Source organism: Pempheris klunzingeri, chromosome 3, assembly GCF_042242105.1.
Source record: "Pempheris klunzingeri isolate RE-2024b chromosome 3, fPemKlu1.hap1, whole genome shotgun sequence".
Lineage (NCBI taxonomy): Eukaryota > Metazoa > Chordata > Actinopteri > Acropomatiformes > Pempheridae > Pempheris > Pempheris klunzingeri.
In genome coordinates this window covers 29985951-30130129 of record NC_092014.1, presented here as the reverse complement: position 1 = coordinate 30130129, position 144179 = coordinate 29985951, and the positions used below count along the sequence as shown (strand labels likewise).

General features: G+C 42.6%; 3 protein-coding genes and 1 pseudogene across 3 annotated transcripts; 2 read left to right on the top strand and 2 right to left on the bottom strand.

Annotated features, from left to right (window-relative positions):
* Positions 1-34712: 34712 nt before the first annotated feature.
* LOC139222800 (uncharacterized) lies at positions 34713-35573 on the bottom strand (the record flags this gene model as incomplete). Its single annotated transcript, XM_070854673.1, is given in 1 exon segment — positions 34713-35573. A coding segment is annotated over 1 exon segment (861 nt), but the record flags the coding sequence as incomplete, so codon positions are not given.
* Positions 35574-77183: 41610 nt separating this feature from the next.
* On the top strand, positions 77184-96578 carry dok1a (docking protein 1a). The gene is made up of 7 exons (XM_070828495.1): positions 77184-77247; positions 79522-79600; positions 87752-87891; positions 87975-88085; positions 92412-92478; positions 95010-95176; positions 95534-96578. The coding sequence occupies exons 1-7, from the start codon at positions 77191-77193 to the stop codon at positions 96479-96481; spliced, it is 1569 nt and encodes a 522-aa protein (XP_070684596.1). The 5' UTR covers positions 77184-77190; the 3' UTR covers positions 96482-96578.
* Positions 96579-109863: 13285 nt separating this feature from the next.
* Positions 109864-139689, bottom strand: LOC139198727 (neuronal membrane glycoprotein M6-a-like). The gene is made up of 7 exons (XM_070827654.1): positions 139644-139689; positions 123193-123385; positions 121831-121987; positions 115457-115610; positions 114024-114100; positions 113815-113880; positions 109864-110016 (listed from the first exon to the last, which is right to left on the bottom strand). The coding sequence occupies exons 1-7, from the start codon at positions 139678-139680 to the stop codon at positions 109864-109866; spliced, it is 837 nt and encodes a 278-aa protein (XP_070683755.1). The 5' UTR covers positions 139681-139689.
* Positions 110054-111176, top strand: LOC139198792 (uncharacterized; annotated as a pseudogene).
* Positions 139690-144179: the final 4490 nt, after the last annotated feature.

Below are 144179 nucleotides of genomic sequence, written 5' to 3'. Positions count from 1 at the left end.
AACTACTGTAATTCATCATCTTTAACTATTCTGAGTGTTTTCTGGGCGGAAATGTAAGTCTATCAGTCCATGGTAACACATTTCACCTCCTGTGTCTAAAATAGGCTTAGAATGGTGAGAGAAAGCCAAAATGGACACTGTTGAATACAGACAAATTATCTTATGAAACTTCATCCAACTACTGTAATTCATCATCTTGAACTATTCTGAGTGTTTCCTGTACAGAAGTTCAGGTTTGCCAGCCCCTGGAAAGACAATTCACCTCCTGTGTCTAAAATAGGCTGGTGAGAATGGTGAGAGAAAGCCAAAATGGACACTGTTGAATACAGACAAATTATCTTTAGAAACTTGATCTTACTAATGTAATTCATCATCTTTAACTATTCTGAGTGTTTTCTGGGCGGAAATGTAAGTCTATCAGTCCATGGTAACACATTTCACCTCCTGTGTCTAAAATAGGCTTAGAATGGTGAGAGAAAGCCAAAATGGACACTGTTGAATACAGACAAATTATCTTATGAAACTTCATCCAACTACTGTAATTCATCATCTTGAACTATTCTGAGTGGTTCCTGTACAGAAGTTCAGCTTTGCCAGCCCCTGGAAAGACAATTCACCTCCTGTGTCTAAAATAGGCTGCTGAGAATGGTGAGAGAAAGCCAAAATGGACACTGTTGAATACAGACAAATTATCTTAAGAAACTTGATCTTACTAATGTAATTCATCATCTTTAACTATTCTGAGTGTTTTCTGGGCGGAAATGTAAGTCTATCAGTCCATGGTAACACATTTCACCTCCTGTGTCTAAAATAGGCTTAGAATGGTGAGAGAAAGCCAAAATGGACACTGTTGAATACAGACAAATTATCTTAAGAAACTTGATCTTACTAATGTAATTCATCATCTTGAACTATTCTGAGTGTTTTCTGGGCGGAAATGTAAGTCTATCAGTCCATGGTAACACATTTCACCTCCTGTGTCTAAAATAGGCTTAGAATGGTGAGAGAAAGCCAAAATGGACACTGTTGAATACAGACAAATTATCTTATGAAACTTCATCCAACTACTGTAATTCATCATCTTGAACTATTCTGAGTGGTTCCTGTACAGAAGTTCAGCTTTGCCAGCCCCTGGAAAGACAATTCACCTCCTGTGTCTAAAATAGGCTGGTGAGAATGGTGAGAGAAAGCCAAAATGGACACTGTTGAATACAGACAAATTATCTTAAGAAACTTGATCTTACTAATGTAATTCATCATCTTTAACTATTCTGAGTGTTTTCTGGGCGGAAATGTAAGTCTATCAGTCCATGGTAACACATTTCACCTCCTGTGTCTAAAATAGGCTTAGAATGGTGAGAGAAAGCCAAAATGGACACTGTTGAATACAGACAAATTATCTTAAGAAACTTGATCTTACTAATGTAATTCATCATCTTTAACTATTCTGAGTGTTTTCTGGGCGGAAATGTAAGTCTATCAGTCCATGGTAACACATTTCACCTCCTGTGTCTAAAATAGGCTTAGAATGGTGAGAGAAAGCCAAAATGGACACTGTTGAATACAGACAAATTATCTTAAGAAACTTCATCCAACTACTGTAATTCATCATCTTGAACTATTCTGAGTGTTTCCTGTACAGAAGTTCTGGTTTGCCAGCCCCTGGAAAGACAATTCACCTCCTGTGTCCAAAATAGTGAGAGAAAGCCAAAATGGACACTGTTGAATACAGATAAATTATCTTAAGAAACTTCATCCAACTACTGTAATTCATCATCTTGAACTATTCTGAGTGTTTCCTGTACAGAAGTTCAGGTTTGCCAGCCCCTGGAAAGACAATTCACCTCCTGTGTCAAAAATAGGCTTAGAATGGTGAGAGAAAGCCAAAATGGACACTGCTGAATACAGACAAATTATCTGGAGAAACGTCATCGAACTTCATTGAAAGACACATTTCAAATCCCAACCCATCCCTACAATCTGCATACAAACAATCACAAGAAACTTGATTCAAAAATCACTTCATCCTTCATGGCCATCGAGATTCAATGTGTATAATGTAGAAACTTGTGTCTGTGTCTGCTTACAAGTAGAAACAGGTGTTGAGGACACCTTGATCTTATTGTGTGTACCATTACATGCATGACATGACACGATAAGCTACGGGGGAGCTAGAGGTCATGACTGTAAGACGTTGCATAGGTGGTCATGTTCCCCTTAACACCACAAATCAATCTGAGAACATCAGCGGAATTGTGTGGCAGGACTGTGGTGCCTAATAGGCTACCTTACCTCATAGTCCAGAGAAGTACTGGGGTAACTGCATCTGTGTGGGTGATCCACATCTCCCTCTGGGTCTCCCTCATCTAGGCTGTACATCTTGGGGTGAAATTGTTAACTAGAAACTCTGATATTGCAACAAAATGTCTTCAATGTTAATTAGAACTTTAAATCATAAAGTGTTTCATATGTTCCTCAAACGTTGTACAGGTCAGTGTGACCTGACAGACTGGTGTCTCCTCTATTGTTTTAAGCAGCAGATGTAATATCTTGATTGTAAGAAACAGAAAGTTCTTGTTTTATAAACATATTCCTGCTAGATACATGCCTACGCAGACAACGCTGACGGCTGGTGGAGACTGATGTACAGACAAGTGATGTGTCGGTCCTGATTGGGAGCTGATCCGATCGGGAGCCGATATGTTTGTTTTTCTCCCATCATTAGTACGGACCTTAGCATCCAATCAAACAATGGTTACGTGTGATATTGTGATACTCTACCCTTTAAAATCTGTTGGAAAACCCAATTCTTAGTTCCCCTGGCCAGAACCTCCCCCCAAGGGCTGTCCATTAAAAGAACGCGGGTCCTTACAAAATAGTTCCTTTAGGTCCAGCTGAAAGACCAGCAAAATTGTGTAAAAAAATGTATACATTTTGGTGTTCAGGTGTGAAAAGAAGAAGCAAGCGTCTACATCTAGAGTGTGGATGCTAATCTATATCAAAAGCAAGTACAGGTAAAGGTGTGTGAAGTGAGCCTAATGAGAAAATAAAGGTATAAAAATGCAAAGGTTCATCACAGTGTGTGATTATTGAACAATAGAACACAATAGGATGATTAGTAGGGATGGGTCATACTTTTCGAATATTAGTCATAAAATTACAAAATTTGTTTTTGCCAGAGTAATAAATAGATCCTGGCTGTAAAGGCGATGTCAGGTCTCTGTAAAGATGTGGGTACAAACAGTCTCTGATTTCTTTATGCTTAGGGAGGGAGTTTAGGGAGTAGGGAATCCCATTTCATCTACTAGACAACTGTGACCATTAGCTGGAAGGAGCCCTCAGTACAAGCTGGGTTAGCTTAACTCGTATCTTCTAGTGATGGGAATTTCGGCTCTTTCAGCTCCTCAGATTTTTTTTGTTGCTTCAATAAATATATTACCAAATTATGTGTAAAATGAATTACTAATGTAAAATACACATTATATAGAATATTTACCTTCATTAACAGCAGGTTCCCTTGCTTGTCTTTCCTCCTCTAACTGAATTGATGGGTGAACAGTACACGCATGCCTGTGCAGGTTATTTGTGGAGCCTGCCTGATATGAAATTTTAATTTTGCAAAGTCTGCACTCTGCCTTTGAACTATCATTATTAGAAAATAAATAAATAAATATCATATTAAAATGTGTCCAAATTTTTCTACATTTTCTGTTGCTCATGTTTCTCACCTGTCCTGCCTGCAGTCAGACTTGTAGCAGTGCTCTCTCTCGCTCTCTTGTCTCTCCCTCACTCCAGTTCCTGTGCTCACTGCGCTGTGTTGTGTCCCGATCGGATCGGCACCCGATCAGGAGCCAGCTCCCGTCGTTCACTTCAAAGAGCCGGCTCTAAGAACCGGATCGTTCGCGACCTACACATCACCAGTATCTGCTGTCTTTCTCTCCTTTTGGGGTGATCGCACTGCCCTTCAGCGCTTGGTCATGGCTGGATGCCAGTAGACAATGATCGACTTTTTTTGCTCGAAATGCACATGCCTTGTGATTACTGTTGGAAAATCTAGCACAGACAGCAAAGCTAGAGTTAGGCATCTACACAGTCTAGATAAACATATAATTTAGCATACAGAGCTAACTTGTACTGAGTGTGTAATAAGCTAGCAATAGCGATTAGCAAGAATTCCGTACGTAAAACAACAGAAAATGGCGACGAAACGCACAGAAACTGTAGCGTTAGCTAGCAGACTGCAGTGCTCACGATAAGCTAGTAACTAGCTCTGAATCACATCAACATGTCATGATTTAGAGCTAACAAGTAATGTTAGCTTGTAGTAAGGAGTGAGGGTTGTCTTACTGCATTTGGCTAGCTAGTGTTCCTATATATTTCAGTTGCTATAATTCTATTGGTTATAGCTTGTGCTTATTTGCTTGCTAGTACTGTTTTACAACGTGCTCATTATCAGGCCCACTTGAATCTGTGCCTGCAGAATTCCAACAACATCTCTGCAGATTGATCACCGATTTTGAAGGAATTTCAATTCAGTTAACATTGTCATCTGAAAACGCTATTATATTTACAAGCAAAAAAGTATTCTGCTAAATTCCGCTAACTACTAAACTATAAAAAAATCTGCAGATGCTGTTTGGATCTGGTCATTACTAGCCTTTTGCTCTGTATGCTAGCTGTAACAAATGCCTTTGTGTCGTTAGTTTGCTTTTCCCCAATGACAGGAGAGGGATAGTCGGGATCATTCGTGATGCTGCCTCCTCTGCTAATGCATTGGTTGTACATGTCCACCAAAGATGGAAGAAAGACATCAGTGATCCTGTCGCTCATCTGACCTGCTGTGGACCAGGAAGTGAAGATCATGTCTGCTTCAGTAGCCCAGTTGCATTCCAACTGGAGACAAGTTGACGGTTTGGGTGAGGAAATCATTGAAGCTTCAGGAAGATCCAAATACACATGAAGTTCAACAGATCCCAATGGTCCCTAAATTTGAGGTTAAATTAGAGCCTGAATTTTGTCTCTAATAGAATTAAAGACTTCATGAGGTTCTTTATTGATAAAATTCTCTCCAAGTTCTATAGAAATAGAATACAATGCTCAATAGAGTTCTGGCTCTTTGCCAGCCTGGCTGACATGCTGACATGTTTTTATGTCCTTCTATTAATGAAGAGTAATAGACATTGCATTATAGAGGGCCTTTCTATAGGTTTTAAAGCTGTCCAGATTAAGCATGGTTCTTCTAATTTGGTGGCACGCAGTATCCTCCAATGAGCTTGTCTATTTAGTTTTGTTATCTTCTTTTTTAAAGAGAAAAACTGTCGTGGTAGGTAAAAATATTTTTAAAAAAAAATTAAACTGAGAAATCCTCTTCATATTGCAGCATCATGAGTTGTTTGTATACATTACATTAGATGAGGCAGCCTCCCTGTCTGCTCTGTGCAGTGTTTGTTCCCTTAGTTTGACACCGGAGTCAGATGTATTACCATTTATCCACGACTCTGTAAACACAAGGACACAGGAGTCCCTCCCTTCATGATAAAGTGTAGCTCCACAATCGGATGCAATCTGTCTTCATATCCAGGAAGCGGAGCCAGAAGGACGCTGGGATCCTTGATGTAAATTTCTTCACTGCTAGCATAGTTAAACATGATATATGATACAAATTTCTGTGAGTTAAAAGTCTCCTGTTCCAGTCCCTGGAAACATAATTCACCTTCTGTGTCCAAAATAAGCTTACAATGGCGAGAGAACGCCAAAATGAACACATGTTGGATACAGACAAATTATCTTAAAAAACTTGATCTTACTAATGTAATTCATCTGAGTGTTTCCTGTACAGAATTTCAGGTGTGCCAGTTTTTCCTGCACAGGGTTTCAAGTGTGCCAGTGTTTCCTGCACAGGGTTTCAAGTGTGCCAGTGTTTCCTGCACAGGATTTCAGACCTGTCAGACTCAGAAACACAAGTCACCTCCTGTGTCCAATTAGCTTAGTTTGGGGAGAAAACATGAACATGAACGTATGATGAACACAGACAAATTATCTTAAACATAATGAATTACATTAGTTAGATCAAGTTTCTTAACTCTCTGATTATTAAAGTTAAATTCAGGATAGCGAAGGAGCAGAGAATCTAAGTAGAGATAATAATAATAATAATAATACATTTGATATTAAAAAATACATATCATTATTCGCAGTTACTGTGCCTGTACAGTATCTGAACTTTCATAGCACCCTGTTGCCATCCCATCCCGTTAAAAGAAAAGCTATTCTGGAAAATACGAATTAAACATATATGCATATCAATGCATATCAATCTCGTGTTTATTCATTCAGTAGTACAGAACTGGAGTCTGGAGGGGATAAATAAGCTTTCAGATACAAAGTGCTGTATGATTTAGTATAAGAATGTAAAATAGTAATGGATGATAAAATCTGGATCACGTTTTGCTGATGTTTTTTTTCCTTAATAGCAGATGGGCATTGTTACCTTCTGTTACTGACGCTGTTTATTTTTGAAATTTAGTTGAGGAAGTGGCTCTTGGAGTCCTGATAGTGAAAGTACCTTTTGACCTCTTTAATTAAGCTGATTTTTGACACTGCAGTAACACTGACTTGCCAGCAGGTGTCACTTACAAAGTTATGCAGTTTAGTGTGGGAATGTTAAATCAGAATCAGAATTCCTTTAATAACTAAATAATAAATCATAGTGGTTAATGCATTTTAGTTGAAGTTTTACTGGTGAGTTTGAGTCCTGATAGTAAAAGTACCTTTTGGCCTCTGTGAGATGAACTCATGTTTGACTCTTGAGGTGAATTTACTTGATATAAGCTTTCAGATACAAAATTCTGCATAGTAGTGATGGGAATTTTGGCTCTTTTTAGAGAGCCGGCTCTTTTGGCTCGGCTCCCTAAAAAGAGCCGGCTCTTTCGGCTCCCAAGTGGCTCCTCAGATTTTTTGTTGCGTCAATAAATGTATTACCAAATTATGTGTAAAATGAATTACTAATGTAAAAAACAGTTTATATAGAATATTTATTGTTTATATTGCTTTATTAATTTTAAATTATTTAGTTTTACTGGGGTCATAGAGCTCTGGGCTGTAGGTCTTGGTGGCTGTGGTGTTGTCCTGGATGATGCTGTAGACATTGTAGGAGCAGTAGACACACTGGCACCTTCATTAACAACAGGGTCCCTTGCTTGTCTTTCCTCCTCTAACTGAACTGATGGGTGAACAGTACACACTTGTCTGTGCAGGTTGTTTGTGGAGCCTGCCTGATATGAAATTTAATTTTGCAAAGTCTGCACTCTGCCCTCAAACTATCAATTGTATAAAAATTTGTCCAAATTTTACTACATTTTCTGTCACTCATGTTTCTCACCTGTCCTGCCTGCAGTCTGACTATGTAGCAGTGCTCTCTCGCTCTCTTGTCTCTCCCTCACTCCAGTTTGTGTGCTCACTGCGCTGTGTGTCTGTAGCCCCCCCCCCCCCCCCCCCCCGCTCAGTGTGAACACACAGACACTACCACACATCTTGGCCAATCACATGCGGCTTTAACAGAAAAAAGACGAAAAAAAACTTATCGGCTCCCGATCGGATCGGCTCCCAATCAGGAGCCGGCTCCCGTCATTCACTTCAAAGAGCCGGCTCTAAGAACCGGATTGTTCGCGACCGACACATCACTAGTTTAGTATAAGAATGTAAAATAATAGTGGATGATATAGTTTGGATCACGTTTTTTTTTACCTTAATAGCAAAAGGGCATTGTCACCTTCTCACTGATGTTGTTTATTTTTGAATTTTAGTGGAGAAATTGGCTCTTCCACCTGATTTCAGATGTGCCATGCATGTAATGTTATTACAACATTGCATGTATGGCATAGCCCAACATACCTCTGCAACTCATTTTAGTCTGAAGCATTCCGTCTTGGTCCTGGGTGGGATGAGCCGGTGACTGACTGAGCTGCTCAGCTGCCACAGCTCATTGTGGAGATGGTGAGGAAGTTTTCAGGATGCCTTTGATCTTGTCAATCCTCCTCCTCTCTGCCACTGTCTCCAGACTATCTAGCTCCAGTCCAACCACTGACCTGGCCTTCCTCATCAGCTTGTTCACCTTGTTGGCATCACCAGCCTTGATGCCTCCACCCCAGCACACCACTGCGAAGAAGAGGGCGCTGGGTACCACAGACAGGTCATTCAGTGTGTGCAACAAAATGTTAAAGGGATTCTATCTGAGTATCCTCAGGAAGAACACAGGAAGAACAGAGTGCTCTGTCCTTTCCTGTAGAGGGCGTCAGTGTTGTGCGTAGGAGACCACCCTCTCCACTTCCTCTCCATGAAAACAGGGACAGGGCTCCTTCTGCTCCTTTGGTAATCCACCACCAGTTCCTTAGTCTTGCTGATGTTGAGCTTCAGATGGTTGTTGGTGCACCATACGATGAAGCTCTCTATCTCCTCCTTGTTGTCCTTGGTGATACATCCAATGATGGAGGAGTCGTCTGAGAACTTCTTGCAGGTGGCAGGTACCAGAGTTATATTGGAAATCCTAGGTGTAGAGAACCAGAACCGTTCTTTGGGGCGCTCTAGTGTTACTGACCACAGTCTCAGAGACACAGCTATCCACCCTGATGTACTGTGGTCGGCCAGTGAGGTAGTCTGTGATCCAGGCTGTGGTGTTGGGGGGCAGCTGCATCTCCAGTAGCATCTTGGGTTGAAACGGTTGCTTGGATCCAGCTGGAAGGACAAAAAAAAAGGAGTGAGAGAATGTAAATGCCAGCAAACACTTCAGGGTGTTGGATGTTCAGATGAGTGTTAAAGGAGATAAATACTAAATGTCACATTTGGACCATGATCATTAGCTAGGAACAGCCTTCGGTACAACCTGGTCTCCTCTTAAATGATTTCTCCTGGAGAGGTGGAGAGACAGCACCGATAAGAGATAGATTAACACTAGCTCTGAAGTGAAGCTTGTGTTGTGGATCTGTCTTCTGGAGCCTCTTTTCTGGCTGATGGGCGGCTGGTAATGATGCCAACAGTTACTAACCAGCTGATGTTAAAGTAACATCTACTGTATAGACCCGTATATACCACCTTACAGGGGGTAAGCATCTGCAGATTTTGTTCATTGAGTTTCTGATTCCACACAGTCCTTCCAGTTCAGATTAGCCTCTTTCAACTAAGTATCAATGATTTTGAACAACTCGTGCAGTATTGTAAAGTTAGAGAAAGACTCAAGCTTGTTCTCCATACTACACGTTATTAATTTCTTACATTTTTTGTTAATTGCTGCAGCAGATTTCGATCAATCAATCTTTATTTATATAGCTGCAATTCATAACAGCGTTATCCCAAGACACTTTCCATAAGGAGCAGGTCTTGACCATATTCTTTAATTAGAGAGAGACCCAACGATTCAGGAATTCAAAATTAAGCATTCAATAATCCCCACATGAGCAGCATCAGTTATTATATTGAGCAACAGTGGCAGGAAGCACTTCCCTTTAACGGGAAAAAACCTCGAACAGAACCAGGCTCAGAGGTGGGGGGCTTTCTGTCAGGATTCGTGTTGGGTGGAGGTTGGACAGAGAGAGAGACAGAGGGAGAGAGAGAGAGAGAGAGAAAGAGAGACAACACAAACAGCAACTATACAACAGCAGCTTTCGCACTCACAATAGGAATGTGACTAATAAATTAGCACTATGGTAGCATTGAAAAACATGACGAGTGGCCGACAATCCGCAGCAGTGATTCATGAAGCCAGAGAACCAGCAGCAGGAGAACCAGGACCAGGATCCACAGGAACCTGAGAGATGAAAAGCACAGCAAGATACCAAGTTAATAACAGACATTAAAGAGACATGAAGCATAAGGATGGAGAGGAAGAGGAGGATAGAGAGGAGCCCAGTGCATCATGGGAGTCCCCTGGCAGTCTAAGCCTATAGCAGCATAACTAGGGGCTGGTCAAGGCCTGAGAGCCAGCCCTAAACTATAGGCTTTATCACTAAGGAAGGTTATTAGTCTACTCTTAAATGTAGAGAGGGTGTCTGCCCCCTGAACCCAAACGGGAACGACATTCCACAGGTGAGGAGCCTGATAGCTGAAAGCTCTGGCTCCTGCACTACTTTTGAAGACTTTGGGAACCACCAGTAGGCCTGCATTCTGGGAGCGCAAGATTTAGATGGCACTCTGTGTCACTGGGGTCGATTACTGTGTAAGGCTATCAAGATGTTTAGCTGATCAATATTCAGCCATATTAGCCATTTTTGATCCAAAAAGTTTGCTTCAATGCCATATTGCTTCTGAGGTCTCCCTACTACTATTCTGACAATCCTTACAGCTGAAGACTGTAGCAGTATACCACAACCTTTGATAGTGTGCTGCTACAGTCTACTCCAGCTAGCAGGACCAGCTGTGGTCTAGTAGCTGATAAAACCAACAGACATTTTCTATTCTGGCCCTGCTGGCTTACAAAAAAGTACAAAATACTGCTAATTGTTTCATTCCTCGCCTATAGTATATATGACCTATAAACTCTATTTTGAGGGAGTGCCGGCCTTTACTTTCATTTAAAGTGCTCAAATAGAACATCTGTTGTTTGTACAGTAGCCATTTTGACCCATTGAGACAGGAGGAGAGAGAATAGAGGTTTAACAGGCTAATAGTTAAAGATGATGAATTACATTAGTTAGATCAAGTTTCTTAAGATAATTTGTCTGTGTTCATCATACGTTCATGTTCATGTTTTCTCCCCAAACTAAGCTCATTGGACACAGGAGGTGAATTGTGTTTCTGGGTCTGACAGGTCTGAAATCATGTGCAGGAAACACTGGCACACCTGAAATCCTGTACAGGAAACACTCTATCTGTTTTGATCGATAATTCATCATCTTTAACTATTCTTTCAGGTATCAGCACCAAAACACAGCATCATAACTTCCTCAGAATGGTAAATATTTCAAGTTTACACAGCACAAAGTATAAACAGAGCAAAAGTTTCAAGGTTCCAGCTGTTTTTAAGTGTGATAAAGTGTCATAAACAAGCTTATTAAGACGAGAGACGATCAAAACAGAAATTCAAGTATCAGCACCAAAACACAGCATCATAACTTCATCTGTACTGTGTAAACTTGCAATATTGAAGTTAAGTTATACATCCCCTGTTTTTATAGTGGTGGTGGGTCTGATCTCCGACAATAACGAGGAGGACTATTTGACGGAGATCAGCCACCTGGAGGACTGGTGCAGAGACAACAGTCTCCTCCTGAACGTCAGCAAGGCCAAGGAGCTGATTGCGGACTATAGCAGGAAGAAGCAGCGGAGCTACCAACCACTCAGGATCAGCAGGACTGAGGTGGAGAGAGTGGACAGCTTCAAGTACCTGGGTGTCAACATCACGCAGGATCTGACGTGGTCCTGTCACATCTACACCCTGGTGAAGAAGGCTCGACAGCGTCTCCACCACCTCAGAAGCCTGAGGGACTTTAAGCTCCCTCTCATTGTGCTCAGGAACTTTTACAACTGCACCATTGAGAGTGTTCTGGCTGGGAGCATCACCACCTGGATGGGCAGCAGCACCAAGCAGGACTTCTTTGCCTTGAGGAGGGTGGTCCACTCAGCTGAGCACACCATGAGAACCACCCTCCGCAACCTGCAGGAGATTTACCAGCAGCACTGTTGGTCAAAGGCCAGGAAGATTGCAAGGGAGCCTACTCACCCCAGCCACAGACTGTTCTCTCTGCAGATTGGCGTTACCGCTGCCTGAGGGCTAACACAGAGAGGATGAGGAGGAGCTTCTTTCCTCAGGCCATCCGTCTGCTGAACCTGGAACAATAGACTTTATGGACAATCTATTCACAACCTGCAATATTCTGTCATGCTTGTAAATACATCCACATATTCTGCACAAACCCACATATCTTGCACAGGTTTAGACTTTCTGTTTTTTTTATTCTGTGCAGGAATTCTGTGCAGGAAACACGGGTACACCTGAAAATCTGTACAGGAAACACTCAGAATAGTTAAAGATGATGAATTACATTAGTAAGATCAAGTTTTTTAAGATAATTTGTCTGTATCCAACATGTGTTCATTTGGTCGTTCTCTCACCATTCTAAGCTTATTTTTGTGTTTCCAGAGACTGATAGACTTACATTTTTTCATAGAAAACACCAACAGTTAGAGATGATGAATTACATTAGTTGGATCAAATTTTTTAAGATAATTTATCTGTATTCAACATGTGTTCATTTTGGCGTTCTCTCGCCATTCTACGCTTATTTTGGACACAGGAGGTGAATTATGTTTCCAGGTACCGATAGACTTACATTGCCGAGAAAACACTCAGAATAGTTAAAGATGATGAATTACATTAGTTGGATGAAGTTTCTTATGATAATTTGTCTGTATTCAACAGTGTCCATTTTGGCTTTCTCTCACCATTCTAAGCCAAAATGGACACTGTGGAATACAGTCAAATTATGTTAAGAAACTTCATCCAACTAATGTAATTCATCATCTTTAACTATTCTGAGTCTTTTCTGGGGGAAAATGTAAGTCTATCAGTCCATGGTAACACATTTCACCTCCTGTGTCCAAAATAGGCTTAGAATGGTGAGAGAAAGACAAAATGGGCACTGTTGAATACAGACAAATTATCTTAAGAAACTTCATCCAACTAATGTAATTCATCATCTTTAACTATTCTGAGTGTTTTCTGGGCAGAAATGTAAGTCTATCAGTCCATGATAACACATTTCACCTCCTGTGTCCAAAATAGGCTTAGAATGGTGAGAGAAAGGCAAAATGGACACTGTTGAATATAGACAAATTAGCCGGAGAAACTTCATCCAACTAATCTTTAACTACTCTGAGTGTTTTCTGGGCAGAAATGTAAGTCTATCAGTCCATGATAACACATTTCACCTCCTGTGTCCAAAATAAGCTTAGAGTGGCGAGAGAACGCTAAAATGGACACATGTTGAATACAGACAAATTCGATGGAGAAACTTCATCCAACTAATGTAATTCATCATCTTTAACTATTCTGAGTGTTTCCTGTACAGAAGTTCAGGTTTGCCAGCCCCTGGAAAGACAATTCACCTCCTGTGTCCAAAATAGGCTTAGAATGGTGAGAGAAAGCCAAAATGGACACTGTTGAATACAGACAAATTATCTGGAGAAATTTCATCCAACTAATGTAATTCATCATCTTTAACTATTCTGAGTCTTTTCTGGGGGAAAATGTAAGTCTATCAGTCCATGGTAACATATTTCACCTCCTGTGTCCAAGATAGAATTAGAATGGTGAGAGAAAGCTGTAGGAAATTATACCTGGCTCACAGGAGGGCACCAATAATGTAGGAAGTATAGGTGCTTCACAACACGGGCACCATAAAATGTAGGAGATATTACCATTTAATTAATTAATTAAAAGCTCTCGTATCAATAGGGGCACCACCCGTCATTGGACGGGAAATTCAACTTATTATTTTCTTAGCACAGATGGCTTCAGGTCTTTAACCTTAAGAATTAAGCATTAAACATTAAACAGTCTCAGTTCTAAATGTGTAAGTTCTCAGTGGCATTGATCCTCTTAGACCTTGTTATGAAGAAATATCCAGGCAGCGAAGTGGCGGTTAATACACCTTTTTATTAATAAATGCTAAATATCAACATTGAACACTAATGACTATAAAGGCGGATAAGACAGAAATGACACTAGACAGACAACAAGGACAGAAGACTAACATTGCTGATAAACCTTTGGATTGGTGATAGTGAAATGAAACTGAATACTGATTGTACCGGAGGACGAGGGGAACCCGTCTGACTTTAAGAACGTTGTAGTTAGAACCACAGAGGATTCACTGACTACTCTCCCTGCAGATTTAGATAGATCTCAGAGCTACATTGACACCAACTTGTGAACTAACACCAGCTGTTATACTTCACGTGGGCCCTTGGTCCAGCAGTGATGCATCCAGCGGTGGTCCGCAGTCACACAGGCAGGGTCAGCTGTCAGCGTCCCTGGCAGGTTTCCAGGAGGAGGAGGAGAGAGAGGACCTCTCTCTGGAGGCTGACACGGGAGGCTGGAGGGCCTTGGCGATATCAGCTCAGTTCACTCGGCACCGTGGTTCAGGAACTTGAAGGTTCTGGTGGATCAGGATGTGCTGGTTCTTGGCGGTGGCGTCTGTCGGTCCGTTCGGACTACAGGACAGCCAGCGGCATTCAGCTCTTACTAGGCAGGGTGCTGGATCTGGATCTGATGTTGGCCTCAGCTTCAAAACTCATTTAAAGCTCACTAAGAAAAAGTTGTCGCTGGTCACACGCAACAGTTCAGAGTTATCAAAAACGAGAGTTGCTATCAAAAGTACTTGGTTCTGGCTGGTGTTTCAGGCGGTATTTAAGAGGACTTTAAGAAAACTCTGTTATACTTTCAGTCATAGTGATCAGCTATAACTTCAGAAGAACGGTCTACAAAAGTTTAACTTGAAGGTAGCAGGCCCAAAGATTATAAGTAACAAAGTAAAACTTAAAAGGGAAAAATAAAAATAATAAAAACAGCAAAGCAGAAAAATAGGGGCTAAGCAATGACAGAAGGGAAGACAGAGGTTTTATCCTCTGCATCTTAGGGGCGTGCTCTCCTCTGACAGAGGAACGCCTGTGTCATCACTAAAAGTTTAGACGTACTAAATTAGATTTCTGTTTCATATTCACTATGTTCCAAATCCATTTTCATTCCTAACATTGCATGGTATACAGAATCAAGATATTTCAGTCTTTACCAAATAACTTCCTAAATGGCATGACACACAATAACCTAATCTTTAACATTCTCAAGTTTGCATTAACTTCCATTACTCTAATTATCACATTACACAGATTACACAGACCTGGATTGAATATACTGTTGGTTAGTTTCTAACTTATTAGACACAGATTATTAATTATATGGACTTTCTGAGTCTTCTCACCCATTGGTGAATTGCAGTGTTATCACAGGATTTGAAGCAGCATCCTCAAAAGTTGTAATTGGTTAGTTGGTCATCCTTGGATATTCATGAACATGTGGGTTACACCATTAGACAAAAGAACACATTAATTAGCATTAATTGATCTGTGGGCACTTTGGACAGTTTCTTTAACCACATTTCTTATAGCAGAAATGGAAGAATGTTCATACAGACTTCACTCATTCCCCTCCCTGATCAGTCTGGCCTGGGCCTCAGGGGTCCACGAGTGAGGGAGACCACGGGGTCGCTCGGACAGGACCCTTCTGTCCTAATCACTGGTTCATAGAGGGTTCAGAACGTATATGTCGATAGAAGCTCTTTGCTAATTTTTGTGGCAGCCACTGTGAGGCCTTTTACACAACACCTACCCAGAGGCAAGCTTTGGGTTCCATCACTTCATCATTGTCACTGTCTTTTTAGCGTTCATCACGTTATCATCCGGAACTCTCATACAATGGCATCCTGTTTTGGATAAGTCAGTTCAGGGTTAATTCACAGCCAGTACACTGTTAAAGCATGGGTTTGTGGCAAACCCCACCCTTTCCTCTGTCACAGGACAGTCCAGGAGGTCATAGGGTGAGAGAGTCAGCCACACTACTGGTTTGACGGGCTACAGTCTATCAGTCCATGGTAACACATTTCACCTCCTGTGTCCAAAATAAGCTTAGAATGGTGAGAGAAAGCCAAAATGGACACTGTTGAATACAGACAAATTATCTTAAGAAACTTCATCTAGCTAATGTAATTCATCATCTTTAACTATTCTGAGTGTTTCTTGTACAGAAGTTCAGGTTTGCCAGCCCCTGGAAAGACAATTCACCTCCTGTGTCCAAAATAGGCTTAGAATGGTGAGAGAAAGCCAAAATGGACACTGTTGAACACAGACAAATTATCTTAAGAAACTTCATCCAACTAATGTAATTCATCATCTTTAACTATTCGGAGTCTTTTCTGGGGGAAAATGTAAGTCTATCAGTCCGTGGTAACACATTTCACCTCCTGTGTCCAAAATAGGCTTAGAATGGTGAGAGAAAGCCAAAATGGACACTGTTGAATACAGACAAATTATCCTAAGAAACTTCATCCAACTAATGTAATTCATCATCTTTAATTATTCTGAGTGTTTCCTGTACAGAAGTTCAGGTTTGCCAGCCCCTGGAAAGACAATTCACCTCCTGTGTCCAAAATAGGCTTAGAATGGTGAGAGAAAGCCAAAACGGACACTGTTGAATACAGACAAATTATCTTAAGAAACTTGATCTTACTAATGTAATTCATCATCTTCAACTATTTGGGTGTTTCCTGTACAGGATTTCAGGTGTTCCAGTGTTTCCTGCACAAGATTTCAGTTTCTCCAGCTAATTTGTCTGTATTCAACATGTGTTCATTTTAGAGTTCTCTCGCCATTCCAAGGTTATTTTGGACACAGGAAGTGAATTGTGTTTTCAGGGGCTGGCAGACCTGAACTTCTGTACAATTCAATTCAATTAAATTCAAATCAATTTTATTTGTATAGCCCAATATCACAACAGAGTGTCTCATAGTGCTTTACAAAGTTCACTGAAATAAACAAGTGTAAGCGAACAAACAATCTAATAAAGAGTCCAGCAGTCGATGAGGCCAATGGATCAGTCCGAGGCATCACCTGCCCTTTATGACCCTCCTTCTTTGGGAAGGAAAAACTCAAAAAACCCAGTGGGAAAAGAGAAACCTCCGGGAGCACCACAGTGAAGGAGAGATCCAGCTCCCAAGGACGGACAGGCTGTAGCCTTGGACAGACGCACATCCATTGGCTGGTGGAGAACCACATCAGCGGGGCCAGGACCAGGATCCATAGGAACCAGGGAACCACATCAGCAGAACCAGGACCAGGATCCACAGGAACCAGAGAACCACATCAGCGGGACCGGGACCAGGACCCACAGGAACCAGAGAACCACATCAGCAGGGCCAGGACCAGGATCCACAGGATCCACAGGAACCTGAGAGATGAGAAAGCTCCGGGGAAGATAGCAAGTTAGAGGCAGACATTTGGCTGACATGAGACATAACGATGGAGAGGAAGAGGAGGAGAGAGAATAGAGGAGCTCAGTGCACCATAGGAGTCCCCCAGCAGTCTGAGCCTATAGCAGCATAACTAGGGGCTGGTCTAAGGCCTGATCCAGCCCTTAAATATATGCTTTGTCAAAAAGGAAGGTTTTTAGTCTACTCTTAAATGTAGAGAGGGTGTCTGCCCCCCGAACCCAAACTGGAAGGAGATTCCACAGGAGAGGAGCCTGATAGCTGAAAGCTCTGCCTCCTGAACTACTTTTGGAGACTTTGGGAACCACCAGTAGGCCTGCATTCTGGGAACGCAGTGCTCTAGTGGGGTAGTACGATACTATAAGCTCTTTAAGATATGATGGGGCCTGACCCTTAAGAGCCTTGTAGGTGAGGAGAAGGATTTTAAACTCTATTCTAGATTTTACTGGAAGCCAATGAAGAGAAGCCAGTACAGGAGAAATGTGGTCTCTTCTTTTAGTTCTCGTCAGAACACGAGCAGCAACTGGAGAGTCTTTAACGACTTATTGGGGCAGCCTGATAATAAAGAGTTACAATAGTCCAACCTAGAAGTGACAAATGCATGGACCAATTTTTCTGCATCATCAGTGGATATTCTTCCTGATAATATTACCAAGAGGAAGCATATATAAGATAAAGAGGTTTTGACCTCTAGCTGGGTGTGGACAGCCTGCTCTGGTTGACCGCTGTGGATGTGGTCCTCCAGCAGGCAGTAGCCAGCCTGCTGTGGTACAGGAAACACTCAGAATAGTTAAAGATGATGAATTACATTAGTAAGATCAAGTTTCAAGGGTTTTGACCTCTAGCTGGGTGTGGACAGCCTGCTCTGGTTGACCGCTGTGGATGTGGTCCTTCGGCAGGCAGTAGCCAGCCTGCTGTGGTTCGCAGTTAATGGTTTTTACTTCTAGCTGGGTGTGAACAGCCTGGTGGCCTTGCTCGATGTGATTGGCTGCAGCGGGTCTGGTCCTCTGGCTGACTGTGGGTGGCCTGGTCCTCTAGCTGGCTGTGGACAGGCTGCTGTGGTTGGCTGTCAAGGGTTTTGACCTCTAGCTGGGTGTGGACAGCCTGCTCTGGTTGACCGCTGTGGATGTGGTCCTCCGGCAGGCAGTAGCCAGCCTGCTGTGGTTCGCAGTCAATGGTTTTTACTTCTAGCTGGGTGTGAACAGCCTGGTGGCCTTGCTCGATGTGATTGGCTGCAGCGGGTCTGGTCCTCTGACTGACTGTGGGTGGCCTGGTCCTCTAGCTGGCTGTGGACAGGCTGCTGTGTTTGGCTGTCAAGGGTTTTTACCTGTAGCTGGGTGTGGACAGCCTGCTCTGGTTGACTGCTGCCGATGTGGTCCTCCGGCTGGCTGTAGAAGGCCTGCTACATTTGAATGCTTCAGTTCTGGTTCAGCTATGATCAGCTGTTTAAGGTCTTTTCCTTTGGCGGGCTTTGGACTGCCTGCTTTGGTTGACTGCTTCGAGTCTGGTAATCTCGCTGGCTGTGCACAGCCTGGTCATTTGGCTGGCTGTGGACGGCCTGCTGTTATTAGCTATCAAAGGTCTTTTCCTTTGGCTGGATGTGGACGGCCTGCTGTGGTTGGCAGCGGTGGGTCTGGTCCTCTGGCTGGTCGTCTGGCCGGATGTTTTTGGTTGCTCCGCGTCTGGTCCTCAGCCTGGTTGTGGACGGCCTGGTCTGCTGGGTGTGGACAGCCTGCTCTGGCCGACTGCTGCGGATGCGGTCCTTCAGCTGGCTGTAGACGGCGTGCTACATTTGGTTCTGGTTCTGCTATGATCAGCTGTAAAAGGTCTTTTTCTTTGGTGGGCTTTGGACGGCCTGCTGTGGTTTGTAGCTGTGGGTCTGGTCCTCTGGCTGGCAGTGGACAGCCTGCTGTGGTTGGCTGTCAAGGGTTTTTACCTCTAGATGGGTGTGGACAGCCTGTTCTGGTTGACTGCTGCGGATGGCTGGATGTAAACGACCTGGGTATTTGGCTGGCTGTGGATGGCCTGTTGTGGTTGGCAGCTGCGTTTCTGGTCCTCTGGCTGGCTATGGACAGCCTCATTATTTAGCTGGCTGTGGATTGCCTGCTGTGGGTATCTGCTTGCTCTTGCTGGCTGAAGATGGCCTGGTTATTTGGCTGGCTTTGGACAGCCTCCTGTGGTGACCTTGTAATGGAAAAATGCTGAAATGACAGTTAGTTGTTGATGACCTTTGAAAGCAGCAGTTATGTATATCTGCCCTGCAACAGCCCTTTCACCTATGCTAAGAAAAGGGTCATGACTGGGACAGGAAAGTAGTCTTACCAGATGTGTGAGGTCGAATAGCTAGAAGACAGGAAGTTCATCTCATGGTTAACTCGCTTCATGTCTATGATGTAAATATATATATGCTATGTTTTACTGAGTGCCTTTTACCTTAGAAGGATGAAGATCATGATTATACCTATGTACCCAGCTTGTTGGAATTGGGGGTAGAGCCAGTTCCTTGAGCTAAATGAGGGAGGAAACTGTTTGTGCTGATGACACGCTGTGTGTGTGACTCGACTCTCTTGTGCAAGATAATTTGATAATAAAGAATTCAGTTTGCTTCACATACACCGAGCTTGGTTTTATTCCATATAGTGATTTTCCACAACAACTTGGTGTCAGAAGTGAGAGCGCTTGGGATCTTGTCACGGAGCCGAAGGACCACGGGCGTTAGCAACCATGGATCATGACTGATTCCACCTCCAACCTCAAGCAAACATCATTCAGAGATGGGAGGACTGTGGTCTGACGGAGCCTGACCCGATTTCACTGCGATCCAACAAAAAGGAAACAATCGCCAAAAGCTGATTTCTGTGGATCCTTAATATACAAATTGTTTGAAAAATATATATATATATAAAAAAAAGGTTTAAAGGAAACTAAGAGTCCGCGCAGACGGGAAAGTCTTTGCAGGTTGGTGAAGTTTCTGCCACTGATTAACGTACCACTCGTGGGGGTTTTAATCTTTATTCAACCCAAAGGGAATCCAGAACTTACAGTGACGACTGTATTTTAAGAGGCAGTATATTACTGGAAGGTGTGAGTCCCCAGTATACTATTTGACATTTTCTGAGAGTAGGTAATACTCAAGATGAATAACAAATTCAGATTTCTGAGAGTGAGGCAGCTAGGCAGGCAATCGTGGGAAACCATGGTGGGAAGGAGTTGAACACTCCTGAAGGACCAATAGTTGATATGTCACAAAAACACTGACAATCGAATATTTAAATGATTGGACAAACAAATTTTTTTTTTAGTAGGAAAGTGTTGTAAGGGTTAAGAGGAAAGTTAGATAAGGAGGAAGAAAGGATAAGACAGAAGAAACAGGTTAAACTTATAGATTTAGAAAATGTTGAAAAACACAAGAAATGTTTGACTATGTGGGAAACTGAATGTGAAGCAAGGGAAAGGAAAACACTCCAAAAACAAATGACTAATTTGGCAGTAGGGAGCAAGAAAAGAAAACAATCAAATATTCCACACTTTCCCTCTTCTCCTCTGTATCCTAGTTTAAAGGCGCTGCAAGATCCTCTCCTCAACACATGCCCTCCCCAGAGACCACCACCAAAAGTTGCCTATGAACCTGGGCAGAGACTGGAAGCCTCGGCACCACCACCACCAGAAGTTGATCCACCTAAATACACCCCTCTCCCCTGGAGGACAAAAAAGAAGACCCAGACAGACGCCATCTGTACTGCCTTCCCTCCAAAAAGAGACATGTCAAAAATCACAGCAACAGCAACGAAGAAGACGTTCACGCATACCTTGAACGTTTGTTGGAAGTTTACCTTGAACACTGTGTCATGCTGCCACCCGAAACATGGAAGTTTGGGAAGCAGACCTGAAGAACGCCTTTATGAACGGTGTGCTGCCAGAAGTGAGAAGACATGCCATTTGTGCACATTCGCTGCGTGACAGCAAAGACAGCGAGGAAAAGAAACACTCAAAACAACAGGAGGCACAGCTCACCATGGTACAAGCTGTGACAACAATGGTGCAACAGCAAGATAAAGACAGTTTCAACCAACAGAGACAAGGTGGGGAACATGAACATTTTATGGACAAATTCAGGGGTGACCAGGGCAATCCCCAGGGCCCCCTGAACCAACAGGATCACCAGGACCGCCCCTGTTTCAACTGTGGCGAGACTGGTCACTGGATCAAAGACTGTCCTCATCCACGACGCTCCCGGGGACGAGGACGTGGAGGGCCAGGCAACCAGCATCCCAGGCCAACATCTGACTGAAACGAAGACGGTGGTCAAGGGTGTGACGCATGTGCAGAAGAGACGAGGCAGCCGCTGACAGAGTGAGAAAAGGGAAGTGAGACACACACACACACACACATCCACAAGCACATACACCAGCACAACCACCAGTCACTGATCACACACACACACATTTTGCTCCACAGAATCACACAAGTTTTGAACTGCCTGGCAACGAAGACATGCTTACAGCTGCAGCCGACACACACACATCACAAAAACATACACCTGAACAACAGTGTTAGTTGCAAGAAGTGATAGCACATTTAGAAAAAACATTTGAGCCTGAACAAACACACACCGATGCCAAATATACACAAGAGATGTTTAAGAAGCTTCCCACAACACAACTAATGGTAAGGGGAAACACATCGACATTTTTGGTTGATTCTGGGGCTACTTATTCAAAGATTCAAAAGCAACTCATGCCTAATGTGAAACTCCGACCGGCTGAACTGTTAATTCACAATGTTAATTCACAAGGCGCCTCAGGGGTGGTAACTAGAGAAACTTTTACAACTCCGTTGACATGTGTACATACTGACTTGACTGACCCTGACCCTGACACGATTGTTAAGCATTCTTTTTTGCTGTCACCGGTGTGTCCTATTAATTTAATGGGCAGAGATCTCATGTGTGCATTTGGTTTAAATCTACTGTCTACACCAGAAGGTGTACAAGTACAAAGACAAAGAGTATCCATTTCAGTCCAACCACACCTTTGTATGTATATCAGTGGGGAATAAATTTAGTTTCAGCTGTCGACATGCTCCAATTGGCTGCACCTCATTTGGATCCACTCTCAGATCACATGGACCCTGAGCACATGCATTGCACTGCGCATGTGTCCTGGGGCCCTGACACATTGTATGAAAAAGAGTTTTTCAGGGATCTTAATGACACCCTGATCATAGGCACTTTTTATTGGACTGATTGCAAATCTGTGTTTTCTGTTTGTTTGTCTCCCACACAGCTAGCTCTGTACAAAGTGGATGATGCACGCTCACACGTGTCGGTGTCTAAATCTCCAAACAAGCATCGGAGACATCTTGGCCCATTCATGTGTCGCTGTGAGGCTGTCTCTGATTGGCAAACTGCTGCAAGTCCACAAATCATGTTCTCTCCGTCAACCAACATCCGTCGCACTCCATATCAGGCAAAGGTCAAAGTGTCTGTCCATCTGGTTGAAGAGAGCCATGACACACATGCTTTCAAAACACTGTGGCTCTCCTCAAACATCTGGCTGCAACTGGACATGAGGCTAGCCTGTCAAAATTGCAGTTTTCCAAAGAATCAGTGCATTTCCTAGGTCATGATATGTCTGGTACTGGTAAAACTATCTCTCAAAAACGCGTTGAAGCCATTGTTTCACTGCCAAAACCTCGCACAAAAAAGCTGTGGTTGCCTCTAGAGACATAGTAGGCTATGCTCCATTGACTATGTTAGTACCACACTCTGTGTCTCTGATTTTGACTGAACAATGTTCTTCTCATTTGTCTGCCACATGTTTCCTGAGGTACCACACCTGTCTCCTGGATATGCCTAATGTCACTCTTAAGCTTTGTAACATACTTATACCCAGCTACTCTTCTCCCTCTTCCAGGTGATGGCGAACCTCATGACTGTGTCTCAACTTTAGCATCAGTGCACTCCACGTGTAAAGAACAAACCCTTACTTCAAGGAGGATGTGTCTTTGCTGTGGAGGAGGACTGTTTTGACTGTCTGTGTATTGGACACATCAGTAAAGACTGTAAAAAGCGCATTTCCTGTGCAAAATGTGGTCTCCAACATCCCAGTGTACTCCATATTCTTCTCTACTCTTCAACAGGAGCACACCAGCAAGTTAGCACCGAGCTGCTAACTAGCCAGGAACAAAGGAGCGACCGGATTCCTCCAGCCTGCAACCACACAGCAAGGGACAAAGAACCACACCTTTCCTCCAGCAACAAGCTGGGAAAAGCGGCATCCTCAAGGACTCTTCTTTTCCGCCTTTAAGGACTGGTAACAAACTCTAACTGAGCATAATTGGCATAGCATTACTGCATACATGGTTTATCCTTGTTAATGTATTCTCTTGCTTTAATGTTCATTGAGTTTGGTTATTGTTTTGTGTTGTAGTTTTACTGTGCAGCCATTAAGTTTAGTTGATGTTAGTTTGTTCACACAGACACAGGGTCTACATGCAATTAACCATCCTTTCTTAACCTGGCACCTTTATCTACACACACACATACAGTTTACAACAGGCCTAGACTGAGAGACAAAGCTAAGCTAACAGCTAAAGCACTTAGCTTTTCTTTGTTCCTCTGCCCCACACCCCAGGGGGTCTGGCCATCACCATTTGGGCTCTCCCCCACCTTTGTGGTCCTACCTCACATTCCTCAGCCTAATCACACACACACACACACACACACACACACACACACACACACACACACACTCTCCCTATTGTTTGTTTGCTAGTCATAGACACAGTTAGATTGTTTGATTGATTTTGTTCTGTTTTAATAAATGTTTTAATACCTGCTGTCTTCTTTAATATTCCTAACCTCTACACTGTCAAGAACTCCAAAATCCTTCAGCTGTACTTGCAAACATGTACAAATGGTGCATCTAGCTATCAATGTGGTAATTTTGGTAGTAATTATTAAATTAATTATAAAACATAATTCCAAATTGATAGTTTAGTAATTTATGAGACTAAATCAATTAAAACGGCTATCTTTTCCTCGTTTTTCGAGGTGGTGCCCCAATTGAGGTGGACTTTATTCAAAGTTCCATTAATTCTAATAATTATTAATTATCTTTGATAATTATTAATTATTTCTGATAGCCAAATTAAACTTAGCACTTGTTAAACCCCAACAGCACCCTGGTGTCAAGTGGGCTAACTTGGGCTGGTGATCGTTATTGTAAACTTCAGATTGTTCCTGTGCAAGTTAAATCCAAGAAAGGCTGTAAGACCCTGACCACATATGCTTTCCAGGATCAAGAAAGTACGGCAGTCTTTTGCACACAAGCATTGATGCACAAGCTAGGCCTCATAGGAAAGAAGGCACATATTCTCTTGAGGACGATGGGCCAAAAGAAAGTGGTGAGTAGCCATATTGTCTCAGGGCTGGAGGTTGCTGGCTTAGAAGGTGACAACCAAAGCGTATACTCAGGAGCGTATGCCTGTGCACAGAGGGAACATTCCAGAAGAAAGGGATCTTCAGGGATGGGCTCATTTGGAACCTGTACATCTGCCTAGAATAGATGCAGAAGTGGAGCTGCTGATTGGGACTAATGTTCCTAAGGTCTTGGAACCATTAGAAGTTATTAGCAGTGTGGATGGTGGATCGTACGCAGTCAGGACAATATTGGGCTGGACTGTGAATGGACCTCTAAAAGGAGAAAAGGAGGAAGTAATGGATTATGCTCAGCCAGAGTTATCAGTGAACAAGGTGTCAGTTGTGAATTTGAAGGAACTTGGGCAGCAACAGAAGTGGCTTATGACTCGCTGTTGGAAGAAGAAGTCTGGCTTGGATGTGGAGCAAAGGTGCACAGTGGAGAGGGATGAAGACACTTTCAAAGGAAAAAAAGTTCCAAGTTGTCTGTCAGTGGAGGAGCTTGAAGAGGCTGAGCTGGGAATAGTCCGGTTATGCCAGAGGAAGAGGTTTCTAGAGAAACACTCTAGGTTGCAAAGTGGCAAAAGTGCCAAAGGTTGTAGCCACATTCATAAACTCTCTCCGATATCCCCAGATGGTGTTCTGAGGGTTGGTGGTCAACTGAGCAGGTCATCTATGCCTGCAGAAGCTAAACATCCCATAATACTGGCAAAAGCTTTCCATATCTCAGACATTCTTCTAAGACACATCCATCAGGAAGTGGGACATGGTGGTCGTAACCACGTTAGCAAAACTGTTGGACTTATTCTGGAAAAGATGGGTTAAAGCATACTTACCTCAACTGCAGGAGCGTCAGAGATGGTCTTGAGTGAAGCGGAACATTATCCCAGGAGATATAGTGCTGATTGTGGATAACACAGCACCTCGAAATTCTTGGGTTATGGGAAAGGTTCTACAAACATTTCCAGACAGAAAAGGATTTGTGTGTCAGGTACGGATTAAAGCAAAGAGCAGCTGCTTGGACCGACCAATAACGAAGATCTGCCTGCTACAGGAAGCTGACGCTAAATGAGGAGCGTCTGCAACACACAAACACTTTGACCTCCTTCTTGACTTGATGTCGGTGACATCTGGCTATACAGACTCTGGACTCTGTTTTCAGGAAGAAAGAAGACAGAATATGAATTATGGACTTTTGATATTAAGCATTTAATGGTTCATGTCTCTTAATGTGAATGTGGGTAATTATTATGTGTAATAACCTAATAATTAGGGGCTGGTGTGTAGGAACCATGAGTGAACTGTTTTGTTGTTTAAGGGGCATATTAATTTATTAGGTTTTGGTTATATTATTGTTTGAGATTATTGGATAGCAGGTCACATGGGTATGGGCGAGGTTATTTAGCTAAATGACTCACCTGTGAGTTGTGGATTATTGGATGGAGAGAGAGGGGGTGAGCTGGGTGGCCGTATTTTTTGTTGACCGTTGTTTTTGCTATTTTCGCTACTTTCCTTTGTTGGCTGTGACAATTTTGATTATGAGTTTACATATTTTTATCCTGAGTGGATCTTCTTGTTTTCTTAAATAAAAGGCAAAGTTATTATTGGTAATCGCAGTTAATTGTTCTTTTACGCGCGTCTGACATACAGGCCCAACCTCAGTCCCTCAGCGAATTTTTTTGGGTTGAAGTCGCTACACCACGCACAGACTTAAAAGACATTTTTCTGACCAACCCTGATTTGGTTTTCTATGTAGATGGCTCTGCTTCCAGGGACTCCACAACTGGCCTGAATTGTGTAGGCTACTCTGTGGTTACTGACTCTGCTGTGGTCGCTTCTGGACCTCTCCCCTCATGTTACTCAGCACATGCAGCCGAACTTGTTGCCCTTAGAGAGGCCTGTAAACTGGCTAAGGGTAAGCGTGTCACCATCCATGCTGATAGTTGCTACGCTTTCGGCGTAGTGCATGATTTTGGCACATTGTGGAAACACAGAAAATTTCTAAAATCAGATGGAAAGTTTTGAACCACACATTGATTGCTGATCTACTCACAGCTATTTTGGCGCCAGCTGCTGTCTGTAAGTGTGCAGCTCACACATCAGGCACTGACATAATCTCATGTGGTAACGCACGCACAGACGCTGCTGCAAAAATCGCAGCTCAGACACCATGTCTGCCCACACACCACAAACACACACGCACAATGGTTTCACTTCCGCTCTCTCTCAGAGCGATGCAGACACTTGCTACTCCTGATGAAAGACGTATGTGGTCCTCCTGTGGAGCCCGGTTTGAGTCCAATGTTTGTATAGGACCTAACCCTTGTCTTCCAAAACATTTTTTCCCCTCACAATGCCAATGCCTCACTGACCATGTGTCCGAAGGGGGGATGTTGACAAAAGGTTTTTCAGTACAGGCACAAAAACATTGCCATGCATGCGTGATTTGTGCAACACACAATGTTGGGCGAGCAGTACCTATGACACAACAAGCAGCTCATCCACCACCAACATGACCTTTTGAACATGTAATGATGGATTTTTTTGAACTAACACCCTCTGAAGGTAAAAAACACTGTTTGGTAATGGTAGACATGTGGTCAAACTGGGTGGAAGTTTGGTCTGAGGAGTGTGATGGGAATTTGCATGTCAGAAGACAAAGAAATGTAAATTCACAGTTTGATCCACCAGGGTGTGTTCCGACCAGACCAGAAGAAAGAGGTGTTAAAACTTTTGGTCTGTCAGGATGCATCCCGGCCAGGTATGAAACAAAAGAGGTGTTAAAGTAGCGTCTGATCAACAGGATGTGTATTCTCTTGCATGTCCCAAGTCTACAGGCAGGCCCCCCAAAGTCTGCAGGTAAACCCCATTTGACCCACCCTATAAATAGCAACAGAGACAGAGACTCAGGGAACTCTGTTTCAGAACTGTTAGACTGCGTGACTGTCTCTGTAACAGCTGTTCCTTTTTGCAAAAATAAATGCGTACAAGAACTCCATGCAGCAGACTTTATCTCCTAGAAATTTCCACAACAATTTGGTGTCAGAAGTGGGATTCCACGAGCAATCGTCTGGGATGGAGCGCGGACAGTGACAGGCCATCCTGGAAGGACAAAGATTTCCAGCCTCCAACATCAAAAACTCCTTATGAAAGGAGGACTGCCCGCGGCCACACCGGATCATTGCCGCTGGAATTCCAAGAACGCAATTCAGCAAAATTCATCTGGTGAGATATTGACATTTGAACCTTTTCTTCTTTAAAATTTGGTTTGTAATTTGGCATAACAAGTTCGTTTCTCATGAGATCCACAATCGATCTGCTTTTGTCACTTGAGCCTAAACGAAGTGACCTGCTTTTTTTCGAAATATGGGTTCCCAGAACATGGCTCTTAGTATGAATGAGCTGAAGAAACTGTAGGAAAGATTGGAGAAGCGAGGCAAAGGATATGAGAAGGAAAAGGAAAGTTTCTGTAAGGGAGTTAGAAGATATGGAGAAACACATGAAGTGTCTCACAGTGTGGGAGAAGGAAGCGGAATGTAGGGACAGAAAGCGTACAGCAAGTTGTTAAAGTGATTGTATGAATGACGTGAAGCCTGATGATAAACCTGAATTAACACAAACTTCGCACGCACTTAATTGTCCTCCCCCATACTCACAGCCTGTTTCTGTTTTTTTTTTTTTATCCGCAGCTCACCGCTCTGAAGCTGGACCCCGACCTCAACACTGCGCCGCCCCGTCATCAACAACAAGCCACCTCCTTAAATTTGGCAACAGCACTATCAGATTAGGATCTACACCACCTCCCTCCCATGAACATCAATGGAACAGTTTTTGTAGCTCAGTCTAATGACTTTTGCCATCAATTCCATCCCACAATGCCTGAAATAAAACGCCTTCTGGCTGTGAAGACCAACCCAGCTGGGCCCCCACCCAACATTGCTCATGATGCCTGCACCACCAGCAGCGGCAGACACCTCACACATCGGATTGACATACGGGCGCCAGTGGAGAGGGAGGAGTTCCAGAATCAGACCGGGGAGTGCGAGCCACAGAGACAGATCACACACACACACACACACACACACACACACACACACACACACACAGTACACACACAGGTACACACACACACACAGGTACACACACACACACACACACATACAGTACACACACACACACACACACACAGTATACACACAGGACACACAGGTCACACACACATAGGACGCACACAACACACAGGACACACACAACACACAGGACACACAGGTCACACACACAGGACGCACACAACACACAGGTCACACACACAGGACGCACACACACGTCACATACACACACAGGTCACACACACACACGACACACACACACATGTCACATACACACACGACACACACACACACGTCACATACACACACAGGTCACACACACACACTGCGTTGCAATGGAGAATCTGCCTCTGCTATGTAACATCTTAGACAACAGCTGACACCTCCTATAGACACACATACAAAGTACAATAAGGAGACATGTTACGGAAAGCCGATGTAAACATCAACCATTTCTGGACATGATTCTCTCCTTGTTAGTTGACTTGGGTGCCACATAGTGTTTTGAAAGCGTATGCTCTGCTAAGCAAGTGATAGGTGTCTGCTAAACGATGTGAATGTGACACTGTTACACTGTTGAAACACCTAGCTGAAAGAGACCACGAAGCTAGTCAATCAAAACTTCAATTTGTGAAACAAGAAGTAACATTTCTAGGACATGTTATCTCTTCCACAGGGCAAATCTCTCTCTCAAAAAAAGAACTGAAGCCATTCGCAGGCTTCCCAAACCACAGACTAAAAATCAAATTATGTCCTTACTGGGAATGTGTTCTTACTGTCGCACATTCATTCAAAACTTTGCCATTATAGACAAACCACTCCGTGAGCTCACGATAGGCCTTCCCCACGCGCATGCGCCCCTGACCTGGACTGACGAAGCCAACAGCTGACTAGGCTTACCTGACATGACTCGACCCTTCATACAGACTGTAGACGAACGACAAGGTTGCATAACTTCTGTGCTTTTGCAGGACCATGGAGGGAAAACTGCGCCCTGTGGCGTATTTCTCTGCAAAACTTGACCCTGTGGCTGCAGCACTCCCTCATTATCTTTGTGCTGTTGCAGCAGCTGAGAAGGCTGTGCTGGCATCACAGGATATTGTGTTTTATGCTCCTCTCACCCTGTCTGTTCCTCGCTCTGTATGTAAACTCTTCCTCGAACAGAAAACATCTAACCTCCCTGCTGCTCGATGGCTACAGTATCACTCTCTGTTCCTCGAGATTCCAAACATCACCATCAAATGATGTGTCTCTCTCAACCCAGCTACTCTCCTCCCTCTTCCAGATGATGGCGAGCCACATAACTACGTGGCTGCAGTCCAACACCTCTGTGCCCCTCGTATAGATCTGTCTGCTCAACCTCTAACTAATCCTGACTTGATTCCTTTGTAGATGGCTCAGCTTCCTGAGACCCCACTACAGGACAAAACTGTGTGGGTTTTGCTGTGTGCTCTCAAACTGAAACTCTTGCTTCAGGTTCTTTCCCCTCTCATTTCTCTGCACAAAAAGCTGAACTTGTAGCGCTCACCGAAGCCTGTAAAATTGCAAAAGGGAAATCTGTTACTATACATACAGATTACAGGTATGCTTTTGGAGTCGTTCAAGATTTTGGTGCCCTCTGGAAACAAAGGGACTTCATTACCTCCTCAGGCACATCTATTTCCAATGCTCAACAGGTATCTGACCTTCTCAAAGCCATTCTTTTGCCTTCCTCTATTGCTGTCTGCAAGTGTGCTGCTCACACCAGCAACTCTAACCCTATTTCCACAGGCAACGCTCGTGCAGATGCAGCTGCTAAGGTTGCTGCAAAGAACAGTGGAAGTTTCCCCTCCATCTCACCTTCTGACATTTTTGTTTCTCTCCCTCTTGACTGATGATCCACTTCATTCCATACAGCAGTTTGCCACTGGGGATGAGGCATTGTGGCGCAAATGCAATGCTTAGGTGTATGAATCAGCCCTGACAGCAAGCCATACCTAACCAAATATTTCTTTCCACATTATGCCCATTTGACACACGGTTCTGACCATGTGTCAAAAAGGGAGGAATGTTGGATCAGATTACACAGTCTTGGTTCACTAAAGGATTTTCTAGTTGCAGCTCAAAAAAATTTTTTTTGTGAAAGTTCCTCCACCTGATGGCCCTTTTTGAAGACAGCCCTCCCTCAACCTACTGATCACACGCTGCATCATTTCAAGCCTGGAGACTAGGTAGTCATCAAGGATTTCCGATGGCGTCAGTGGAAACACAAGCGTTGGCTAGGTCCGTTCCAGATCCTCCTAACCACACACACGGCCTCCAAAAAGATCTCCAAAAGAGTCACCTGGATTCACACTAGCCACTGCTGTGAACAGCCTAGCCTGCATGGACTTCATTACACCCCCAACTCTTTGCAAAATGTGTCCATTGTTCAATTCAATTCAATTTCAATTCAATTTTATTTGTATAGCCCAATATCACAACAGAGTGTCTCATAGTGCTTTACAAAGTTCACTGAAATAAACAAGTGTAAGCGAACAAACAATCTAATAAAGAGTCCAGCAGTCGATGAGGCCAATGGATCAGTCCGAGGCATCACCTGCCCTTTATGACCCTCCTTCTTCGGGAAGGAAAAACTCAAAAAACCCAGTGGGAAAAGAGAAACCTCCGGGAGCACCCCAGTGAAGGAGAGATCCAGCTCCCAAGGACGGACAGGCTGTAGCCTTGGACAGACGCACATCCATTGGCTGGCGGAGAACCACATCAGCGGGGCCAGGACCAGGATCCATAGGAACCAGGGAACCACATCAGCAGAACCAGGACCAGGATCCACAGGAACCTGAGAACCACATCAGCGGGACCGGGACCAGGACCCACAGGAACCAGAGAACCACATCAGCAGGGCCAGGACCAGGATCCACAGGATCCACAGGAACCTGAGAGATGAGAAAGTACAGAAACGCTCCGGGGAAGATAGCAAGTTAGAGGCAGACATTTGGCTGACATGAGACATAACGATGGAGAGGAAGAGGAGGAGAGAGAATAGAGGAGCTCAGTGCACCATAGGAGTCCCCCGGCAGTCTGAGCCTATAGCAGCATAACTAGGGGCTGGTCCAAGGCCTGATCCAGCCCTTAAATATATGCTTTGTCAAAAAGGAAGATTCCACAGGAGAGGAGCCTGATAGCTGAAGGCTCTGCCTCCTGAACTACTTTTGAAGACTTTGGGAACCACCAGTAGGCCTGCAGTCTGGGAGCGCAGTGCTCTAGTGGGGTAGTACGGTACTATAAGCTCTTTAAGATATGATGGGGCCTGACCCTTAAGAGCCTTGTAGGTGAGGAGAAGGATTTTAAACTCTATTCTAGATTTTACTGGAAGCCAATGAAGAGAAGCCAGTACAGGAGAAATGTGGTCTCTTCTTTTAGTTCTCATCAGAACACGAGCAGCAGCGTTCTGGACCAACTGGAGAGTCTTTAACGACTTATTGGGGCAGCCTGATAATAAAGAGTTAAAATAGTCCAACCTAGAAGTGACAAATGCATGGACCAATTTTTCTGCATCATCAGTGGATATGATGGGCCTGATTTTGGCAATATTACGTAGATGGACAAAGGCAGTTCTAGAAATCTGTTTAATGTGGGAGTTAAAGGACAAATCCTGATCAAATAAGACTCCCAGATTCCTCACAGTGGAGCTGGAGGCCAGAGTAATGCCGTCCAGAGCAGTTAAGGTAGTGGGAAAGCTGTCTCTGAGGTGTCTGGGGCCAAGCAAAATAACTTCAGTTTTATCTAAATTTAGCAGCAAAAAGTTGCTGCTCATCCAGGACTTTATGTCCTTAAGGCAGATTTGAAGTTTAACCAACTGATTGGGTTCATCTGGCTTTATTGATAAATATAATTGTGTATCATCTGCATAACAGTGGAAATGAATGGAGTGCTTCCTGATAATATTACCAAGAGGAAGCATATATAAGATAAAGAGTATTGGTCCAAGCACTGAGCCTTGTGGAACTCCATGTCTAACCTTAGTGTGGACAGAGGATTCGTTATTAATATGTACAAACTGAAATCGATCTAATAAATAGGACTTAAACCAGCTTAATGCAGTTCCTTTTATACCAATGAACTGTTCCAGTCTCTGTAACAGGATGTGATGGTCGATGGTGTCGAAAGCAGCACTCAGGTCTAACAAGACCAGGACAGAGAGAAGTCCTCTGTCTGATGCCATAAGGAGGTCGTTTGTAACCTTCACCAGTGCTGTCTCTGTGCTGTGGTTCGCTCTAAAACCTGACTGAAAATCCTCAAATAGACTATTACAGTTTAAAAAATTACACAGCTGATTAGCTACAACTTTCTCCAGGATCTTGGAGAGAAAGGGAGGGTTGGATATAGGTCTATAGTTAGCTAACACACCTGAATCAAGAGTAGGCTTTTTCAGGAGAGGTTTAATTACTGCTACTTTAAAGGACTGTGGTACATAGCCTGTTAGTAAAGACTGATTTGTCATATCCAGTAAGGACGTGTTAATTAGGGGCAGGACCTCTTTAAGGAGTCCAGTAGGAATGGGGTCTAGGAGACATGTTGACGATCTAGATGAGGAGATTATTGAGGTCAATTCAGCAAGATCAATTGAAGAAAAACAGTCCAAGTACACATCAGGTGTAACTGCTGTTTCTGTGGTTCCTAGGTTTGAGGTTGGACCAGACCCTGTTAAGGGCAGGAGGTGTTGAATTTTGTCCCTAATAGTTAGGATTTTATCATTAAAGAAGCTCATGAAGTCGTTACTGCTGAGCTCCAAGGGAACACAAGGATCAATAGAGTTCTGGCTCCTTGTCAGCCTAGCTATTGTGCTAAAAAGGAATCTAGGGTTGCTTTTATTTTCTTCTATTAATGAGGAGTAGTAGACGGCTCTGGCATTACAGAGGGCCTTTCTATAGGTTTTAAGACTATCTTGCCAGATTAAACGGGATTCTTCCACTTTGGTGGCCCGCCATGTCCTTTCTGTCTTTCGTGAGTGTTGCTTAAGCTCACGTGTCTGGGAGTTATACCAGGGAGCTTGTCTGTTTTCTTTAATTCTCTTCTTTTTTAGAGGGGCAATAGAGTCTAGTGTCATTCGCAGTGAACCTGCAGCACTATCGACCAGATAATCAATTTGGGAGGGGCTAAGATTAGCATGGGGGTCATCCACAGCACAGGGACACACAGGCTGAAATACTGAAGGAATCACCTCCTTAAATTTGGCAACAGCACTATCAGATTAGAATCTAGTGAGGACCTATCTGCATAGTCTAGTAACAAGAAATCAAATGTTATCAGGTAATGGTCCGATAGAATAGAGTTATGTGGAAAGACTGTTAACTGTTCAATTTCAACACCATAAACCAAAACAAGGTCAAGAGTGTGGTTAAAACAGTGAGTTGGTTCATTTACACTCTGGGAGAAGCCAATTGAGTCCAGTAGTGAGACAAAAGCAGTGCTAAGACTATCATTATCATTATCCACATGAATATTAAAGTCACCTACTATAATCACTTTGTCCACACTGAGAACTAAATCTGATAAAAACTCTGAAAACTCAGTTAAGAATTCAGAGTACGGACCAGGAGGGCGGTACACTGTGACAACCAACACTGGTTTTAGAGTTTTCCAGGTTGGGTGTGAAAAACTAAGAGTAAGACTTTCAAAGGAGTTATAATTAAGTTTGGGTCTAGGTTGGACTATTAAACTAGAGTTAAAGATTGCTGCAACTCCACCTCCACGTCCAGAATCTCTGGGAATATGAGTATTAGTATGACTGGGAGGAGTGGCCTCATTAAGGCTAACATACTCCTCAGGACGTAGCCAGGTTTCAGTCAGACACAATAAATCAATTTCATGGTCAGATATCAGATCGTTTACTAAAACAGCTTTGGATGGCAGAGATCTGATGTTTAAAAGTCCACATTTCACTCTCCTGTCCTGTTTCATAGTACCAGTGGTATTAACTCTGATTAAATGTTTATGCTGAACTCCTCTCCTGTTGGACTTAATAGATCTAAATGATCTGAGTGGTCGGGGGACAGACACAGTCTCTATAGGATGTTGGGTGGGTGACTGTTCTAATGGAGGAGCAGAGAAGCGTGTAAGACTGCAGCTCTGCCTCCTGGTCTCGACTCTGGATTGTCAAGTTTTAGGACTAATAAACTTCGCCATATTTCTAGATAAGAGCGCAGCTCCGTCCAAAGTGGGATGGATGCCGTCTCTTCTAATGAGACCAGGTTTTCCCCAGACAGACTGCCAATTGTCTATGAAACCCACATTGTTAGCTGGGCACCACCTCGACAGCCAGCGGTTAAATGATGACATGCGGCTGTACATGTCATCACTGGTCAGGTTGGGCAGGGGACCAGAGAAAACTACGGAGTCCGACATTGTTTTAGCAAAGTTACACACCGACTCCACATTAATTTTAGTGACCTCCGATTGGCGTAATCGGGTGTCATTAACGCCAACGTGAATTACAATCTTACCAAATCTACATTTAGCCTTCGCCAGCAGTTTTCAATTTGACTCTATGTCGCCCGCTCTGGCCCCCGGGATGCACTTAACTATGTTCGCTGGTGCCGCTAGCTTCACGTTCCTGACTATGGAGCTTCCAATGACCAGAGTCTGGTTCTCAGCTGGTGTGTCGCTGAGTGGGGAAAATCGGTTGGAAACCTGAAGGTGGTGGTGCACCGTGGGCTTCTCCTTTGGACTATGTTTCCTCCGGACAGTCACCCAGCCGCCCTGGTTTCCCGGCTGCGCGGGAACCGCCGGGGGAGTAGGAGCTAAGCTAGGTCGGCCCGCACCGGCTACTGGGGGCTGGCTAGCTACAGCTGACTTATGCTCCATGGTGCGGAACCGTGTCTCCAACTCACTAAGCCTCGCCTCCAGTACAGCAAATAAACTACATTTATTACAGGTACCGGTTTCGCTAAAGGAGGCCGAGGAGTAACTAAACATATGGCACACTGAGCAGGAGACAGCAGAAGACTGAGAGGGAGAGAGAGAAGCCATTGCAGTGGTTTTAGTTTTAAGAAGCTAGCTAGTGATTTAGGTAAAAACTACAGAAATAACGAGATTATCACCACAAAAAGTGAGAAATATGTGTGCAGGTTTGTAAATTTAAATGTACAGCTGGTGGTTAAGACAGTAAAGCGTGAAAATAGATCCAGTGGAGAAAAAGGAACGAGAGACGCTGTTGATAGCGCAGTACACGGAAACTCCGATGGAAATGACGCTTACCGTAACAGGAAGAGTTCTGGCTCTTTGTCAGCCTAGCTATTGTGCTGAACAGAAAAACACATCCGGTTGATCAGACGCTACTTTAACACCTCTTTTGTTTCATACCTGGCCGGGATGCATCCTGACAGACAAAATGTTTTAACACCTCTTTCTTCTGCGGTCTGGTCGGGACACACCCTGGTGGATCAAACTGTGAATTTACATTTCTTTGTCTTCTGACATGCAAATTCCCATCACACCATACCCCAGAAAGACAGCATTATTTTCTCATGAATACCTTATGATGACAAACCTTAAATCTACCTGAGGTGGTTTTGTTTGATGTAATATTCTTGATGTTAATATTGTGATTAATGTATAATCAAAAGGGAGGAATTGTGATGGGAATTTGCATGTCAGAAGACAAAGAAATGTAAATTCACAGTTTGATCCACCAGGGTGTGTTCCGACCAGACCAGAAGAAAGAGGTGTTAAAACTTTTGGTCTGTCAGGATGCATCCCAGCCAGGTATGAAACAAAAGAGGCGTTAAAGTAGCGTCTGATCAACAGGATGTGTATTCTCTTGCATGTCCCAAGTCTACAGGCAGGCCCCCCCAAAGTCTGCAGGTAAACCCCTTTTGACCCACCCCATAAATAGCAACAGAGACAGAGACTCAGGGAACTCTGTTTCAGAACTGTTAGACTGCGTGACTGTCTCTGTAACAGCTGTTCCTTTTTGCAAAAATAAATGCGCACAAGAACTCCATGCAGCAGACTTTATCTCCTAGAAATTTCCACAACAGGAGGACAGTGACACAACCCACGTATAAATTAACAAGTACGACCTAGACCATGACAGATGTATACTCCATTGATAAGCTTGCTACATTCGGACCTGATAGGGTCAACGTTTGAGTGAATTTTCTATTTTCTATACTTTTTGTATTTTTGTATTTTTTATTATTAACTTTTTTAATGTGCATTTTGAGTGATTTTGTAATCAAAAGGGGGGAAATGTAATGGAAAAATGCTGAAATGACAGTTGTTGATGACCTTTGAAAGCAGAAGTTATGCATATCTGCCCTGCAACAGCCCTTTCACCTATTCTAAGAAAAGGGTCATGACCGGGACAGGAAAGTAGTCTTAGCAGAGGTGTGAGGTCGAATAGCTAGAAGACAGGAAGTTCATCTAACAGTTAACTCGCTTCATGTCTATGATATAAATATATATATGCTATGTTTTACTGAGTGCCTTTTACCTTATAAGGATGAAGATCATGATTATACCTATGTACCCAGCTTGTTGGAATTGGGGGTGAAGTTCCTTGAGCTAAATGATGAAGGAAACTGTTTGTGCTGATGATACGCCCAATGGCTTTAAAAATCCCTCTGTTACCCCTTTGAGTCAGTCAACTCCTTCACTCTCCTGGAGTGTGTGTGACTTGATAATTTGATAATAAAGAATTCAGTTTGCTTCACATACACCGAACTTGGTTTTATTCCATATAGCGATTTTCCACAACAACCTATCAAAGGTCTTTTCCTTTCACTGGTTGTGGACGGTCTGCTGTGGTTGACTGCTGCTAGTTTGTTCCTCTGGCTGGCTGGCTGTAGACAGCCTGCTGTGGTTGGCTGTCAGCTGTCTTTACCTCTGGCTGTTGTGGACGGCCTTATGCTCTGCTGGCTGTGGATGGTCTGAATCTCTGGCTGGCTGTGTACAGCCTTGTCCTCTGGGCGGCTTGTTGTGGAAAATCACTATATGAAATAAAACCAAGCTCGGTGCAATGTGAAACAAACTGAATTCTTTATTATCTTGCGCAAGAGAGTCAAGTCATCCACACCACAGGAGAGTGAAGGAGTTGACTGCCACAATGACATATCCGAGAGAATATTATAGGCAGTTGGGTGTATCATAAGCACAAATGATTTTCTTCCTTATAAGGTAAAAATCTCAGTAAAACATAGCATTATAAATCACAGACACAAAGAGCAACAATAGCCAAGGTAACTCCCTAATTTCTGGTCATCCTCCCCGATGCTAAAATCAAGGTGGTTTCCTGATCAAATGCCCTCAAACTCAACTCCAGGTGTTTTCCTGTTTTCGCCATGTCCTTTTCTTAGGATCAGTTGCAGGGCAGACATATACATTTGGCGTGTCTCAGTGTTGTTACACTTCTGCTTTCAAAGGTCATCAACAACTAATTGTCATTTCAGTATTTTTCCATCACAGGCCATCCACAGACAGTCAGAGGGCAAGATTGTTCACAGCTAGTCGTAGGATAAGACCATTGGCAGTCAACCACAGGAAACTCTCCACAGCTTCCCAGAGGACAATTCCGTCCACAACCAGCCAGAGGACCAGGTCGTCAAAAGCCAGCCAGAGGACTAGTCTGGCCACAGCCAGTCAGAAGTCCAGGCCGTCCACTGCCAGCCAGAGGACCAGAGCTGCAGCAGCCATCCACAGTCTGCCAGAGGACCAGACTTGCAGCAGTCAACCACAGCAGGCCGTCCACAGCCAGCCAGCCAGAGGAACATTCTGTCCAGCTGTCCAGTCTGTCCACAGCCAACAGAGGATAAGGCCGCCCACAGCCTGCCAGAGGACAAGGCAATCCACAATCAGCTAGACTACCACATCAGCATCAGCTAACCACAACAGGCCGTCCACTGCCAGCCAGAGGACCAGACCCGCAGCAGCCAATCAGAGCCAGCCAGACAACCAGGCTGTCCAAAGCCAGCCAGAGGACCAAGTCGTCCACAACCAGCCAGAGGGCAAGGTTGTTCACAGCAGGATGTCTATAGCTAACCCATAGACAAGGCTGTCCACAGCGAGCAAGAGGTCAAGACCATTGACAGCTAACCTCAGCAAAGACTACAAAATCCGCGACAGCACCAATCCAAACCAGGCCGTACAAAAATTTTGTCCACAGCTAGTCAGAGGTCCAGGCCGTCCAGAGCCACGAGAGCATAAAGCCGTCCACAGCCAGCCGAAAGAGCAGGCCATCCACAGCCAGCCACAGCAGGCCATCCGCAGCCAGTGAAAGGAAAAGACCACTGACAGCTAATCACAGCAGGCCGTCCACAGCCAGCTAAAGAACCAGGCCATCCAAAGCCAGCCAAGTTCGTTGATAGCCAACTTAAGCAGAATGTTAACAACAAGCCAGAGGACCAGACTCGCAGCAGTCAACCACAGCAGGCCGTCCACAGCCAGCAAAAGCAAAAAAACTTTTGAAAGGTAAAAACAGCAGGCTGTCTGCTACCAGCCAAAGAGCAAGGTTGTTCACAGCGAGCCATAGAAGAAGACCATCTACAGTCAACCACAGCAAACCCTCTACAACCAACCAGAGGAGCAGGCCGTCCACAGCCAACCAGATAACCAGACCTGCATTATCCAACCAAAGCAGGCTGTCCACAGCCAGCCAGAGGATCAGACCCGCAACAGTCAACCACAGCAGGTCGTCCACTGTTAGCCTAATAACCAGGCCGTCTAAAGCCAACCAGAGGACCAGTCCTGCAGCAGCCAACCACAGCAGGTTGTCCACACCCAGCTAAAAGACATGACTGTTGACAGCCAAAACCAGTCAGAGGACCAGACCTGGGGCAGCCAACCATTGCAGGCCGTTCACAACCAGTCAGAGCACAAGGGTTGTTCACAGCCAGCCTGAGGACTATTCCATCCACAGCCACCCGGGCATAAGTCCGTCCTCAGGCAGTCAGTGGATCAGTCTGTCCACATCAAGCAAGTGGACCTTTCCATCCACAGCCAGCCAAATCTCCACGTCGTCCACAACCAGCCAGAGGGCAAGGTTGTTCACAGCTAGTCGTAGGATAAGACCATTGACAGCCAACCACAGGAACCTCTCTACAGCCAGCAAGATGTCCAGGCCGTCCACAACCAGCAAGATGTCCAGGCTGTCCACAACCACCAGAGGATAAGTCCGTCCACAGCCAGCCAGAGGATCAGGCCGTTGTTGTGTCTTCTCTGATGCCGATGATGTGCAGTTGATGAAAGGAAACTTCCGCTGACAACTACTTAGTGAATAAAAAATAGGTTTATTGCAACAAGGTCAGTTGTCTAACAGGCACCATGGAAGCCTGGGAAGACGTTCAGCCAATTGTAGGAACAGACAGCGTAACCCCCGGCCGAATCTGCTGCCTGTGTCCCCGTCTCCTCTCGAGCCCATTCTGTGGTCACCTTATATACTCTTCTTGACCACCTAGCTCAACATCTGGTGTCTTTGTTAAAATGCAAAGGAATGTAACATAAACATCTGCTTTCCTCTGTGTCCAGATAAGGAGACAAAGGTCAGGTCACTCCTGCCTAGGTCATGCTTTCCAAGGTCTGATTCCTTTAGATAAGCTTTGGTACAAATACCAAACTGACTGTCATTAATAACAGTCCTTTGATGCACACACCAGATACCACACCGTCCACAGCCAGCCAGAGGGCTAAACCTGCGGCTACCAATCACAACAGGCCAGATGACCATGTGCCAACCACAGCAGGCCGTCTACAACCAGTCAGAGCACAAGGTTGTTCACAGTCAGCCACATGTCAATGCCATCCACAGCCAGCCTCAGGACCAGATCCACAGCAGTCAACCAGAGTGGTCTGTCCATACCGAGCCATTGACTGCCAACCACAGCAAGTCGTCCACAGCTAGCCAGAGGACCAGAATTGCAGCAGTCCAGATTCTGCGGCAGGCCCAATGACCAGGCTGTCCAGAGCCAGTCAGAGGACCAGACCCACAGCAGCCAACCACAGTAGGCTGTCCACAGCAAGCCAAAGGTCCAGTCACAAGGGTTGTTCACAGCCTGCCAGAGGACACTTCCGTCCACAGCCAACCAGATGTCAGGCCGTCCAAAGCCACCAGGGGATAAGTCCTTCCACAGCCAGCCAGAGGATCAGGCCGTCCACAGCCAGCAAAAGGAGAAGATTGCTGACCAACCATAGCAGACCCTCTACAACAACCAGAGGACCAGTCTGTCCACAGCTAGCCACGGGACCAGATCCGCATGAGTCAACCACAGCAGGCCGTGCAGCAACCAGCGAGAGCACAATGTTGTTCACAGCCAGCCAAAGGACCCTTCCGTCTACAGCCAACCAGATGTTCAGGCTGTCCAAAGCGACCAGGGGATATGTCCGTCCACAGCCAGCCAGAAGACCAGACCCGCAGCAGCCAACCACAGCAGACCGTCCACAGCCAGCCAAAGGAGAAGATTTTTGATAGCTAATGAGAGCAGGCCGTCCACAGCCAGCAGAAGGACCCTTCCGTCCACAGCCAACCAAGGGATAAGTCTGTCCACAGCCAGCCAGAAGACCAGACCCGCAGCAGCCAACCACAGCAGACAGTCCACAGCCAGCCAGAGGAACATTCTGTCCACAGCCAGCCAGCTGTTCAGGTCGTCCACAGCCAACAGAGGATAAGGCCGTCCACAACCTGCCAGAGGACAAGGCAATCCACAGCCAGCCAGACTACCACATCCGCATCAGCCAACCACAACAGGCTGTCCACAGCCAGCCAGAGGACCAGACCCGCAGCAGTCAACCAGAGCAGTCTGTCCATACCGAGCTGTTGACTGCCAACCACAGCAGGCCGTCCACAGCCAGCCAGAGGACCAGAATCGCAGCAGTCCAGATGTTGCGGCAGGCTCGATGACCAGGCTGTCCAAAGCCAGTCAGAGGACCAGACCTGCAGCAGCCAACCAAAGCAGGCTGTCCACAGCAAGCCAAAGGTCCAGTCACAAGGGTTGTTCACAGCCTGCCAGAGGACCCTTCCGTCCACAGCCAACCAAGGGATAGGTCCGTCCACAGCCAGCCAGAGGATCAGGCCGTCCACAACGGGCCAGAGGACCAGGCCATCCTCAGCCTTTCAGTAGGCCATACTCGCAGCGGCCAACCACAGCAGGCCGACACCCGGCCAGCTGCCTTGTCTATCCACAGCCAACAGACGATAACGCCGTCCACAGCCTGCCAGAGGACAAGGCAATCCACAGCCAGCCATATTACCACATCCACATCAGCCAACCACAACAGGCCGTCCACAGCCAGCCAGTGGACCTTTCTGTCCACAGCCAGCTGAATCTCCAGGCTGTCCACAGCTGGTCAGAGGACCAGGTCGTCCACAACTAGCCAGAGGGCAAGGTTGTTCACAGCTAGTCATAGGATAAGACCATTGACAGCCAACCACAGGAAACTCTCTACAGCCAGCCAGAGCACAAGGTTGTTCACAGTCAGCCAGAGGGCAAGGTTGTTCACAGCTAGCCTCAGGAGCAAGCCGTCCACAGCCAGCTATAGGACCAGATCCGCTAGAGGTAAAGATCATTGACTGCCAACCACAGCAGGCTATCCACAGCCAGCCAGAAGACCTGTTCCGCAGCAGCCAACCACAGCAGGTAGTCCACACCCAGACAGAGGACCAGGCCCACTGCAGCCAACCACAGCAGACCATCCACAGACAGCCAGAGCACAAGGTTGTTCACAGCCAGAAGACAAGACCGTTGACAGCCAACCACAGCAGGATGTCTATAACTAGCCCATAGACAAGGCCATCCACAACAAGCAAGAGGTCAAGACCACTGACAGCCAAACTCAGCAAATGCTCTACAGCCACCCAGGGGACAAGGCCATCCACAACAAGCAAGAGGTCAAGACCACTGACAGCCAAACTCAGCAAATGCTCTACAGCCACCCAGGGGACAAGGCCATCCACAGCCAGCCAGGCTAACAAATCCGCAGCAAACATCCAAAGCAGGCCGTACAAAAATTCTGTCCTCAGCTAGCCAGAGGTCCAGGCCGTCCAGAGCCACCAGAGGATAAGGCCGTCCACAGCCAGCCCAAGGACCAGGCCATCCACAGCCAGCCAGAGGACCAAACCCGCAGATGCCATTTACAGCAGGCTGTCCACAGCCAGCCAGAGGACCAGACTCATAGCCAACCTTAGCAGGCTGTCCAAAGCCAGCCAGAGGACCATATCGGCAGCAGCCAACCACAGCAGGCTGTCCACTCTCTGCTAGAGGAAAAGACAGCTGACAGCCAACCACAGCAGGACGTCTATAGCTAGCCCATAGGCAAGGCCGTCCACAGCAAGCAAGTGGTCAAGACCCACAGCAGCCAACCAGAGGAGCAGGCCGTCCACTGACACCCAGAGGACCATTCCGTCCACAGCTAGCCAGAGGACCAGACCGGCAGCATTCAACACAGCAGGCCATCCACAGCCAACCAGAGGATTACACTCACAGGATTCAACCATAGCAGGCCGGAGGAGCAGAACTGCAGCAGCAAACTGCAGGAGGCCGTCCACAGCCACCAGAGCCACCCAGTGGACAAGGCTGTCCACATCCAGCCAGAGGACCAGACCCGCAGTAGTCAACCACAGCAAGCCGTGCAGCAACCAGCCAGAGCACACAGCCAGCCAGAGGTCCAGGCCATCCACGGCCAGCCTCAGGACCAGGGTGTCCACAGCCAGCCTCAGGACCAGGTTGTCCACATTCAGCCAGAGAGCAAGTTTGTTGATAGCCAACCGCAGCAGAATGTTAACAGCAAGCCAGAGGACAAGATCCATATCTGCAAACCAAAGCAGACAATCCACAACCAGCAAAAGGTCCAGGCTAGTCAGCCAGAGGACCAGACTCGATAGGCAAAAACCTTTGATAGCTAACTAGAGCAGGCAATCCACTGCCAGCCAAAAGACCATGCTGTCCACAGCCAGCCAGAGGTCAAGGTTGTTCACAGCCAGCCAGAGGACTAGACCGTCAAAATCCAGATAGAGGACTATGCCATCCCACAGTCATCCAGAGGACCAGTCCATCCACATCCAGCCAGTGGACCTTTCCATCCGTCAGAAGTCAGACGCACAGCAACCAACCAAAGCAGGCCGTCCACAGCCAGCCAGAGGACCAGAACCGCAGCAGCCAACCACAGAAGGCCGTCCACAACCAGCTAGAGGGCAAGGTTGTTCACAGCTAGCCATAGGATGTAAGGGAAAAATATGTTAATTTCTGATACCACAGGCTCACAAGAGGAGCCATAACAAATTCCTGACAGGGCAAGCTAACCTAAGATAGGAGGGAATCACCACACATACACTGTGCAGCAACAGAAGGACATATATGCAAGTCACACAAAGGTAATCTAAGTTAGGAGCAGAGCAAAGATAATCTAAGTTAGAAGAAGAACACCACATACATACACACACACACACACACACAGAGTAATGGAATGTATTTGAACATCAGGACCTGGAGCAGTTTACCACAGCAGTTTTGGATTATATAAAGTTCTGCACAGACACCATCACTGTGGACAGGCGCATCCAGGTTTATCCTAACAGGAAGCCGTGGATGACAAAAGAGGTGCAGTGCATGCTGAGGGAGAGGAACAGCGCCTTCAGGTCTGGTTGACAGGGACCTACATACAGAAAGAGGATAGAGGACTGCTTCAGGACCAACGACTCCAGGCAGGTGTAGCAAGGGGACCAACATTTAACAAACTAGAGACCCAGCAGCTGACGATGGTGGTGCCTCACTGGCGGTGCAGCTGAACCACTTCTACGCTCACTTTGAGGTGCCATCACGAGAGACGGCCTCACCTCTTCCAACAGCCCACGGTGGCAACAGCCTCACAGTGGAGGAGCACCAGGTGAGGCTATCAGAAATAATTAATAATTATCAAAGATAATTAATAATTATTAAAATTAATGGAACTTTGAATAAAGTCCACCTCGATTGGGGCACCACCTCGAAAAACGAGGAAGAGATAGCAGTTTTAATTGATTTAGTCTCATAAAATACTAAACTATCAATTTGGAATTATGTTTTATAATTAATTTAATAATTACTACCAAAATTACCACATTGATAGCTAGCTGAAGGATTTGGGAGTTCTTGACAGTGTAGAGGTTGGCAGTATTCACCCTTGTACAACATTAAATAAGACAGCAGGTATTAAAACATTTATTAAAACAGAACAAAAATCAAACAATCAATCTAACTGTGTCTATGACTAACTAACAAACAATAGGGAGAGAGTGTGTGCGTGTGTGTGTGTGATTAGGCTGAGGAATGTGAGATAGGAGGCCACTAAGGTGGGGGAGAGCCCAAATGGTGATGGCCAGACCCTTTGGGGAGCTAAGTGCTGTAGCTGTTAGCTTAGCTTTGTCCCTCAGTCTAGGCCTGTTGTAAACTGTGTGTGTGAGTGTATAGATAAAGGTGCCAGGTTAAGAAAGGATGGTTAGTTGCATGTAGACCCTGTGTCTGTGTGAACAAACTAACATCAACTAAAATTAATGGCTGCACAGTAAACTACACCACATCACAATAACCAAACTCAATGAACATTAAAGCAAATCAAATACGTCAACAAGGTTAAACCATGTATGCAGTAATGCTATGCTAATTATGCCCAGTTAGAGTTTGTTACCAGTCCTTAAAAGGGGGAGAAGAAGAGTCCTTGAGGTGAGCTGCTTTCTCAGCTCATTGCTGGAGAAAGGTGTGGTTCTGTGTCCTTTGCTGTGTGGTTGCAGGCTGGAGGATCCGGTCGCTCCTTTGTTCCTGGCTAGTTAGCAGCTTGATGCTAAGAGGATCTCTCTCTTCAGGTGAGATGTCCAGAGAAGAGAGCTAGTCTCTCCTCTTCAGGAGAAACGTCCGGAAAGAGGTCTGGTCTCTCCTCTTCAGGAGAGACGAGGGAAAAGAGGTCTCTCCTCCTCGGGAGAGATGTGGAAAGAGAGCAGGGTCTCTCCTCTTCAGGAGAGACGACGGGAAAGAGAGAAAATTCAGTGGGGGTAACTTGGTTTTGTTGGCCTGAGGTCGTAAAATCATGTGTCCCACTCTGGCCAAAGGTGCCTGTGGAGCTGGGTCTAGGGGTGATTTCACACCTATCCGTGAACCTTGGGGACACTGGGAAATGGAGTCCACACTTCCACAGACAAAAGAAACATGTGGTCTTCACCGTGTGGTGAGGCCTAACAAATGATTACTGTCCGGTGGCACTTACACCTATTGTCATGAAGTGCTTCGAGAAACTGGTCCGAACTCACATTATCTCCAGCCTATACCCTGGTTTTGACTCCCACCAGTTTGCCTACAGGGCTAATAGGTCCACAGAGGACGCCACAGCTACAGTCCTGCATGCTGCTCTATCCCATCTGGAGCAGCGGGGGAGCTACGCACGGCTGCTCTTTGTGGACTTCAGCTCGGTGTTTAACACAATCCTCCCTGACAGACTGGTGTCAAAACTGTCCCACCTGAGAATATCGGACTCCATCTGCCTCTGGATCAGGGACTTTCTGACCGATCGCTCCCAGAGGGTGAGAGTAGGCCCCCATGTCTCCTCAGCCATCAGCCTCAGCACCAGCTCCCCTCAGGGCTGTGTGTTGAGCCCCCTACTCGACACCCTCTACACACATGACTACAGCTCCACACACCCCAGCAACAGCACCATCAAGTTTGCCGATGATACCACCCTGGTGGGGCTCATCTCAGGGGGGGATGAGTCGGCATACTGGGACAAGGTGGAACAGCTGTCAGTGTGGTGCAAAAACAACAACCTGCTCCTGAAATCCGCTAAGACGAAGGAGATCATCGTAGATTTCAGGAGGAGGAAAACGGACATTCAGCCCCTGTTTATTGGTGGGGATTGTGTGGAGAGGGTCTCCAACCACCGGTTCTTGGGCGTGCACATTGAGGATGACTTGACCTGGAGTGCCAACACCAGAGCCATTATTAAAAAGGCACAGCAGAGACTCTATTTTCTGAGGATTCTCAGGAACAACCATCTCTCCCAGAAACTGCTGGTGTCTTTTTACCGATGCTCCATAGAAAGCATCCTGTCATACTGCATCTGCGTGTGGTTTTTGAGCTGCACGGCAGCAAACACAAAGGCGCTTCAACGGGTCATCACCATGGCCCAGAAGATCACCGGCTACCCTCTTCCTTCCCTGGAGGAACTCTACAGCTCCCACTGTGTGAGGAAGGCGCGGAAGATCAGCAGGGATGCAACCCACCCCGGCTTTTCACTGTTCAAACTTTTGCCCTCTGGCAGACGTTTTCGGACACTGAAGGCCAGTACGAACAGATTAAATTAAATACTTTTTATATTTTTTTATGGCACTTAAAGTGGATTGTACTTTCAATTTCGTTGTACCTGTACAAACAACAATAAAGACATTCTATTCTAGTATGGCAACAGACAACACATTGATTAAATGACGGTGTGTGAAGGTATAAAGGCCTCTAAAGTTGATCAGAACGCTGGAATCTTTATTCCTTTGATTTTCCATGACATAATTGGTAACCCTGATGTGATTTGCTGGGACCAGCTGAGTGAGGATCGCTGAGTTCCCACATCGGAGCTCATAATAGCAGTTGGTTAATAGCAATTAGCCATTAGCAATAACATTAGCAATGACAATCTATTTATAAGTCTTAAGCTGTGATAGTTATTAACATTAATAGTTATGGCACATTTGATGTGGAGGTGTGTGATGATATGGAACGGCGAATCGGAAATGATAAAACTAAAGATAAAAGTAAGAAAAGTCAAGAGAAAAGAGGATTTGAGCTGAAAATTATGAATCTTTTTAAAGATGAAGAAATCACTTGGGACCAAATGAAAACAAACAACAAACTCCTCCAGATGGATTATATCCCAGTCTAGCTGGAACAGTCAAAATTAGAGGAGAATTTGGGGGAGACCACTTTTGAAGGCTGAGAACCCAACCACATATATCACCCGACAAATGAAAAAATGGAAACAGGAAGAGATTGAAAAAAGCCGTGTTAGTGACATTGTTCAGAAATGCTATAATTGAAGCCATGCCTGCCTCAGTCCAGAGTAGGTTGGAGGATGTAGTGGGCCTGTCAGCCGTTCAGCAGTTCCGTGATCATGTAGTGCATGCTGTTGACAAATATAGAAAAGATGAAAGGAAAGTGAAAGAACATGAGAGGTACATGCAGATGAAAATTGCACAATTACAGCTTGGAGAACTGCAAGGAAAGTAAAACAAAGTCACAAGTAATGGTGATAAAAGAACCTGACAAGCAACCAACACTGCAGAGCTCAGGTGGTACAACACAACCACATTTGCCACCTGCTGTATTGCCACCAGTGCCATTAGCTCCACCAGCGCAGCCACCTACAGTGATCAATGTATATCCACAATCGCGTGTCACACGAAATAAATATGGGCATTCGTATTTACCCTGTGGGGGTCGCCGGAGAGGACTGGGTGAATGGAGGTCCAATGGGATGTGTTGGAAATGTGGTGAACCAGGACATTTTACTGACAGGTGTCCCAGATGCCCCATGGTACGAGGTGGCCGTGGTTGGCCCTCGCAACATGGAGCAAGAGACCCGGCTAACTCCTGGGCGGGGCCAGATTTTGGCTACTAGGGATGCCCAGAGAGTCTTACTGGGGAGGGTCAGTAACAGTGGAAGAAGATAAAGAACCTATGCTGCAGGTTCAAATTGGAGGTAGGCAAACACTGGAGCCACTTACACACGTGTAAATCTAAATTACGCTGTCAAGGAATGTTTTTGTGACAGTGAATCTTGTGTGACATGTTTTACGGCAGTGGCATTACGACAGGTGTGCAGGGTTAAGTTTGGGGGTTTGTTCAGTGGAGACCATGTTTAGGGAATGTCGTGTCAATAAAGCCAGCAGGTGAAATTACAACTCTCATGATTCTTTGAATAAACAGACACGTTTTATCACGTGGTGTCAGGAGTGGGATCGAGCATGGCGATGTTCCAGCCACTGGAGAGTTTTTGTTTTAAGAAACCGGCAGAGTAGCCTGAGTGGAAGAAACGCTTCTCCCGTTACCGGACGGCTACTAAGCTGGACAAAGAAGACGGCCCAGTCCAACTGAGCTTGCTGATGTATGCGCTCGGTAAGGAAGCCAAAAACATCCTCAGCTCTTTTACCTATGGAGAGGGGGAAGATGAAGATCAGTTTGATGTTGTCATGGTCAAGTTTGATGCCTATTTCATCCAAAGACGCAACATTATACACAAACGCGCCTGCTTCAACCAGAGAGTGCAGCATGTGGGTGAGCGCGCAGAGACTTATTTGCGCTCTCTATGAACTGCGACTTCGGTGCAAAACGAGAGGAACACATCAGAGACCGGATTGTGGTAGGCATTTTAGACAAAGAAGTATCACAGAGGCTGCAGCTAATCCCGAATCTCACTCTGGAGATGACTGTATAAGAGGCACGGCAGTCAGAGGAGGTTAAAGCGTAGGTGAACCAGCAGGGAGAGCGAGCCTGTGCTATTCAAGAAGTCACTCACAAACACAGCAGCGACGCGCAGACTAATGGATGGAGACCACGCAAAGGTAAACACAAAGACACTGATCGCAGAAAATGTGGACGGTGCAGTAAAACACCACACAGCCAGCAGGATACGTGTCCAGCAAGACAGTCTATATGCAACAAATGTGGGAAAAAGGGGCACTGGGAAAGAGTACGTAGAAGCAGGCTGGTGAGTGAAGTGACTGAGGGTGATGGACATAATGAACATTATTACCTTGGCTCAGTTAATAGCATGTCACATGATGATGATGAGTGGACAGTAACACTTGATATTGAAAATAAACCTGTTAAGTTCAAAATTGACTCTGGGGCCGTTTGTACTGTTTTGAGTGAGGCTGTGTATAAAACACTGGAGCCAAAAAGAGTCCTGTACAGGGCAAAGAAAGTACTGAGTGGTCCAGGGGGTGGTTTGAACTGTTTGGGGCAGTTTATCACAAACTATATACAAGGGCAAAACATACACATTCAGGCTCTATGTTATTCGGGGTGAAAGTGTGAACAACTTGCTCAGCCGGCCAACATCTTTAGCAATGGGGCTAATCGAGAAAGTGTATGAAATCAGTACCAGCGAACAGGAGCTTGGCTTACTGAAAACACAACCTGTGAAAATTGCTCTACAAGAAAATGCTCAGCCGATACCAAGGTCCATGAGATCAGAAATGTTAGAACGGATACATGATGGTCATCAAGGACTAAACAAATGCAGAATTAGAGCAAACACTTCAGTGTGGTGGCCTGGCTTACAGCTTCACAAATCACACAAAAAGTGGAGAACTGCATGTACTGTCGGGAGCATAGGAGAGCACAGAACAGAAAGCCTCTTCTGTCAACGCCCCTCCCAGACAGGCCGTGGAAGAAAATTGGCGTAGATCTGTGTGAACATGGGAAAAATAACTTTCTGGTCATATCAGACTACTACTCCAGATACCTGGAGATACTCCACATGCCAACGACAAGTGCACAGGTAACTATTAAGCTGAAACCTACATTTGCCAGGTTCGGATCACCAGAAGAGGTGGTTAGCGACAACAGGCCACAGTTCAGCAGTGATGTGTTAAGAGACTTTGCCCGTGAGATGGACTTTAAGCATGTGACCTCAAGCCCCCACAATCCACAGGGAAATGGACACGCTTAATGTGCAGTCCAAATTGCAACAAGACGATCCGTTATTGGCTCTTATGATTTATAGATCCTCACTGCACAGCAGTACTAGTGTTAGTCCAGCTGAACTATTAATGGGCAGGAAAATCAGAACAACTTTACCAACCCTGGTTAAAAACCTGCAACCGAATCGACAGCACATCAGAGCGAAGGATGCTGTGGAGAAAAATAAGCAGGCCTTTCACTACAATAAGCGATATGGAGTGAGACCGCTCATACCACTGCAGCCAGGGGTTCTTGTTCTCACTAGGCTGGACAATCAAAACACTTGGTCTACACCTGCAGAAGTGGCCGGTGAGAGCACGACTGAGAGGTCATAACTCATTGAGACAGAGTGAGGAGCCCTATACAGGCGGAACCGTCGCCATCTCCAAGCACTGCGTGTGTGGGGAGATCCCCAATGAAAACTTCCAAAGAAAGCCCAAATGCACCAGACACTCAGGTAAGCCCAGACTGTAGCCCTCCTCTTGGTCCAACAGTGGCCCCTGATGGACTGTCTCAAACCAGGTCTGGTAGGATTGTTAAACCTGTTCACAGACTTAATCTGTAAAGGACATTATGCTCACATTGTGGAAAAAAAGGGAAATAACTATGTTTTGTAGAAGAAAATATTATTTTTGTTTAGGAAAATGATACAAATACAAAAATTTTGTTTAATGATAAGGCATTTAATTGCTGTTTGGTTATTTAGAGACCTCAAAGGGATGCTGTTTAAAAGGGGGAGATGTCAAGGTATGTTTTTGCGACAGTGAATCTTGTGTGACATATGTTTTACGGCAGTGGTGTTGCGACAGGTGTGCGGGGTTAAGTTTGAGGGTTTATTCAGTGGAGACCATGTCGTGTCAATAAAAGCCAGCGGGTGAAACTACAGCTACTCTTATGATTCTTTGAATAAACAGACAAGTTTATCACATACGCCACTCACCTCCCCTTGACTAACAAATTTGTTGAGATCGTAGGATCCTTGGGAATAAAGCAGCTGATTCCCATGATGGTTCCAGTGTCTATAACCACAGAGAAGGACGAAATTAAAATTCCCATTCTAGTATCCGACCAAACACCTGTCAGTTTATTAGGAAGAGATGCATTGTGTAAACTACATGTCACAATATGGTGTTCTCCAAAAAATAAACATGCAAATTGTCAGGAAATTATTTCTGTAAAACAAGAACTGTATTTTCGCTATTAGTTCGTACCATTAATTTCCCAACACACAAGATAAACTCCCAAAGACAGAGATCTCAGTTCAAAATTTTACTTGCAACAAGCAAAGAGTACAGGCAAAGATCTACATCTGCACTGAGCAGTCTCAGTGTCTTTCAAGCATATATGTAACATGTATAAGCAAAGTTCCTCCTCTCAGCAGTCCTCCGCCGCACCCTGCTCCCTCTCCTCCTCGCAGGGGCGGTTGGTGGGAAACGCAGGTACGCTGACTTCTCACTGTTCAAGGCCTTCTCGAACTCTTCTTTATCTCAAGAATGCAAGCACAGTCTGATACATCCTACACCAACACACATCTCTTTGGTCTGTATAAAAGTCACAGCAACTATCACACAGTCCTGCATCAGGCTAAAACTTCATGATAATAAAGCATAAATGTACTAACATAAAAATGTATTAACATAAGCGTGTCTGCACATTTTCTATTTCCTAACATTCCCTCCTGTTTAACATGAATTTTAGCCGTAGCATAATAAGTCACTTTCTCACATCAGTATAATACCTCTTCTCTCGATTTTCAATATTAACGTCACATTGAACTTAAAATGCATAGTCAAATTGGAATCTGGAATGGTAGAAAAACAGGAGAGACATTAGTAACAACAAAACAGACATACGTACATTGCACAATAGTGTACGCGGAATTAAAATTCAGAATGTTCACTAGGACCAGACATGGGAGGTGCAGTGGGGACAGGTTTATATTTAGCTGCAGGAGACATGAAAAACAATTGTGTGGAAACCTGGGTTGCGACCAAACGCAGCATCATATCTCTCAGGCAGGGCAGAATGCAGGATGTGAATAAACAGAAGAGCAATAATGCTACGAGAACAGGCGTCAGAATTTTAAGAAGCACTTGTTGCCAGGGGCCAGAAGTCAGCCAAGCCAGGAAGTCACCTTTTGCCACATGATCCCCATCAATCTCATCACGCAGAGCAGTCAGATTTGCAATTGCCTGGTGTATCGTACCTCCGTCTGCGTCATTAGCTGGAATAAAAGAACAACATGCCGCGCCCACAATAGTGCACACACCGCCCGCTGATGCTGTCAGTTGATCTAACACTAGGCGGTCCTGCAATGCCATCAGTCTCAGCGCCTGCAGCTCCTCACGCACTCCAGTCCAAACCTTGAGTGACAGATTAACAAAATATCCCAACCTGTAGTCCAATGTTTCTACCCGCAGCATCACCTTACCAACACCAAGCCATGGGAAAAGTGATAAAACGACCTTCTGGCCGTCAGACCACAGCTTATGGTCAGGTGGGACGTCAGTTCCCCAAACAGAATCATGTCTCTGAAAGGAACGCCGAGTCCTACTGCTCAGGACGGTTGAGACGTCAGAGGCCACAATGAAAGAGTGGTCAGAGGGAATGACCAGACCAGCCAGGCGGCAGGCTGAGGAAAGCATTGGTACCGCACATCCAAACCACAGCTGACCATGGATAAGTACCCATTCTGTCTGGAACAGTGAAGTAAGGTTTACATGTAGTTCCTGGCGGGGCCTCGGAGGAATTGAACGTGCCATTAGAGTACATTGTACAAGGGACGTAGGTGGCGCTGCAATGAAATTTAGCCACTGACCCCATGTAGGTTCGTCCTGCACTTAGGAATGTAACATGATTCTCATAACAGACAAATTTACTCTGAGATGGTATATGTAGGGGGCCATAGACAGGTTTGTTTCCCGTACCATTAATTCTTAAGAAGCCATTATAATTTATTGTATGCACATCAACAGGGAAGGACAGTTTCCAGTTGACAGATTGATTTAAGGGTCTCGTATTAGGAGCAGAGGGTAGGATATGGGGAAACAACACACTGTCATTCACAAGAGGACGCAGAATGACGTGGATTTCTTACTGCCAGTGGCATTCTAGTGCAAACGTAGAAGTTGGCCAGATTCTTGCTCCTGGCAACATACGAGGCATATCTGTACCACAGATTGACTTGGAACGAGTTATTGTATTGGTCAAAAGTAAACTGAGTCTGCAGGGAAGAAGCAAAGTTCCTTTTGTATCTGTTTACAGGGAATTCCAGTGTCAGCAAGGGAAACATAACTGTGGCTAAAACCAGAAGGACCAACAGCTTCATTTTGATGAAATCAACTATTATTGACATAAGTGGCACTAAACACTCCCTGGTGGACATCCGAAATTAGACACCTGTTGGCTTGTTTACAGACGTTGAGAGAAGCTACTCACTGTAAGGGCTGTAGGTATTGAAATTTTTTTATTATTATTATTGATGTTATTGTTGAGCTTGCCTGATTTCCCTATCTTCCTACAAGAATCAAACTCTAATTAAAGCTGCAAGCAGCAGTGAAGGGCCCTCGCAAATGTGCGCCACGCGGTCCGGCCGAGGCTGCGTAAATTTGCGTGACATCTGCACGGAAGCCAGGCCTACATCACGCCAATCACTCCAAAGTTTCATATAAATCTGACCATCTTTGTCACGAGAGACTGAGATCCTGTCGTCTGCGGCTGTTGCTGTGACTGCGAGGCAACGAGGGCACGTAGATGTCCGTTAATCCTAAACTCTTATCAAGCATTTGATGTGTGGAAGAATTAGTCAGTCAGTAAGAATGTACACAAAACACGTAGAATTCAAAGAACCTGTGTGTTCATGAGATCAGACACTATAAGATGTTCCCTTATTAGTGTTGCAGTAGAGTAACACACACTGAAAACACATTTTTAACTCCTTCCAAAGAGGTTTAAATCCATTAGAAAGCCAGTATTGCCCTGTGGTGGCAGATGAAATAAGTGCAGAATAAATGTTGGTATTTCTAGTGATTTCTGAGCCAAAGTTGTTTTTTACCATGCACGCAGTTACACTGAAAGAAGAAATATTGTCAAAGAAGCATCTTGGAGGATTTAAAAGTTTAAAATGACCACAATTCAGGTCGGTGTAGTTTGTCTGCTTGGAGCCTCTTTTTAGACACATAATTTAAAAATATTTAATAATTCTTCTGTTGGTTTTAGGACATGGACCCAAGAGACTTTTTTGTAGGTCTTGGCATTGGCCATATACACAGTGAATTTGAAACATCTGGGTGAAACACTGTGCGGGGGCTGCTTCGTTAACGTTTTGAAAAAATATTGTAGGTGGCGCCGTTGAGCCGTTTTAGCAAATCCAGACCTATAAACCAGATCAAATTACTCATTTTAAGCCTCTTGATGTTTGTGGCAATTTTCGTGAGGTTTGAATCATGCCTGGCCGTTTTACAGCAATCACCAGTTTTATGGCGAAGGAGGCGTGGCCACAGGGACAGCATTTCACGAAAGCTCACGAGCTTCACAACACAGCATCATCAAGTCTGGGGAATGTTTTCACTACATTTGAGATGATTTGTTGAAGTTTCAGCTGTGCTTGGACACTGTACAGCAACTTTCCATCAACTTTTTGCTCTGAAAACGAAACGCCACGCCACAGCTACGCCCTTAAGAATCTACTCAGACTTTTGATAACTTTTCATCGTTAATATTATGGGCACACACACATGAAGTTTGAGGGAGATCTGATAAACCCCCTGGGACTAGTTAGACAATTTACGAACCCTATTTATGGCCAAAAATCCATTCAATTTTTCATTCTTACTGACTGACTAATTCTTCCACACATCAAATGCTGGGTAAGAGTTTAGGATTGACGTACATCTACGTGCCCTCGTTGCCTCGCGGTCACGGCAACAGCCGCAGACGACAGGATCTCAGTCTCTCGTGACAAAGATGGTCAGATTTATGTGAAACTTTGGAGCGATAGGCGTGACGTACGCCTGGCTTCCGTGAAGGCTTCCGTGCAGACGTCACGCAAATTCGCCCAACCTCAGCCGAACTGCGCAGCCACGTCCGTGGCTGCACACGCCCCAACGTACGCACATTTGCGAGGGCCCTTCAATGCTGCTTGCAGCTTTAATTTATTTTTTTTATTTTTTTTCAGTCCAAACAAGCACTACTTTATTTTCCTGATTAATGTCTGGGAAGTGCTGAATTTTACAGTGTGTGATGTGAATCCAGGAAGGTCTCTCTGCAATCTTAACTGCCGTAGGAGTAGATATGATTACCTGGAATGGTCCAAGCCAGCATTCCTCCCTCCACACACGTCTCTGTATATTCTTCACAAAAATCCAGTCCCCAGGTTTTAATTGTGGTTTTGGCTGGTCCTCTGTTCCTGGAGACACAACAGGGAGACGGAGAGTTTTACATGTCAAGTTCTCAGAGTTATTATCAGACAATTGGGAGAATGCAAGAAGATTGAATGGTCTATTAAAAACACATTCAAATGCAGTTAATCCAGTTGATCTGACAGTTGTGTTTATTACTAGTCTAACTATATCTAAACAATACAGCCAATCTTTTCCTGTGTCTGCCATACACTTAGACAGGTGTTGCTTTATTGTCCCATTCATTCTTTCTACAAGGCCTGCACTTTGTGGATGATAAGCTGTATGATGTTTTACATTTATTCCAAATCTAGTCATTGCTTCATGTACTGGCTTTCCAGTGAAATGTGTTCCATTATCACTACAGATTATCTGCGGAATACCAAAACGTGGGATGATGGCTTTGGTGAGAATATTTGCAGTGGTCTTGGCATCTGCAGATTTCACAGGGAATATTTCAGTCCATTTTGAGAACCGATCAATGATCACTAGACAATATTTGAAACCCTGACATGGAGATAATTCAATGTAATCCATGTTCAAGACTTCAAAGGGTGCGTTTGGAACAGGAAATGAGCCTAGTCTCGTTCTCATGGCTCCTTGAGCATTGTATTTCGAACATATCAGACATTGTTTCACTATTTTATCAGCAATTTTTGCAAAGTTTGGAGCATGGAATACTGAATTAACTTTGGAACACATCCCTCCTGTCGACACGTGAGCCAAAGAATGGGTCACGTGTGCAGCCCAGGAGTAGAGCGAGGAAGGAAGGCAAATTTTGCCATCAGAGGACACAATAAGTCCATCAGAGCGCTGTGAATAAGGTGGTTTCTGCCAGGGGGGTATTTTAGATCTGCTCTTTGGCGCGAGAGAATGACGGAAACATCTACAGAATGCGGGATAGTTTCGGAAAAATTAAGAGGGGTGGCTAATTCACCACGCGCACAGGCTTGAGTGGCTATGTCAGCTAAGGCATTACCAAGAGAAACAAGACCGGTGTGCGCAGGGCAATGAACAATTGCTAGTTTCGCCGGAAGTAATAGAGCATCGCGGAGCTCTTTTAGTAAATTTGCATGTTTCACAGGAGTGCCTGAAGCATTTTTAAAACCACGGAGGTGCCACTGAGCCGTGTATATGTGAGCAGCATTGTGAACATATTTACTGTCAGTATAAATAGTTACGGAGACCAGCAGCCCATTTGCAGGCCGCAGTCATAGCACATAACTCAGCAGACTGTGCAGAACAGGAACTGGGCAAAGTCTCAATGAGAATTGGATCCTGAACTGCTGTAACAGCGTAAGCTGTGTGTGTGATGCCATATTCATCTTTAAGAGAGGAACCGTCAGTAAACAGCCACAACGAATGAGGAAGTGGCTGTGACTGCAAGTCGGGACGGGGCAAATAGGTGGATAGTGAGGTTTCCAGACAGTTATGTGGCTCACCGTCTGAAGTAATAGGCAAGAGAGTTGCTGGGTTTAAAGTGGTACAACGCTCAATAGTGAGATTAGGTTGAGATAGTAGCACAGCCATACAGGAGAGGTGACGCGCGGGTGAAAGGAAAGATATTTTGTTTTGAGTCAGGAGGAGAGAAACAGCATGAGGGACACGTAGGGTAAGCGGATGAAACAAAACGTCTGCTGAGGCTTGAACAGCCATAGAAGCCGCAACTACAGCTTGCACGCACGGAGGGAGGCCTTGACCTACAGCATCAAGTTTTTGTGAGTAGTAGGCTATGGGGCGGAGCTGATTACCGAAACTTTGAAGTAGAACTGACACCATGAAACCATCCTTAGAATCAACTATTTGAACAAATTGTTTGGAATAATCTGGCAGGCAAATATGCGTAGTCTGTGACAGGGCTAATTTTAGGTCTGTAAATGATGTTTCTGTAACAGAAGTCCATGCAACAGATAGCACAGCATAATTAGGAATCCATTGTCTACAGTAATTAGCACTGCCCAGAAATGACATCAGAGCCTTACGTGTGGTTGGTTTGGGAATTTCGAGAAGAGCTGTAATAAGCGAAGGAAGCAGCTGTCTGCCTTTTTTACTGAGAAGGTGTCCAAGGAATTTGACTTCTTGTAGCACAAATTGGAGTTTTGGCCTCGAACATCTATGACCATTTTCCGCAAGGAAACAAAGTAGAGCGATCGAGTCTGTACGACATGCAGATTCAGTTTTAGATGCCAAAAGAACGTCACCTACATAAAGTAGAAGCTGGCTACCACAAGGTGGAGTAAATTTGGATAGGTTAGAGGACATGTGATGAGATAATATGGCTGGAGAATCAACAAATCCCTGTGGCAAGCGGTTAAAGGTGTAACCTTTACCTTTAAATGTGAATGCAAACCAGAACTAGGAACATGGGCTCACGGGAATAGAGAAGAAGGCATTAGCTAAATCCACAACTGTAAAGAACTTAGATTTTGGTCACAAATTATTCAGCAGGGTATGTGGATCAGGAACTGTGGGAGCCCTAGTGATAACTGTTCTGTTTACTGCCTGTAGGTCCTGTACCATGCGCCATCCCACACTTGGGGGTGCCTTAGGTACAGGGAAAAGTGGAGTGTTAACTGGTGAGTCGTTACATTCTCTAATTACCCCAGAGGATAGGAGAAATTCAACTATTGGAGTTATACCTGCTTCTGCTTCAGGTTTGAGTTGGTATTGACAAACATAGGGACGTTGGTCAGATTTGGGAAGAATAACTACAGGTTCAACTCCTTTCATTAGACCCACAGAAGCTGGGCCTGTGGACCACAGGTGCTCTGGCACCTGGTCCAAAGATCAGTCAGTTTGATGAAAAAAAATCTGTCCCCCTATTGCTGTCGTGTTCATGGAACACACCTTCTACCAAGAAGGTTGCTACCATTTGTGTCTGATACAGCCCAGAAGCTGCTGAATGTTACACATCAGGGTGGTCAGTCAGAGGGATCCAGTCGGTCTGTTCTGATCCCTCCTTAGCCATAAAGGCATTAAATGCATATCTGATGGGCTGATATGAACCTTCATGAGGACCTACAGCAATATTAAGGGCAAACATGATGTCACGACCTAGGAGGTTCACAGGACAGTTAGGAGCATAGACCAATGGTTGTGTGATTGTTAGTACAGTCACTGGGTCAGTCACAACAGTTGGAATTGTCAGGTGTGATCTGTCCAGCTCCCCGTTAGCGCTCCTAATTGAGATAGCATCACAAGACAGCTTTACCTTTGGAGGGAGGTTATTTAGACAGGAGCGTGTAGCTCCAGAGTCGCAAAGAAACTCTACATCCCTGCCTGCTACAGTCAAAGTGATCAGAGGTGAACTAGTTTGACTGCAGTATGCATTGAATACCTCCAGTGGTTCAGGGTCATGTCTTTGTTGTATGTGAGTCATTGCTTCCTCCAACAGTCTAGTCTGTTCATCCAGGGTCGCCTGATCTGTTGGGGAAATGTCATTACCGGCTAGTCATGTTGAGTTATATTGATTTGGATAGTAAATTTTAGGACGGTAACCACGATAACTGCATCCACGGAAAGATCGAGGTTCATAGTCATGTCCATAACTCTCCTCTTGACTTTTAAAGGGACAGTCTCTAGCGCGATGTCTAGGCTGACCACATACGTAACACACCTCTTCCTGTCTTACATTCTGTTGATCATGATAGCCACCTGCCTGATCCCATCTACGTGGTCCTCCACTACCTCCTCCTCTGCCTCTGCCTCCCTGGCTGTGATATGGCCTTCTCTGTCTGTCAGCACCACGGTAAAAAATTTCTTCAGAGCCCAGGAGAACCTGAATAGGCTGCTGTTTTGCCTTTTCCTCCTTTGCCTGTTGTTGTTGACCATGAACACGGATTGCATGACGCAAATGATTGCAGAAAACATCCTCTTCACACGTAGGGAGTTCAACTACTACAGCTCAACTACCAGGAGCAACAAAACCATCCTTAGACTATCACTGCACAATGTTCTATGGCGTTGCAAAGAGTGTAGAACTTGAGAAGAAATGGAGGGAAAGGAATAAAGGGATGGAGGTTCAGATGATAACCCAGTACATTGTAATTTGAGAACAAGGGGCGGCCATTAATACGGAGTCCAATGATTTTCTCTCCAATTGGTACAATGTGCCGAATCCCCAATCAAGCTTTATTTATATTGCTTTTTTATTATTCATCTCAAGACGCTTTACATAAAGAGCAGGTCTAGACCAAACTCCTTAATGAAGACAAAGACCCAACGATTCGGGAATTCAAAATTAAGGATTCAAAAATCCCTGCATGAGCAAGCATCAGATTGAGCAACAATGGCAAGGAAAAATTCCCCTTTAACGGGAAGAAACCTCGAACAGACCGACAGATGTGGGCGGCTTTCTGTCAGAGTCTGTGTTGGGTGGAGGTTGGACAGAGAGACAAAACAAACAGCAACCAATATACTAACAGTAGCTATAGCACTGACAATAGGAACGTGACTAATAAATTAGCAATATGGTAGCACACTCCTTACAAACGTGCCACCTGACGCAAAGTTTTCACAGTAATAGTGATTTGTGTGCATTCTCCAGTGTTCCTTTGGCTGAAGACTCCCAATATTTGTTTGCATTCACATACAGAGGAAAACAATAAACATACACACGCATCCCACAGGGTTTCCGCCACTTGCCACATACGTTCAATCAAGTTCTAAAACAGGATTTTGAAAGATTGGAGCTAAACTGTACTCTTTTATGTTATGCTGATGATCTCATGATATGTGGATCCTCTTTTGAGGATTACCACCAAGATTCTATCAAAATCCTCCAGAAATTTGCAGAAGGAGGTCACAAAGTCTCAGTCCACTCGCTCCAGTACAGTCAAACACAGGTATCTGGATCACAGAGTATCTAGGACGAAAGATCTCACATGGAGCAGTAGCTATTTCACCTTCCCAGCTGGAAGGGATAGCCAGAGCTCCACGCCCACGCACCATTGGGAAGATGAAGACATTTTTGGGAATGACAAAGATCTGGTCATTGATTATGTTGACATGATGAAATCAGTGCAGGGCAAGAGATACATGCTTGTGGTGATTGATCAGTTCAGTCATCGGGTTGAAGCCACCCCATCAAAAGACCTAAGTGCTGAAACGGTTGTCAAGTTCCTGATGAGAGAAATTATCCCTCGATTTGGCATTCCATCAGAAATCAGCTCAGATAACGGCTCTGATTTTGTGCAGAAAACTGCCAAAGGTATCCTACAACAGCTGAGGATTAAACAGCAATTGGGAGCTGTATATCATCCTCAAAGTCAGGAAATGGTTGAGAGAATAAATGGAACCTTGAAAGCCAAGCTAAACAAAATTTGTGCTTCCACTAAACTGAATTGGGTAGATGCTTTGCCGATAGCACTGATGAGTTATCCCATGCAGACGCACAGAAGTACACATCTAACACCGCATGAAATGCTTATGACTGCCTGATATGTGCAAAAACACCAGGGACAGAGCCTACTGTAATTCCAGAGAAGCACAATTCCAGAGAATGTGCTGAGACACAACGACATATATGTGGCGAAGGAAATTTCACATCACAAGATAAGTCTTAAGTCCATCTTCCTATGTGTGGTCTCAAATGCAGACTATTATTTAGGCAAATACAGAGGATATACATTTTAAACAACGTGCACTTATTTTAATATCCGGGCTGTACAAGAAGAACCTCCAGAAACTTACAATGTAGAGCATGAAACACTACAGTTAAATGTAATGTGACATGGGTGTTATCATGGTTTCCACACACAAACAGGACTCCAATATTTGTCACAACACAACACCAGTGTGGCTTGAGAACCATGAACCATTAGATTGGGATTGTGATAATAATAAAATAATAACTATCTGTTCCAACTATCTTTTTCTTCACTGATCAAACTTATCCCGTAGCAGACAGTTATTGGATATGTGGAAAGGATAAAATAGTCAACACATTACCAATTACATGGGTGGAGTTGTGTGCTTTGGTAAGACTGGCCAGTCCATCCACAATTAGCCAGAGGACCAGACCCACAGCAGTCAACCAAAGCAGGTTGTCCACAGCCAACCATAAGTCCAGACCGTCAACAGCCAGCCAGAGGACCAGGCCATCCACAGGCACCCAGAGGACCAGTCCATCCACAATTAGCCAGAGGACCAGACCCACAGCAGTCAACCAAAGCAGGTTGTCCACAGCCAACCATAAGTCCAGACCATCAACAGCCAGCCAGAGGTCCAGGCCATCCACAGCCAGCAAGAGGACCAGACCGGCAGAAGCCACCAACAGCAAGCTATCCACAGCCAGCCAGAGCACAAGGTTGTTCACAGCCAGCCAGAGGACAAGACCGTTGACACCCAATCACAGCAGGCTGTGTATAGCTAGTCCATAGACAAGGATGTCCACAGCAAGCAACAGGTCAAGACCCACAGCAGGCCATCCAAAGCCAGCCAGAGGAACAGGCCATCTACATCCAGTCAGATGACCAGTCCATTCACAGCCAGCCAGATGTTCAGGACGTCAACAGCGATCAGAAGGAACAGGCCATCTACGGCCTGTCAGATGACCAGGCTGTCCACAGCCAGCCAGAGGACCAGAACCGCAGCAGCCAACCACAGCAGGCTGTCCACAACCAGCCAGAGGGCAAGGTTGTTCACAGCCAGCCATAGGAAAAGACCATTGACAGCCAAGCACAGGACCAAGCCATCCACAGCCAGCTTCAGGACCAAGCCATCCAAAGCCAGAAAGAGAACCAAACTCGCAGCAGTCAACCACTGCAAGCCGCCCACAGCCAGCCAGACTATCACATCCACATCAGCCTACCACAACCGGCCGTTCACAGCCAGCAAAAGGACCAGACCCTCAGCAGCAAATCACAGCTGACCAAATGACCAGGCCATCTGAAGCCAGCCAGAGGATCAGAACCGCAACAGCCGACCACAGCAGGCCATCCACAGCCACCAGAGGATAAGGCTGTCCACAGCCAGCGGCAGGAAAAGACTGTTGACAGCCAACCACAGCAGGTCATCCACACCCATCCAGAGGACCAGGCCTGCAGCAGCAGACCACAGCAGAATGCCCACAGCCAGCCAGACGACCGGGCTGCCCACAGCCAGCCAGAGGTCCAGGCCGTCCACAGTCAGACAGATGCCCAGGCCGTCCACAGCCAGCCAGAGGTCCAGGCCGTCCACAGCCAGCCAGAGGGCAAGGTTGTTCACAGCCAGCCGTAAAAGAGGACCATCCACAGTCAACCACAGCGAACACAACCAACAGAGGACCAAGCCATCCACAATCAGCCAGAGAACCAGACTCACAGCAGTCAACTACAGCAGGCTGTCCACTTCCAACCAGAAGTTCAGGCAATCCACAGCCAGCCAGACTACCAGATCTGTATCAGCCAACCACAATAGGCTGTCCATAACCAGCCAGAGGACCAGGCCTGCAGCAGCAAATCACAACTGACTAGATGACCAGACCGTCCATAGCCAGCCGGAGGACCAGACTCGCAGCAGTCAACCACAGCAGCCCGTCCACAGCCAGCCAGAGCACAATGCTGTTCATAACCAGGCAGAGTTCCAGGCCATCCAAACCCAATTTCAGGACCAGGCAGGCCACAGGCAGCCTCAGGACCATGCCATGCACAGCCAGCCAGAGGACCAGACTCACAGCAGTCAACAGCAGCAGGCCGTCAACAGCCAGCCAGAGGAACATTCCTTCCACAGCCAGCCAGCTGTCTAGGTTGTCCACAGCCTGCTAGAGGACAAGGCAATCCACAGCCAGCCAGACTACCACATCTGCATCAGCCAACCACAACAGGCCGTCCACAGCCAGCCAGAGGACCAGACCTGCAGTAGCCAATCACAGCAGGCCAGATGACCAGGCCGTCCACAGCCAACCAGGGCAGGGGTGTCAAACTCAATCAAAGAAGGGGCCAACCTCCGATAGACAAACAGGTAAAACTCTGCTGTGAAATTCTCTGTGTTCAAAGTCCACTTTTCCTTTAGCCATTTATTTTGGGGGATAGTTGAAGTGTTGCATAAAGGCGCTGATCGATGCATTGATCCGCTGATAGGTGTGTCATTATACCTGCTGCACGGGTCTGCCTGACTAGCGTGGCAGCTGTTCAGTGCATTGTGGGATTTGTAGCATGAGAGGTGGAAGTGCTATTTACCAACGGGCCTTTGTTGTTGTCACATGAAATTATCTCGCGGGCCATATATAATTGTATCGCGGGCCAGATGTGGCCTTGAGTTTGATATGTCTGGTGTAGTCTGAAGGCCAAAAAGCAAAATGTTTGTCTCATCAGACCAAAGAACACAAAGGCTGTGGCACTTTGACAAAAGGTTTTTTCTCTTTGCTCCACCTGGATGCTTGACCCTCTGAATATCTTTCTACTGCTTTGGTTGCCATGGTTACAACACTGTTATCCTTCCATCACACCAGTAACTTCTCCCCCTCTGTAAGGACCTCAGTGCTTCCACAAGGCATTTTTTCAAAATCCTGTGAAAGGGATGTCATGCAGGTGGCACTGTCTCAGTGTGCCAAGGGACTTATAACCTTGCTTGTTTTCAGCAATGAGGCTAAGTGAGGTGAAAAGGTTATCATGCACAAATGCGCATCCCGGAGGAACTTCTGCTTGTTCAGCCAGATCAAGGACTACACTTGGGCCCTGCCCTAAGTCATTTTCAGGCAGATGTGTGTGGACTCCACAATAGGGCTCCATGTGAAACATGTACCCTGCGGATGAAGCAAGGTTCCTCAACTTGCACCCAAACCGGATTGGTTTGCCCCTGATAAACTGCTTGCAGCCATGTTTGCCATAATAGGGTGTCATGCTTTTCTGGGGGTAGGTTTGGACTTATCGGGTTAACATCTTCCTCATCCTCCAGATAGGTCACATCTGCTTCACCATTCAGCAGTCTAGCAGGCAAATGGCCTGTTTCACCTTGGTACTCTCTATCTGAGCAGTCACCATCACAGTCACTTTCAATTGCATCTTTTTCAACTGTAGGAATGACTGATGTAGCACACATCACTTTGGGGTCAACATATTGCAGACCACTCGACCACGCGACTCGTTCGCAAGAATCAAACCCGCCATTTTTAAATCCCTGGCAACAGCGACCGTGTGTTTTTATTATTTCTGTGAACGAGGTAAACGGCTACACGCACACCAAACACTCCATGTCCTTAGTTGTGTTTGTTTGTGCTGCATACAAATTACGCCACTGGAGTTTCGGGCCGCCTCGCTATGACGACCCCACCCACTTTGAGGTGGTACGCAACTGTAATGGAAAATGACCCAAAGGCGAGTCGAGGCGAGTAGAGCTAAAACTGTAATGGAAAAGCGCCATATCTCTCTGCCTCACTAACCTGTATAAATCATTCTCTCCCTCCTTACTGTCCAACCTAGCATACAAGTATGCCCTTTGTTTGGCCTTTGCCACCTCTACTTTCCCTTTACGCTGTATCTCCCCGTACTCCTGTCTACTCTCTTCAGTCCTCTCAGTGTCCCACTTCTTCTTAGCCAACCTCTTTCCCTGTATACACTCCTGCACTTCCTCATATCTACTTTCCTTCCAGAAGACACACTAAGTATTCTCCTACCTGTCTCCCTGATCACAATAGCTGTACTTGTCCAGTCATCTGGAAGCACCTCTTGACCACCCAGAGCCTGTCTCAACTCTTCCCTGAAAACACTTTTCCTTTTTCAGCTTCCACCACTTCGTCCTCTGCTCTGCCTTTGTCCTCTTCATCTTCCTCACCACCAGAGTCATCCTACACACCACCATTCTATGCTGTCTAGCTACACTCTAACCTACCACTACTTTGCAGTCAGTGATCTCCTTCAGATTACATCGTCTACACAACATGTAGTCCACCTGTGTGCTCCTACCTCCGCACCCTATGATCCTGCCTCTTCTGGAAGAAAGTATTCATTACAGCCATTTCCATCCTTTTTGCAAAGTCTACCACCATCTGTCCTTCTGTGTTCCTATCCTGGATACCAAATCTCCCCATCAACTCTGTTGCCTGCACCAACATGTCGATTGAAGTCTGCACCAATCACCACCCTCTTACTTCTGGGGATACTCTGCATCACTCACACTCACATCTCCCTCCAGAATTTCTCCTTCTCTTCTAACTCACATCCTACCTGTAGGGCATAACCACTAACAACACTGAAAATCACAACTTCAATTTCTAGCTTCAAACTCATCACTGACATTCTTTTCACCTCCAGAACATTCCTAACAAAATCCGCCTTCAAGATAACTCCTACTCCATTTCTTTTCCCATCTACACCATGATAAAACCGCTTGAACCCTGCTCCTGAGCTTCCACCTGGTCTCCTGAACACACAGTATATCCACCTTCCTCCTTTGCATGTCAACCAACTCTCTAGCTTTTCCTGTCATAGTCCCAACATTCAAAGTCCATACTCTTTTGCCCTGTAGGTTAACAGCACTGATGGCGGTCGTTGTTAACCCGGGCCTCGACCAATCGATGGAAGTCATAGAATTGATTCACATATTAACTTTGACACAGTTTTTATGCTGGATGCCCTTCCTGACACAACCCTCTGCATTTGGATTCCCAGGCTAGAGGCTGCATTGCATTGAACTGGGTGGTGGTGGTCCATGGGCTTCTGCTTAGTGCTATGCTTCCTTCAGACAGTCAGGCAGCCCAGGCTGATAAAGCTTATAGTTCAGGGCTGGCTCAGGCTTTGGAACAGCCCCTAGTTATGCTGCTATAGGCTTAGACTGCCGGGGGACTCCCATAATGCACTGGGCTCCTCTATCCTCCTCTTCCTCTCCATGATTATGCCTCATGTCCGCTACTAACTTGGTTTCTTCCCGTTAAAGGGGAGTTCTTCCTGCCACTGTTGCCCAATATCCAATGCTGCTCATGTGGGGATTCTTGAATCCTTAATTTTGAATTTCTGAATCGTTGGGTCTCTCTCTTGATTGAAGAGTTTGTTCTAGTCCTGCTGTTTATGTAAAGCGTCTTGAGATAACGCTGTTATGAATTGGCGCTATATAAATAAAGATTGATTGAGCTATGCTAGGTCGGCCTGCACTGGCTACTGGCAAACTACAGCAGCTACTGATTTGCATTCCATGGTGCGGAACTGCATTTCCAATTTACAAAGCCTCCAGCACAGCAAATAAACTACACAAACTACTCATTTCTGCTAAAGGAGGCAGAGGAATTACTAAATACAACACCCTGAGCAAGAGGGAGAAAGAGAAGCTAAGCTGACTGCTTAGCCAAGTTAGCTGTTAAACTAGCTGATAAACTGTGTGTGCTGCCCTCGCTATATGTGCTGTATATAACTTGGCAGTCAGCTAAACGCTTTCTTAACACCAAGACTCTGAAGACCACTGTCCACAGGTTCAATGATGTTGCAAGGAAAGATGAAACTAAAACATACAAAAATGCATGGTTAATATTTTTCTTACTTTTAACATATGCAAATAATATTGTAAATAGGCCAGTCAAGTCAACATAAATAATGGCACATGTTCTAGCCAGCTTCCACATATCTTCAACCAGAAAATGCTAACATGGCATCAAACTTTGCAAAAACACACAAGTATGCACATATACTGATTTGAAGTAACAAGTAACAATAAACCAAGCATGTACATACGTATGACGTATGCAGACGTATGCAGATGTTCCTGGATTAACTTGCAGGATGGATTAAAACAACATTCAGAGCCACATTCACCTACTTCCTTACCACTAGTCACATGACCTCAATATCCTATTGCTCACTTCCTGTGACCTCACACCCCAAAGTGAACACCCTCAGTGACTCAAAATGACCACACACCTCAAAGTGAGCAAAGCCAACAGACAAGCCAGCTGCAACAGAACACTCCCTGTCTGACGTGGTTACATGTCACTACACAAATTCTTAACAACAAACATCTGGGGAGAGAAGAAGTACTGTCTCTGTGACAGGCCTAAGGAAAAGTGCAGTCCCTCCTGGTTTAATGATCTTCACCTCGATCTGGCGCACCTTCCCATCCTTGCTTGGGAAGGTCTGTGTTACCAGTCCAAGAGGCCATTCATTTCTTGGCACTTGGCTGTCCCTAACCAGGACAACACTTCCTAGTTCAATGTTTGGATAAGTAGACTGCCACTTCTTGCGTGGCTGCAGCGTAGGGAGGAACTGCTTTCGCCATCTGTCCCAGAATATGTTGGACAGATGCTGACTTGACGCTACTGGCATTTGTAAAGGTCTGAAGCTCCAAACTCCCCTGCAGGAGCTGGAACAATGTTGACCTTCTGTGTGAGGAGGGCAGATGGTGTGAGTATGAAAGAATCATCAGGATCCATTGTCACAGGAACTAGAGGCCTGGCATTGATAATGGCTGCCACTTTTGCCATGAAAGTCACCAGAACTCCATGGGTAAGTTTGTCTTTTAATTGCAGAAACAGAGTCCAGAATTTTCCTTGCCAAACCGATCACCCTCTCCCATGTCCCGCCGAAATGAGGCGTGTGGAGGATTAAACGTCCAAGAACAACCTTGGTCCGACAAGTAAATCTTGACTGTTGTGTTATGAATGTTAGAGGGTATCTTCAAGTCTTTGCAAGCACCCACAAAGTTAGTGCCACTGTCTGAATGAATATCCTTAACTGGTCCTTGCACACTGAACATTGGTAAAGGGAGGGTCTGTTGACAGACGAGCTGCAGAGAGGCTGGCCATTTTCTGGATGCTGAGCGGAGCCCTCAGCCGTCTGCAAGTTACACACTGGTGAATAATGCTGCTCACTTTTCTTTTTCCTCCAACTATCCAAAAGCCAGCTGAACGGACAGCTCCTTCAGTAAAGAGCCGACCTTGATGGTGAATCTGCTCGTGGTGATGTCTGATGAGCAAAGTTGCAATGTGATACTTTCCAGGAATGATCAGTGGAGTCTTCTCACTCTGATCAAGACTTGAATGGTGGAGCCAGCCTCCAACTCTCAGAAGACCATGTTCGTCAATGAAAAGATCCAGATCTTTAAGAGGACTGCTTCTGGGAATCCATTTGTGTTCTTGAATGCATTGAATCTCTTGTCCTGTACCACTTTAACGATGATTGCTGAGGCTTCATTGGATTCCTCCACAGTGAATTCTGCCTTGCAGTAATGCCAGCCCTTGCAACATTTGTTCTTTGTTGAGGTTGCTTTAAACAGACGGGCTATGTGTACAAGACGAGTAACAGCACGAGTTAGTGACTTCCATGAGGAGAACTTGGTGAATCTTTGAGAACCAAGGCACTTGGATTATATGGTGGTGCTTAGGGTGGACACTTGAAGTCAGGATCTGAACTTGGATTAACAAGATCACAAGTGCTCTCTGGGACCTTTGGCTCTGTTGTGAATAAAAATTTGGGACCACTCAGCCAATTGGTATTTTTTAAATGGGCTGCAGCAACGGACCGTGTTGCATGATCTGCAGGATTCTGCTCGGTGGGCACAAAGTGCCACTGGTCTGGATGGGAGGATCTTCGGATGCGTAGTACTTGGTTGCTGACGTACACATAGAAGCGTCTTTTTTCATTATGAATGTAACCCAGAACCATCTTGCTGTCTGAGTAATAGGTTATAGCATCTAACTGAAGGTCTGGTTCAGCTGAGACCAGATCAGCTAGCTCAACAGCAAGCACAGCTGTGCAGAGTTCTAACCTTGGTACTGTGTGCTCAGGGCGGGGGGCCAGCTTGGCTTTCCCCATTACAAACCCAACCTGATTGTTTCCAGCAGCTTCTGTGACTTTTAGATATGCTACTGCAGCAATAGCTTTGGTTGATGCATCAGAGAAGACGCACAGTTCTTTTCTGATGGCTGCTGAGGGTGAGGTTTTGGTGTAAAGCCTCTGGATAGAAAGGTTAGACAGTTCTGTCAGAGAAGCTCTTCATGATGTCCAGGTTTCCTCCTTACTTTGAGGTAATGGTGCATCCCAGTCACCATTTTCAGCAGTGAGTTTTCGTAGAATAGCTTTACCTTGGATTGTGACTGGTGCTACAAATCCGAGAGGGTCGTAGAGGCTGTTGAGGCTTAGATAAGACACCCCGTCAAGTGTAAGGCTTTGTCTCATCAGAAACACTGAAGAGGAAACAGTCTGTTTGGAGGTTCCAGTTAAGCCCAAGACTGCGCTGTATTGGAAGAAAGTCTGCATCAAGGTCAAGGTTTTTGAGATCACTTGCATGATCTTTGGTTGGAAAGGCTTCCATGACCTCTTTGCTATCTGCTGCAATCTTGTGTAACCTCAGATTTGACTTGGAGAGAATGTCTTGTGTCTTTTTTAGTGAGTCAACAGCAGCTTTAACTTTAGACGGGGACTTCAGGCCATCGTCTACATAGAAGTCACGCATCACAAAGTGTTTCACCTCAGGGTCAATGTGGAACTCACTGTCCTGAACAGACTGATGTAGCCCATGAATAGCCACTGCGGGTGAGGGGCTATTACCAAAGACGTGGACCCTCATACGATATTCCACAGTGTCTTTTGAGAGGTTGGTGTCTTGAAACCAAAGGAAACGCAGGACGTTCCTGTCTCCCTCTCTTACCAGAAAACAATAAAACATCTGTTCTATATCTGTTGTAAAGGCAATTGCTTCCTGTCTGAAGCGGATCAGTACACCAAGCAGTGTGTTGTTCAGGTCAGGGCCAGTTAACAGCACATCATTGAGTGACGTACCATCGTATTGGGTGCTGGAATCTAACACCACTCGGATGCTCTTTGGTTTCCTTGGATGATACACTCCGAACATTGGCAGGTACCATCGTTCTTCTTCCTCACTGAGAGGGGCGGCTAATTCAGCATGGCCATTTTTTAACATCTTGTCCATGAAGCTAAGAAAGTGAGCTCTCATTTCAGGCTTTTTGTCCAAGTTGCATCTAAGAGACATGAGACGTTTCAGTGCTTGGGGCCTATTGTTGGGAAGCCGCCGACGTGGGCTCTTAAAAGGCAGTGGTGCTACCCAACTGTTGTTTGGATCTTTACGTAGCCCTTCATCCATTATTTTCATGAACATGTCATCCTGAATTGAAGGAGCTATCTGATTATCCTCTTTTGTCCGCTTAAACACAGCACATCCCAGATGGTCAGCATCACATGGCATTTTCTCCTCCAAACATGTTAGGGGATGATTGGAAATCTGGATTTCACTGTATTTTTAGTAGGGCGTTTTGAGTCTGTCATGTTGGTGTAGGTGGTGACTGTCTGGTTTGTGGACACTTCCCAAACATACATTGCCTACAATGACCCACCCCAAGTCCAGCTTCTGTGCATAGGGTAAATTGTGTGGGCTATTCACTTGTTCACGGACTTTCTGAACTCTGATAATGTCCCGACCCAAGAGAAGCATGATTGGGGCTTGTGGATCAATGACCAGGATGAGGCGTGCCACTGACCTCAAGTGCTTGTGATGAAGAGCCACACTGGGGGTTGGAATCTCATCTCTGTTATTTGGAATGTCATTGCATTCTGTGAGGCTTGGTAATAGGATGCGAACAGTTCCATCAAAGGATTCCACTTTGTAGCCACTGGCCCTTCTCCCAGCTGACAACTTTACTCCTGCGCACATTTTCAAAGTGTAAGGAGCACTTGGACTTGGGTCACTGAATACTTCAAAGAACTGTGAACAGACTAGTGACCTGTTGCTCTGTTCGTCCAAAATCGCATACAGTTTTACTGCTTTGTCTCTGTGGCCCACTGGATATACTTTTACAGGACATATTTTTGAGCAGGATCTGTCTGACAGGCCTTCGCCACAGACCTCAGTGCATTTAGTGTTGACATGAGACTGAGGTGAGGTTTCCTCTTCCTCCCTGCCGTGCTCTGTTGCAGGACTCACCTCTTCAGTCCAGGGTGCAGGTCCAGGGTGAAGAGCTGTGTGGTGTCTTTCACTTTTACATTCAGAACATTGTACTTTAATTTTACAGCTCTTTGCGATATGTGATGATGAAGAACAGCATTTACAGCACACATTATTCTCTTTCAAGAACCTCTTGCGATCTTGAATTGGCTTTTCCCAAAATGCGCGACATTTTCGTAGTGGGTGTGGTTTTTTTGTGTATGGGACACAGTTTATCACAGTCATCAAACCTTGTGGGGGGCTTACCAGTATCAGAGTTCGCTCTAGGAAACACATCAGTTTTGTGGACAGAGATCTCTCGCTGTTTGTTTGGCTTCCAAGCGGTCTTCTCGGTCCTGGAAGTCATATCTGTGTGAGAGATGAAGTCAAAGCTTGGGTCATTCCTTATGCTAGCTTCCTGCTGAACAAAGTCTGCAAAACAGGCAAATGGAGGATAAGAAACATGATGTTTCTGCTTGTAGGATGCACCAACTGACACCCACTTTTCCTGCAGATTAAAAGGGAGCTTCCGTACTATTGGGTTGCCACCTCTTGCTGTGTCGAGGAAAGAGAGGCCAGGCAAGTCTCCTTCATCCTTGGCTGCCTGAAGTTTCATCACCAGATCACTTAACCTTGTTAGCTTGGAATAATCTCGGTTGGTTATTTTTGGAAAGGCATCAATGCGTTTGAATAGAGCATCCTCTATCACTTCTGCTGAGCCATAAGTTTGATCAAGCCTGTTCCATATCATTTCCAGCCCCGTTTGTGGATAGTTGATGTGTATTGCTCTTATCTGTTCAACATGCTCTGCTGACTCTTTACCAAGCCATTTAAGTAGGAGATCCATCTCCTCACTTGCTGTTAGGTCCAAACCTCTGGTTGCAGTCCGAAAAGAACATTTCCAGGCCCTGTAATTCTGCAGCTTGTCAACTTGTAAACTGAAGTAAGCCTGTAGCCACAAGCTCACGGTGAGCAAGGTATCTCAGAAAGTCACTCGTGTTGTTGTCATAATTAGAGTTTGGAGACAGAATATGGCAAGGGACCAGGACGGCTATTGTCTGTTTGAGGGCTGGGATGTTGTACAGGAGTAGCATGCTCATGCTCAAACTTAACTCTGCGTGACTCATGAACAGATCCATTTTCATAGATGTGAGGCTGCTGTGAGGTAAGATGAGATGGTTGGGAAGCAGTATTGGTTTGATTTGGAAAGAAGGGCTCAGCTTCAGGTTTGAGATGTGAAGGTAAAGTGTCGTTGCTTTGGCTTAGCTCAGTCTTTGCTGGAACGTCGTCATCACTTAAGTGTGCTTCTGCCTCTTGCACTGTGGTTTGTGCAATAACATTGTTCAGTGTGTTGTGTTGCTTCCCAGGGAGTTGCATCTAAATTTAAGCTACAGCTATGTTTCTCCCCATTTAACTCAGCAGCAGCTTCAGCAGTCTCTTTTGTAGTTAAGTATGGTAATCGACGCTTCCAACTTAGCTTGTTGTAGCTTTAGTGTAGCTTCCTCTTCTGCAAACGAAAGACGAGCTTTGGCTGGCTCTGCTCTCGCTCTTGCCCTAGCTGCAGCAGACCCAGTTGATGCTGTGCTCAAGCATGTTGAAGAACATGAGGCGTGGGAGCGTATCTTTAATGATGTCTCCTCCACGGCATAGTCTGCTTATGAATGTCTGCTTTGGCACTGCTCTGATGATCGTCCACAGGCTGTGTGCAACGATGTGGTTGTCCTCTGCATTGTCTCGTCCTTTCGAAGCCATGGTTTCACTGTGCTGCCCTTGCTATATGTGCTGTATATAACTTGGCAGTCAGCTAAACGCTTCCCTAACACCAAGACTCTGAAGACCACTGTCCACAGGTTCAATGATGTTGCAAGGAAAGGTGAAACTAAAACATACAAAAATGCATGGTTAATAATTTTCTTACTTTTAACATATGCAAATAGTATTGTAAATAGGCCAGTCAAGTCAACATAAAGTGGCACATGTTCTAGCCGCAACAGCTTCCACATATCTTCAACCAGAAAATGCTAACATGGCATCAAACTTTGCAAAAACACACAAGTATGCACATATACTGATTTGAAGTAACAAGTAACAATAAACCAAGCATGTATATACCCACGATGCTACTACAGGCAAAAGACATATGCAGATGTTCCTGGATTAACTTGCAGCATGGATTAAAACAACATTCAGAGCCACATTCACCTACTTCCTTACCACTAGTCACATGACCTCAATATCCTATTGCTCACTTCCTGTGACCTCACACTCCAAAGTGAACACCCTCAGTGACTCAAAATGACCACACACCTCAAAGTGAGCAAAACCAACAGACAAGCCAGCTGCAACAGAACACTGTGAAAAAGCAGTTGCTAAAAGAAGGTAAGAGGTAGGCCACTGCCACTGGGAACCTATACTTGCGTCTAAGATCACACTGATCAAACGACGAGCAAACGAGCAAACGCCAGTTCACGCTGGTTTTGGCTGGCTAAAGAAGGGGGAGAGAGTGGATGGAGCACTCCACTGCTTCATATACACTCCTGCTAATCACTGATTAAGGACACCTCTTTCACCTCTCCTGCAGAGGCGCAACCTGTGGGGAGAGAGAGAGAGAGAACCCACATATACGTGGGGCACGTAACAATGTACAACAGGTGATTAGACATAAAAATTAAATATAAAATAGGATTAATTAAATTAGAATGCAGTGACTCTATCGACAGCACAATACACAGAAGCTCTGCCAAACCGGAAATTATAACATATGTGGCATGAGGAGCTCAGGAAACCTTAATCTAAAGTCACCATGAACTTAGCCACGCAGGCCAGATACCACTGGGCAGGACGTGTTTTCAAAAATCATTTATTAATAAACTTGATCATAAGAAAATAAACAAAATCACACACCAGATCAAACACTCGATAAAATGGGCAGAAAAATATAAAACCACAGGGCTGGGGGCTTACCATGCGGCAGGATAACCAAGGAGGAAGAAGGAGTCCCTCAAATGAATCACCCGTGACACTGCAAATGCACACGCACACAAAATCAAAAAAAGGAGGGAGGGGATCGTGAAGAACACACCACCACCAGGGAGTAACTGCCGCAGTCAGCCCACAGCACCTGAAAGCAGCAAAAAAACACAGATTTATACAACATGCCCATAAACATAAAAACTGGTGTGGACTAAACAAAGAAACCCCCAAAAAACAATGAGTTAATAACTAAAAAAACAATAAATAAAGCAAAATAAATTTATGCAAATATACAAACAAATCAGATTAACACAATACAAATTAAACCAAAATACCAAACAAATTACTAAATCTATCATTAGACAATCAAACGTGGACAACCACGCATTTCCAGACGGTGCGTGACACCATTATCCACTTATCTTATACAACGGGTCCAGGCGACGGTCAGTCGCTGAACCAGTCCTCTCTGCGCTGACCCCACGCCGCAACGGAACCAAAAACGAAACAAAGAGAAACCAGAAGAATACAAAAATAACCAGAACCAAAACAGCAGTGTAGTCCAGGGAGTGCTGATAGCAGCGGGCAGGCAGTTGCTCCAAGCAGCGCAGCAAATCCCCAAGCCCCCGGAGGATGTGGGCCTCGATGGTTGGCTCAACCGCACAGCCTAAAAGTTACGCTCTGTGTTAGCAAGGCAAACGGCAGACAAAAGGGCAGGCAGACAACGTGGAATTTACGTACCGGAGCGAGCAAGTGACCGTACACAGTGGTGCGCCAGTGAATCTCTCTCTCTCCCCTGCCCCGGCCGTCAGCCGCGCTGAAAGGAGCGGAGATCTTGTGATTCCCACACACGCTAACGTGCAACCGAAAGGAAGAAAGACGGCAGGGTACTCACCCGGGAGGAAACTCAGGGTGCCCGAATGGGAATCACCAACCCACGGTGCACGCACCAAACAAAGGGGTTGCCACGCCACACAGCGCTGCCACGCCGCACCAGTCACCACAGGAGTCAGCAAAGAGCGGAAGAGACCTGTACTGCCGCCACAGCCCTGAACTTAAAAGTTCCCCTGGCACCGCCCCGCAATCAATACCTGCGCCGCACCTGGCACCGCCCCGCCATCAGTACCTGCGCCGCTGGCGCAGTGCCCAGCAGTGGCAAAAAGGGGGAACAACCCCCGGCCACATATAATTTATAATTACATATAATTACCGGCTACATCACCGTATGGTACGGCAGCACCACCATCATGGACCGTAAACGCCTGCAGAGAGTGGTGAAGACTGTGTCCAAGATCACCAGGACTCCCCTGCCCTCTCTGCAGAGCATCTACAGACACAGAGTCCCCCGGAGGGCTGCCTCCATCATCAAGGACCCCACCCACCCCCAACACAAACTGTTCACTCTCCTCCCCTCAGGCCGGAGGTACAGGAGTCTGAAATGCAGGACGTCCAGACTCAGAAACTCCTTCTTTCCCTCTGCCATCAGGCTCCTTAACAGCCAATAGGAGTCACAACTACCTCTAATCTGCACATTCATCTGCACATTGACTGTACTTTATGTTAAGTTGCACATTTTGTAAATATATTTATATGTTAAGCAATAGCAGTTTATTTAGCAATAGTAGTTTATATTTATATGTTTTTATATTTTATTCTATCCTCTTCTTTTTTTACTCTTTGGCATTCAGGGTGGATGGCAAAGTAAGATTTTCATTGTACAGGGAAACCCGTTTCTGCACTGTACACTTGACAATAAACGCTTTGAATCTTCTCTTGAATATGATATAATGCCATTGTCTCACAATAGGTTAATTCACCCTAGATTTGGTAATATTTACTTTGAGTAACAAAAAAGAACAAACTATCCATTTTTCTTCAAACTTGAAACACATCTTTTAAAACGTAATACTCCTGGTGAGTTTTAATAATAATACCTTAGTCCCTCTGCTTATCATACTGGTCCACATTTGTTGGAGATATTTATTGGGGTAGTTTTTTTTTAACTAACAAAGTAAAAGAGATATTCACCAACTAATCATTGTTTGCAGAAACCCAAGAAAGACATTGATACAAATTATAAAGATTTGACAAATTTTAAGGAAGGACTATTTATAATAGGAAAGTTGTATTGAATTGCTGCTTGACACCTGCTCAGAGAAGAAGAAGGACCGCTGGTGAAGCAGCTTTTGTTCCTTTGCATGTAATCTCACATCGTCATTATTTTTAGCAGTGACCTTTCATGCAGCCTGGTGTTATTTTAGATGATTAATGCCCAAAAGAAGCATTACTGAATGTAAAGCAAAATCTGGACAAAATCTGATTTAAGATAATGTAAATATAAGTCCTTCACTGAATGTAAAACAAGATCTGGACATAAGTAAATATAATACATTGTGTGTGTGTGTCTGTCTGTTCATTCTTATGATTAGGCCTCCAGTGGATAGAATTTCTATTAACAAACCATACAATCTGTAATTGTTGATCTATGTTTATGTTTAAGATTAAATGTATATTATGTGTAGATATAAATGTCATTATGAAAAAAAACATTGAATTAGTCCTGAATTCTGTCCCTCCCACTTTTGCTAGCTACATTTCTAAGTATGTGTATCCAGTGAGGATCATATTTCAAGAATGTCTCACTGTGGGCACGCCCCAACTCCACAATTCACCAAAGGAAAAAAAGGAAAAGAAAGAAAACCTTACATATCTCTCTGAATCCAAAGTGCATTTGCTTCCCAGATGGATTCTCAGGCCAAAACAGGGAAGGTTTTCCTCCAATCACACAAAGCTGGCAAAGTGAGTACATATTTAAACATTAATAGCTGTTTCTCAGTAGATATGACATAGACTTATACAGCCACGTTCTCTTACATTGGATAATTGCTTTGTGTTATGTTTACAGTAATAAAACCATAATCCTATCAGCCTCTAAGGAACATTGCATGAAAATTAACTTGACACTACAACAATAAAAAAAATCATAAAGATAGACAGAAAGATTGACAGACTTATCGTACTGTGCTTTATGTTTTTCATATATACTTTAGTATCATTTCTGCCTTAGGTTGATTCAGATTCCACAGTTAGCTGAGGGAATACAAGAGGACACAGAGTTTTGGTAGAATAAGCTGTAAGTCTTTCTGTGCGTTGCTCAAAGGACACTTCGGCGCAGGAATCCAAATGAACAAGTTGAAACACAACACAGTTTCCACACTACACATTCCTGTGCAGCACTGACAGAGAGCACACTTTAATGTTGTGTGCTTTCAGCGCAGTGGCCATCTTAATCTCAACCATCACGCCTATAACTTTAAACTGGTATAGAAATGCAATGGATCCATTATAAATCACTGTAACCCTACTGCAAATTATCATAGTTGAAATACATTACATAAAATGTGAGATATATGTGGCTTACTGTTACTAAGTAATAATGTATAATGTGTTTAAAAATTAGATTGTAGTCCTGTAACGTGTTCCTTAACAGCACTGTAATACTCACTCGGACAATGATAAGTAATAATTAGTAATAAGGTGTGTGGCATTCTGACACTCATCTGGACTATTCTGTATGGGACTAATGTTTACTTCTCTATGTCACATGTAAGAGGGTTGAAACTGATAACCACCTTTACAGGGAAAGGTTTTAGATTGAAGGTACAGTTGCACTCAAAAGTATTCAGCCCCCATTGTGAATTAGGTGTATTGTCAAAATTGATAACCTGTCAGCTGTGTTAAATGAATATCTCAAACAAGAACAATTTAAATACATCAGAACAACTAATATTACAAGTGGTTTCAACAGAATAAATTCAACAGAATATGCCTCTCTTAATGACTGCTGCAGTCTCAACATTATACAACCCCCTGAATAGAATCCCTCACAAGAGCACTTACACTACTCACAAAAAGTTAGGGATATTCGACTTTCAGGTGAAATGTATGGAAAATGTAAAAAGTTAATGCTACATTGATATTATATCATGAAAGTTGGGCATTTAAGTAGAAGCTTGCAATGGCAATTTCTTCATCTTAAACAATTTATTGAAAGAAAGACTAACAACAGTGGTGGGTATACCACAACAAAAAATTTCAATGTCTCAATAAATTGGGATGTGGCCAAAAGACGTCCACTCCTCTCCTTTCTGTGACTCTTCCAGTCTCTCTTTATCACTGTTGCAACCTGCTGATGACACTCTGTGACACTATAAGCTCAGTGGCCACTTCCGTCTGAGGACCTCCTGTTTGAAGCCTCGCAATGGCGAGGTGCTGTTGATCAATTGTTAGGTGTCGTCTTGGTCTCATGATGTCAGAATGTGAACAGCACGATGAGGAGGACTGTTTAAATACCAATTCTAACTGAACCAGGAAATGTATTGGTCGATTCATGGATCAAACCTGTTGTGAATTTTGCTGTCAATTAATCTCCTCCGTGCCGTGTCTGTACAGGACAGAATGCGTTCGGCTTGCCAAATTTACATAAATGTTCAATCGCTAGCAGTGTGACTTTTAAGTGTTGCCTGTTTGCAAGACAAACAAACAAGTCAAACAAGAGATAAATGTGAGAAAATGTTAATGCCTGTCTGAGAAAAGTGTATAAACTGTATGGTGAGGGGTTTTACAGCATTAAAATATATATAATAATTGTAAAAAATAAAGCTGACTACTTCGCGGATTTCGCCTATTGCGGGTTATTTTTAGAACGTAACCCCCGCAATAAACGAGGGACCACTGTACTTGTCAAGAAGGGGCTGAATAATTTTGAGACTACAGTAGTCATTAAACGTGGTATATTGTGTTGAATTTGGAGAAACATCCTGCAATTTTAGTGCCGTTGAGTTATCTTAATGGTTCTTGTTTGAGCTGTTTGTTGAACACAGTTGAAAGTTTGTATATTTTTCCACTACACCTAATTTGCAATGAGTTTGAATAATTTTAAGTGCAACTGTAGTGTGTGTGTAGGGGCAAGATTATGTAAACTTGAACTACGTAACATAGATATATTTACACAGTTATCCATTTATAGCCAGCTTTCTCTCTCATTAATCATCTATCTCTGTCACTTGTCAGGAATGGAAGCCTGTGTGGTTGTCTCTGTTTCCTCACAGTTGCAATGGAGTCGGTCGACTGGAAATCCAGGATATGGGAGGTACAGAATAGCTCATAATGTTTCCAAATCACTTCAGAGTAAGCCAGAAAAAACATGAGCAGGGTAGGATAACCATAGTACCTGTCATGAGGAATCACGGGAAAATGGGCCATAGGTGAATCATGGTGGATGTGTAGTATGCAGCAGCAAGATCAGTGGCAGCAAATGAATATGAACAGTTGAGTTGGCAGCTTAAATAGAGCCCAGAATTGGTGATGGTGTTATATAAGATCAGCAGATGCATCTTCATGATGCAGCTCTTCTCCAATTATCTATCTGAAGTCATATGCACACTCTTGTGCACACACAACATATAGTCTATATATAAAAATTTTATAATTTAATGAAGTTTATAATGATAACTGGACCTACAACTATAGCAGAGTAAAAACGGAAAACATAAATCAGCCATTAGATTGGAAGGAAAAGTGTGACACCTTAAGTGTAGAAAGCTGTAGTTATAGCAGTCAAGAAAGTGAAGTGTAGCACAGTAGATTGACAGTGTTTTGTTAATGCCAGCAATAGATGTCTCACAGCACAGCTGTTTCTCGTAAGTGTAAGTAAATATTATATTTAATGAATAACAATAAGATAAAACTCTGAAAAGAAAAATGTCTGTTAAAAAAAAAAAAACAGAACCAACATTTGTTTCTTCTTTGGTTGCCTTTGTTTATGAATCATACACACACATGCACACACGCGCACACACGCGCACACACACACACACACACACACCCTCAGCTGAAGACAAAAATGGCAATGATGACCTCTAGTGTTTATTTTTTGTGCTTTTGTTTAATTTTTCTGACTTTTCATTTGATTATATTTTTCACTTTTATCCTTAAAGATATTTGGTTGTTTAGTACCAGGTAATCCGTATACTGTATATTCTTTTCCTTTGATTTTAATTAATTTTAACAGGTAGAACCTGAACCCTGTCATTTCATTCAGATCTCCTAGTGGCAGTTCTGTTTTTGTCTCCTCCTGCCATCTTTATATTTGTCACTTTTACATCTTTCTCATAGATGTTTTTCATCTAAGCCTGGGAAGAAGGGAAAAAAAGTGACCGTTGGATGAAAATATTCAACAATTTTATTGGGGTTTGAATGAATACAGACAGATAATGGAGGTCCAACTGTATTTTAAGGTTAAGCCTGGCAGAGCTACCAAATTCCAGAACAAATAAACAAAAAAAAGCACTCCAACCAAGATATGTCAGTTATGAGACTTTGTCTTGGGTCATGCTAAATCTGTCAAAATCTTTAATTCAGAGGTATTCTTTAAAAAATATTCATGAGTGGTATGTGTGTTTTTAGTCCATAGTGTGACAGGGTTCAGAGTGTGAACAAGCAGGAATGTTTGACATTGCATTGGAAAAACACAAGAGTTAACAAGCACAACAGCAGAACATTGTAAGAGCATATATATATATATATATATATGTATATATACACACTGTTGCCCATAAAGTTGGAATAATTGTTCAATACCCCCAATTTTGTTAAAACCTGAATACACAGTTTGCAAAGGTTCATTGTGGTTTAAGTTGGAAGAGTTTGATGAATAAAGTTGAGAAGATATAAACTTTATTTATCAAGAATAAATCACATTGTCACAATCATTTCATGAGAAGAGGTAAAAAAAATGTATTCCAACTTTATGGGCAACAGTGTATATATATATATATCACTAATTTATATATACTGTATATAGATATATAAATTAGTGATTAGTTCCTCATTCTGTTAGCCTTTGGTGGGTAATTATTATAATGTATGTGTAGCGGAGTATAGGTGTCTCACAACGGGAAGCCAATAATGTAGGAGATATACCTCGCACGCGGGCACCAATAATGTGTAGTAGATATAGGGCCTCTCACTGGGGTACCAAAATATGTTACAGGTATAGAGGTGGACCTCACGCGGTGGCACCAATATAATGTAGCAGGTTAACCCTCTAAGCGCCAAAGTCGCAAAATTGCGACAAGCAACATTGCTGAATAAAACAGGCTGTATCTATAAATGTGGTGCCGAATCTTGTTATTACTTTTCACCAGGACATGGCGGACATGTGTGCCTGTAATCTGAGCAACATTTGTGGGCGTGGTTCTATTCAAAGTTTTACAGTAAAAAGAGTTTGTAAAACACCCTCCGGCGCAGAGACGCGGCGGCGAAGCAGAAGTTGTAGTGCAGAGCATAGCGAGAGCGAAAGAGTGTTTTTTCATTTACTCATGATGCTGAGAGGTCGGTTTACCATCGACGAAGTACTTTGTCAGGTACTGGCTGACTCCGATTCCGTGGAGGAAGACATGCAGTTGTCCAGTGAAGCAGAAACTGACATTAGTAGTGACGGCGAGTCCGCGCGCCATAGTCCACAATCAGCACATGGTATAGCGGATGCTTCACCTCAGCGTGGCCGGGGTGAAGCATTCTGCGATCGTCAAGCAGGGGACGTGGTCGAGGTGGCAGGGGGGCTCATAACACCGCAAATATGGGTGAATGTAGCGGGGATGAAAACAACCGCGGTTGTCGTGGCAGACGCGGGAGACGCCGCGGGAAAAAACACACCGCTAATAGCGGCGGAGGTGGCGTTCATCGCCGCACCGTAAATCACGGCGGCGATGATAATGATGATGATGGCTGGCAGTTCTTGAGAGAAGAGGAAGAGTATCAAAAGTGGATCCGAAATTTTGTTGAGCCTGTTGGTTGGACGATCTGACAAATTCTGAGCCCATTGATTTCATCTCTCTTTTTCTGAATGATGAATTCTGGAGCCTATCCCAAATTTCGTTTCATACTAAAGATATTTCACATTTACAGTATGCCTTTATCTCAAACCACTTTAAAGTTATAGCCTTTTGAAACCTTGATATCAAAATTGAACATTTTCCAATATGTCCGCCACCTTGTGACGTCATAATATGCAAATTAGATGAATAATTTCACTCCCATCACAGACTTTGAGTCATACTGAACAATTTTCTCTTTGACAGTATACCTTTATCTCAAACTACTTTCAAGTTATAGCCTTTTGAAATCTTGATATCAAAATTGTATATTTTCTTGAAAAAACTCCGGCGCCTAAAGGGTTAACTACCATTTAATTAATTAATTAAAAGCTCTCGTATCAATAGGGGCACCACTCCGTCTTTACGGAGAATTATTAATTACTTTATTAGCACAGATGGCTTCAGGTATGTAACCTTAAGAATTAAGCATTAAACATTAAACAGTCTCAGTTCTAAATGTGTAAGTTCTCAGTGGCAATGATCCTCTTAGACCTTGTTATGAAGAAATATCCAGGCAGCGAAGTGGCAGTTAATACACCTTTTTATTAATAACCGCTAAATATCAACATAAAACACTAATGATTATAAATGCGAATTAAAGCTGCAAGCAGCGTTGGAGGGCCCTCACACCTCCGTGCACGTCGGGGTGTGCGGCAGCTTCGTCCCATTGCTGGACTCCGACCCTTCCACGCGGCTCAGAATTTTCATGTATTTTGGACAGTGGATGAGTTACATGTCACTTCCTGTGTCCCCTATGTGGCGCTAGAGAACAGCCACTAATGACGTCCTATATTCCAGTATATGAAGTGTTGACTACACTGTGAAAATGTCGTGCAAATGAAATGATCATTGCCATAGACTTGTTACTTTCTGTTGCCACCAGGTGGCGCAATGACTGTGGTCACTAATTGCCATCTAGATGTCTTCAGGCCGGGACTCTTATTAAGCGTGACAAGTTTGAAACAGATTGGATAATGTACACTGAAGTTGAAGCAATTTCCTATTCCATGGCGAACAGCGTTGCCATGGTGACAGCGTCTGACAAAACGTCAAGAGCTTCATAACTTTGTATCATCCATGTCTTGAGAATCTTTGGTTCAAATTTGAGATGGCTGTGATTAACCTGCTGAGAGAGAGACGTCCGAGAAAAAAAACATGCACTTCCTCCCGGCAGTAGGTGGCGCTATAACTATGGTTCAAAATTGGCATGTACATGTCTTCAGAGCAGGACAGTCATCAAACTGTATAAATTTGGTGAAGATAGGACCTTGTACAGTGGAGTTACAGCACTTTAAATGCTCATGGCGAAGGAAAATGCATTATCGAAATTTGCCACGTCGTCACGGCAACAGCTTTTGGCGGAGACTCACGTTTTTCACTACAGACCAACATCAACGTCTTGAGGCTGACCTGAGAAAATTTGAAGTGGATCTGATCAACTGGCTGGTCTTGAGCCATCATAATGTAAAACATAGCATTTCCTGTCGCCACCAGGTGGCGCTATGACTGTGAATGAATATTGACATGTAGACGTGTTCAGGGCGGGACTCTCATGAAACATGCCAAGTTTGGTGCTGATTGGATCATGTACAGTCAAGTTATTAACAACTTCCTGTTTGACTACGAGTCATGGCGAGACACTGAAGTTTGACAGCTCGCCACGCCCAAACCGTTAAAGTTTTGTAGAGACCTTTAATAACTCTTCATCGTTGATGCCTTCTCTACCAGCTGACCAAGTTTGAAGTCGATTGCTTGAACCCCCTCGGACTAGTTCGTTCATTTACGTCCCCTGTAAATCGCCAAAAATGGTGGTTAACCTGCTGGGAGATAATCATTCGAGAGTTAAACGTTACACTTCCTCCCGCCAATAGGTGGCGCTATGACTATCGTTCAAAATTGTCCTGCACAGCTGTTCAGACCCGGACTGCCATTAAACACAGGAAATTTGGTAAAGATAGGAGCTTGTGTGACCAAGTTATGGGTGATCGAAATTTCATGGTGAAGGGTCAAACTTCGCCGCCACGCCAGATCCCCTCCATGTTGACAAAAAGTCACCGATTTTTCTCCACAGCTTCATCTAAGACGTTAGGATCATCTGACAGTATTTTGAAGTAGATCTGCTCATTCGTCTCGTCTGTGGACGCCACGGCGTAAAACATGACGTTTCCTGTTGCCACCAGGAGGCGCTATGAGTGTCGGTGAATATTGTCCTACAGATGTGTTCAGGGCCGGACTGTCATCAAACATGATAACTTTCGTTCAGATATGATCATCTACAGCCGAGTTATGATCCATTTCCTGTTTCGTGGCGAAGGCTAAAGTTTGAGGCTCCGCCCACGGCATGCCGTTCTATATTGTACTCTGCCTTTGATAACTTTTCATCATTAAGTCTTTGACTGCAACATAGTCAAATTTCAGCTTGATCGGATGAACGGTGTCGGACTAGTTAGATTTTTCATAAACCCAAAACTGGCCAAAAATCATCAGATTTTGACACTTTATGCAAAAAACTGGATGCCCTGTTCATTTCCCGGTATGGGTCCTTGAGACTTTTTTGTGCCTGGATGTCATACACGTGCTCACCAAATTGCATGTTTCTAGCTCAAAGTGGTGGGAGGGGCTGCCGTTTAGGGGGCGCTATAGAGCCATTTCTGCACGCACATATTTGACACCCATAAAATATCGAATTTTTCGCCACTCCTGAAATGTTTGCACATTTTGGTGAGTTTTCGACTATCCCTTGCACCCCATTTCCCCTTGCAAAGTGGCTGAAGACAAATAATAATAATAAGAATACGTAGAAGAACAATAGGGTCCTCGCCGAGTGTGCCACTCGGTGCTCGGGCTAGTTCGTTCATTTACGTCCCCTGTAAATCGCCCAAACTGTGTGAAAAATCCAATATGGCCGACTTCCTGTTTGGTTGAGGTTATCACTCCAAGAGACTTTTTTGTACGTCTTGAAGAGATTCATGAACCCACCAAATTTCGTACATGTACATAATACGCTGTTCCGGGGCTTGACATTAGGGGGCGCTACAGAGCCATTTTGCCACGCCCATTTACGAAACCTTTAAAATACGTAACTTTTCACCATGACTAATGCGTGTGCAAATTTTGGAGTTTTCGTGCATGTTCAGGCCCCCAAATTAGCAATTCATTGTGGATAAGAACCAGAAGAATAATAATTTCAACTATGTTTTTGGCCCCCTGGTAGCCTGGTTTTTTGCATTTGTCGTATTTTTTCATCCCCTTTGTGCTCGGGGCCTATGGGGTCCATACACCTCTTGGTTCTTGGGTTCTGGCATGTTTTCCTCCCTTGCATGTTTTTCCCCCACGCAATTTCAATAGGGTCCTCGCACCGCTTGGTGCTCGGGCCCTAATAATTCCTTGCATTTCAATTATGTTTTCGCCCCCCTGGTTGCATTTCACGTATTTTTTCAGCCCCTTCCTGCTTGGGGTCTATGGGGTCCTTACACCTCTTGGTTCTTGGGTACTTGCATGTTTCCTCCCTTGCATGTTTTGCACCCACGAATTTCAATAGGGTCCTCGCACCGCTTGGTGCTCAGGCCCTAATAATAAGAATTCCTTGCATTTCAACTATGTTTTTGGCCCCCTGGTCGCCTGTTTTTTTTGCATTTCACGTATTTTTTCATCCCCTTCGTGCTCGGGGCCTATGGGGTCCGTACACCTCTTGGTTCTTGGGTACTGGCACGTTTCCTCCCTTGCACGTTTTTCATGCTCGCATTTCAATAGGGTCCTCGCACCGCTTGGCGCTCGGGCCCTAATAAGACAGAAATGACACTAGACAGACAACAATCAAGACATAAGACTAACATTGCCGATAAAACTTTGGATTTGGGGATAGTGAAATGAAATTGAATACGGATTTTACCGGAGGACGAGGGAAACCCGTTTGATTTTAAGAATGTTATAGTTAGAACCATAGAGGATTCACTGACTACTCTCCCTGCAGATTTAGATAGATCTCAGAGCTACACTGACACCAACTTGTCAACTAGCACCAGCTGTTATACTTCACGTGGGCCGTTGGTCCAGCAGCGTTGCATCCAGCGGGGGTCCGCAGTCACACAGGCAGGGTCAGCTGTCAGCGTCCCTGGCAGATTTCCAGGAGGAGGAGGAGAGAGAGGACCTCTCTCTGTAGGCTGAGACAGGAGGCTGGAAGGCCTTGGCGATGTTGGCTCAGTTCACTCGGCACCGTGGTTCAGGAACTTGAAGGTTCTGGTGGATCAGGATGTGCTGGTTCTTGGCGGGGGCGTCTGTCAGTCCGTTCGGACTACAGGACAGCCAGTGGCATTCAGCTCTTAATAGGCAGGGTGCAGGATCTGGCTCTGATGTTGGCCTCAGCTTCAAAACTCGTTTAAAGTTCACGAAGAAAACGTTGTCGCTGGTCACACGCAACAGTTCAGAGTTATCAAAACGAGAGTTGCTATCAAAAAGTACTTGGTTCTGGCTGGCGTTTCAGCAGGTATTTAAGAGGACTTTAAGAAAACTCTGTTAGACTTTCAGTCATAGTGATCAGCTATAACTTCAGAAGAACGGTCTACAAAAGTTTAACTTGAAGGTAGCAGGCACAAAGATTATAAGTAACAAAAGAAAAACTTAGAAATAAAATTAAAATAAAATAAAAAAACGGCAAAGCGGAAACGGAGAGCTAAGCAATGACAGGAGGGGATACAGAGGTTTTATCCTCTGCATCTTAGGGGCGTGTTCTCGTCTGTGTCATCACTTAAAAGTTTTAGATGTACTAAATTAGATTTCTGTTTCATATTCACTATGTTCCAAATCCATTTTCATTCCTAACATTGCATGGTATACAGAATCAAGATATTTTATTTCTAATACATATATTCATTAAGTCTTTACCAAATAACTTCCTAAAAGGCATGACACACAATAACCTAATCTTTAACATTCTCAAGTTTGCATTAACTTCCATTACTCTAATTATCACATTACACAGATTAAACAGACATGGATTGGATATACTGTTGGTTAGTTTAGTTTAAATGTTGTAATTTGTTAGTTGGCTTCTTGGATATTCATGAACATGTGGGTTACACCATTAGACAAAAGAACACGTTAATTAGCATTAACTGATCTGTGGGCACTTTGGACAGTTCCTTTAACCAAATTTTAATTCACAGCCAGTTCACTGTTAAAGCATGGGTTCGTGGCAAACCCCCCCTTTTCCTCTGTCACAGGACAGTCCCGGAGGTCATAGGGCAAGTGAGGCAGCCACAAACTACCGGTTCGACGGCTACATATGTAAGATTATCTTTTTGGCTTTCTCAGTAAATAATCTTCCTAATTCTATATCTGCTTGTCCACAATGTATCCTTTAGGTGGCAGTGCTGGAGGTGATCATGGTGCTGGGATCAGGAGACACCACCAGCCTCGTGTGGATAGGAAGCTGAAGGTGGTCCGACTGTCTGAGCTGATCAGTGTCCTCAGACTCCCCCCAAACGCTGAGGCCTGTCCCATGGTCAGCATTTTGGGTTGTTCTAATGTTTACATATGAGTAATAGTAACCAAGCACTGCAAGCTGCTTTTCTGTGCTGTTCGCAGGAGAACATGTCAGCATTTTGCGTGGAGACACATGACAAAACAATCGTGTTTGCTGCACTCAAGGATGACTGTGTGGAGTGGGTGGAAAACCTGTGTCACAGCACGTTTCAGGTGAAAGAGAAATTACAATAGAATTGTTGAGTGTTTATACCTTGATAATTGTTATTCCAGGTAAATCAATAATCATCAATTCTGTTATATTCACAACAGCATTATCTCAAGACGTTTTCCATAAAGAGCAGGTCTAGACCAAACTCTTTCATTGAGAGAGACCAAACGATTTAGAAATTCAAAATGAAGGATTCAAGTATTCAAGAATCCCCACATGAGCAAGCATCAGATATTATATTAGGCAACAGTGGCAAGGAAAAACTCCCCTTTAACAGGAAGAAACCTCAAACAGAACTAGGCTTAGAGGTAGGTGGCTAAACACGCCATAAGCAGACAACAATTTTGTATCTAGTGATGACATGTACAGCTGCATGTCATCATTTATTCACTGGAGGTGGTGCCCAGCTAACAATGTGGGGAAAACCTGGTCTCATTAGAAGAGACGGCCTCCATCCCACTTTGGACGGAGCTGCGCTCTTATCTAGAACTATGGTGAAGTTTATAAGTCCTAAAGCCTGACAACCCAGAGTTGAGACCAGGAGGCAGAGCTGCAGTCTTACACACTTCTCTGCTCCTCCATTAGAACAGTCACCCACCCAACATCCCATAGAGACTGTGTCTGTCCCTTGACCATTCAGATCATTTAAGTCTATCAGGAGAGGAGTTCAGCATAAAAATCTCATCAAAGTTAATCCCATTGGCACTATGAAACAGGACAGGAGAGTGAAATGTGGACTTTTAAACATCAGATCTCTGCCATCCAAAGCTGTTTTAGTAAATGATCTGATATCTGACCATCATATTGATTTATTATGTCTGACAGAAACCTGGCTACGTCCACTCCTCCCAGTCATATTAATACCCATATTCCCCGAGATTCTGGACGAGGAGGTGGAGTTGCAGCAGTTTAATAGTCCAACCTAGACCCAAACTTAATTATAACTCCTTTGAAAGTCTTACCCTTAGTTTTTCACACCCAACCTGGAAAACACTAAAACCAGTGTTGGTTGTTACAGTGTACCGCCCTCCTGGCCCATACTCTGAATTCTTAACTGAGTTTTCAGAGTTTTTATCAGACTTAGTGCTTAGTGTGGACAAAGTGATTATAGTAGGTGATTTTAATATTCATGTGGACAATGAAAATGATTGATGATGAGTCTCAGCACTGCTTTTGTCTCACTATTGGACTCAATTGGCTTCTCTCAGAGTGTAAATGAACCAACTCACTGTTTTAACCACACTCTTGACCTTGTTTTGGCTTATGGTGTTGAAATTGAACAGTTAACAGTCTTCCCACACAACTCTATTCTATCAGACCATTACCTGATAACATTTGATTTCTTGTTACTATACTATGCACTATATAAAGAAGAGGTCCGCACTAGATGCTTATCTGATAGTGCTGTTGCCAAATCTAAGGAGGTGATTCCTTCAGCATTTCAGCCAGTGTGTCCCTGTGCTATGGATGACCCCCATGCTAATCTTAGCCCCTCCCAAATTGATTATTTGGTCAATAGTGCTGCAGGTTCACTGCGAATGACACTAGACTCTATCGCCCCTCTACAAAAGAAGATAATTAAAGAAAAGAGACAAGCTCCCTGGTATAAGTCCCAGACACTCGAGCTTAAGCAATATTCACGCAAACTAGAAAGGATATGGCGTGCCACCAAATTGGAAAACTCTTAATCTGGCAAGACTTTTAGAGACAAAATTCATCACCTCCAGCCCTCAACAGGCTCTGATCCAACTTCAAACCTAAGAACCATAGAAACAGCTCTTAGACCGGATGTGTACTTGGACTGTTTTTCTCCAATTGATCTTTCTGAATTGGCTTCAATAATCTCCTCATCCAGACTGTCAACATGTCTGCTAGACCCCATTCCTACTGGACTACTTAAGGAAGTCCTACCCCTAATCAGCACGACCTTACTAGATATGATCAATCAGTCTACTAACAGGCTACGTACCACAGTCCTTCAACGTAGCAGTAATTAAGCCTCTCCTGAAAAAGCCCACTCTTGATTCAGGTGTATTAGCTAACTATAGACCTATATCCAACCATAGCACAGAGACAGCACTGGTGAAGGTTACAAACGACCTCCTTATGGCATCAGACAGAGGACTTCTCTCTGTACTGCTGAGTGCTGCTTTTGACACCATTGACCATCACATCCTGTTACAGAGACTGGATCAGTTCATTGGTATAAAAGGAACTGCACTAAGCTGGTTTAAGTCCTATCTATTAGATCGATTTCAGTTTGTACATATTATAGGTTAGACATGGAGTTCCACAAGGTTCAGTGCTTGGACCAATACTCTTTATCTTATATATACTTCCTCTGGGTAATATTATCAGGAAGCACTCCATTAATTTCCACTGTTATGCAGATGATACACAATTATATTTATCAATAAAGCCAGATGAATTCAATCAGTTGAGTAAACTTCAAGTTTGCCTTAAGGACATAAAGTCCTGGATGAGCAGCAACTTTCTGCTGCTAAACTCAGATAAAACTGAAGTTATTCTGCTTGGCCCCAAACACCTTAGAGGCTCTGGATGGCATTACTCTGGCATCCACCTTCACTGTGAGGAATCTGGGAGTCTTATTTGATCAAGATTTGTCCTTTAACTCCCACATTAAACAGATTTCTAGAACTGCCTTTTCCCATCTACGTAATATTGCTAAAATCAGGCCCATCATATCCATAGATGATGCAGAAAAATTAGTCAATGCATTTGTCACTTCTAGGTTGGACTATTGTAACTCCTGCCCCAATAAATCCTTAAAGACTCTCCAGCTGGTCCAGAACGCTGCTGCTCATGTGCTGACGAGGACCAGGAGAAGAGACCATATTTCTCCTGTACTGGCTTCTCTTCATTGGCTTCCAGTAAAATCTAGAATAGAGTTTAAAATCCTTCTCCTCACCTACAAGGTTCTTAAGGGTCAGGCTCCATCATACCTTAAAGAACTCATAGTACCATACTACCCCACTAGAGCACGGTGCTCCCAGAATGCAGGCCTACTGGTGGTTCCCAAAGTCTTCAAAAGTAGTGCAGGAGGCAGAGCTTTCAGCTATCAGGCTCCTCTCCTGTGGAATCTCCTTCCAGTTTGGGTTCGGTGGGCAGACACCCTCTCTAAATTTAAGAGTAGGCTAAAAACCTTCCTCTTTGACAAGGCATATAGTTAAGGGCTGGCTCAGGCCTTGGACCAGCCCCTAGTTATGCTGCTATAGACTTAGACTGCCAGGGGACTCCTATGGTGCACTGGGCTCCTCTCTATTCTCTATCCTCCTCTTCCTCTCCATCATTATGTCTCATGTCCGCTTAATGTCTGCGTAACATGAGACCTTGTCTCCGTAGGTTCTCCCGGCACGTACAGAACAGACCGGACTCGGTTAACAGTCAGTTCTTTTATTTTTGAGCAAGCAAACAATAGGTCAGGCCGCTGGCTTCTGCTCTGGCCACGTGTCTTCCTCCTTCTCCTCAGGTCCCAGCGTGCTACCGTATAAATAGGAAGAGAGGCAATTTACTGCACCTGTTCCCGGTGCGCTGGTGTTACTTACCTCTCTCCCACGCCATCTCCTGCCCTGCAACTCTCTCCGTTGCAGCTGAGCTCAAAACCAGCCACCCCTCCACAGTCTGCCACTAACTTGCTATCTTCCCCGGAGCCTTTCTGTGCTTTTCTCATCTCTCAGGTTCCTGTGGATCCTGGTCCTGGTTCTGCTGCTGTGGTGCTCAGGTTCCTGTGGATCCTGGTCCTGGTCCTGCTGCTGTGGTTCTCTGGCTTCATGAATTACTGCTGCAGATCGTCGGCCACTCGTCACATTTTTCAATAATATCATACTGCTAATTAGTCACACTCATATTGTTAGTGCTATAGTCACTGTTAGTACATTGGTTGCTGTTTGTGTTGTCTCTCTCTCTCCACCCTCCACCCAACGTGGACCCTTACAGAAGCCACCCACACTGAGCCTGAGTCTGTTTGAGGATTCTTCCTGTTAAAGGGGAGTTTTTCCTTGCCTCTGTTGCTCAATATAATATCTGATGCTTGCTCATGTGGGAATTCTTGAATCCTTAATTTTAAATTCCTGAATCGTTGGGTCTCTCTCTTAATTCAAAGAGTTTGGTCTAGACCTGCTCTTTATGTAAAGCGTCTTGAGATAAAGCTGTTGTGAATTGACGCTATATAAATAAAGACTGATTGATTGATTGATCTAGTATATAAATCAATTTGTACACAACACCTGGTTTACAGACATTCTTTGCTAATTTGATGTAACAATTTGATGCTTCCCTCTCCTCTCCCTGCACTTTGTCTTTCTCAGAGAGGTGGTGGCTCAGGCTGTAATCTTCATATGGAGGAAAATCAGATATATGCCTCAGCAGATGAAGGTGAACTTTCTGTTCATATATTTTTATCTTCTCATCTTTTCCACTATTTTCCCCTTTTCTTAACTATTCCTATTATATTGCATCATGTGTGCCACAAAAAAGCCCATAGAGTCACCAAAACTATTCATCCTATTGGTAATGAATATCCACAGCAAACTACATTGAATAAAGTCTTGTTCTGGATTAACATCTGTAACTCCAAAAATTGACTTTTTTAGGACCCGAGCACCAAGCAGTGTGAGGACCCTATTAAAATGCAAGGAAATGCATCTGAAATGAATTGCAATTTTGAGGGCCTAAACATTCTCGAAAACTCATGAAACTTACACTCACAAAAACTCACAAAAATTACATATTTTATTTTAAGCCCTGGAACTGTGTTTTATGTACATGTACGAAATTTGGTAGGTACATGCATCTCCTCAAGATGTACAAAAAAGTCTCTTGAAGCGATTACCTAAACCCAACAGGCAGTCAGCCATATTGCATTTTTCGTTCTTTTTTGGCGATTCATAGGGGTCATAAATGAATGAACTAGCCTGAGGGGGTTGATTCGATCGACTTCAAACCTGGTCAGCTGGTAGATAAGACATTAATGAAGAAAAGTTATTAAAAGCTTGTGTTTTCACCAAACGGTATGGGCGTGGCTAGGCCTCAAACTGCAGTGTCTTGCCATGAAAAAGGAAGTTGTTGATAATTAGACTCTGCATGATCCATCAGCACCAAACTTGTCAGTCCCACCCTGAAGACGTCTACATGTTGATATTCATTAACAGTCATAGCGCCACCTTGTGGCAACAGGAAATGCTATGTTTTACACTATGATGGCTCAAGACAAGCCAGTTGACCAGATCCACAAATTTGGTCAGGAAAGCCTCAAGACGTTGATGTTGGTCCATAGTGAAAACTGTGCGTTTTTGTCTAAAGTCGTTGCCGTGCAGCGTTACAAATTTCATCACCACCAACATTAAAAGTGCTATAACTCCACTCTACAAGGTCCTATCTTTACCAAATTTGTGCTGTTTGATGACAGTCCAGGTCTGAAGACATGTACATGCCAATTTTGAACCATAGTCATAGCACCACCTAGTGGTGGGACGAAGAGCATGTTTTAGCGTCAGACATCTCTCTCTCAACCGGTTAACCACAGCTGCCTTAAATTTGGTTCAAACATTCCCAAGATGTGTATGACGCCCCTTAAGTTTTGTCTGTCACTGTCGTGGTGACGCCTTGTTCGCCATGAACAAGGAAGTTCGTTTTGAAGGGCTAAACATGGTTGAAAACTCATCAAATTTGGCACACATGTCAGGAGGCCTAAAATGAGTAAGCTAATTTGGTTCATGGGTTTGGGTTGAGCAAAATGGCTCTACGGTGCCCCCCACAAAACTTCAATGAACTAGCCCCCTGGCTACGTTTCACCTATATATATAAAATTTGGTACGCATATGAAGCATAATGAGACCTATAAAAATGTCTCTAGTGCCATGACCTACAGGAAGTCAGCCATTTTTAAGTGTCAAAATTTAGTCAACTTTCATTGATTTACAGGGGATGTAAATGAACGAACTAGTCAGAGGGGGTTGATCCAATCCACCTCAAAATTAGTCAGCATGTAGAATAGACATTAATGATGAAAAGTTATCATTGGTCTGTACAAAACTGGCATGCCTGTGGCGAGCTGTCTAATTTCCATGTCTCGCCATTAGCACAGAAAGTTATTGCACGTTCAGTGTAGATTATCCAGTGTGATTCACACTTCTCATGTTTTGTCAGAAAAGCCTCAAGACCTTGATGTTCCATGGTGACAACTACCAGTTCTTGGTCAAAGGCGTTGCCGTGGCAACGTGACGAATTTCGATCCTTCACCATGAGAATTTCAAAGTGCTGTTACTTGATGGTACAAGGTCCTATCCTTACCAATTTGAACAGGTCTGATGACAGTCCGAGTGTGAAGACATTTACAGATACAATTAGCGACCACAGCCATTGCGCCACCTAGTGGCAACAGCAAGTCAGACTTCTGTGGCAATCATCATTTGATTCCCATGAAATTTTTATGGTGTAGTCAGCACTACATATACTGGAATATAGGACGTGATTAGTGGATGTTCTCTAGCACCACATAGGGGACACAGCAATTGACATGTAACTCCTTCATACACTGTCCTGAAAATTCTTAGCCGCATGGAAAGGTCGGCGTCCAGCAACAAGACGCAGTCCTAATCTTACATCATTTAATGAAAATGACAAATTGTGTAGAGTGGATATGGTTCAAATCCATTTGTGGTTTGAGCCATGAACCTTTCTGTGTAGAGTTTGCATGTTCTTCTTGTGCTTGCGTGGGTTCAGGACAGGTACTCTGGCTTCCTCCCATGGAGTCTTATTGTCTTAATACCCACATTTTAGTTGTTAATTCCTGATTTTTGAGGATCCATTTTGTTGTAAAATTATGTTTTCACTCTACTGAGCTTAATCAAACTACAAGTTGCTTTATTTGCATGGTACATTTCATTTCTTCTTTCCAACCCCAGAGTTCTGGGTGGTGGTTCAGAAAACTGATGCAGCAACACGCTGCGGCTTGCAGGGGTCATACTGGCTGCAGGTTGGGCGAGAGGCACTGCTGCTGAGAGAAACACAGAGGAGGAACATTCTTAGAGAATGGCCATATGAACTGCTAAGACGATATGGAAAAGATAAGGTAAGGTTTAACTGCTTATATGATGTCTATTAAAAGTGACTTATACACATGTCACAAGTGTAGGAATTAATAAAGGGGTGTTACATTGGATTAATTTTCATTCTTAGAATTGATGAACATGCTTCATCAGAATCAGACACAAGTTTATTGCCAAGTAGGTTTAAAGGAATTTGTCTTGGTGTTTTGGTGCAGAACAATAAGTCTTAAATAGAACAAGATAACAAGCCAATAAGAAATACAATATACAAATCAAGATGCATAATACAAAAGAAGAAAAATATGTACAATTAAAACTGTATGGGTGCAGGGTAGTGGCTTACAGTATAATATATTATATATATTATGTTTTCTTACCAGCTGGCCTTAACCATTGAAGCTGGTAGACGTTGTGACTCTGGTCCTGGAACATTCACCTTTGAGACACAGCAGGCTGAAAAAATATTCTCCCTGATTCAGAGGATCATCAAACAGAAGACTTCAACTGATACTTTAGGCAACCAAAACCAAGAGGGTGAGAATGTTATGGTGCACAACATACAAGGTCATTCCCCTCTCCCCAAAATACCTGATATGACCAGTTTAACTGCCATTCTAGAGAACAAACTCAGGACACAGGACAGGAAATCTACTGGTTTAAAGGATAGTGCACATGTTCAAGAAGATTTGTTTGGTTCATCAGAGTGTGTATCATCGCAACCAGCTCCTATCACCCTCACGCCTCTCCCACTGATTCCTATACATGACAGCCACTCTGGCCATCTTGGTGGCCAGTCAGAAGCTGTATATGCTGACCCAGTTGATTGCATTCAATCTGTACCAAAACCACACCCAACCATAGCTCTGTATGTAGACCCTGCAAGTGTTCTCCCACTCAAACCTCCCAGTTCGAGAGAATCTGCAACTCCCCCTCCTGACTCATACGCTTCACATCCCTGCTTTAACACTGACCACCCAGATACAGTCTACTCAGAGGTGTATGACAAAATCAGTCCATTAAAGAATAAACAAACTGTGACTCAGAATAAAGCAAAAACAATGTGTCTTGCAGATGACGAACCAATTTATACTGACCCCATGAGCAAGATTGAGGAAGTGTCATGTAAAAATGAAAACAAACCAGACCCGTTTGCCCACCTTTATGCTCAAGTCTGCAAAACAACACAATCATCTAGTCCTTTTTCATTTTCTAACACAATTTCTTCATCCTCTGCTTCCTTGTCTTCTGTAACTGCCAGTATGAGCACAACAAAAGGCACAGATCAGTGCCTTGATGATGACATTTATGAAAACCTAGGCACCATTTGATTCAGCTGTCAAGTGTAGCTTAATACTAAAGTGCCCAAACCAGTCTGACAATGATGCTAAAGACTGTGGGAGTTAATTAGGAAGCAATATATCTGTTTAGCACATCTCCTGGATGCAGTTTCTTTTGTGTATATCTGTATACATAATGGATTTCTGATGAAAATAGGGCTGTGTAATGTTGTGACTGGTTATTCAAAAATAAAGCTAGTTCTACAACTATGACTAGCTTAAGTACTTTTCAAACTTGCAGTCTTCAGGCCCAAGTGTTATAATATAATTAATATAATTATTAATTAGTAAAAGGCAAGACACTACTTGTTCACATAATGCAGAAGTACGGTATGTTTTATGTCCTTTGAACAAAGGACTTCCTCTTTGAACAAAGGGCTACCTTTCTGAACTTGGTTTCCCAAAGTCTTTAGGTTTTCATACCTATGTGGAACACCCCTGGATCCAGCTTTCCAGCCATCAATGTGTGGCACGTGACCCCCACAACTTCAGGTCAATATAACATATAATATAAGAGTGAGTTCCCCCACACTTTCCCTCTTTTCCCTGGCTCTTCTCACCTGGGCTCTGCCAGACTCCTCTGTTAATGGATTGGTTTTTGATTTGCTTTTGTGTTCACTGAGTTTGATTATTGTGTTGTGTTAGTTTACTATGAAGCCATTAAGTTAAGTTGATTTTAGTTTGTTCACACAGACATAGGTTCTTGCATGCTAAGTAATAATCTTTTCTTAACCTGGCACCTACCCCACACACTCACATATAAATCCCACACAAATTGGCCTTCTGAGAGACAAAGCCACTGCACAGGCTTGGGCCTTTGGCTTCCTCTACCCACACACCAGGGGATCTGACTAACCAACATTTTGTAGTGAGTCTCCTCCTGATTCTCAAACCTTTTGTAGTCCTCCATCTTACCTTCTTTTGCATATTCACATGTACACCCCCCCCCCCCCCACACACACACACACACACTCTCTTTCTCTCTCCTTATTGTTCTTTAGTTACCCACATTTAGATCGATTGTTTGTATGTTCAACTTTGTTATGTTTTAATAAATGTTCCAACACACACAGTCTTTTTTAATGTACAAGAACTCCAAGAACAATCAGCAATCAGTATGATAACTTTTGTAGTTAAGTTGATTATTTATCATAATAAATATATATATAATGGATAGTCTAGCTAGTTTATGAGATTGAAGATTGAGATTGAAGATTTTCATGAGGTGGTGCCCCAATTGCGGCAGACTTTACAGCGGTGCGAGGACCCTACTGAAATGCGAGGAAGCAAGACATGCAAGGAAGGAAACATATCAGTAAGGAAGGAAACATATCAGTACCCAAGCACCAAGAGGTGTCAGGACCCCATGGGGCCCAGGCACCAAGGGGTCGAAAATATAGTTGAAATGCAAGGAATTATTAGGGCCCGAGCATCAAGCGGTGCGAGGACCCCATGGGGCCCGAGCACCAAGGGGTCGAAAACATAGTTGAAATGCAAGGAATTATTAGGGCCCGAGCACCAAGCAGTGCGAGGACCCCATTGAAATGAAAGGATGCAAGAAAATGTCAGGGGCCAAACACCAAGAGGGAAATATCAGTACCCAAGCACAAGAGGTGTGAGGACCCCATGAGGTCTGGGCACCAAGGGGTTCGAAAACATAGTTGAAATGCAAGGAATTATTATTATTCTCCTCCCCAATGAATTGCAAATTTGGGTGCCTAAACATACACGAAAACTCACGAAACTTTGCACACGCATCAGTCGTGGCGAAAATGGCTCTCAAGCCATCAAACCTCGAGCCCCGGAACTGCATTTTATGTACGTGTACGAAATTTGGTTGGTTCAGCGAACACTGTGAGTCTCCATCAAAAGTTGTTGCCATGGTGATGCAGCAACTTTCGTTTGAAAATTTTCCTTCGCCATGAGCATTAAAAGTGCTATAACTCCACTGTACAAGATCCTATCTTCACCAAATTTATACCGTTTGATGACTGTCCGGATCTGAAGACATGTACATGCCAATTTTGAACCGTTGTCATAGCGTCACCTAGTGGCGGGAGGAAGTGCATGTTTTATTCTGGGACGTCTCCACAGCCACCTCAAATTTGGTCCAAACATTCTTAAGACATGGATGATACAAAGTTATGAAGCTCTTGAGGTTTCGCTAAACGCTGTCACCATGGCAACGCCTCGTTCACCATGAAGAGCAACATTAGTTTTTAAGGTTAAACATACATGAACACTCACCAAATTTGGCACACATGTCAGGAGGCCTAAAATAAGTAATCTGATTTAGTTCATGGGTTTGGGTGGGGCAAAATGGCTCTACGGCGCCCCCTACAAAACTTTGACGAACTACAACTATGTTTCACCTACATGTACCAAATTCAGTATATATATGCAGGATGATGAGACCAATAAAAAAGTCTCTTGGAACCATGTCCTAAACCCAACAGGAAAAGTACTATCTTTATTTTTATTATGTGTCCAAGCAGACAAACTACACCGACCTGAATTGTGGTAATTTTAACCTTTAAATCCTTCAAGATGCTTTTTTAAGAATTATTTTTTGTTTCTGTGGAAATATATGCATGGTAAAGGACAAACTATGGCTATTGTCATAAGAAATCCCAACATTTATTCTGCACTTATTTCATCAGCCAACAGAGGGTGATACTGGTTTTCTACTAGATGTAAACCTGTTTGGAAGAAGATGACAATGTGTTTTCAGTGTATGTTACTCTACTGTAACCCTAATAAGGGAATATCTTATAATATCTTATCATATCAGAATCAGAATCAGAATTACTTTAATAATCCCCAAAGGGAAATTGCTTTTTGTTACACACAGCTGCCATAATAATAATGATAAGAATAAGAATAAACTTCAAACACAAAGTAAAATATAAATATATAAAAGTATGAATGAAAAAAGATGTATTAAAAATTATTATTACTATTACTAATTATTATTATAATTATTATTATTATCACTAAGGTGTAGAGTCTGTACCCGAGCTATGGTGAAGTGGATGACGCCACACGCCAAAGTCAGGTTGGCAGAAGGAGAAATGTAAACAGTCGCCAAAACAACATGTGAAAACTCCTGTGGCAGATAATATAGACGAAGACCAACAGCAAACAGTTCAATGTCCAGGCTGCAGATGCGCTCCTTGATAGTAATATGAGCAGGATTGCACCACCTGTTGTTCACCAGAACAGCAAGCCCCCCTCCTTTCCGTTTACCGCTCTTGGTGCAATCCCTGTTGGCCCGAACAGTTTGGAAGCCACCAATGGAAACAATGGAAACATCCTCCATCTTGTTTACCAGCGATCTCATGTTGCCCATAGTAACGATGGGGAGACAGGGTTTAAATTTCTTAGATGTAAACCTGTTTGGAAGAAGATGACAATGTGTTTTCAGTGTATGTTACTCTACTGTAACCCTAATAAGGGAATATCTTATAATATCTTATCATATCAGAATCAGAATCAGAATTACTTTAATAATCCCCAAAGGGTTACACACAGCTGCCATAATAATAAGAATAAGAATAAGAATAAACTTCAAACACAAAGTAAAATATAAATATATAAAAGTATGAATGAAAAAAGATGTATTAAAAATTATTATTACAAATTATTACACAGAGGTAAATTACTGCACCAGGTGAGTCCAGAGTCTTATAATAATAATAATAATAATAACAATAATACCACTACTAATAATACTAATAATAATACTACTAATAAAAATATATAACAACATGTACTATCATAGTAAGACGCTGTACTATATAATACCAATAATACTACTACCACTACTAACAATAACATATAACAACATGTACACTCAGAGTGAGGAGCTGTATAGATTAATGGCCAGAGGCAGGAATGATTTCCTGTGGCACTCTGTAGTGCATCGTGGTGCAATTAGTCTGGCACTGAAAGAACTCCTATATCTAACCAGCACTTCATGGAGTGGGTTGGACACATTGTCCAAAATAGCTCCCACTTTGTGAAGCATTCTCCTCTCTGTCACCACCATCAGAGAGTCAAGCTTCACTCCTACAACGTCACTGGCCCTGCGGATCAGTCTGTTCAGTCTATTGACATCCTCTACCCTCAGCCTACTGCCCCAGCATACCACAGCATAGAAGATAGCACTGGCTACCACGGACTCATAGAACATCCTGAGCATAGTCCTGCAGATGTTGAAGAACCTCAACCGCCTCAGAAAATAGAGGCGGCTCTGGCCCTTCCAATAAAGGGCATCAGTGTTCCTCCCCCAGTCCAGTTTGTTATCAATGTGTACCCCCAAGTACTTATAATCCTCAACAATGTCCACACTGACCCTCTGAATGAAAACAGGGGACACCGGCACCTTGGTCCTCCTCAGATCTACCACCAGTTCCTTTGTCTTTGTCACATTGAGCTGTAGATGGTTCTGCTCACACCATGTGACAAAGTTGTCCACAACAGCCCTGTACTCAACCTCATCACCCTTGCTGATACATCCAACCACTGCTGAGTCATCAGAAAACTTCTGGAGATGACAGGACTCCATGAAGTAATTGAAGTCCGTGGTGTAGAGGGTGAAGAGGAAAGGAGAGAGGACAGTCCCATGTGGGGCCCCGGTGTTGCTGACCACTCTGTCTGATACATAGTGTTTCAGGCGCACATACTGTGGTCTGCCAGTCAGATAGTCCACAACCCAGGACACGATGGCGGGGTCCACCTGCATCGCTGACATCTTTTCACCCAGTAGACCTGGGCTGATGGTGTTGAAAGCACTGGAGAAGTCAAAAAACATGACTCTCACAGTGCTCGCCATCCTGTCCAGGTGAGTGTAGACGCGGTCAAGCAGGTAGATGATGGCATCCTCAACTCCAAGTTGGGGCTGGTAGGCGAACTGTAGGGGGTGAGGGGGAGAGAGTGGAGTAGGTGTTGTTGGGGACAGAACAATCGAGGTGTTGATGGTAGTGTCTGTAGGGAGAGCAGAGGCCTGGGCATCAAATCTGTTGAAGAACAGATTAAGTTCATTGGCCCATTCCACACTGCCTTCAACTCCACTGTTGCCAGCTGATCTTAATTTCAGCCAATGAAATTAACCTCTCTGATTAAAAAAAAAAGAGGAAGAACTCTTGGAGTGCAAGAGTATCCCAATGGATCTACACTGTGTTCCAAATTATTATGCATATGTTGTTTTTGTTCATTTTTCCTAAATAGTCAATACAAATGACAGTAGGTATGAATTTTGAAGTCCTCAACTATTATATTATAATCAGGATTTTATTAAACAAAACTTCAGATGATGACGACTGTATTTTTTTTTAAATAACTCAAAATACAGTGTTCCAAATTATTATGCACAACAGTTTCAAAGCAATCAATGGGTTATAAAGAATTGAAAACTGAAATCTGTTGTATTCTCTGCATTAGGAGATATTTTTTTCTCAAAATAAATGCTGTTTCAATCAAAAAAATTTTTACACGTCAAGTTACATGTTAACATAGGAGCCCTGCTTGAATATCACCTTCACAACTCTCCCATCGATTGAACTTGTGAGTCAATGTATAGTTTCTGCCTGGATTTCATTTGCGTATGCCAGAATTGCCTCCCAGAACTCTTGTTTTGAGGTATACTGCCGCCCACCCTCAGATCTTCCTTTTAAGGGTGCTCCACAGGTTCTCAATAGGATTGAGGTCAGGGGATGATGGTGGCCATACCATGATTTTCTCTCCCTTTATGCCCATAGCAGCCAAGGACTCAATGGTATTTTTTGCAGCATGGGATAGTGCATTGTCTTGCATGAAAATGATTTTACTCCAAAAGGCCCAGATCTTTTTATGCCATGGCAGGAGATGATCCGTTCTCTACATACTCTACATATTTTGCAGAGGTCAAAACATCACTCCACCACCTCCTTGCTGACGTCGCAGCCTTGTTGGGACATGGTGGCCATCCACCAGCCACCCAGAACTCCATCCATCTGGACCATCCAGTGTAGCATGGCATTCATCAGTGAATAAAACTGTTTGAAAATTGGTCTTCATGTATTTCCGAGCCCATTGCAAACGTTTCTCCTTGTGAGCATTGGTTAGGGGTGGCCGAAATACAGCTTTATGCACAACTGCAAGCCTCTGAAGGATCCTGCATCGAGAGGTTCTTGGGACTCCAGAGGCACCAGCAGCTTCAAATACCTGTTTGCTGCTCAGCAGTGGCTTTTTAACAGCTGCTCTCTTAATACGATGTATTTGCTTGACAGAAATCTTCGTCAATATACCTTTATCTGAGCGAGCCAGTCTGCACTCTGAATCACCCACATATCTTTTCACAGTACGATGACACAGTCTCTCTTAAGTTTTCGTGAAATTCCCAGTGTTTTCATACCTTTTGCAAGGCATTGCAATATTTTACGCTTTTCATCTGCAGAAAGATCTTTCTTTCTCCCCATATTGCATGAAACCTGTGACTAACTAAACTGTGTAGTTTCCCTTTAATTAGGCTCACCTGCCAAATAAATTATCAAACCTTTCTGAAATTGATGTCAATGTTTTAAATAGACAGGAGAAACAACACAAGCAAAACATTTCATTGAAAAACAAAAAAAACAAAAGCTTATTTAACTGAAATCCTACATGCATAATAATTTGGAACACAGTGTAGTTGGGTAGTCCTATAGGCAATCCAGTTGAAACCAAGGATTTCCTGCTTCTGTTCTGCAGAACCTTCTGGTGTTCCAATGTGTTATCTGTGCTGTTTGCATTCAGTTGGTAAGTATCAAATACATTTTGTCATTTGTAACATGTAACATGTTCATGTAACAAAGTCACATATCATCAACATCAACATCAAGTCACCTGGATGTTTTGTAATGATACAGTGACCTTTGAATCTTAATTCTGCAATATCTAACCTGCCGTCACATACGTGTCAACTTTTGTTGACAACAATATTGTTTTAGTGGGTATGTTCACAATAATCTAAATTATTTTGACAATTGACCTTGAAAATGTATTGGTGGTTCAGAGGTAGAATGGGTCTTCCATCAATCAGGTAATCAGTTTGCTCTGTTGGCAAGATGGAGCTACAAAACATCTGTAATTATGAGTCTTACTGTACTTAATTATGATTAAGTATCGTACATTTATCATTACACACACAGAAAGTATGCATTCCTTTGGGATAAGCGCATGGTATACTCTTGTGATTTAAAACTGCACTTGACTCATGGAAAATCTTGAGAGATATTAAAATCCCCTACCAGTGTTTATTATGTTGCCCTTGATTTAACTTGGCAGCCACCAGGCGTGATACCAGTCTGTGCTTTCACATTGTAATAGATATGTTGGATTTCAATGCACTTTGATAGCACTTAACATGTTCATTATTTGTTATAGAATAATCAATATTATTCTATAAAATGTCAAAATTATCTACAAAGACTTTTAGACAACCACAAAAGCAGCTGAAATGAAGACGCAAACTCAAAATGTTCCCTTATTAGTAGTACACAAGTGTATTATTTAATTTTATTTATATATGCAAGCAAGTCTTTACAAATAAAAAAGCCACTGTCTGCCCAAGCTGTTGGCACAGATATGTACAAAAATGGAGGAGTGAATCAGATAAAGCCTGCAATTAAGCAACCAGTAGTGAGGTACAAAAAGTTTAGAGTACTATGGAGAAACACAAACAAATCTACTCCCAATGTCCAAAATGTCCAACCTGGCACTATGCATGTATCTGAAACGTGTGATGATCAGTTTAAGGTCACAGACTGACATCATCAGCTTTAAGAACTGTGGTTCAGTTCATGATGGTCATGAACTGAAGTTGTTCAGGCACAGATGATCTGATTTTTCATCCTGTGATACAGAGCTGAGGTTTTATAGCTGCACAAACAGTCAAAAACAGATCAAATCTTTCTCACAGAAGGTTAGAAATCAGATTTCATGTTATTAAAATGCATGCTTTAGGAGGCTGACATGTTCAGTTTTCTGAATCCTCTCACAAATATGTGCGTTTAGGATCATGGAATGGTAAAGTGAGTCCATGTTCAGCTGTTTTCAGATGGGTAGACAAGCATATTCATCTTTACAAGGAGATGTGAGAGCAAATGAGGAGACTTTATCAAATGGAAAATGAGCAGCTCACATCCTCTTCATGATTACAACAGCAGACAAATCTTCCCAGGGCTGTTGAAACAGTAAATACCAGATTGTAGGTGCTTTGACTTCATTTAGGTTATGTTTACACTGCCTGGCAAAGATGACCTATTTGACATTTTGCTCAAATGGAAAACTGCATATTTTCAAATCTATTCTAAGGCCATATCCATATATGAATAATCAATATAAGATAAATCTAATACCTGCCAGTGTTCAGTCCCTTGGCCATAACCCAGGTTCATTCTTCTTCAAATGTAATTGTTCAACCCTAAATATGCCTTGGAAATGGCCTGAATTATTATTTTCCCTTATTACAGATAATGATTTGGCTGTATGAGATGGGTAGACTCTGTTTGTTGCTAGGTTACATGGAGCTTTATTTATGCAGCTGTGACTGTTGTGTACACATGCAGGTTGTTTCAAGCACACAGGAAGTCATTTTGAAATTCAAATATGGTCAATGAAATCAGACATCCAGAACTATGGTGATTGTAGTTTAAATGACCAGAATAAGGAAGAGGGTGTGAGCAGAGGTGGGTGCAGGACAATGGGTAGCCAGAGCAATACATTACACCACATCTGCAAATCTGTTTTATTCAGATAAACAATAAAGAACACCATGATATCATATCACTTAAGTCACTTGTAATCATGCAATTCTATGCCAAAAACGCCAGAAGGGTATGGATTTTTTGTTTACGTCTTGATTTTGTCAAATTGCTTCAATATATTGCTCTGGTGGTAAACAACTGAGAAAGCAAGCTAGCATAGCAACACGATTAGCAACAGGGACCGCAATACTGCACACTGAAAAGTGGAAAACAAAACAAAAACAGCAGAACAGCGTCAGTGGAAAATAATTACTTTTTTTGTATTGTTTTAATCATTAAAATTATGACCATTGAATGCATAACCATGCCACAAACAACAACTAGATTCACTGTCTTTTTTTTACCTAGTATAAGATTATCTTAATTAAGATGAATTCATTCATTTTAATCATTGTTATTTCTTCAGGTTATAACCAATGCTGCAAGACTATACACAGGTCCCACAATGGGGATCTCAATGCACTTACACACCAAGAATAAGAGAGAGAGCGCTCACAATGGTCAATAAGTGCACAAAACTACTTTTTCTTTTATCTTAGTTTAAAAACACTGACAAGACATCCATTGTCAGGCAATGAAATGATAGAATACTGTTACTGTAAAACTAGACCCTTAAAAATACTGAGCTTTGCAGCCGAGACACACGTGAACAAAACACAAGTCTGGTGGGGTTTCCCTGCATCGACACTGATGGTGCATTTTCTAAAATATTTTTCAAATTCGGCTGCATACAACACAAAGCATCAGATTCAAACTCTTTTTTACCAATATAATCATGGAAGAAATTAGATTCCACATGGTTTATCAGAAAACCTCAACCAACTTCAGTGACTATATGGACACTCGGTCACTAAATATGTTTTGTGGGCTGGCTGTCTCGATTAGTTTGGCATTTATATTGGTCTCTAAGTGTAAAACATCGTAGTTCCTGCTTGACTAGCACTAATTTAAGTATCAAACAGAGACTCATGACAATTGATTACAAAGTCTTTACACTGCTCTGATTTACTTCATCATTAATATGAAAAAACAACAAACATGCTTTTCATCAGAGGCTGAGACACTATCTTTGACTATTTCTTTTGACCACTTCTGCCTCTATACAGGTGTTTTTGCATGTTTGACCTCTTACTGTATTAACGTCATGTGTACTTAACAGCATTGCCAAAGCTTTTTTGAATATTTAAATGTTATTTTCAACCCTTAAATCAGCCAATACATCCACTACCATGTGAAGATCATCATCAAGTCATGAACCTCTGATCTGATCTGTTTTGTATGTACAATTTTGGTTTAGATTTTTCTGATTTTGGGTTACCAGTGTATTGCAAACCCTTCAAAATTTTAATGTGTGTGTAAATGCAGCTCTTTTAGGGAGTAGGAGCTCAGGACATTGAGACTAAACCACCTTCTCCAGACTCTGAAATCAATAGGTAATTCTCCCGGCTGCTTGCTCACCTCAACTGTTTCACATATATGTATATCTTTATACAGAGTTAATGTAGATACAGTGTTTACTCCTGCCCACAAAAATAAAATAAATAATAAAAACACATTTTTATTGATTGACACAATTAAATGATTTCACATTTAAAAAGTTAAAGATAAAAAGTTGAAAATAAAATAGTGAAATGTTATTGGTGAAAAGTAAAAGAGCAAGGAATTATGGCTCAGAGTGATGGCGGTGGTAGAGTGTGTGTGTGTGTGTGTGTGTGTGTGTGTGTGTGTGTGTGTGCCCGGTAGTCTCATCAAGTCAAACCCTTAAGTGACCAATGTCATCACCACTATCATCACTATCCTCAACACCATCAGTACAGTAATAATTCTGAAGACAAACTGGATTCCCTCTCAGTCATCTCTACTGGCAGATAGAGAATTGTTACTTTCCTTCATAACTGTAACCAGACCTAAAATATTATTCCTATTCTAATGGCTGGCTCAACATAACTTAAGATATAATTCAAACATACTGTACACAGTTCACAGAAAATTAAAAAGTGTTTTAATTTTCAAATCATACGAACAAAAAAAAGTTCAAGTTTCCCATTGTGTTACACTTATAGGTCTGAGGGCAACAGTCCTTAAAATCACAAACCTACCCAGTAAAGACAATATTTCCTAAACCATGAGCTTATTAGCTGGGACATCATGCATCTTGGCCTTCTTTCCCAATAACACTACTCCAGCCTAATGCTAAATTTAATCTTCTTTTCCTGGTTCCTTTCATTCATTCCTTTCATTAGATGTTACATGTATGCACACCTTAAAATGCTTTTGTATTCACAGTTCAAACATTTTCTGCTCAGACCAAAAATAACGAGCTCAGCCATGACATCCTTCACTGAGGCCACTCCTGCACAGCCAAGACACCACCCAGAATTCATAGTAGTCATGTGTTCATGTCACCAATGGCATGCTTGTTATTAGTATCAGTGATTTTTTTTAAAAACTCAACTTGTAAATAAACAGAAATGTGGGTCACATTTGGCTTATTGAAAGATATAAAAAAGAAAACATGACAATGAAAGAATGAAACTCTCAAGATGATACGTGTATAATCAGGTGTATGTGTGTTTGTGTATTTGTGTGTGTGCAGAACTACTAAAATACAGAATCATTACATGAAAATGTAAAAGTGATATAAACCTATTCCAACCCCATTTAAATGCCTCCAATCCTAAATTTGACCTATACTGATAATCATGTGGCAAAATTCCAAAAAGTGAGACAAACATTATTTAACAGATGGATGACACACGTTAAAAAGACTTTGTGCTGCTAAGATGTGCTGTTTCTGAGGACAAATCACAAGTTTCTACAAACTGGGGATGAAGGGGGAAGGAGCCCTGTTTCACTAGTTCTTTTAAATGGCATCTTTGAAATCCCCATCACCATCTTAAGTGCTTCTACTCTGAAAGTTCACATGAGCTTAACATGTGATATAAAGTACAACCAAATTAATATTAGGGGGATTATGAAAAGAAGATAACTTATGACATCAATTCATCTGCATATTTTATCAATCAATATATGGTTTCATTGTTATAACAATCAACTATAAAGCTTTCATTTCCTTTCAAAAACCCTACCAGCGCTGGAAACAGCCATTTGTTACACATACCAACTTGTATGTGTAATAAGACTGTGGAACAACCAGTGGAACTGGGCTCAAAATGAAGAGTTCACAGAGTCAAGAATGGAAGGGTAAGGTCGGAGGAAAAAGGAGGGGAAAAGCGAGGCGAGGGGAAAAAAAGTTAGCAAAGCTACCCATTTGTACTTGGGAGGTACAAAATTCCTCATGGACCATATTTCTCTGCAGTACCAGTCATCATAATGTGGTGAAACGACACGGCACAGCATGACACCACCATACAACACTGCTTATACAACACTGACCATTCAGCCACATCTATGTGTTTGTGTGTGAGTGTCTGTGTGGATGGATTGTGTGACATTGTCCTGTTGGACACCCCCCACATTGAATGATGAGTTCATAAACACCGAACTCATTCATGTGTCTGCTGTAGATTTTTGGCTTTTAGTGTGGTGTGCTAACAGTTCATAATAGTTCTGCAGGTAGCTTTGATGAGCAGCAGGTTAGCATGAGTGACAGTAAACCAGTAAAACTGACAAAAAAAAAACACTAACCTTTTGGGAAAATATTGCATTTTTATAAAGACAAGCATGGCTGGCCAAACTAATTAGATGCTTAAGGAAACCACAGGACCAATAACAAGCAAAATTCTATGTGACATTTCTTTGGGCTCTCCTGTTCATTTCTCTTTTTTGGTATGTAATCATCCTTTATGTTTCTTGTGCTATTTTATACATGCTGCAGATTTTGTGTTTTTTCCAATTTTTTAGTAATGTGGTTTCCATGGTTACTTTTGTTTCTTTCTTGGGCAAAATGTAGTTGATTGTTCTGCACACTAACACCCTGGGGTATTGTGGGTTGAAGGGGGTGAAAGGCAAAATTCTGAGGCCACCCCTGGTAAATTTTTCTTTATATTTAGAATCTTCAAAGTGAAATATCATGAACTTTGATGCAGCCAGATATCTTTTATGAACATTTTAATTGACCGGTTGTGTACTTAGCTTCTTATAAGTGTTTTTTTTAGCTATACACAGTCTCCCTTAAGCAACATCACTTCCTCTGATGAGAGGTGGTCTCTGCTTTTTTTTTTTTTTTTTATCACAAATGAGGTAATGCTAAAGGCTTTCTTTAACTTAAAAGCAGAAGTCAGGGTAAAAGCCAATATGCTGAAATGTTAGCATAGACCACTGGAACCAAGGATCTACTGCGGACAATGGATGATGATGGTGTCTATGTTTTCATCTCTTTTTATTATCAACGAATTTCTATCTACTCGTGTCTTTATTTGTTGTTTGTTTGTTTGTTGTATTTTCACTCATGTATATACTAAATGTGTGTGTGTGTGTGTGTGTGTGTGTGTGTGTGTGTGTGTGTGTGCGTGTGTGTGCATGTATAATCTTTTATGTGTTTGACAGGTAAGTGTGTGTGTGTGTGTGTGTGTGTTTATTTGTGTCTGGGTGTGCCAGTGTGCATCGTTTCTAATAGGTGTCTGTTTATGTGTAGGCATTGAGGCGTTCTTTTGAGCGTGTAGAGTGGATGTCATGCAGCTCCTGCTCCTCCTTTGACTTGATGTCCTCATACTTCTGCATCCGGCTGGCATCCTTCAGATAGCCCCAGTTGGCAGCTAGAGCCATCAGGAAATGGACCTGTGGTAGGTGAGTAAAAGTCTGGGTTAATAAAAGCATTGACAAGACAGACTTCAGACTTCATTTTGAGCATACTGACACCATTGACCATCACATCTTACTGCAGAAACTGGAACAGTTCATTGGCATAAAAGGAACCACATTAAGCTGGTTTAAGTCCTATCTATCAGTTTGTACATGTTAACAGTGAATCCTCTGTCCACACTAAGGTTAGACATGGAGTTCCACAAGGTTCTGTGCTTGGACCAATACTTTTTACCTTATATATGCTTCCTCTGGGTAATATTATCAGGAAGCACTCTATTAATTTCCACTGTTACGCAGATGATACACAATTATATTTATCAATAAAGCCAGATGAACCCAATCACTTGAGTAAACTTCAAGTCTGCCTTAAGGACATAAAATCCTGGATGAGCAGCAACTTTCTGCTGCTAAACTCAGATAAAACTGAAGTTATTCTGCTTGGCCCCAAACACCTTAGAGACAAATTTTCTAATAACATACCTGCTCTGGATGGCATTACTCTGGCCTCCAGCTCCACTGTGAGGAATCTGGGAGTCGTATTTGATCAAGATTTGTCCTTTAACTCCCACATTAAACAGATTTCTAGAACTGCCTTTTCCCATCTACGTAATATTGCTAAAATCAGGCCCATCATATCCATAGATGATGCAGAAAAATTAGTCAATGCATTTGTCACTTCTAGGTTGGACTATTGTAACTCCTTATTATCAGGCTGCCCCAATAAGTCCTTAAAGACTCTCCAGCTGGTCCAGAATGCTGCTGCTCCTGTACTGACGAGAACTAAAAGAAGAGACCACATTTCTCCTGTACTGGCTTCTCTTCATTGGCTTCCAGTAAAATCTAGAATAGAGTTTAAAATCCTTCTCCTCACCTACAAGATTCTTAATGGTCAGACTCTAACATATCTTAAAGAGCTCATAGTACCGTACTACCCCACTAGAGCACTGTGCTCATAGAACACAGGCCTACTGGTGGTTCCTAAAGTCCTCTGAAGTAGCAATGGAGCCAGAGCTTTCAGCTATCAGGCTCCTCTCCTGTGGAATCTCCTTCCAGTCTGGGTTCGGGGGGCAGACACCCTCTCTACATTTAAGAGTAGACTAAAGACCTTCCTTTTTGATAAGGCATATAGTTAAGGGCTGGCTCGGGCCTTGGACCAGCCCCTAGTTATGCTGCTATAGGCTTAGACTGCCATGATGCACTGGGCTCCTCTATCCTCCTCTTCCTCTCCATCATTATGTCTCATGTTCGCCTAATGTCTGCCACTAACTTGCTATCTTCCTCTGAGCCTTTCTATGCTTTCTCATCTCTCTGGTTCCCGTGGATCCTGGTCCTGGTCCTGCTGCTGTGGTTCTCTGGCTTCATGAATCACTGCTGCGAATTGTCAGCCACTCGTCATGTTTTTCAACATTACCATATTGCTAATGCTAATTTTTTAGTCACTCTTATTGTTAGTGCTATAGTCACTGTTAGTATGTTGGTTGCTGTTTGTGTTGTCCCTCTCTCTCTATGTCTCTCTCTCTCCCTCTGTCTCTCCCTCTCTCTGTCCAAACCTCCACCCAAAGTGGACCCTGACAGAAGCCGCCCACATTGAGCCTGGGTCTGTTTGAGGTTTCTTCCCGTTAAAGGGGAGTTTTTCCTTGCTCAATATAATATCTGATGCTGCTCATATGGGGATTCTTGAATCCTTAATTTTGAATGTTTTTTTTTAAATTGGGTCTCTCTCTAATAAAAGAGTTTGGCCTAAACCTGCGCTTTATGGAAAGCGCCTTGAAATAACGCTGTTATGATTTGGCGCTCTATAAATAAAGATTGATTGATTGATTGATTGATTGATTTACCATCTGAACACTTTTAGTCCAGATGGTAACTTAATGAGAGAACTTGGACAAAGCATACTAAAGCAATAGAGACAAGGTTTGTTGACAGGATGATGATTTTATCAGGTTCATGTGGGAATATTACTTTTAAACCCTATATCAATGGTTTTCAGTTAAATGTAAAGAAAACGTCAGCCTCTTTGAGTGATGGAAGTCTTTGGATGAGGGTAGCAAAGGCAGTCACCAAAGAAAAGATGCTGGAGAACTTAATATCTTACACAGCAACATGCATTGTTACACTGCGGAGGAGACGTGAGATGGCATTCAGTATGAACACTGTCTCGTGTCACCCCATTTCTGCTGCTTCCTGTGATCAGTCTTTTAACCCCAGGTAAGCCAAATTTGCCTTATGACCAAATGTGGTATGTGTAACACAAGTAGTCTAATGGCTCTCTTAAATCTAAACAAGGAACTATGACCATTCACGCTACCACAGATCGCATTGTATGAATCTCCAAGTCACTGTGTCACTGTATGTCTTAGAGCACAGCACAGCTATCTCCTGCAACCTTGGAAACCCTGACAACAGAGCTCCCTAACCCTTCAGGTTACAGCTGGGACTGAGGGTGACCTCTCTGACCCAATTTGTCTGTTATGGTGCAGTGTATTTGGGACAACAGTACCTGTGCTGTGTGGCCCTTTAGCTTAAGCTCTCATGCCCCCTAGTGACCAGCTATAGGATATGTTCATTAATCCTTTTTAGAAATGGCAGCACGTGGTGCATTGTTTAGCACTGTTTCCTCATAGCCAGAAGGATCCAGAATCTGCTGGTGGACTAGTCTGAAGCTTGAGCCTGGGGACTTTCTGTGTGGAGTTTCTATGTTCTCCCTTTGCTTTTGTGCATTCTCTCCAGGTTCTCTGGCTTCCTCCCACAGTCCAAAGACATGTAGGTTAAGTTAACTGGTGATTCTAAATTGCCTGTAGGTGTGAGTGTAAGCATGAATGGTTGCCTGTTTTTGTTGGCCCTGGCAACCAGTTCTAACTTTTATTTTCCTTTGAGACTACCCCAGGTAATCTTTAGTATTGCATTAGTAAATAAACAAACCAGTAGCATTCTCTTCCACAAATCCATCATGAGAACAACCTGTTGCATGCTCACCATACACTATTGTTCTTCATCGTCTGGGCCTAATCAAATAATGAACACCAATTTGCATTCTTTAAATAGCCTAAAATATACATATTGTATTATTATTTGTCATATTACTACTTGATATACCATCATACCACCTACCACAAAGCAGAACTACATCATATTCATCATTTTCCGTACATTTTGTCAAATTAGATGTCCCTCATTCTGTTGAAATTTTAATGTTTAAGGCTTCACAATTTGTATCTCTGAAAGAAAACAGTTGGGGAGGTGAAGATTGTTTCTGGGATTGACTTTAACTCCCTGTGACTCAACAGGAATAAAGAAGTACAGAAAATAGATGCATGTGTGTTAATGCTCTGCTTATTATGCTGGTGGTGGATAGGAGGAAGAGATAGCATTAAGCAACAGTGGCCAAGGTTAGTAAACACCCGCTGAATGTATGCAACGTAGAGAGAAATATCTGACAAAACTGATACCTTCCACACTTCTGATAGCTGAACAGCTTTGTGACTCACTGTCTTACTTACTGCAGACATATTGACACCTCTGTATTGACTCTCTTTCTCTCACTCTCTCTCCTTCTCCCTCTAAGTGGGTTTAAGAATGAGGCCTATTTCTATCATTTGCACTGACAAACAGTAAAGCTGTCAAAGATATAGTATTATAGTTGGAAAAAAAGGTACAGTACTATACTAGACATATAGATAGATAGATATTCTGGTCAGCTATTTGTCCACTGTTTTCCTATAGTTGATTTGGAGGTCATAGTCAATCAGATATGAGGATAATGGTCCTCACCATAGCGATGACAGCAGCTCCTGCTCCTGCCAATGCACACACGAACAGATGGAAGGTCAAGTCCAGCTGTAACAGACAAGTGCCATTTTTGCTGAGTTTTGAATTTTCTGCTTTTTGTCTTGATGCAGATCACAAATTATCATATTTGCATCTCTGTAACTATAACACCAGCCAAGTTCCTCCCATCCTCTGCTCCTGTATTCTCTTACCTCATTAGATTCACACATCTTGACAAACTTCTCAGATCCTGTACACACCTTCCTCTCCTCAGAGATGGTCACAGCTCCTGATAAACACAATTATTAAGAATACAAACTCATTACTCTGGCTTCTTCACCTACTTCATCTACTTCACCCATTCCTGTTTTGCAAGACAGAGGATGAATGCACTGAGGAAATCTCTGTATTTATTTAGTTATTTAATTGACCATTACTTAATTCACTGATATTAATGCTTTACTTGTCTTGAACTGTTGGCCACTGGGGACTGCCCAACATGACCACTGACCACTGGTAGGAATACACTCACAGCAACCTCAAACTTCTCACAGTGTTGAATTCAAACCTTCATAAGCCAACAATGTTCTGTTAAGTAAAATACTGTAATTATTCCCCACGAAAAAGTTGATTATTACTTTGCTGACAGGAGACCCATTTGTAGTTCAGACAGTAAATGGCAGTGCTACAAAAGACTCTACAAAATGCCTTTTGGTGTGTGTTTTGTGATTTTATGTGGGCAATCAGGGACACAACACCAAAGACAGAACTGTGACTGCTTCATTTAATACATAATCATTACAATATCTGGTTGAAATACAGTATTTATGGTTACCATGTACTGAGGTGCATAACTAGAATCAATTTAAGTCATTTCATTGGATGGTTTAATATGGTGTGACTAGTCATAGATAATGAGTTGACCCATAAACCACTGTGTTGTTAATTGCTAAGGAATTTAATCTTGATATGTCACGTCTAACCTTCAAAACACAGACCCACCTGTGTAATCAGTGGCATGGCTGCCTAGTTATAGATACAAGTTGAGGTACATGATTTGTGACTGACAAGGGGAAGGATAAAGCTCAACTTATATTGTACCATAAAATAGTATAGAGAGATATAGATATAACTAATTTTGATCCAAACTACACAAGATATTAGACAGCTAATAAAGAAATCCAGGTTAGTTCAGCAGGTTGATCTGTGCTTTTGAGTAGTTAAAAGATACTGGGCTTCATTCATGGTTCATTACTGGTAAAGGCAATTTTGTCACACACACACAAACACACACAGGTTTTTCCACTGTGTGTGCCAGTTTGGCATTTTGGTGTGTTTCCAATGACTTGCCTGCACTAAGAAGGAGGATACACACCAAGATTGGGCTCTCTTCATGAGATTCTTTGTCTCTCATGGCAAAGTCTTCCAAATTATCTTATCTTTCTTATGTCTCAACTGCATTTGTGGATTCCCCCAACACACTGAAGGTGAAGACCACCAGCTGCCATTATTTTTAAAACATTACACAGATAATGTAGAGGTGATAAACTCTATTTAGTTTATTTCAATGATAAAAATAGATATGACAGATAGATATGATACATCCTTTCATCTATTTCAGAGTTATCTCAAGTTAGGTGCATACCAAACTGACGCAGGTCTAGGCAGAGGTTAGCTCCCTCCACCAAGCTGGTGTTTTGACACATGGACCAAACGTTAAAGTACATGAAGACCGGCAGGCTGGTGAATGCTGTCACCCCAAGCCACACTAGGAAGAATAGGTAGGCCAGGAACATCAGCTGCAAACAGAGACAAGATGTAATGACAGAGATGATCTATTTTGCATCAATGATTTGTTATTTACACACCATAAAAACACTGAAAACACAAAAAAGTAGAATTAGCAAGTCATTTTGCTTGTTGTGTGTGTGTGTGTGTGCGTCCGCACATGTCTTTGTATAATTATGAGAACAAATTTTGTACACACTATGGCTGTGAGGACATTCCTGCGTTGTGTGGACATTTTGCTTGACCAGCGGCAGAGAATTTTTATGATGTGGTCTGAAAGCGGTTTAAGCGGCTCTAACGTGAAACAAGTAATGGGAATTTAATTAGGAAAATTATTGGTAAAGCATGATGGGCTAGCCTCTGGGAGAATGGTTCAGAATGGGCTTGAAAGGGCTCAGATAAGGGCTTAATGGGTTAAATCTCATTGTATCTGTGGAATGGATGGAAATTTCGGCAAGGTTGGCGTCCTGTGAAGGACAGGGTGAATGAGATGGCATAAATCACTGTGTTGTTAATTGCAAAGGAATTTAATGTTGATATGTTATGTCTAACATGTCAATCAGTGGCATGGCTGCCTAGTTATACATAAAAGTGGAGGTGCATGATTTGTGACGGGCAAGGGAAAGTATAGCGGGAACATTTTCATTAAATCAACACCTGAAAATATTATTTCCTACAATACAACATTCAGTGAAATAAAATGTTTAAAAATAGCAAAACTGTCTGATCAAAAAGTGGGGGTGTGAAAACATATGCTAGAATACCACTACCACAACACAGGCCTTCTACCATCATCTACTAATATACTACACAAGATGTTAGACTGATAAAAAAATCCAGGTTAGTTCAGCAGCTTGATCAGTGCTTTGGTAGATCAGGTAGAACAGGAAAATTTGGTGTCCACAATAATGAGGATCTTTATTTCTTCATTTGCACTATTTTAAGAGTACAATATGTACAGACACACTGCATTCAAAGGCTGTTATCTGTGGAATGGATGGAAATTTCGGCAGAGTTGGCGTCCTGTTAAGGAAAGGGCGAATGAGATGGCCATGAAAAGTATAGAAAACCAAAGAAGGCCAGGAAGAACATTGCTTCAAGTGTTGAGTCACCAGACAGGGATATGTACCATAAGTACGAAGGGTTTTGATGCAACGCTGAGTAGATCTGATGAAGGGGTATGTGCTTTGGTGCCAGCTGGGGTTCTGGCTTTCCCAGGCTTTTGATTAACATGTCGATGTGGAGGTGAATAGTGGAAAGTGCTGGAGCTCTAGAAAGCAGTTTGATAAAGAAGCTAATAGCGCAGAAATACACTTGGATGGTGGATATTCTGATATTGAGAACTGAGTGAGCAGAGGTGATGAAGCTGGTTAATGATATAATGTTGGAAATGATAGGCCATGCAAGGTATAGAAGTTTTTTAAATTGCTCCATCCTGAATAAAGTTGATGAATAAAGTATCTATCTATCTATCTATCTATCTATCTATCTTTCTATCTATCTATCGGCAGACCTTGAATCAATCACCGTCCTTCATCTTCCGTAGTGGGAGAGGCAATCACTCTGGGAGTAGAGGAGAGAGAGAGAGAGAGGGAGAGAGAGCTCAGAAAAGAGCTGAGCTAATTCAGCTTGTACCTAAGGCTGCTTATGTCCAGTTGTAAGGAGATCAACTGGATGAAAAGGGACTCTGGCTAAGCAAGGAAAAATCAGAGACTATTTGTGCCCACCTCTTTACAGATACAGTACAGTATCTGTATCTTTCATACTGCACCTGTACAGATACAGTATGAAGATCCGAGTCTCTTGCCAAGGATTTGAATTTCTGGAATGAGAAATGAGAGAGTCAGCAATGAAGTTCTCGTGGACTGGAATATAGACGACATGGATGATGAATTGGGAGAGAGTGTGGATGAATTTCATGGTGTCAAGTGACTGGAAATTACCTTTGTTTATGATGTCTACAGCAACGTGTTTGTCTGAGTGGATGAGAATAATAGGATCAACGGGAAGATGGTGGTGTAATGATAAAGAACTCATCCAGAAGTTGGATGATGTGTGCAAGTCTGTAATTGTTTGGTAGGACGGCAGATGGCGAAAAAGGAAAAACCCTTTCTAAGAGATGCCAAAGAACCTTGTTACGTTACAGTTTGCTGGCTCTCTCTCTCTCTCTCTCTCCCTCTCTTTGTCAGCTCTGTCTCCCTCCTTCCTCTACCTGCTGCGCACCTGAGGTAAATCACCACTCAGGTAGAGAGGAAGGGATAAGAGGGAGGGAGAGGAGGAGGAGGAGAGGCAGAACACATGGCACATGGCTGACGACTCTTGGTGCAGGTAGAGAGGAGGTTTTTCCTTCCTCTGTTTTGGTTTTTCCTTTCCCCCAAGCCTGTTCATTTCCATGCCCACTTAGGGGCTGGAATTTTGTTATTTTAGTTTGGGTTGGAGACCGCCGGTAGCTACATTATCCGTCTTTTGTTTATTCTAGTTTTTGTCTTTAATAGTTTAGGGGGAGACGTCAGGAGCGACGATCCGCTGTAGGGTTGGCCTGACGTTTCCCTTCTTTTGTTTCTTTTGGCTGGGGTCTCCAGTCCCTTTTTGTTTCACTTTTGGTTTGTTTGGGATTTGTTCTAAAATAAAGCTTGTGGGTAAATAGTCAACTACCTGTATTGGTGTCCTTTTTCTTATATGTTGCTGCCTCCTGCCCCTTGACAGCTTTGTTTGATTTGTTTGTGGGGAGGCCGTAACAAACCTCCAGAGGTGTGGGTGAAAAAAAACAACTTTGAAAGCACCTGCATCCGCACCATAGCCAGTAACCAGTTCCCGTCTGGGAAGCGGTTCAGAACTTTGAAATACACCACAAACAGGCTGAGGAACAGCTTCTACCCCAGAGCTGTGGCCTCCATCACACCCCTCCCCCCTGTTTCCAAGAAGTCATAACCAGGACTACCTCAGCAGCCTCTAAGCACAGAGGCTAGCTTAACATACTGCACTATCTTTGCACAACCACTGTATTCACTTTTTCATGCTGCAATTGCACTGCTCTGTATATATTGTATATACTGTTACTGTTATTTTTGATACGTGTGTGTGTGTATATATATATGTGTGTGTATATATATATGTGTATATATATTTCTTTTTGCTATTTTTATATTTTACATCTCTATTTATTGTCTTGTTTGTAAATGTCATATGGGAGAGGTCAGACGGAATTTCATTGTACTTTCCCGTATAATGACAATAAACCTGATTCTGATTCTTCAGTAAGGTGGATGAGGTTGACGTGTGATCATTGCATAATACATGGAAAAATCTGCACGGGTGATGAGGCTGTTAATGCTCATTCTAGTGAGTCCGTGAGGGGAAGAGGGATCAACAATGAGTCTCTTCTTGCCAGGATACTTTCTTGTAGCTTTGCCGATAAGGCTGATGTGATGGACTGGGAACGGGGGGCTTCTTGGGCCAAGAGCTTGGCTTGTATCGGGCTTGGCAAGGGCAGACAGCAGATTATGGTAGATGAATCAGGATGACCTTGATGCCTTGGTGGAGACCAAAAGTGAAATGATGAATGAGTGGATGAACTGGTGGTCGAGGTGGTTCTTGAGAGCGGAATTCAAGGAATTGATGTTTATTGGTGTGTTAAGGAATCTGCCTAGTCAGAGGCCAAGCTTGATGGGGTTATGGGTGAATTTCGTGAGAAGTGCTGCAGAAAGAAGTAGTGCAGAGTAAGATGCTGTTTGACAAATTGCAACCCAAATCACTGAAATTGTTGCAGACTATTCTGCTGCCTTGGTAAAGGATCAGCCTTCCTCTCTTAAATAATACCAGAGGAAATGGACAGCTGGCTGACATGTTGGCTGGCAGGGAAGTAGGAGGTTTGGGAAGCTTTGCCAAGACAGAAATAGCACAGCAAGCAAAGGTGAATTCTGCTGCTGTGAGTTCCCTGGATAGTAAAGGGGGGCCTCAGCACTGTTGCACCAAGGGGGTTTTGATAGCTTCCTTGGACTGGCAATAGCAGAGAAGGATGGCTGGAAGAGCTGGGCAGGGTTGACATAAATACCTAACAGTATTTGGTGGAGGAGTAACACCTGGCCCTAGGGAGGGCTGAAATGGTTTGCCGTACCAGTGGGTTATGCTATAATGTTGTGAGCCTACTATATGCAGGTGGCGCTAGACAGAAAAACGGGAAATGAGTGGCTGGTTGCAGTGGTGGTGGAAGTGGAGGCTGTGTAGAGCTGAAAGAGCCTAACTTCATTGTGGGGGGATGGGTGGAAATGGATATTAAGAAAAAGTTACTACATGTAAATTCCAAAGCCCAAAACAAAGAAACAGGTGCCAAAACTCCACAGGATGTTCCAAACCTCAGGCAAGTGGGAGGTTTGGTTGGGATTCAAATCCTGGGGTCTGAGTGGAAGAAGCCCACCGGAGTCCAGGAAGAACCCAGTGAAGTCGCCATGATGTCACTAAGAATGCAAACCAGCGTGCGACAAAGCCGCACCGCCTTTGCACTACGACGCAAGTTGCTACCGTGTTCACTGATCAGTACCCCTTTAAACCTTGGTAAAAGCCTCAGGGAGGGAGGGAGATGAGGGACCACGACCACCCTGTGGACTCCCCAGTCTACCTGTAGAAGGGAGAGACAGCTCGCTGATCTCTTCAGGAAAGAGAAGGATAACTTCTACGCCTACTGTCTTTCACTCCTAGTCGACTCCTGCTGTCCTTCACCATCACATGAAGATCAGTGTGCCATTAACGCTGCCGACACAGCGGCATATCGGACCCTCGCCTTGCCATCATCTGAGCTGGACCAAGCCCCGCTGGGTGCGCCAGGACACACACACACACACTAGTTGCTCACAAAGAGATACCAAGTAAGATACTCTTGTCTGGGCAGAGAGAGTTAGTACTTTAGTGTGTGTGAAGTTTGCTACCGTAAGCTAAATTGCTGGATCGCCGCGTCCTGTTTGTAAAGATTCTGCATTGCTTGTGTTATGTATGTGTTATATTATGTGTATGTACACGGAGTGGGTTTTATATTGTTGTTACAATTGTTAATATTGTTTGTACTCAGGAGCCAGTAAACATTATTTTATCAGCTTAAGGACCAGCGTCACGAGTTCACAGGTCAGGTGGCTGACCTGATAAGATAAGATAGACAGTTGCTGTGTGCTCCGCAGCAGTTAAGACCTTCTTCGCTTTGATTTGTGCTTTCCTTTTTCTCTTTTCCTTACTAACCTACATGTGTGCATAATAGAGGTTTATCAGATGAAATATTGATGATTGCTTATCAGTGTGCTTAGTTAGATAAACTTTATCACACATTTAAAGAGCAGTTATTTGTGATTATTGTGCATGTGTCGTGATAACAGCTGGTTACGATAGTCGGTGCTCAGATTCAAGCCTTCACTTTCAAAATGTAAAGTGTAAATACCAACATTTTTAAGTGAAGTCCTTTAAGACTAAATTCAAGGTTTGGTTGTTGGTCCCTGATTCCAAGGGTGGTTCCCCGAAATCATTCATTTTATTAATAATTTGTTAAATATTACTAAGTGCTTTGAACTTAATAGTAAATTTCATCCTACAGCTAATAACCAAACCTGATCCTGCTAGTGCCCAACAATGTCAAAGTCTTGTATGAAGCCACCTGAATAAGGCAAACAAAGTGTTGTTTGTAACTTCTCTGAGTACTTGAGCGCACAACCTACATGTATCATTTTATGTATCACTTTGTCTTGCTCTTAGCTCCAAGCAAGTTAGTTCATACTGAAGATGTAAATTTCACACTGCACAGAAATGCTATTTAACTTTTAAGAATTTGTTTTGCTTTTTGTCAAACGTTACTCAAACTGGAGGAAAAAGTACCAAAAAGTACGTTGTCGATTAACACACATTTGGCACTGTAGTGAGTATTTGAAGCAGCAGGGCAGTGGATGTAGATATGATTCAAAATAAGCGAAAGCCTGTGTGCTTCAAGTAGGAACATGCCAACAGTGTAGCTGATGCGTTTAGTTTAGTTTTTGGACGATTTAGCACTATGGCACAGAGTAAAGGGATAAATCAGGCTTTGGCTACACACACAGATAATACTTGTGAGTAGGTTCATTGTTGGTTTTGGTCTTTTAAAAGTGTTAGTTGACAAGAACTAAACTATTCTAAAAGCCAACTACCCAAAAAGATCCTGCTACAACCACACTTAAATTTAAAATATCAGTATATCACATTACAAAGATGTCTTACGAATGCAGTCAGGCAGCGTCCGCAGGCAGTGATCTTGAACTCTCCATAAAGATCCCTAATAGCACCAGTGGTGAAAAAGCCCTCTACCAGCAACAGCACTCCAAACACAAAGAATCCAGCTGCAAGGCCATAGATAATGTACTTCAGGATGTCGATACTGTGGAGAGAATACACACACCCAAAGTGTCAGTGATTAAGATTATTGTGATCTGTGATTTGTAGAATTGACATGTCTTTTCAGATAAGGTAAGATAAGATATTCCTTTATTAGTCCCATGTTGGGGAAATTTACTGCGGCAAGTGGGTAGCAAAAATAGAAAGTTCAATAAAACAATAAAATAGTGAACAGCGACATAAACAGGAGGAGATATAAAAATATGTACAATTTAAACAAGAGGAAGTATAAAAACAGAATAAATAAAAATAATAAAAAATGGGGAATATAAAAAAGTATTGTACATTGTGATGTGAGTTTTTGAGGAATAGGCCTTCACATCAAACAGTATTTCTGCTCAAAAAATATTTCTATTTGGTCAAAATATTTGAAATGATATGATTAAGTGTCAAATTGTGCTCAGTGGTGCAACAAGATGCAATGTTTGAAGTGTACATGTATAATGATTTCTGATAAAATCAGAAAATCTGCTTGTGGATTGCTTAATTAGTTTTTTCACTACTAAAGAAATCAAGGCATTAACAAAATGCTCTCTACATATCTATGCACTTATGGACTGATGGATAAGGGCCTTATCATTAATGTAAATAAAAATAAAAAGTTTGCCTTGTGATTGTAATTGTGATGACTTCTTCACTGTGCAGGAGTCTTATTATTTTTGATCACATTTTTCCTCCTTTTTCTCCACTTAAAGTGGCTGGGTACAATCAAAAGTCACAAAAATTGGCAGGTGGGTTGCTAATTCCAACTACAATTGGAGAACATTACATTAATTGACCTCAAGGTTGTGCTGTAATAATCAATTTTATGTTTTTGCAAATCTCTCAAAAACGGGTCATAGTTCTTTCATTATTCAAGTCTTCCATCTGCATCTCTCATTTTTGCTTCAAATGTCTTCTGCCATAAAAAATTTCTGCAAAACCTATTTACGAGCACTTGTCAGAAATCTCATATATCTCGTGTATCATCATATGCATCGTACCGCTGGTATTCACTCTAAAAAATGCCAAATTTAGCTTTTTTTCCCCTCAATTTTATCAAAAGGCTATTTTTGACATCTCATCAGGAAATGCATGGAGCCTGATTATTGCTACATTTTGTGTTAATAGTTATTGTGATAAAGCATGCTTTAGCACCACAGGTAAGGTCCTTCTTTTGAGAAATGAAGGTAAAAACAAATCACTTACATGGTGAATACATCCAGTGTTTCTCCTGGGGCTCTGATGACTTCAAAGTAGTTCTGGAGAATGGTGATGGTGCCACTCAAAGCCTCGTGGCCACATCCACAGAACAAGGCCACACCCATGTAGAGAAGAATAGTGGCGATGAGAGAGGCCCAGGGCAGACTGCCCACACATCGCTCACAGCACTCCTTACAGCCTAAACAAATAAAGCAATAGAACTGTAGTGTTGACGGTATCTTTAACATATTCAGCATGATGATTATGGCAGACAGGATAAGTTCAAGTTATTCAGATGATTCAGACAATAGTGAAACCTTTTAAGCCAGTATCCACACAGTGGTAATGGTGGTATAAGGCACATATATAACATGCTCTGTAGGCTTAATAATTTTGAAAAAAATACACAGCTTGATTCAACAAAGATATAACAAAACAATAAATAACTGAAAGGACCAAGACCTGTCATTTCCATACCTAGCTAAACAAAAAGACAACCAAAAAATATAAGTAAAATCTGTTTCTTACAATTACAAACACCCAATGCAAAACGAAGATGCAAGCATCAGGCCCATGCCTAAGATTTTTCGTATTCTGACATTCCAGTAACACAACATTTTAAAATATGTTTGTTGCCTTCTTACCAAGAATCAGCTAAGACAGTCAATATTGGTTTCATATCTGCATCTAGTACAAAGATACATCCAGGATGCATGTAGGTTAGTTAAGCTTAAAGAGCGAAAGCATTGATAAATTGCTAGCCTAGCTTTTACATAAGGGGGAAAATTACCCTCCTACAACTCCCTAAACTGTTTAAATTACACTGGTCAGGCACTTATCCAAGAGGTGAGAAAATATAGCTGGTGAGAACAGTAGTGTTCAAACATTCATGGAGGAAATAGTCCCTTGTTAAGAATTTTGACAGCATGTTCTATGGATTAATTCAGAGCAAGACCTTATTTCGGGAAAGTGATGTAGCTGCAGAATTTGATTTGAGTTTTTTCAGTGCTGTCAGCACCACAAAACAAAATCTCAATTTAGGAGAGAAGAAAAAACATTGTCAGTTATCAAAATAGTTTTGATGGATCATATCCAAAGGTTGCAGTAGATTTGCATTTTGGCTTGAATAGCATCTATTTACATTAGATTCAAAACAGTGGGTTTTTAAGTTTTGAAAGATTTCACCCACACCTTCATATGCCACTCAGTGGTATTGACATTGGTCCACTTGCCTGCCCCCCACATATTAACCCTCAGTACAAGAGTTTGTAGAGAAAATAAGCTCTGAAAGTGACACTGTGATGGCTGACTTCACAAGCTACTTTGGAAAAGCTAACTTACTTACATAACTCACACGTTTCTTTACTATTTAAAATTGTTACCAGACTGCCATTTGGATGGCTGGCCATATGTCCATAAGCTACATAATGTAAGATAATGTAAGGTAGCAGCTTTGTTGTGGGAAGTGAGTTTCTCCCAGGGAGAAGACAAAAACCGCACAATAGTTTCTGAAAGGCCACATAGTGTGTTGTGCCACAGAAGACAAGTTAAACGTCCTTATTCATGCAGCAGTTACTATAGTGTCTTTCTGCATTTTTCATAGCAGAGTTGGTCTGGACTGTGAAAATCCTGTTAGCTGCTGCAAGCTGTGCTAAAGTAGATTTAAACAGCCTACACCCAGAGGTCTCCCAACTATGGCTCAGAAACATGAATGTGGAAAGGTAATATAGTATGTAAACTTGTTAATCATAGAATGGAGCTTTGTGAAACAAGTAACAAAGTCTTAATAATAATAATAATCTTAATAATGGAATGAAAAGGAATGAAAATGTTTCATAACAGCATCATTTGACAAAGGTAACAAATGGCACACAGATATGAATAGAATTATTTAAAACATTTGAACATTCTAGAGCAAGAAATCCACATTTAATGGAAATTGTCCATAAGGAGCTAGGGTGTCTAGTGTCTTTCTTTGTCTCTGCTTATAGCAGTCAGCTGTGATGTCTACTGCTTGCTCATATCACCTCAGCTCACCTTCACTGTAAGACCGAACAGTATAAGTGCCTCAAAAACAGTGGGTTGCGTTAACTCAAAAATTCAAAAATGCTATTTGAACACTACTTTTCTGAGTTATTTTAATTGATTTTGAATTTTAAGTACACTATGCTTAAGCCCTGTGATTGTCATTTGTCTTTGTACTCAGAACATTTGACAGGTATCTGTGTGACATCACGCACACAGGTATCCTATCTCATCTGTTGAACAGTCCACTGTCTGCTGTTTCCTGCTCTGAGAAAGTTTGTAGTGAGAGACCAGCTTGCATTTATTTGGATGTTGGTCGGATTTTGCTGGTGAGACATACGATTCGCGTGTGCTAGTGAAGATTTTTGTAGTGGAGCTCGTTGTAAGAGGCAGCAGTTTTCGAGTTAATGACTTTGCACCTCACTTGTTGTTTTGCATTATTTTCTACACAAAATGCAAAATTATTTTACATTGGAAGCTTGTTGTGTAGTTGTCTAGTAGTTTACAGTACGATCGGCAATGCATTCATGATCGGCGTACATGCCCGGCCATGTCTAATTAGTGTGTATGGCTGTGGACGTGTCTAATTAGAGGTGATGGTGTTTTGCACAGAGCTTTTCCACTCGTTTGCTGTAACAGAGTGAAATTGTCTTTTTGTGGGTTCTTCTTTATTAAATGAATTAGTTATTAAAATCTACCTTGTTAGACTAATCTAACTTGCTGTTTGGTAAAAAAAAAAAAAAAACAGTCTGGATCCGGGGACTCAGTAACCTAACTTCCAAACACCCTGAAACACTTCAAAAACCCTTAAGCTTAACAAGCACGGTCCTTTTCTGATGTTATTACTCTGTTACAACTGATAGGTTGACACTGAACAGTTAGCCTAAATGGATATGTATTACGCATAGTCACTTAATTCTGAATGAATATTTGGTGCATTCTAGTTTCCTTTCTTTGCAGGGACTACAAGAGCTAGTACATTGAGCATTTAAGATCATTTGAGCTGACTAAAGTTCAGACAACTTCTGTGTGCATCAGCTGTCAGAGCTAAATGACACATTCAGTCTCACAGCTAATGTTGACACAAAAAAGATTTATATTAATCACTGACATGTAGGTTTGAAAAGTTCTTAGAAGTATACACTACTCACAATAAGTTAGGGATATTGTGAGAGACTCAGTGGATGTCATACATACGGTGTTTGTTTCACTTCAGAGATTTTTGGGATAGGGAGGCAATTGTATTGGGGTGATAGACACACCTCATTTTGTGTTTTCCACGTAATGGTCTCACTGTGTACAGTGTGCCTTACATATTGGGGCCAATACCAAAAAACACTAAAAGACAACCCTTTTCAATGTGGCATCAATTTCAACATTCTGTGGGTATAAAAAGCTGGTATTGTCACAGTAAGTCATTCCAAGTTCATCATTCAAACAGCCAAGAACACACGATGTCACTTAACGGACGAGCAGCGCCACCTGGCCATAGAGCGCCTTCGGGTCGGTGGCAGGCAGTTAGATGTTGCTCGTGAACTTGGTGTCTCAAAGTGTCATCAGCAGACTTGCATCAAGACACAGAACTACTGGCAGAGTTCGTGACAGACCCAGGAGTGGAGCCCCACGGGTGACAGACCGCAACGATGACCAGTACCTAAGGACCTATGCACTCAGACATCGTTATGCAACTGCCACACAGCTGCAGGCCTGTTTATGAGATGTGAGGGGTACTAGGGTTTCCAGACAAACCATTCGCAACCGACTCCACCGCTTTCGCTTGAATGCCAGACGACCGTTGCAGGTGACTCCACTGACACCAAGACACCGCCGTGAACGTTTGCAGTGGGCACAAGACCATGTGACCTGGACAATGCAGCAGTGGTCTACTGTCCTGTTCACTGATGAGTGTCGGGTCACCTTGCACAGAAATGATGGTCGTCAGCGTTGCTGGAGAGGGCAAGGTGAGCGATACGCCGAGGTCAACATGGTCCCCAGGGTTCGCTTTGGTGGAGAAGGTGCAACAGTCTGGGCAGGCATCACCAGTCAGCGCAAAACAGATTTAATTATTGTAGATGGCTCAGTCACTGCACGTTCTTACCTCAGAGACATCATAGAACCCATCATCATCCCCCAATTCCGCCAGCACACCTCCAACTTTCTGTGCATGGATGATAATGCTCCACCACATCGTGCCAGAATTGTCACAGCTCGACTTCAGGAAGTCGGAGTGCCTCATATGGTATGGCCAGCAATGTCCCCTGACCTGAACCCCATAGAGCACGTCTGGGACCAGCTGAAGCAGAGACTGGATGATCGTACCCCACCCCCACGTGACCTGGCAGAACTGCGTGTAGCACTTGTGGAAGAGTGGAACGCATTGCCTCAGAACAACATTATGAGGCTAGTGAGGAGCATGAGACGTCGCTGTCAAGCTGGTAAGCTGGTAAACACCCGTTACTGACATTGTCAATTTTTGTTATTTGGGGCTATCCTTGTTATTGTCTAAATTTTTGGGGTACTAAATATTAAACTAATGAAAATGGTGTTTCTTCTCATTCATTATTAGTAATATCAAAGGGAACTTTGACTTATTTCATTAAAATTCAGACCAAATAGGAAAAGCACTCATGTAAATAACAATATCCCTAACTTATTGTGAGTAGTGTACTCATGGAGCAGTGTGGACATAATGAACATTGGTGTTATCTCACAAATAATATCCCATCAGTGACACTTCCCGATGACAAACCTAAACAGACTTACTGGGCCAACTGATTTTCTTGCAAACAGCATGCATTTTAGGTTAATAATACATAGTTAAACCCAATTATGTTGATCACTAAAAGCTGTCTGAATTTGCTGTGATCAATTTTGTGTGTTGCAAAGAAGAAGTTTCCTCACTAATCCATTCTTTTCTGTTTTCTTCTTTTGAGTTATGGAAAATGGCAGCTCAGAACTTCATTCATCGTGTCCATACCTACACTGACATTGTGAGGAAGATGACTTTGTCCTCGCGACCAGATTATGTGGATGAGCTAAAATCAATGATGAAAGAAAAGTTTCAGCTTGACTTTGACTTTAACTTATCCTATGAAGTTCCAGACTTTGATGGGCAGCTATGTTCCCTTATAGAAATTGAGGAACTTCCACAGAAGGCTGTACTCAAAGTGGTAAGGCTAGAGTTTAGAGGATGGGAGGTTGAGGCCCATGGTGTTGAGTCTAAAAAATTACATTTCGTCAATGGAGTAATCTCAAACAATGCAAAACTTCTTGACTGAAAGGTCTTCTCATTTGCACATGCACTGCTGACATTTGGGCACACAAGAGAGCATTAACAAATTCTGAATTCTTTATTAATTACTTTAATGCTTGGACGAGTTGGACGATATGGCTTGAACTGTATGAATGCCCATTGTTTTCATTGTTTCACAGTTATTGGGTAAATCTACAGGCACAAATGTTGTAATGTAATGTGTTAAATTAGGTCTGTTAACTAAACAGTTTTTACATCTGGTTATTTCATGCTTAAATAGTTTCTTAACTGAATTTTGTCTCAGATCACTTTGTGCCCGTTGTATTTTTGAAAAATTGTTAAATAATATGTGTCATGTCACTGTTCGACACTGTTTGACACATTCATCACTGTTTTACATATAATTGTGTCTACTGAGTAGAAGAGATATACTATGAGAATTTCCTCAGATTCCTTGCACTTTCTATATTACTTGTACAGTGTTTCGATAGTTTTATAAAAGTTAAATGAGATTATTGCCAGAAAGACGTTTTTCTGCACTGTCCACTGATTTTTTCTTTTTTAAAAGCATTTCAATATTGATGTTTAGCCACGGTTTATGGCTGCCAACAGTTAATAAAAGAGTTATATGGATGTAAATAATCTGTTATCAATTTAATGTATTTAATGTTTATGTGAAATGTATGTATTGAGATGTTTGATGCATCTCAGTTTTTATTATTTTTTAAATCAAATTTGAGTTCTTATGCAATACAATGCAAAAAAGAGTAGAAATAAAGTAAGACAAAAAATAATTTCAGCTTTATTTAATACAGTGAAGTTAAGAACACAAAGTAAACAATTCTGTGCAGAGATAAATATTTTAAGTTAAATGATACAAATATTCAAGTTAGCTGTAATATATGTTTATTTGTACAATATAATAACAAAATGAAGTTACATTAGCTCAATTCTGCATGTTATTAAACTTAAAAATTAAAAGTATCACTTAAAGTTACCATGTCAAATCTATTTAAACCAGATTGCTGCTTTTACTTGAACATTTTGAGTTGATGTACTTAAAATTTTTGATGTAACCAGTTTCAAAGAAATGTTTGAGCTCAATTAACTTTTCAGCTACAGTTTATTTGATGTCGGGTTTTACAGTGTTGGCTATTAATAAAATAACAAAAACAAAAATACAAAAATAATAAATAATGATAATAATAAAAACAGCTTTTGATTCAAAAGGCTCCATTTTGCATTTAAAAAATCCACACTAGCTCCCACACTCAGACACATGCGTGCACACACGCAGCCACACCGACACACTGAAGCCAACATGTAGACACAGCAATCCTACAGAAAATAGCAGACAGAATCACACACTTTTAAATACTTCATCTCCTTGTTGCACAGAAAACGGTTTGTTTGTCCGTGTGTGTGAGTCATCATGCTGTTCAGGTTTAATTGACCAGCCTTGTTGCCATGCCAACAGGGGTGTGGCAGGAGCCTTCTGACCCACTTTGCCTGTAGTGTTGTCATGGCAACAGCATGGCTCTGCAAGCCTTACAGTCACACTAATGCACATTGTCAAACACAAAGCAATGAATGTATACACAAGAAAAACATGAAACACAGCATTCATTTGCTGTGTTCAATAGTTGGTATGACAAGTAGGAAGGTATCATTTTGTCATGTGCCACACAAATTTTGATGATTTATACAGACATCTAAGGTAAGTCATGTCTGTTTAGTCCTCAAACATAAAGACTTAAGCCACATTAGTATAACACTTTGAGACAAATGGTCAGGCACAGAGACAGGTGTGATATAAATGTGTTGTAAGCATGGTGACGGTGTTTTTAGAGGATTTTATGGCGTATGTTTGTGTCTTGTAAATGTTTTCAAATATGCATATGTATGAGTGCAGTTCTGTTTGTGAGTCCTATATTTCAGTCATGTTATAATCCTCGTCATATTTCCATATTTGGGCTTTAAACACAGAAAAGACCTAGTGACCTGATAAAACAGGGACAAGCTAAACACAAATGGCTGTGTACAGTGCTGATTTATGTGTGTGACTGTTCTTTGTTTAAGACAAGGTCAATATTACCTACATAACAAGCATCCATTTGCTGTCCCATTATTCAAAATTACTTGCAGGGAGTTGATCATCAGCATTCTAATGCTTAGTTAGAGGTGTGCATGATAACTGACATGTTTAATATTACAGATACAATGGTTACTAGCATTAAATAAATGTACTATGTATAACAATTCAGACATATTAACTGCCTTTTATTGCCAATATGTGAACAAATTGCAGCATAAAAAAATTTGACCTTCTCCAATATATATATATATATACACACACATACACACACACATATACATATACATATATGTCTGAGAAAAGCAGCACACTGAAGTTAAAAAGGTATGAGCCAGATAGGCATACTTTTCATTTGTTTCATTATTTATTTAGTTTTATTTTAGCTGAGAATATGGAGGCCTAACAGGCAAGCTACATTGTAGATATCACATATGCACATACACATAGTGACTGCAACAAGCCTCCGCTACAATAAATGAAACTGGCTATACGGTGCATGATGGGTATGGGCCATAAGATCTACTCTATAAACAGTCCACGGGACGTTTTTGGTGTGGGATAGTTTTATTTCTAAATTTTAGAGAATTAGGCAAAGTAGACTGAATAATACATGCATACAATATATGATCAGTTTATTTGATACATGCAAAATACAAAGGCACACAGAATGTACTATTGATGATTTCTTACAATTTGTATATATGGTTTCACACCTTCTGCCTTGTAAGCCTGTTTGGCCTTGGCATCTGTTGATGGAAGACCTATCATTGATTAATTCTTCAAAAGTTTAAAAGGGAACAATAAAAAAAGCAATTTGCAAAATTAAAAATGGTTTTCTTGTTTTTTGATTCTGATGACGAGGAAAAGGAAAAGGAAAAATAGTTTTATTTCTCTGTTTGGTTGAAAACAGACAAAACATTTTGTTCTCGGTTTCAAATGAAAAAACTAAGTGCTGGAACAGTGATAAAAGGTACTACCAAAATCCAAAAATAAGCTATTTTTGGTTTTTCATTTGTAAAAAAAAACCTATATAACATTGATTTTGATTGGTTTTTTATTTCTATTTTAAAATTACAAATGCATTACAGATTATCCAATGATACCCGGACCCGTCATTATGAGTGGTCACATTGTTTATGATCATTGTGATCATGTGTTATGTGATTGTTGTTCACACTCACAGCTTACATTTAGTCTCTGTGCTGTTTAGGCAGCTATTTGGGCAGCATTGTCTAGTCTAATTGTCCAACAAACAACACATACTTTATGCATGTTAGTGTGTGTGTGTCTGGATCACTGTGTCTTGGCTCTGAGAGAGGATTACTGAGGTGTATCATACCAACACACACACACACACAGTGGCCTGAAGATGCACTCAAGAGTCAAAACCCCCTTCTAATGGAAAATGACAAGTTCAGTCCCACTGCACCATTTAGAGTGAGATGTAGTTCAGCACAGTGGAGTATAACCTAGATAAATATGTGTATATTGTATGTTCACTGAAAATAACTACAGTGGCATCATCTATAGGTGAATTTAATGCTGTTTTGATCAAGTCTGAAACTGAGTTTGAAGCAGCTCATTTTTTAATATGAATTAAATTGATGTGTTTTTTGTGTGACACACACATTTACACACACAGACAATTGATGGGAGTAGCCTCTGATGGCATGGCCTCATGAAATGATTCTCCTAGCTGCCAATCAAATAGTTCATCCACAAATCTGTCCTTGCCTCTTCATCCTTTGGTCCATCACACACTGACAGTCTGCGCTGTGTGGCAGTGATGGGATGCCACAGAGACAGATAATGTCTAAAACTTTATTTTTTCTTTATTTTGTATTTATATATGATAACATTAAATTCAATAAACAGCTGTCATTAAAGCAACCATTTGCTGTTCTGGATGCTATGTTCACCTGTGCTAGCTGGAAATCAGTGCTGACTAGATAAATGAATGGTTAATCACTAAGAAATTGCTGAGGTGCCAGTAAAATCACCCTTAGAAAAGAGCAAGTCAATAACCCAGCAATCACTACTTAAGTATACAAATACCACACACTTGAATTAATATCTAGTGTGTGGCTTTTTGCAAAAGGTTTTTGTTTTGGTGACTATGTAATACCTGGAAAGCTTTCTGCACTTTTATAGCCTGTGTCAATAAACAGACCATTGTGTGATGCGAGGCAAAGAGATGGTAAAAGTTGCAGTTTATTGAACATGATCAACAAAGTCAAGACACCAAAAACAGACACAATCAAAAAATACATAGAGACAAATACAAACTTGACTTGACTCCAACAATCTCAATACGATAGTCACGCTGACAAGGATGCTGAAACAATCGACACAAAGGCACAAGGTTCTGGCACAGGACAGGGGAAAACACAGACAATATACAGTATACACCAGGGAAGGGTGCACAGGTGGAAACAATCAGCGTGGGGCAGAGAGTCCAGATAGGAGCGGGAAACACACAAGAGCAAGAAGTCAAGGGGCTTTGCATTTCCAAAATGCCAATCAGCATTTATGGGGGTAAAATCTTTTTTACTCATTTAAGTAAGGCAGTACTAAACACTGATTATGTGTATCTTACAGATATTTCAGCCAACTTCAAAATCATTTTAAAAAGTTTTTTAAAGTGACTTAAAGAAACAGCAAACAGAAAAACGACAGACAGACAGTTGTCATGATTTTACCCACAGACTAATATTGGAGTAGCTCCATAAACACTGCCAACGCAAATTGTAGCAGCTTCAGTGATTTACAATGATATAATAGGATTCTCTGATTCACAGAAAACCCCACATTCAAATACAAGTCTTTTACAGTATACACTATACAGCAAATAAATACAGTGATCTAGCATTACCACTAATTTGCCACAGCAACTAAGAGCGTCACTAAACCACACCTAGATGTTTCTGTGATTATGCAGGGCTGGGACAATATGCTTTTCTCACGATTTCGATACTATCACAATACTTGGGTCCCATTTTAATATGTATTGTGTTTTTCAAGTATTGTGATTCTATAAGTGTTATGATTTAATATTGTGATTTTTTGTGATTTCTGTTTACTTTTTTAACACTGGACCATGGGGAGGGTGGTTGTGGTCGGGAAACCTTTGAGTTTTTCTGTGGCAGCACCGCTGAGTGCTCCTGAGCAACATTGTGACATGTGGCTTGTACCAGAGAAAAGCTCATTGTCTTCCCAGAAAATGTTGCTATCTGGATCAGAGTTGATCTGACAAACCGACTTTTTACAAAGTTCTAATGTTCTAAGTGTTAGGGTTAAGTGTTTGAGTCAGACTATGAGCCAAAATACAGCCCAATAACACAGCTTGTAACACAGTCACAGGCCAAATAATGTGGTTTTCATTCATGTGTTAATTGGAGATAATAAAAGTACACACAGAGAGTGAGGGAGGAATCTTCTATTTCAATGGCTTCCTTTCCCACTCCAGAATCTGTTACTCTCCCTCTTCGCTCCCTCTCTCTCCTCTCTCACCCACTGTGGGCCTGCTAAATCAATTTGTATTGACTTAATCCTTTCTCCATTAAGTTCCTTTCTATTAGGTGGTCACAATAACATAATGGATATGAGACAATTACACAAGGTCTACTCTAAGTTGTATGACTCCTGTCAGTTTTCACATTGATTTCCACAATAAATTAGAAATAGAAATTTCAAATTTCAAATAGTCAAATAGTCCAAGTAATTACATCATTCCCTGCAGGTGGCCTGGGTGGCTGCATAAAGATAGTATAGATAAGCCACTACATATACCAACAATTCCATGCTGAATGGATGCAACACATATACTTATATTATATTATATTTGACCTATCATTTTAACCCAAACCATGATCTTTTCCTAAACCTAACCAAATAGTTTTGAACTTACCCAGTTGTTCAGGTGCCCAACCAAACTGTGACTGAAAACTGATAGTAATAAAAGAAAACAAATATGAAAGTTAAGAAATAAATGAATCAAATTTACTTGTTGCCTAAACCATTCAGACATCACACCCACATTAGCCCAGAACTGAATTTATAATCATTTACACAGTGTAACCAGACCAGGTGCAAATAGCTGAACTGCAGCTGTCTAACTATTTACACCTGGGTGCAGATAGACACTCTATATCTATTTCAGAGGAAGTCACAGGATTGGAATCAAATTTTTAGCAGCTACTTTCACATCTAATCAGAATCTTGCTAGCCTTGATGTAACTATGGTATGCACATAATAACACATGCTAGATAAAAAGAATGCATTTACAGTACAGTCACTATATGTTTTAAAAAACTGACCATATGTTACATTCATATGCTTTTTCAGAGCGGGACATCAAATGGCTCATACTTCTAGTGTTGTTTATTTTCCTACAAATTCTTGAGTATACTTAACTTTACTCAGTTATCTCCTAGTTTAGTTGGACATTTTATGACTTTGACAACCAGAGATTTAACATATTTTAGACTAATTAACATAAACACTAAAAACAGTTGAACTCAAACTTTTTCAACCCCAATCACAAATTAGGTGTGGTGGCAACACAATATGCCCCTCAAAATCATTCAATCCCCTTCTTTTCAGCATATGCCTCCTTCATTGAGCCTTTCTGTGCTTTCTCATCTCTCAGGTTCCTGTGGATCCTGGTCTTGGTCCTGCTGATGTGGTTCTCTGCTTCATGAATCACTGCTGCGGATCGTCGGCCACTTGTCATGTTTTTCAATAATATCATACTTGCTAATCTTTTAGTCACATTCCTATTGTTAGTGCTATAGTCACTGTTAGTACGTTGGTTGCTGTTTGTGTTGTCTCTCTCTCTCTCTCTGTCCAACCTCCACCCAACGTGGACCCCTACAGAAGCCGCCCACATTGAGCCTGGGTCTGTTCGAGGTTTCTTCCCGTTAAAGGGGAGTTCTTCCTGCCACTGTTGTTCAATATAATATCTGATGCTTGCTCATGTGGGAATTCTTGAATCCTTAATTTTGAATTCCTGAATCGTTGGGTCTCTCTCTAATTAAAGAGTTTGGTCTAGACCTGCTCTTTATGTAAAGCGTCTTGAGATAACGCTGTTGTGAATTGGCGCTATATAAATAAAGATTGATTGATTGATTCATTCATTCATTCTTCCTCCTTTAGACATACCACTGATCCATATACCGGAAAAGTTCCAGTTTTGTTTCATCGCTCCACAGAACAGAATCCAAAAACTTCTGTGGCTTATTTATAAGGGTTCGAGCATATTGGAACGGACTCATCTTGTGCTTTGGGGTCAGTGGTAGTGTACCTCTTGGAGGGCATAGAGGCCTTCAGTGTTTAGTATGCGCCTCACTATAGAAACTGAAACCTCAGTGCCTGCTGCCATCAAGTCTTATTGTAGGTCTTTTGCAGTCACTCAAGGGTTTTTGGCCACCTGCCTCCTCAGAAATATTGTGGCACCTGTTGATAGCTCCCTGCCATGTCCATCTAGTGTAACTAGTGTTTCTTTAGCTTTGAACTTGCTTCCAGCAGTATCTCTTCGAACATGAAGTGCCTTGGCTATATTTTTATATGTTTTGCCTTGGCTGTGCAAAGCAATGACCTGTTCTCTTAACTTTTTGGACAGTTCTCTTGACTTACCTATATTTCTGAAATGCAGCCAAACATCACTAAACAAACTAGCCAGTCCGGTTATATATTGTGTTTTATCTCAAGCATACCTGATTGAGCAACTAATGGTTGATTAGCTGCATCAAGTGTGCTTGAGACAGGTGAGGCATTCTAGTCAGGGGGTTGAATAATTTGCAGTAGTCACTAAAAGTAGCATTTTGTGTTGAATTTGGAGAAACTACTTTTAGTTGTGCTGAATTATATAAATTGTTCTAGTTTGAATTGTTAATTGAACACAGCTGAGAGTTTGTAAATTTTGCCAATACACCTAATTTGCAATGAGGGTTGAATAAGTGCAACTTTAAGTAATTTACTTTTACAGCCATATTATTGTTACATTTGAAATGGTTTAAACAAATAATTTCAATGCAGCATGAAAACAAATTAGCAATCTTATCACAGTGAACATGAAGTCTAATTAAGTCAGCACTGTGAATGTTTTATTCCCCAGTGTTATGCAAAAGAGTATTGTCTCACAAGAAAGCACAGGAAAAAGTTTGGAAGATACATTTTCACTACATTTGGGTGATCATGGTTGATATTTAAAACAGTACATGGTATAAATCAAAGTGGTATAAAAACAGCAGTAAACTGGTTCCATGATACCACTTCAACACATGATGGGTGACCAATAAAACATCCATCAATCTATTGTCTATCCTGCTCATCCTTAAGGGTCGCAGGGGGACTGCGGCCCATTTGTCTTTGGGTGGACTGGTCGTAAATCAATTGTAAGGCTAACACATACCCAATGAATACCTACCCTTTAATACCTAGTAACAGTTGTTTTCCTTTTTCTTCTTCCATATATTTTTCAACAAAAAACTTGTCCTGCACCGTTGTAAGCACTGACACAAAACATCAAAAGTTGTGGCTTGATCGGGAATGGGGTGCTATGTCTTTTCTCAGAGATCAGATCAACTGATCACACAATAATGTAAAAAATAAGTTTCTCATGTTATTTTGCCTCAAACTTTTGATCAAACACATAAATGTGGGACTTTTCAAACTGTGATATTTCAATCACTTATAACTTTATCCACACAAATTACACAACTACAACTTTGACAAACTCTCCCAATTCTCACAGAGGAATCTGTTCAGCAATACGACTGCTAAAATTGTGGTTTTTGAGCAATCATGTCTTATTTGTGTGGTACCTTGGCAGGCTCTCTGTGTGTTACTGGCAGTTCTACCCAGATACAGTTACTTACAGCTGATGGTGATTGGTTGATCAGACCTCCAGCAGTTTGTTCCTCTGTTCTGAATGGTGGATTGATAAGCTAATTTTAGGCGTTTGAACTTCTTTCCTTTCAAAAACTGATTTTCCACACACCAGTGAAACAAAAGCCCTAGATCATATACTATACTATACACATACACACACACAGAGTCCCAACCATTCATCATTCACAACATCAACACTGGGATATGCACCACTCTCGCACACACAAATTCCCAGTTGTGTATTATTATTGTTGTTCATTGTTGCCAGCAAAACAGCATCAATCAAGCCAGTCATCTGTTCAGCCTAGTTCAAAGCAAAGAAACAGTCAGTTATTCTAAAATCTCAATGTTATAAGCAGGTTTAACAGCTGAAGAGTTAAAGCTTGAATGTTAACATTTTTAAGACTTAAACCAGACCTCTGACATACAAATTGTCTTATTATCAAATGACTTAAGTGTAAATTTCTTCACATAAAATGTGATTAAATATAATACATTTTAGAATTAGGTCCACATAGACCTACATCATAAGAAAATGTTATGCTTTTTGTGTCCCTAACAGTAGCTCTACATCACTTACTTTCTCTGCCTGGTCACAGATTCATATTTTCTTCTATCTCTTCTTCTCACATGTCTTGCCATATTTCATCACACGCAGACATCTGTATTATTATTATTATTATTATTATTATTCCATTTTTAGAGGAGAAGAGGGAGGGAGGGAGAGAGGGAGACCAGTGACAGCCGAGAATGTATGAAAATATAAAAAGAAAGCAATGAAGATGGAAAGATTGACATGGATGTGGGATGGGGACTAGCTGAATGGCCAAACAGAGGGAGTCATGGTGATAGCTAAAATGAAATGAAAAATCATGTTTGCTCGAATTATCATGCCTCACAATTCAGCTTTCTGATTGGCTAAAACAGGTTTATTCCAAAAACACCACATGAATCCGCCTATCACACAACAGAAGACAATTCCATAATGATGTTACCATAGATACAGTGTTTATAAACACTCATACAATGATAAATGCAAATAATTGTTTATTCTTTGTCAGAACACTCCATTATTGTTTTTCATTTCTCAATCTGTGTAAATAATACTGTTTATATCTGAGTTAAGATGGAAGGTGCGACAGAGAAAATTGACACGCCCATTTTTACAGCCAACGACAACAACAATATGGGAGGATGTGATGCAAACCATTAAATGAATATACTATCCTTAAAAACCAAACATACAGTGAGACCTTACCTATGATTTAAATGCAATGTGTAAAAACGGATTGAGAAAGGGAAATTTAAAAAAAGCTGGGACAGAGGGAGAAGAGGGAGGGAACCGACAGAGCGAGATAAAAGTGAGAGATGAGTCAAAATAGAGGGTTAGGGAGACGAAGACAGAAAAAGATATACAGATAACAAGAGACAGAGACATGCACAAAGACCCAGAAAATATAGCTTGAAATGTAATGAGAGAAAGCATAGGGTAGGGAAAGGATTTTTCCTGCTGCACAGACAGCACCAACAGGAGAGAAATAGGCGTTCAGACAAGCGTGAAGCATCAACAATGGAGGCTAACAAAGAAAATCCCAATGGAGGCATCAATCACTGTTCCACTCATCCCTCCTCCCTCTGATTTTTTTTCTTTATTGCAAGGTTTCACCCATTCTCCCTTCTTCTAACACCATCTTCTACCCCCTCGCCACTCCCACCTCCTCCATCCACGCATGCATCCATCCATCTGTCCATCCATCTGTCTGTCCAGCCTTCAAAACAACACTGACCCTCCAATGTCTGCCATCTCCATTCATCCTCAACCCAAACAATCTGCTCCTATGCAGCTATTCACCGAAACACAAAACAAAATTGGGTTGTAAGATCTGTGGTGTTATCATGAACAGGCATATAGATAGAATGATTAAAATACAAAGCCCGTATTTCCATTTCTGCTGGACAATGAGGAAAAAGGGTCTATGTAAATTCTTTCAAGAAAATGTGAAAATTAAATGTACACACTAAAGTCTATGCTTTGTTTTTTTTAGCCGGACATGTATGCTGTCTTTTTTTCTCTCTGCCTACAACACACACAAAGGAATCCCATGGTACCAAGAGGGATTGATGTATAGAACAATGGCAGAATGACACAGCTGATGAAAGATAAAAATTAACAAAATGCTCTTCCGTCCTACCTTTCTGGCTTTGTGATTCATCCATGTTTTCCTCCATTGTAGCAGGTTACAGTCCCTTTGTCTCTATTTAGTGTGAAGCTGTTTAAAGCCCCTTGCTAGCTCTCAGCACTGTGTGCGTGTGTGTGTGTGTATGTGGGAGGCTGTGTATGTGTGAGGTGTTTTTTTCCTTCCCTGCAGATGATGGAGGCACAGGGAAGTCCCTGTTTCAGCACTGCTCTCTCACTTCACTCAGCTTATCTAGCATCCTATCTCTGAATCTATCCATAGGTTTAGCTTTCTATATTTCTTTAAATAAATAATGATCAAAAATAGAATACCTGAATATCAACAGCAAAATTCACCAATACATTGCTAATATAACAGTATTCTTAATTTTTCATTTTTGCAACATTAGATACATAATGAAAATTAAATGTCTTATACATAGCCTATTGAACGGTGACCTTTTCATTTAACATAAAAACAAGTCAAAAGCGGTTGATGTTATTCTATATTCAGTTTTAGTAAGTCATTTTGATGAGATCTAAGAACTCCAAATGCTGACACAAAAAGAAAGCACACATAGATTAGACAGAAACCATGAAAACATACTTAAATAACTGGTCTAGGCAAAATACACTGGAAAACACCAACAAAGACAAAAACAAACAGGAATGCACTGAATGACATCAATTTAAGAATTTACAGACATGCAGGATGAAAACATAAATACCGCAGGTAGAGGTTGCTTTGACTTTCAGCTCAGAGAGAGGGGCAGAGATGTCACTCTCTGAGATTTCTGCCCCTACTCCAGTACAATGGACATCAATGGAACTGGTGGTTCTCACAGCATTGTAAAATTCAGATCAACTTTTATAACTACTTGCATAGAAATAGCTCCTCATTAAAACTGTATTATTGCACACAAATCTAAGAGATGAGTATTCTAAAACATGAACAAATGAGAGCAAAACTATCTCCATGGCTGAATACCACTAGACACACACTTTGAATATGCTTATTGGCTTTCTTGTTGATTGTAAAATAAGAAAGAAACACTCTAATGTCTTTGAATTAGCCCCTCCCAAATTGATTATTTGGTCGATAGTGCTGCAGGCTCATTGCGAATGACACTAAACTCCATCGCCCCCCTAAAAAAAAAGATAATTAAAGAAAAAAGACAAGCTCCCTGGTATAATTCCCAGACTTGCGAACTTAAGCAATATTCGCGAAAACTTGAAAGGATATCGCGTGCCACCAAATTAGAAGAATCCCGCTTAATCTGGTAAGACAGTGTGAAAACCTATCGAAAGGCCCTCTATAATGCCAGAGCCACCTATTACTCCTCACTGATAGAAGAAAATAAAAACAGCCCTAGATTTCTGTTCAGCACGTTAAGAGCCAGAGCCAGAACTCCATTGATCCTTGTGTTCCTTTAGAGCTCAATAGCAACAACTTCATGAGCTTATTTAATGATAAAATTCTAACTATTAGAGACAAAATTCATCACCTCCTGCCCTCAACAGGGTCTGATTCGACCTCAAACTTGGGAATCATGGAAACAGTTGTTGGGCTTAATGTGCATTTTGACTGTTTTTCTCCAATTGATCTTCCTGAATTAGCTTCAACAATTTCTTCATCCAAACCGTCAACATGTCTCCTAGACCCCATTCCTACTGGGCTACTTAAGGAAGTCCTGCCCTTAATTAACACGTCCTTACTGGACATGATCAATCAGTCTTTACTAACAGTAGTGGTGGGCGGATCGATCCAAATATCAATAATATTGATACCAACGTTGGTATCGCTATTGATCGATACCAATGTAATGAGATCGATACTTAAGTTTCAGTTTCTTTCCTGTACGACTGCAGCGGTTTCATTAAAGAGGTGACCTGGCTGTGTGTCTCTAAGTGCTGCTGCTGTCACAGTGCAGAGCAGGCTCACTTTGTTCCTCCTCCCCCTTGCTTGTGTTCGATGTTGTACCGTCACGTGACTCAGCGGCACCGGCCACCACTACCAGCCCGGCCCGGCCAGCAGCGGACATACACAGCACAGAGCAGGAGAATGTCAGAGAGAAAGAGGAGCGCTGTTTGGTTGTATTTTCAGGCCGAAAATGAAACAACAGCAAGTTGTACGATTTGTAAAAAGGCTGTAAGATACAGCGGTAATACAACAAATTTGTACAAACATATTGTGGCGTCGGCAAGGCCGCGCTGCAAGGACTGATGGGTAGGGTTAATGTGTTTTGGGGAGAACCACAAGTTAGATGGGCATTGGGTTCAATAACATCCTCTGATTTATTCTGTTACGTGGTGTTCAATAAAAAACTGTTTTCTGAAGCAGTAGAAGTTGTTATCACTTAAGAGTTCAGCCACTTCCGCTGTCAGCGACCCTGATGCTCTTTATTACATGAAAGATCATTCAAATTTAGATTCAATTCACATTGATGATGCATCCACCTAAATTTTAAAAAAGTATCGGTATCGGTATCGGTGATACCGGCCCTGTATTTACTTGGTATCGGATCGATACCAAATCTAGCGGTATCGCACACCACTAACTAACAGGCTATGCACCACAGTCCTTCAAAGTAGCAGCAATTAAACCTCTCCTGAAAAAGCCTACTCTTGATTCAGGTGTATTAGCCAACTATAAACCTACAGTGGTGTGAAAAAGTATTTGCCCCCTTGCAGATTTCTTCTGTTTTTGCTTTATTGTCACACTTACATGTTTCAGATCATCAAACCAATTTTAATATCAGACATAGATGACCTGAGTAAACACCAAAAGCAGTTTTTAAATGATGATTTCACTTATTAAGGGAAAAAAGCTATCCAAACCAACCTGGCCCTATGTGAAAAAGTAATTGCCCCCTCCTTGTTAAATCATGAATTAACTGTGATTAACCAAATTTTTGAAAGCTGAGTTCAATTTCACTTGCCGCACCCAGACCTGATTACTGCCAGAGCTGTAGAATCAAGAAATCACTTAAATAGACAACATGAAGTAGGCTGAAAGATCTCAAAATGCAACACATCATGCCCCGATCTAAAGCAATTCAAGAACAGACAAGAAACAAAGTTATTGACATCTATCAGTCTGGAAAGGGTTACAAAGCCATTTCTAAGGCTTTGGGACTCCAGCGAACAACAGTGAGAGCCATTATCCCCTAATGGAGAAAACATGGAGCAGTGGTGAACCTTCCCAGGACTACCGACCTACCAAAATTACTCCAAGAGTGCATCAACGTCTCATGCAGGAGGTCACAAAAGAACCCCAAACAACATCTAAAGCACTGCAGGCCTCACTTGCCTCAGTTAAGGTCAGTGTCCATGATTCAACAATAAGAAAGAGACTGGGCAAAAATGGCCTCCATGGGAGAGTTCCAAGGTGAAAACCACTGCTGACCAAAAAGAACACAAAGGCACATCTCACACTTGCTAAAAAACATCTTGATGATCCCCCACACTTTTGGGAAAATATTCTGTGGACTGACGAGACAAAAGTGGAACTTTTTGGAAGGTGTGTGTCCCGTTACATCTGGCGTAAAGCTAACACAGCATTTCGGAGAAAGAACATCATACCGACAGTCAAACATGGTGGTAGTGTGATGGTCTGGGGCTGCTTTGCTGCTTCAGGGCCTGGACAACTTGCCATAATTGATGGAACCATGAATTCTGCTCTCTACCAGAAAATCCTGAAGGAGAATGTCCGGCCATCAGTTTGTGACCTTAAGCACAATTGCACTTGGGTTATGCAGCAGGACAATGATCCAAAGCACACCAGCAAGTCCACCTCTGAATAGCTCAAAAAAAACAAAGTGAAGGTTTTGGAGTGACCTAGTCCAAATCCAGACTTAAATCCAATTGAGATGCTGTGGCATGACCTTAAACAGGCCATTCATGCTCGAAAACCCTCCAATGTGGCTGAATTAAGACAATTCTGCAAAGAAGAGTGGGCCAAAATTCCCCCACAGCGATGTGAAAGACTCATCGCCAGTTATTGCAAATGCTTGGTTGCAGTTGTTGCCGCCAAGGGTGGCACAATCAGTTATTAGGTTTAGGGGGCAATGACTTTTTCACATAGGGCCAGGTTGGTTTGGATAGCTTTTTTCCATTTAAAAACTGCTTTTTGTGTTTACTCAGGTCATCTTTGTCTGATATTAAAATTGGTTTGATGATCTGAAACATGTAAGTGTGACAAAAAAGCAAAAACAGAAGAAATCTGTAGGGGGGCAAATACTTTTTCACATCACTGTATATCCAACCCTCCCTTTCGCTCAAAGATCCTGGAGAAAGTTGTAGTCAACCAGCTGTGTAACTTTCTAAATATTAATAGTCTATTTGAGTCAGGTTTTAGTCAGTCAGGTTTTAGAGTGAACCATAGCACAAAGACAGCACTGGTGAAGGTTACAAACGACCTTCTTATGGCATCAGACAGAGGACTTCTCTTTGTACTTGTCTTGTTAGATCTGAGTGCTGCATTTGATACCATTGACCTCCTATTATCCTATTACAGAGACTGGAACAGTTCATTGGCATAAAAGGAACTGCA

Excerpts from the sequence above, each read along its gene's own strand:
- LOC139198727 (XM_070827654.1), bottom strand. The coding sequence starts at position 139,680 with ATGGAGGAAAACATGGATGAATCACAAAGCCAGAAAG. Across the intron at positions 115,611-121,830 it reads GACGCTGCCTGACTGCATTC|CTGATGTTCCTGGCCTACCT; the intron begins GTAAGACATCTT and ends CTCTGTTTGCAG. Across the intron at positions 113,881-114,023 it reads AGATGTGTGAATCTAATGAG|CTGGACTTGACCTTCCATCT; the intron begins GTAAGAGAATAC and ends TGTCTGTTACAG.
- dok1a (XM_070828495.1), top strand. The coding sequence starts at position 77,191 with ATGGATTCTCAGGCCAAAACAGGGAAGGTTTTCCTCCAATCACACAAA. Across the intron at positions 79,601-87,751 it reads GGAAATCCAGGATATGGGAG|GTGGCAGTGCTGGAGGTGAT; the intron begins GTACAGAATAGC and ends TGTATCCTTTAG. Across the intron at positions 95,177-95,533 it reads GACGATATGGAAAAGATAAG|CTGGCCTTAACCATTGAAGC; the intron begins GTAAGGTTTAAC and ends TTTTCTTACCAG.